General features: G+C 35.0%; 1 protein-coding gene across 1 annotated transcript; it reads left to right on the top strand.

Moving 5' to 3' along the window:
* Positions 1-12,906: 12,906 nt before the first annotated feature.
* Positions 12,907-96,810, top strand: LOC115451676 (prolactin-releasing peptide receptor). Its single transcript, XM_030180043.2, is given in 5 exon segments — positions 12,907-13,287; positions 92,396-93,053; positions 93,055-93,517; positions 93,520-93,841; positions 96,209-96,810. Coding segments are annotated over 3 exon segments (1,326 nt in total). The 5' UTR covers positions 12,907-13,287; positions 92,396-92,510; the 3' UTR covers positions 93,840-93,841; positions 96,209-96,810.
* The last annotated feature ends 29,959 nt before the right edge of the window (positions 96,811-126,769 follow it).

The raw sequence follows: 126,769 nt of genomic DNA, 5'->3' as shown, positions 1-126,769 counted from the left end.
AGGTAGGCACCGGTGGCCACCCGTCGCGCCTTCATGCCGACCCCGATACCAAGGCTGGCCAGGTCGACTTTGCCCCTGACCGCCTGCAGGGCCTGGGCGTAGGTCGTGCCCCGTTCTACCGCCTCCGGTGCTACCGTCAGGGTGACGGCAGCCTTCTTCGGAAGACGAAGCTGGGGCACAACCTTGCGCACCACCTTCTGCCTCTGGCCGGCATTTGGGGCGTTCGGCTTCGGCCCGGTCCTCCTCTTGTTCCTCTTCCCCTGCCGCCCCGGTTACCCACCACTGTCCACCCTTCTTCCACTGTTGTGGGGGCCGGAGCGGATTGAGGAGAGGCGTCGCCGCTCTCCTCCTGGACCCCCGCATACGCCGACGCGGCGGGCGTTGGGCAGGCTCCTCGGCCACAGGTGTGGCTGCAGGAGCGGGGCCGGCGGGGCTGGAACGTCAGCAGATCTGGGCGGAGCCGCGAGTGTTGCTGCTGCCCGACTCCTCCTCTCCCCGACGGCTGGCCAGGACGGGCCAGACACCACCGACGCCACTGACGAGGCGTGGGAAGGGCGCTGGGGCGAGTTTGGCCGAGATCGCCTCGAGCGTTTTCTCCATGAGAGCTTCCATCCGTCTCTCATGCCGCTCGAGGCGATCCTCCTCCTTTTCTTAGAGGCCGCCTTCGGCTCCTGGAGCGGTCGCCGGCCACAAAATCCTCGGGATTTTGTTCTGGGTGGCCAAGGCAGCCTCCAGTGCCGTCACCTTCCGCTCGAGGGAGGCTATTATGGCCTCCAGTCTCGCGGTTTCCGCGGAGGAGGGCTCTTCCGCGCGCTCCTGCAGCTTGGCGGCATCCTCCTGAGCCTTCACAAACGTCCTTTGAGGTTCCGGGACGCTTTTGAGACGTGACGGATGTTCTCCGCCACCTCAAGGAGGAGGTTCTTTGTGGGAACCTTTGCCGACTTTGGCGCCGCAATTTTTCGGGCAGGGCGCCACGATCCTCACTTCCTGGGCGCTGTCTCCTCCTCCACTGCGCGGGCGGCTTCGGCCACACGTTCCTCCCTCAGGGCCGACTGGTAAGCCTCCCTAATCCCGGCCACGGAGTCATCCTCCTCCGTATCCGAGGCTGAGGCCCCACACAATTTTGGCAGCGGCGCGCGCGTACTGGGTCCGTTGCGCTGCCACTGCCCTCGTGCGGACTCCCCGCGGCCTTTTGAGCCGGCTTACGGGTTGCCGCGCCATTCGCCTAGGTAGCCGCGAAGAGTCACTGCTCGGCTCGGACTCGCTCAGGATCCGGGCCGGCGCGCGCCTCCTAGCGGCCACCGCCTTCCCTGGCTTAGAGCCACTACCACCGCGCATCTCGGCAGTCGAGGTGGAGGCAGTGTTACGCCCAGTCGCCAACGTAATGTCGCGGTCGGAGAGCAACTCTACCTCGACAGTGCACTCCTTTTTTTATTATTTTTGGGTTTCCATCTTATTCCCACGAGTATGGGGAAATAACGGTCCGCCCAGGCAGTGCCCCTGTACCTGGGTAAGCCTAGCGTAACCCGCGCAGAGTGTCGGCCGGTACTCTGGCGGGGGTCGCACTCGGGACAGAACTACCCATCGGCCATGCATCCCCTCGCGGTGCGCCGCCGCTTGGGATTCGGGGTGATTTTTTATAGAGGTTTTCTTCCTCGCGGTCCGGGCGGTTAAGCCAAGACCCTCGGTCCAGTGGGAGCGCGAGACATATCCACAGAACCTCCACACCAGATTACGATCTGCGACGGCGACAATGGGAGGGAGTCCCCCACTGCCTGCTCGGGGCGGGATGAGCGCACACCAGGCCGTCGACACCCCGGACAGAACCGGGAGCCGCCCGAGATGGGCCCACCTCGTCCGAATCGGACGACGGCCGCCACAAGGGGCGACGACCGCCATCAACTCCATTGTCAGGATATTGGCCGTCGCGCCGACCAGCTCGATCGACGCGCCGTTGCCCAGGGTGCACCACGAGGAGGTTTCCTGACCCTACACGGTTAGAATTATTCTACCCTGTCTTTATTTGTCGGAACGTGGCAGTACTGGAGCGTAACTACACCCGTCAAAGTCTGTGACAAATCTATGGAATGGAGCCCCATTGCAATCCGGCGAACTTTTATTTTTGATCACAATAAGACAATTTTTGTTTGCAAATGCAAGGTATAAAATAGACCGAATGTCAAGTCAATGCACCAGGGTCCTGGAGCATGTCGGTACTCTTCCTTTCGGACAGTGGAATCGTGGCATTTACCCTTCTGGCAGTGTGGTAGAGCTACATTTTGTACGGAACTGAAATTAAACATCATCCTGCAATCTGCATACCCTTCGGGGAAATGTTTGAACTTGTTTCATATTATGTTGTTCTATATTTGAACTGAATTAACAATAAATTCGAATATTTTTTTTTGAAGAACTAGTTAAAATTACTCATCTTCATTTCTGTTTTCCTAAAATTGCCACATGGCATAAAGTGAACTGTTTGAAACGATATGTCAATATGTCCCTTCCGGGTGGCCGGAAATTTCCAAACAAATTGAAATGTCATTGGCGCCTTTTGAAACCGCTTGACAGCCAGTTTGATTGCTTTTGACAGCCAGTTTGTGGTGAAATTATTTCTTGCAAATTTATTCGATTAGAAATATTATGTGATTATGCGTTGATGTGTTTTTCAAAATGTTTGGGTGAGTTAAAACTCGTCCATGTTTGTGATATAAAAGAAATAATGTTTTAAGTTTGTCAGAGGCAACATTAGCGATTGCAAAAGATTAGTAAAATAATTATTTTTTAACATAATTTTCGAAAAACACTTTTACATGTAGCGAATTATAAATATATTAGTATTTAATTATCTAATTATTTTATTAGATTTCAATGTAAAATCTATTCTCAGTTTTAAAGTTGAGAATTTACCAAATTTGTTTCGCTTGATGCAATAAGGCTGTAATGAGGGTTTGCGTTCTTACGATTATGACCAATTTTGGGATTTAAAAAAAATGTCTAACAAGTCATAAAACGTTGTTTCATAAATCCCTCGTTTCGTAATAAATTGAACAATATTTATTACAAATTTAACTACAAAATGTTAATTTATCACCAAGCGAGGAACCTCTGGAATTAGTAATTAAAATTATTAGAATTCGCTTCATATTTAGTTTATAAAATATCTAATGAGTATTTTTAGATATCATTACATTTGTATTCTATGATTGTTTTATTTTATGCGGTTTTAGCCATTGCCCTAACCAATTTTCATTTAACTTTTAATTTGATTGTTTAAAACCATTTTTAAATATCATAGGAATGGATGTACTTTATGATAATACGGTCTAACAATCTCATTCCAAAATTGTTTGCTCAGTTAATGAAACAGTAGACATAAGTTGTGTATTCGGTGTAACGTTGGATGTGAACTGCAATTTTTTTGTACGACGTTGGTACAGTGGTAAAAATAAATTATGCCATATTACAGTTATTACATTTTTAAAGCCGATCGTTTACTTTGTGGGTATTTTATTAAAATTTAAAAATTGTACAACATTGGTCGATATGGCGATTAATGAAAAAAGCATAGACACGAAGACAATTGACAAGATAAAAAAATATCTGCCCATACTATTTGAGTATTAAAGTTTAAAATACTTTCTACAATATCGGTCAATGCAATATGGTGATTTTTTAAACTTATCAAAAAGATAAAAAAAACCTGCCCGAAATGCATGGTCGACATGAGTTCCCATCAACTTCTTACGGTATTTATGAGCAAAAATGTGTCGTTCATGGTAAATGTAGCTTGGAAATATATTCCAAGAGCCTTGAGAGCGCATCGCACTTACTTCAAAATGTTCACTGCCAGTAGCGGACAAATTTACTTTTAATCTCTTCGTTAAGGGAAAAGCTCGCTAAATTGTATTGTATTTTGGCTGAATTTTATGTTACTCTCTGAAAATAATGTTAAAAATATACGAAAAAGACTTTTAATAAAAATACATCGACTAGAAAAATCTAAACAAACCCAAAAATTATTGACTTTAAATGTACGCATAAATAAGAAATTATCAAATCACAAGCAATGTAATCCTCTTTCAAATTTGTATTTATATGCACAGTATCATATCTCTCCTTTGAGTTTATTTTAAAAAACGAAGGGTTTGTAATGATATTTATATTTTTAAAAGTAAACGCATAAAATTATCACAGACAGAGCATGTCTCATAATTAGGCTATTTTTTATCCCAAAAAAGGACACAATTTTTTTTTCCGAGTAGTCTTTCACCCATGCGACATCGCGAGCTATACTTAATTAATACTTTTGAGCGTTAATGGGAGAGTGACGGATTGTTTTTTGAAATTGCAAAACAGCTTTGTCGGAAATATTATAAACATTGTTCATAATAATTAGGTAAGTTTAAACAATAAAATATTTTTTTTTATGCTTTGAATGACGAGACGAGATTGCCGTTCGCTTGATTGTAAGCGATACGACCATAAACAGTAGAAACACTATCCAACAAGCTGAATTACAAAGTATTGTTTCGTGTTTGGTATTGCATTGCGCTCGCCGAGAAATTAGATGTTAAGTTTTATTATTTCCAGTAGTTACACTAACTACATTGTAAATTCTCAATTGTAATTGTAAATCCCTTAGGGTTTAAAAACAAATCGCTAAGAAATAGGTTTTAACCGAAATCTGAACGACGTAGATTTATTAGTAACCTAATATTTAGCAATAAGGCATATTTTGATGTACCAAGAATTCCGCGTGGAAACACACAGAATACCTAATTATTTATCTTTATTCTCTTGAAACTGTTATCTGACATACCACGTTGTTATGCTAAAGCCGAAACCCGCACGTAATTCTAAGAGGTTATAATAATAGCTTTAGATAATATTGTGATTTTGTACGGATTATTTGCCTTCCATCTTTGTTTTGCTTTCGGTATAACAAAATCACACAATATCCTTCAAGGTGTAGTCAGAGATCTAACTACATGAGGTTTGGGTTAAATTATTTTTATATTAATAACTTTGGCACGTAGATGGCATTCAAAGGCTAAGGATCTTGTGATATGTACTTAAAATGTTTTACCGGAGCATACTTCATAGCAGAGGGATAACAGAAACAGTTGAACAGGACTTATTTAGACAGCCACGACAAAGTGACCCTTACTTAGTGGTAAGTGAACAAATTTTTTGACTGTCAATTTGTATATTGAATGAAGCTCTTTGACATTTTACAAGTTCTTTACGGAAGATGTTGAGGTAGAAAATGACGAACTTATAGTATGATTGAAAAATATGTCCCGAAGCTTCTAGTATTGTTTTTAGTGTTATAGACATATATAAACACAATTATATATATATCCCAGTTGGCCATTTTTATCACTGTTTCCATCACTATTTCTGTAGGACTTTCAAGTAACCTTTTGTTGGAAAAAGTATTACCAAGGTACCGCGAATAAAAAGTACTATAATATAAAAATAATAATTAAAATCCAGTGACGATATACCTGGATTAGGATCTAATTTAACGAATAAAGTTTAGTATGCAATAACGGCACAGAACAGCGGGCGTCCGAACACGGCCTTATAATGTTAATCCTACATCGTAAACTGACCCTTATTACAATACCCATGATATGAGATACGATACGTTATAGCCACGAAAATATTCCATTTCATTTTTTTGTATTTAGGGATGATATTTCTATCGTCAGATAAAAGTTGTTCATCTAAAAATAACATATTTGTCACGTGGGCCAATATAGTTGCACTTATGAGTGGTCAAAATACATGATAATCGTGAAATAAATTATAACCTGACAATATAAAAATGAGACAAATTGACAACTTGATTTAATTAGTTTGTGTTATACCTACGTTATTTTTAAAAATTGAGCTCGGGCGCGTTTTGTAAGTACTTTATAGTTCGAAGTTATGGTCAGTGGAACAATTGTCTATACACTATGAGCTATCGTAGGGTACCATCACAACTATTTTTTTTGCTCTTATACTTATCTGTAAAAAGAGAAGATTACACGTCAATTTAGAAATTTGTGTATCAAAATACTTAACAATGATGATTTTACCCTAAAGCTTTATGTGAATAAAGAAAGACATTTTTACGACTAAATATTTCATGATCGTACGAAAAATGTATCAAACATCACTTAGAGAGTTTCAAGAGACTGAGAATGCCTTTTTAAAACTTACTTAGAGTTTTAATAAAAGTGTATACTTTACCTTAAAGTTTAATATTCCTTTATAAATCTTGCTGGAATAATTTTAATACATTAATATTTTCTAACTCAGTTTACAATAAAGCGAATGTTGACAATAATAGCTGCAAAGAGGGCTTGGTGTCTTCGCCATTTTGCCATTTTTATATTTATTTTTAATTCCTGCATTTGAGTAATATACAGTCTTATTTATAAACTCTTCTTATGTTTTAATCAATTGCTTTGCCACCGATTACTAAAAAAACTACTTATAAATTTGTTTTAGCGTTAAGAGGTGGTTGAGCATTGCTTAAATAGCTGTCAAATACATCACCGGTGATTAAAAGTTTAAGAACAGACTAGTTAAAATGTAACTAAGCATGGCTTTGCGAAATTTTTATAAGTAAGACTGATAGTATCTTCAGCTAAAGCCCTTTTCTAGCAGCAAAAGTTATTATTACTCTTATCAATGTCACGAAATTTTTGTTGTGACAACTCTTGTATGGATTTTACTTCACTGTCGTTTGTTTCGAAGAAATTTACGGCCTTTAACTATGACTTCTAGTTTTAAGTTTCGGGAAGTAACTTGGTGTTAGTCACGAAATACGTCCTTATTACATACTCTATTAGAGTGAGTGCAAATGTGGCGCATGCGCAGTTCGTGGGTCTCTCGGGTGCAGTTACTGCAACTGTTTGCGGCAGCTTTACGTAACGTTTAATTTTTATATTCGCGAATGTGAATAGGAATATTCTTTAAATTACTAACTAGCGTTTGCTCGTGGCTCCGCCCGCCGCCGGATAAAGTTTTTCCGGGATAATAGTCCCGCTTAATATTTTCCGAAAAAAAGTAGCCTATAGCACTTAGGAGTAATGTAGCTTCCTGTTAGTGATTTTTTTTTAAAAAGATTAGTAGTTCCTGAGATTAGCGCGTTCAAACAAACAATCACATAAACAAACTATTTATATTAGTAAACTCCAACGCGCGCAGCTTACAAACCCTTCAAAAACATAGATTCGTGAAACAATCATTGATTGCAATGCACATACATTTTTTGACAATTTTTATAGCTAGAGACCAAGTCGCTAGCGTTAACTAGTAAAAATAAACGTTTTCAAGATATGTACGTAAAACAAAGAAAACAAACAAGCTGTAAATTTGGCTCATAATTATCGCCTCTTCAGTCCGGGCGCGCACTACGGATATTTGTAGGCAAATGCATTGTATAAATCCCATTTTATTAGGACGTTACACATTCATGATAATCGCTTTATAAGGAAAGCTGGAGGGTGAATAAACAACAGTATTACACGACTGAAAAAAGAGGGTAGTGATTTACAGAAATGTACGTAGTCTATTATTTTTAATCGACTTCAAAAAAGGAGGAGGTTCTCAATTCGACTGTATCTTCTTTTGGGTGTTTGTTACGCAATTACTCCGTCAATTGTGAACCGAATATTTTAAAATTATTTTTAAAATATAAATAAATAATGAAACGACCGCGTTGCTCACCATGACTCTCTGTTCAAGGTAGAATCATCAGCTGAACATTCTCTTTTATTTATTATTAAATCTCATACAAGTATTACAAATATATTTGAATTGATTAGCCAGTGTACATCCGGTTCCAACAGGCCGACATAATTGTACCGACTGTCGAGGAGTAATCAACTCTCGTCAGTCGACATTCTATTGGACTCCACTCCACTTATCATCAGATACAGTGTCACTTTGCCATCAAATAAAAGACAGTGTAGAGTTTATTGACGAAATGTTTTACATATAAACTCAAGGAAATTTTCTTTCTTACTTTTCTATAATTTCCTTATTAAGGAACACCAATGCCTTCAGATAATAAAAACAATTTTTTTATTAAACATGGCATACTTTAAACAACTGTAGTATATTGATCATAAGTATTTATATAAAATGTTAAGTTTAAAGAAATATCTCGTATGCTGAATATTATAGCAGTAGGCTTTCTTCGAAATTAAAGTGTTGGTTGAGCGATATAATCAGTATTACATTTGAGATTGCAATTAAATGAAGTGACAATAATGGCTTTGTATTTCGATTCTGAATTCAAATAAAACTATTTTACGGATTATTGCGGTAAAATATGTAAAATCGTTTTATTTTATTGCCTAACATTAGCGTAAACATAAGAAATCATTATATTTCTAAATATTTAATGTTGCGTCACTAAAGTTTCGTTAATTATTTTATTTAAAACTGGACTTAGGATATTTCAAACGTCGATCGATCAATTAAAATTTAACGGCATCGAATAGAGAGAACAAACAATTTGTTTGTGTATCACTTTAAACCATTTAAACCATTTATTTTTCTACACACACATAAAAACAATAAAAAGTATAAAATGAAAAAAAAACACACACACACAGTTAACAATATTAGGCATACAACGGATTTGTTGCATGTTACTAATAGTCAGGTTACTAATAATTAAATGAACGAATAAACAGATCCTAGTTTCATTTAGACATATAATTTTTTTTAGAAATAATAGTACGCAATTACTGCTTATATTTATATGTTAAACTTTTATCATATAAGCGTTATGGTGTATTTTAAATAAATATGAAATTCTGAGCCTGCGCCCCATGGCAAGACAATTCTTGCTCGCGTTGACGTATACCATTTTTTCAATAGATTTACAAAACGATTATTGCTTGCAATAATTACGTGCGATTATTGCTAGTAATAATTGCTCCGTCTAAATGAGGCTTTAAGCTTCTCAGACTAGTGCAAAACTAACGTATTTTATTATATTGTATGTAATGAGTCGTAAGTGATATCGACTTATCGCAATAATTTGACACGCAGTAGACATTCATCATTTGAAATTTGATTTGACAATTGAGATTTGATTTTGATTGATCACAGCATTTATTGGCCATAGTTGATTGCGATAATGTAGACATTAATTTTAATATGAGAAAAGAATAATTCTAACTTAACCATGTAGGGTGTACAATGATTCCGAATAACATACGCATTATATTCACTGCACCTTATGTTAAGTGAAGCCCAAGGAAACTTTGACCAGCAATGATTGCTGTAGGTATCACTTGATGACTTTTTTATATGGATAAAGCCAAGTGACCGCACTGCACCTGATGGTAAGTGGAGTGGGGTCCAATAGAATGTCGACTGACGAGAGATGATTAGCTCTCGGGAGTCGACACAGTTGTACCGGCCTGTTGGAATTGCATATACACAGGATGATCCCGGAACGCGACACACTTCCGTGGGCCAATACGCTAATATCTTTTAAACTATTTGTTTAAACCCATTATCCAAGAAACATGTATGCTAGTATCAAAAAATCCTCTCACATAGGTGTATTCACGCTAAAAATATTTCAAAAATTGAACACGTACAACGCACGGTGTCAGAACGTGTCATTTCAAATAGACAATGACTGACTCACTGACAGCGGCGAGCTCTAGCGATGGACGTGTGCAATCCTGAAAGTATTCGACAACAGCTTGTATCCTGAACATCGCTGCGCTTACTTTGTATTGATGGAGGCATTTTTTGCTTTTTTTTTGTTTTTGTTTCCGCAATGGTGTTTTTGACGTCTATTAAGCGCCATTATATTGTATTTTGATTCTTTATGCTACTATAAATAGTTTGCAAATTCGAATGACTATCCAGTTTTGATAAAATTTGACTGGTTTTTATTATAACCTAAATTCTTTAAACAATAATAATCAACAAATTGACCGAACCAAAACACTACAATTCGCCGATAAAATCGAGCAGAGTATAATCTAATCACACTGCAAGTTCTCAACAACGTTTCGTATACCGACGAAAATAAGATCAAGTACTACATAGATGAATAGCGGCGATAGCCTAGTTGGGTGTAGAACGGACTGCCGAGACGAATGTCCGCAGGTTCAAATCCCAAGGGCACACACCTCTGACTTTTTCTAAAAAAATCACGTGTGAATTCTTTGTGAATTTATCGTTCGCTTTAACGGTGAAGGAAAACATCGTGAGGAAACCTGCACATCTGAGAAGTTCTCTATAGGAATTTCGAAGGTGTGTGAAGTCTACCAATCCGCACTAGGCCAGCGTGGTGGACTAAGGCCTAATCCCTCTCAGTAATAGAGGAGGCCCGTGCTCAGCAGTGGGCAAGTATATAATACAGGGCTGATATTATTATTATACTATATAGATAAAAGGGAATCACTCTGCGGATCAGTTCACGTATTGTTTGTGTGATATTTCTGAATCTATGGTTGTTTTATTTTGGATGAAAAATTGTACAACCGATGTTTTATTTTACTATGGCCAATGATTCTTGTCAGATGTAACAATCAGTCTTACATCGTTTGTCGTCGTTCGACAGACGTTGTCCTGTCTTAACTATGTATGCACGCGCGCATTCTGTCGATCGCTGACAGTTATTTCAAACCACTGACAGTTACATATGTAAATTAATATTGTCGTTAAGTTTTCTTAAATTTTCTAATTTTCCGCGCAATTTTTTGAACTTTTTCTTTTATAAGAACCTTCTACTGACAATAACAAACACAACAAAAAAAAATTTGTAAAATCAGTCCAGCCGTTCACGCGTGATGGCGTGACCAAGGGAACTAGGAATTCATTTTTATATATATAGACTTGCGAAGCTATGCTTAGGTAAAACACAAATTTACTCGATCAGCTGTAAGTCAAACCCGCCATCTTGCCTCTTAATAAGGTTTAAACTAGGAACCGGTGATGTATTTGACAGTTATCTAAGCAATTCTTAACCACCTTTTAACGCTAATACAAGTTTATAAGTGAGACAGTTTATTTTTTGATGAGCTAAACTATTACTGCCTCGGTGACGTAGTTGTATTGCGAACGCGCTACGGCAAAGCTGTAAGGTTCTGGGTTCGAATTCCGGGTCGGGAAAAAGTGCTGAGACGGGTGCTTTATGCATGACAGTAAACGATGACAATACCCTACGACTTTTGAAACTTAAAATGTTCATTTCATACATAGCATCACTTTTTTTTAGGTGTAGTCACTATATTACACTAAAATTTTGCCAGCTGAGTTAAGCACTGCATGTTTATATTAGAACCTTTTACTATTGCAAGCATTACATCATTCAGGTTTATATTCAGCAGAAAAACCCAGCATCCAGAACGAACCCGAAATCGCAGCGCGGGAGGATGCAGCCAGTAAATAAGTGTAACTAGACATAACATATTCCTTTTATGTTTAGCTAGCGAGCCACAATACGCTTCAGGCTGGAATAATAGTGCACGCTGTAGGTAATTAATTAATGATAAATTTTAAAATACAAACATGTGGAATTATTATTTATTGTGTACCTTAAAGGTTGTAACTTTTATTTATTAAGTCAGAGATGAAACTGTTAAAATAATTACAAAATGAAAGTAACCGGCAGTCAATTAAAAAATAAATGTTATAATACGATCTATCGATGCACGAAGTCACGAAGCCGAGATTTTTTACTTTTTTAATTTTTATTTCATTCTAAATAAGCTTTTAATCCTGCAATGATTCCCATTCAAGATTTATTATTGCATTTTTATTCCATATACGTATACGTTATAAGTATATGTTATTTTCGTTTTCATATTCACCCGACCAATTTTTTTATACATATATATCACGTATTTTTTCTGTTTCTAAAACTTGACATTGACAGAATTGTTGTAAAAGGTTACAGCTAATCACAACAAATTGGATTTGGAGATTTTTTTAACCGTTTGAATATGCAACATATTTAAGTAATTTTAACGACAAAATGTACTAATAAAAAATGTACATACCCACACTAGCATGTTGCGGTCAAACTTTGCATTATCCAGGTGTGTAGGGAAAATCCGAATAATATGAAATGCAAGTGACGCATATAATGATATCACCCTAAGCTTCTCATAGAAATGGGTCAATTAAATGAACGCTAGACACGGCTTTAATTCCCGCATTGTGATTAAATAGCGGCTTGCAATGTCTACCATCTGAATATTGTGCGAAACAGTCAGTGAAAAACTAATCTAAACACGATGCTTTAGAAATTATTTTTGTCAAACCGGAAATTGTATAGGACTGCAGTGACGAAGGGTGAAATTCCTCCAAAGAGAACTCGTCACAACATGTAGGTAAGTAGTAGTATAGGTCTAATGATAATTAGATTTATCATGAATTACGAATGGAAAGCCGGCAAGAATCCAATTATATGGACCTTTCGCCGCTGGGACACTGTTTTTTATTAGGACTTAATTTTTATTAATATATTTCGTTTTATTAATATTTTTGACATTAAAATAATAAAAATATCTGATTTTACGTGGCCATGAAGGCTGCAAAGTCTTTGAAACGCTGGGAGAAAATTATAATACACAAAACCGCGATATAACCCGATAAATATTTTTATTTAAATGTCTAACACGAGAAATCATTTTTGACATTAGGCTTTCTAAGTCAAACAATGTATTACCGGAAAAATTGGTATCAACTTAAAGTTGTATATTATTAAACCCGAACTTATAGTAGTAGCCCATTACTGACCTAAATGCGTCTTTAACACCCGAATAAATGTCATCGTTTATTAATAATCTAATTGTGAAGGAGCCTTTACCGGCGTACATTTTTGAAATAAGAACGTCAGGGATGGTGCTGTCGAACGCTCAGGCCTCAGTACGAACTCAGCTGGCGTGCGATACGTACTGCTCCCACACCGGGCAACAACTTCGCGCAGCGGCAAACTTGGCTGTACATCTTGACATTTCAAAAAGTGAATAAAAATAAAATAATACTCTATGGTCAACACTGGCTGGTTATAATATTTTTTATGCGCAAAAAACTGTAAACTGTTCGATATTTAAAAACTTTCAAAGTGCGTGTTTTATTATTTTATTTCACCAGTACTTTTGCTTCCAATCATCATAATTGTTGTGATGATTTTATTTCTTAAACTCTAGATACAGTGGAAAGTATTGGATAAACTTAAGTAGTACTGCTTAAAAGTTTACTTTGAAGTTTTTGGAAGTTTTCAACGAGTTTCACCTGAAAAAGGTAAGTCAATGTTAATAATTTAATATTATAGAAAAGAAAATGATTATTACAATATGCTTTGAAAGTTCTAATTAGCGTAGATTATTGAAAATTTCTGCACAAAAAATATATATTTTAGTAATTACTCTATTTCAAAATAATTATGTAATCATAATGTTATGTTGTAGGTACCCAATTATTAATTGATTTAATGTTTAATCAAAAATTTAATTTTTTTTATAACTACGAAACATTTAAATATTACATTTACACCAAAAATAAAGTAATAACAAAAAAAAAACTACTCGAAAATCAATTAATTTTTAGCACGAACATATATTTAATAAATAACACCTTATATATACATTTCCGCCCTATCATAGCCTTCTCTTATTTCAATCCATTTACATTAAGATTCTGAGAATCTGGTCTCTAAGGAGTCTATAAAAGTATTTTGTACTATAAAGTTATGGTTATTCGGTATAGGCATTTTCACTGCTTCTTAATCAAATCCTTTTACGTCAGTTGGTGCCATTAAGTGGCCGATGAGTACTGCTGAATTCCTGGACATTATGAAACTTTTTTTATTACTTTGAATGACGAGACGACCTTGCCATTTGTCCGATGGTAAGCGATACGACCGCCTGTAACCAGTAGAAACACCATCCAACACCTTGAATATCGAAAGTATTGTTTGGTATCCCACTGCGCACATACTTTGCATAGTATGTTTTTGTATAAAATACACAAAAATGTTAGAATTATTGCAGAGAAACAAACAAATATACTATTCAAAGATTTCCTGTATCGATAAAGATAACATAGTATTATGAGTTTATTGGTTACAATACAACGCATGATATATTATGAGAATCATAAATAATTAGATAATTGTAATCTATACTTTTTTCAATATGTAGATATTGTTTTTTTACAATGTTTTTATAGGACATAATTTCTGAAACTATTGGCATGATGATTAAAATGTAATGCTATTTATATTAGGAACTTTTATATCAAAACAAATATATTAGAACGAGCAGAGCCTCAATAAGAGACAATTAACCTATTTATATAGATAAATATGCTTAATCTGGATCAGTTAAACATTTTTTTATCCCTTTGTAGGCAATAGTCGACACTATTGTTTTTTGTTTTAATTCAATAATCAAGCGCTCCTCTTCCTAGTTTGCCTGCAAAGCTATCAAAAAATGTCAATTATCCAAAACATTTTAGATGTCACAATGCCAAGTTTGAAGCGCGAAATGACACGGGATTTGTTTATTCCTGGTTATATACGTATCTATACGGAACTTAGCCGACATTCTCTCTCTGCTACAAAATGAAAGAAAATTGATTGGAAAATGCAATTTAATTCAATTAAAATTATATCACTAATAACGGGAGCTATATCGGTCGATAGAAATAAACGATCCCAATTTTAATCTTCGATCCGATTCCGAGAATAAACGAAAAGCAAAATTATTTCTAAGCCAAAAAAACCTATATTCTGATTGGTCAAATTTCGCGATCGATAAAAAAAAGATTGGGTTCCTTTATTTAAATTGGCGGTAATGTCAATTTCGCGTACATAATTTTGACATCTGTCAAACAATATATTTGACGGATTGCGACAAATAAAATAAACAAATCCGGCATATTATCACACGAAGCTCTCCATATTGATTGTACCCACGCATTCTAAAATATATGTTATCGACACGCGAGATAAGTGGCCATATCTAGTTCGCATCACGTAGAGTCGATCTGTTTTTACTAGGCCGTAATTCTGTAGGCTAGGTGCATGGATTGACCGAGGTTTTGAATCAAGGATCTGATTTCTCCAAATACTGGATTATAATGCAAGTTTAATTTTCAGTTGAACTACTTCTGGGTAATATAGCTGGTGTATTTTTTTTGACCGACGACGCAAAAAAAGTGTTATTCGGTGTTTATTTGTATGTCTGTCTTAGATAACGTAGCTCTCAAACAGATACATCGATTTTGATGCGGTTTTTTGCCCTACCCGGCATTCGAACCTGGTTCCAGAACGGTGTTTTACAGTGCACGCAATACAACTACGCCACCAAAATAGTCTTAAATACCATGTATTAAATAAACTCTCGTGGAATCCAGTTTATCGTACAGAATGAAAACCCTGATTGGATATGTTTGCAAGGTTACGAACGTGGCCTTGTATGTTATAAACACTATGTAGCAGAAGATGGTCGCTTTTACCACACCTACGATAAACATATTAGGCCGCTGAACAGTGAGATTTTCGCGATTGCTTTTTATTTGGTTGCAATCATTTTCTTATTATCATCAGGGTACTTGTCCTCATTTGTAGTACACAAGACACTTTCTTACTTCCATGCGTATTTTTTTTTATTTTTACTTGCTTGAAAGAAAAATGCAGCGATAACTTAGTTTGGTGTGGAACGGACTGCTGAGACTAATGTCTGCAGGTTCAAAACTCAAGAGCACGCACCTCTGACGTATAAGAAACTTCTTTGCGAATTATCGCTTACTTTAACGGTCAAGGAAAACATTGTGCGGAAATCTGCATGACTGTGAAGTTTTCTATAAGAATTTTGAGGGTATGTGAAGTTTGCCAACGCCGGTTAGCGTGGTGGACTAAAGCCTAATCCCTCTCAGTAGTAGAGGCGGCCCGAGACCAGCAGTGGGGCAGTATTTACCCAGGGCTAAAATTATTATGGTGATGGAAGCTTCGAGTTCTCTATGGTAAGAGTTACATCCTATTATTATAATTTGTCATTTAAGCATGCCGGAAAAATATAGAATACATTTATTTGCACCAAAACGCTGCTCCATTATCGTCACCTTATTAACAGAACACGGTAAACGAAACGCTTTTGTTGCCTGAAGTTTTTCATAACTGGTCAAATTGCTTTTCAGACGCTCATATTCTTTACCCGCTTAACGAAGCGCCGTCCATTTTGTAACTAATTGCTTCGTCAAATCTAAACGATTTCACAGAAATTGGTAATTTTTACGTTAACAAAGTTGATGAAAATGTTTATTTTGTATATTCTTTTGAAAACAAACAGATCATTATTACAGAGACGGAGATTTCGGAAATAGGGGCTTAATGTTTGACATTAATTTATCTGGACTTTAATTAAAAAGTTCGGATCAGGAAAAATCTTCGAATTTCCCGACTCGTGTCGTCCAAAAATCAGTTATAAGAGTGTTTGAAATGACTATGTGAACGATGGATAGGAAGTGGTTTTGTTGGGTTATTTCTTTTTTCCCCGCTGTCTGAACAATGGGTGGGATGACATCGGTATTTCATCGTTGTAGAGTTGCGAGTGCAATATTACTACGTCGGTGTATGTGTTTTTTTTATCCGGGGTATACGACACGGTATTGTTTTTATTCTTTTGTATGTTTTTTAAACATGAGGGTTCGGTTGAATAGTTTAGGTGCTTAATAATATAAATTTGAGCAGCGGTCGCCACTGTTTATTAGCAAAAATTTTGCTAAATCCAAGTAATTAGGTTAATTCACTTGCAGATCTGGGCATTGAATTATATGATTTTTTAACTTCACACTATCCGCTCAACGAGCAAATACTAATACCAATTAACTAACTGGCATTGGATCGCTATCCGGCGCCAAAACTAAACAGCGAATGTATCCAAAAAAACAAAACGTATTGCACACGCGGTGCAGTAGTAATCGAATGAGCGTTAGTTGAACATCCAAACACATTTTTCGAACACTCGTATAGCTTTCACGTTTTTTTAAATAACTAAAATTGTTCGGTTATTTCTATTTTGAGCCGTGATGCTTATGGAATATGGTTTGAAAACGACATACGATAAAGCTTAGGCTCGCCGATCCCTCGGGAAAATACGAAAAACTAAACATTACTATGTTCATAAATTCTTATCGTGTATACGCAATCAACAACAACCTAAAACTTAACGATATTACGCTTCGAGTACAACGTATCATAAACCATATCACTTTGCTATCTAGTCAGTTGTGTTCGCTTCGAAGGACGTTGTAACCAACGCGATTACCAGGCATTATGTGACTAGCCGTCAGTATTAAATATTTGTCTAGCTATGATGAATAGACGAGCAAATTGCTCGTATTGCGTCTAGTCATGTAATTGTATAAAAATGCTATTTTATTTTCGGTTAATTCCTTTTTCACATTATCATATAAAGAAAGAAATACTCTGTTCTCAGTTGCATGGTACTTAAACTTTCCAAAACAAAGACTACACTAATAGTAAAAGTCGTGTATATTGTAAGTATCGGCGCTGGTAGTAATATCTAAAACTAGGGATTTTAAAGCCCTCACACCCATCACTACAACTCCTGTAAGCCAGGATCAGCAGTGGCACGCATTTATGACACCAAGCAGTGAAGCTCGGCGAATCTCAGGGAAAACTAATTTGTCATTATCCCGCAACGAAATTAATCAAATAGAAAGATTGGGAGGAGTTGGAAATATTAATATCTAAAACTAGTGATCTGGTTCTGAAAGTTCTTTTGTCAATAAGAAACTACATCATGCCTGCGTCTACGATTTTCCTGGCATGATATATTACCTAACCAGAAAAAAAACTCTGTCACTAAATAAAAGTCTTAATTCAATACGATTACATACTAATAAAAATACATTAAAAAAATTGTAAAAACATGTGAAGTTTTAATTATTATCGAGTACACGGACATATATATTAAAACAACTACCTACTAAAGCATCAAGTTTTTTTTTTTTTAATCTTTATTTTTAAATAGGAGTTTTGTCACCCAGTGACTATGACACTCCCGTAAAAGACTATTACATATTATATCGACGTCAAACTAGAATATATTATGAAGGTAAAGCATCAAGCTGTACATTATAAATCCTTTGCGTCACTAAAAAATAAACACGGTGATATTTTTGGTCCGGCACTCGCGCTTATCGGGCAAATAGTCGTTATTAGCGTGTAATGCATTCAACAATCTGCATATAGATAACTTGTGCCTTTTATCTACCGTTGAGTGTTAGTTGGAATAATAAGGGCTGACTCGTTCGAAGTTAGGGTTATCTATACAGCTGAAGAGTTTTTTTATTTTTGTTTGTTGGGTGTCGCTAATCTCACATACTAAGCCGATTGTTAATTTTTTTACAATCAGTTTGCATTAGATGCGCCTGTGCTTACCTTTTCGGGGATAAAAGGATTGAATGTTTGTGTGTGCGTATGATACTGAATATTTCGGAGTTCGTGAAGTGGCAAACATTTTTTAAATCTACTTATTTATGGAGCTTTGTCGTATCTTCATGACTATGTCGTACCATACGTCCGCTTTAATACTTATTCATTTTCTCTCATACTCTTAAAATATTTTTAGCAACATTGATGGGTTTCGTACAATTATTGTATGTTTCGTTTAAAGATACCGACAAACAAACTTGTGTCACTTGTCTATTAAGGAATAATCTTAGATGCTTCAAGGGTATCGTAGGACCACATATTCTTTCAAAAGCATCTTCCAAATCCTTTTTCTTTTTTAAAAGTTAGCAACGTACCCACTTCTCTTTCAACGTTATCTTTTAACATGCGCACGAAATTCTAACCTTCAAACATGTGAGGTATTCAGAGAATTTCGCCGCAAAATTTGCCTAAAATTTAAGTTCAGAATAAATTGCCTACATGATCTATCTTGAGTGTGCATTGGAAATTATGAGCTCTTATTGGAATTTAATTTATTTTATTAGTATACTAGCTGTGCCCGCGGCTTCGGAAATCGTAATGTTCTATTAACCTAAACCTTCCTGAAGAATTGCACTATATTTTAGTAAAAACCGTATAAAAATCCATTGAGTAGATCTTGAGAAAATCGGTTACCTATAGTAAGACAGCATTTGGGGACTTTGTTTTATAACATGTATAGATACGAGTATATAGAAGAATGTCAAATACGTGTTGAACTAAAAACAAACTTTATCAGGCCGGAGATATCGGACCTGCATGGTGGGCTACGGCCTGAATAATGTACTGTTTGTATATGTGCCCAGCAAAGTGACCCCACTCCATCTGATGGTAAGTAGAGTGGGGTCCAATAGAATGTCAACTGACGGGAGATGATTAGGCAGTCGATACAATTATGCCGGCCTGTTGGAACCGGATATACACAGGCTGATTCCAGAACACGACATACTTACGTGGGCCGCTATGGAAGGTTTTACATCATTGTGTACCATTGTCGCTGTCCGGGCGGATATAAAATATATCCTACCTCCATCAAAAATAGGTACACTGCACTCATCGTTACATCGTATAATTATTATGCTTCATACCAATCTCTAGTATTGGTCTGAACACAAACATTGATCTTGCCTACATCTTCTTCTTCAAATGTTTCTTCATTGCTGAAAATTATCCGTAAGCTTCTTGTATTTCTCCTTGTCATTTGTCTCACATACAATGATCAAAATATTATAAAAGTTTATCACAAATATTGGCAACGTTCAACCATATTGATTTATTGGCGGATTTTTCAACGTCCTATGAAAACATACCGTTTCGCGTATTAGTCGAATACCCTTTGATTACATTTCATATGTGGGTCGTTTGATCTCCTGTTATTAAGGTCAAATGTTTGCGTAGCTTCAAAAGATTGGTGCGTTAAAATTATGTAAGCAAAACTTCCTCATACATATTTTAAAAGCCAGAGTAACCGATCCTGGTAAAGATAAATACAGGCCACTATTTATTCGGGTAAAATGTATAACGATATTTCTCTAATTTTTATTTTTTTTTATATCGAAGGCACGGCGAAGTTGCCTCATTGCAACTGATGATATGTAAAGAGATACCCAAAAACATGTCGACTGACAAGGGATACACCCTGGACCGTCGTTATAGTTATGCCGGCCTGCTAAATTGTTTCTTCACGCTCCACTCGAAGGCCCCAGGTTGTAGGAATGAGGGAACGTATGGTGGCAAGCTGATCCACATTTCATGTTGTCGAGGCCGCGGGCGTTTTTGTTGGTTGTTTTTGCACAGCAATAGTTTTAGCCAGTGACAGGCTTCTTATCGACTTGGCACGGACTTGGAATTTTTGGGGAAACACTCACGCTATCAGCAAGCAGGAGCTGACAGATCATAAAATTTTCAAATAACAAAAGAGATTCTCGCTGAAATCATATTGTAAATGTAAACAGAAACGTCTGAACGCGTATTAACATAAATATTTATGCAAAACAGTACACACTTTAGATTGGTTTTTGTACCGTCTGATATAGTCTGAATATTATATTTTTATATTAGATCTAACAATGGATAATAAAGTTACACAATCATGTTTGAAGTTTCCTCGTGTATCTTTTCTTTAGTGGATTATTAACTCGAGTATTTTCATGGATTAAATTGTTTACTTTTACGGAATAAAAGTAGCCTTTGTTATTCTAAATTTAATGGAAATCGTTTAAGCTGCTTATGAGTTTCGTTTTAATGATCATCCAATAATCTTCACAAATTAATATATTAATAGCATAATGTTTTTTTCATAAATTGTATTAAACTTTTCCATGCATAACAATTTTATCTTTTTAATCTAAACATCTACAAAATATTTTTAGAAAATAATAACTTGAAAAAGCGAGTAATAAGTAACGGAACATAAAGTAATTATCAGGCATTTATCCCCGAAGGCGTATGCAGAGGCGCAACCAGGGCATCTACTTTTCACCAAGTGTGTTCCGTCCTATGATGTGATAAGGGATAATCGCCATGTTGAGCACAAATTCCAGACTCCGGATTCATACTAAGCAGAAAAACCCAAATATCACTTTGCCCGACCCGGGATTCGAGCCTAGGACCTTAGAGCGCTGCCGTACCGCACATGCATGTATAACTATACCACCAAGGCAGTTTAATCGATGTAATCAAATAGTCAGTACGTGTCTTTAATTTCACAGACAAGCGTGGAACGTGGCTGGTACATTTTGTTTGTAATAAGGTAACTAATTAGCGTCGCAAATAATTCGCCATATTCGATTCATTTCAATTCATACGTATAAAATTGAATTAACTACGTGTTAATTTTGGATTATCCATGAATAAGGTAACTAATATTAAATCGAAGCAAGATAGAGAAATCTGTGGTTCTATAGGCGTGAATTTTGAGTGATGATTATAATTGTGGAGATGGGGCAGCAAAGGCATTTGCTTCCCCGTCTTATGGGGGCACCTTATCGGCTGTAGCTACATACAATCTTTCTAAGAGGACTGTTCACCATTTTTTAAAACATTAAGATCTGTATTTAGATATTTTGTAAAAAAATACAGTCGGCAAAAAGAAAGGGCAATTAATGCAAAACTTTTTTTAAATCAATCGATTATGTTATTTCATAGACGAAAAGACTATGGAAATATTTATGTTTTGAGTAGCTTTAAGGTCAGAAATTATACAAAATTTCCTCCATATATATTGAAGGCCTATTTGCTTCTAGTCTTCACTCTCTAAAATTTTCCTAAAGTAAAACAATATATAGACACAAATATACATTAACGCGGTCTGCAAATCGTTATAATGATAATTAGATTTTACATAAATTTCGAAAGGGAAGCCGGCAGGAATCGTGTTATATGGACCCTCCGCCACTGATAGCTAGTGTAATTACTTACCATAAACCGAGCAGTTTGCACGTTTCGTCATTCCATTGTATAAAGAAGTTGAATAATTGCAGTGCGGGCATGAAACTTATTCCAAGCATAATAGCTTTGTTTCTAAAATATAACAGACGAGATATAAGTAACAACCCACCGCTTGCACTAAGAATACTTTTATTTATCATTCTATTTATGTTCCAAGTGTATTATTGATTTATTGGAAAGGTACGAGCCATTTTAAGTAGCGAATGATGTTATTTATAAGACGCTAGTTTTTGCTCGCGGCTTCGCCCGTGTAAAGGACTTTTCCGGAATAAAAGCCCCGCTATATATTTTCCCAGGATATAATGTAGCTATAACCCTCCCAGGTTCTTAAACTATCTCCATAGCTCATTTCATAAAAAACATTTCAGTATATTTTGAGAAAATCGATTAGACAGACAGAAAAGGGGAATTTGTTTTATAATATGTACAGATGATGGAACTTATATGAGAAAGATTTCCCTTTTGTCAAGTTAAAGGATAAAATACTAGGTAAATAAATAAAGAATGTTAGTTTTATTAATAACATACTTGAATGATCCACTTTTTTATTTAGTCAGGTTTGAATTATAAGGATAACTTTATCGGATGAAAGAAAAATCGTCGTTAAATAAAATTCTTGTTTGTTGATGAACTTATCTACAACTATTTATAACGATATGGAATCTGTTTTGGGTTGAGCTAATAACCAGTGCTTCAGTTCATGCTGTAACATTAAAGCTGAGCTAGATCCATTTTGTGTTTCATCATCATCATCAGCCTATATCTTTGTCCACTGCTGGACATAGGCCTCGTCCAATATGCGCCATTTTACCCTATCTTCGGCCTGTCGCATCCAGTTCTTTCCAGCGACTTTTCGCAGATCGACACTCCACCTAGCTGGAGGGCGTCCTACACTACGTTTGTTTGTACATTTTTGTGTTTGAACGTATCTTTTTTCTCTACTATTGATATAGTTTTAATTGCGTTCTTATTGAACTATTTGTTTTGTTTTTTATATATATTACTAAGACATATTAAATATGTCTTTATTTCAAACTATTAATACCACAAGCGGCATGTTGGCTTCAAGTTTTAATTTCACATCAGTGATATCGCTAATCCCCTAATGCCGGTGATTTCATGATAACTTATCATGTTTGTATGACAACAGTGTTAAAGTGTTGTTCAAACACTGTTTATTGTTTGTTTCTTAAGACACGAACGTCTAAGCCACACTGTTGCAGGAATTTTGTAATAATACATTTTCGTACATGTTAAAATTATCGAGTGGAGGAAGTGAGAGAAGTATGCCAGAATGGTGCAGAGTGGCAATCCATAGTCTCTGTCTATCCTTATGGGATAGAGGCGTGATACTATGTATATAAAATTATAGTTGCTTATATTTCCTTCTATTTAATTTTTATGTAGTGTTTTTGTAATAATTAGTCGCTAATTATATCATGCTTCTGTAGAAATGCAGTTTTTACAACTGTCTGCTTCATGTTTAATAAAACGTTCTTCTATTTAAAGGGTTTCCCCAAATAATTTGTTTCATATATATTAAACGTGAGAACATATCAGAATTGTTCTTTCTTTATTATTTCAATGAAAGAGACCATCAGACATTGTTGCTTAATATATTACTTAATGAAACTTGTAATAAATACTAGCTCTTGAAATATTATCGTTGCTTGCTTATCTCCGCTCCTTATTTCATTTATTTCCTTTTCTATTCCGAAGTCTTGTTTATACTGATTATTTATACATTCTTTATTATTTTGGAACAGAATACTATATTATTAAACGTGATTTTCGTTTACCTTTCTTTCATTTTTTTTTTCGTTTATTCAAAAATAAGTTACATTTAGACTTCACTTAGTTGTCATATTTCTACAAAATATTAAAATACATTGATTATAGCGAAAGTCTATGATAGATTCATTTTATCAGGGCATTGTTCTTTTATCTCTATATTTATTAACGTCAGGTTTATATCTGCGCTCGGTTGTATACAAACAAAGGCATTTATTAAAGTGAAGTTTGTAGGTCTTGCTAAGGCTTCACGGGTATAAATATCAGGATATATGAAGGATACAATGTAATTAGATATAATACTTTTGAGATGGAAGAAGATATGTCAAAAAGGTTTCCGACTGGAGGTTACGTGCTAGCAAGCGCAGCTTTGGACGATCACCTGCGAGGTGGATAGCCGACCTGATACAGGTGCCAGGAACTCGCTGGATACAGGCCACTTCTGTTAGGTCGCTCTGGAAATCTTTTGAGAAGGTCTACGTTTAGCATTAGACTAATGAAGATGAGAGAAACATAAACAAGTACTGTAATCGATTAAATAAAATTTATGAATGAGCTATTTGTAGTTTTATAGACATACGATGGTATTTCAAGCAATTGCATGATAATTAGGAATTATTCAACCTGCCACTCGCTCTATCCGCTATACCAAGTGACATACCAGCGAACTTAAATGAATTATTCGTATACCAACGAAGTGAAGTGAATTAATGCCAGTTAACTGGAAAATTGCATAATTGATCTGTAACAATACATAGTTGAATTTAATTAACAGATTTATATAAAAGCAATTTAAATTAAAGAGTATATTGTTTGGTACCCGAATCGTTTGCTTTATGCGACAGAGATTTAATATGTAACAGAAGCAAGAGGCGATTAATTTATTCACTTATTTATTCTGAATGCGAACAACTTTCAATAGGTCGATCTGGAAATCTTTGGGAGAAACCCATGTTCAGAAGTGGACATCCTGCGGCTGATGATGATGATGTTGAATTGTTCAGCAACCGCTGGACTATGGGAATCGGCTAGTCGTGTCTATAATTTATATAGTTTAGTATACACAAATCACGCCCTTATCCCTGAAGGGTTATAAGAGGTTATACCATGGCATCCACTCCTCGTCACGTGTGTTTTGTGGCCGCCCTAGGGTGTTATAGAGGCGAGCCTATCAGTATATTGAACATAAATTCTAGAATTCGGGATGATATTGACCAGAAAACAATTCCGACCAGGGACCTCAGAGCCGAGGTCGCTTTCATGCAATATAACTACGTCATCATGGCAGTCTATAATTTACTATATCTAGTAAACAATTAATATTTCCAACTCTTTCCTTTCTATTTGATTAATTTCGTTGCGCAATAATGACAAAATAGTTTTCCATAAGACTAACCGAGTTTCACTGCTCGTTGTCATAAAATGCGTGCCACTGCTGATTCTGGCTTACAGGAGTTGTAGTGGTGGGTGTGAGGGCGGGAAAGTCTCTATATCTAGGACATTAGGAGACGCAATATCTTCTGTATAAAAAATATTATTCACTCTGTTTCTATGACTACGTACATGGCATTTGTTCAACGCATTACTTTGCCAACTCCCGTTTTGGCAATGGTTAACCATTATTATCTGAATGGGTTCTGAATGTTATAGCCAATTTAACGAATCATGGTCTTTGTTCATCGCTGGCATTATTATATTTAATATTTATATCACTATATATACCAACAATATGTGTAATATTAGAATTCTGCCCAAGCATTGCGTATTTATGGTTGACATCATATGTAAAAGAACAAGAATTTATACACAACAGTAATCTTTGTAGGTATTCCTGTCATAAAAGGTTGCGGTCTTCGAAACGAAGGCAGATAATTAAAATATATAAAATACTATAATATCAGCCCTGTATTATATACTGTCCCACTGTTGGGCACGGGCCTCCTCTACTACTGAGAGGGAATAGGCCTTAGTCCACCACGCAGGCCTAGTGCGGGTTGGTAGACTTCACACACCCTCGAAAATTCCTAAAGAGAATTTCTCAGGTATGCAGGTTTCCTCACGATGTTTTCCTTCACCGTTTAAGCAAGCGATAATTCACAAAGAATACGCACATATTTTTTTAAGTAAATTTTTAATATATAAAGAAGACAAAATTTTAAAACTAATTTTATTTGGACAAAATGTTATCGAAAAATCATATTTAACGTCGATTTTACAGAAGATATTTACATACCAATTGATAGTTGACTTCTCACTCTACTCAATCTTGAACCATCAGAATAAAGACCTTCTTGAATTTAAGGCCTTGGCAGCAAAGCCATCTGGAACTAATAGACTTGCTTGACAATAATTCATTCAAATTGTACTTTCAATCAACAACAGACGAAAAAAGATTACCATAACATCAAAAGTGTTCTAAATCAATACAATGGTTATGAAAATTTCTTGGTCAACGGCCAAACGATCGTTGTACTATCATTTTCTTATTTACCTAACATTTTTTGTGTTAGCCATATTGTGCGGCTTAAAAATAAACGTTTATATCTCCTCTATAAAATCCGTTTCGTATGTTCAGATGATTTATGTTTCCATTTGTTTTAACTAGGTCGTAAATTGTAATTTTTTGTTTACAAAACAGTTATATTTAGATAGCATTTGGCATTGTTCGATTTTGTTTCATTGATATTTTATGTGTTTTTGCCTTGAAATCTCATCTTAAAACAAATACCATACGGTTCAGATTCCCAGTTACTAAGGAATTCCGGGGGAATATTTATTAACTTCGGTTCTAGTTTACTATAACACTCGCGGATGGCGTCAAAGCTAAAAGGGTGTAACGCCTGTCACAATGACCCCTTCTTTGTCGAACAAATCTTTTGTATATTTCATTGAGGTTTTGTTATTATTATAATATCTTGTAAGTAAAATTTTCTGATCATATACACAAAATATTTTGTTTAACTGGAGAAGAAAAGGTAGTTTATATATATTGGGTGATCAGGCTTATATTTTATTATAATATACATTAGTATACAACGATTATTCTAATATAATCGCATTTCATTATTATCACTGACATTATAAATGCGAAAGTTTATAAAAACGTTTGGATGTTTGTTCGAAGTAAACATTAAAACGGCTGGATGTATTTGGATAAAATTTTACACGTAGATAGTCTATGTCATGGATTAATACATAGGTCACTATTTATTTCGGTAATTTGTTCCATAGGGATAGAAATGAATTTTTAATCAGATTTTTTAATTGATGGCGCTGTTGTCGTATACACCATGCCACCTGGCGCTAATGTTTTAGGGACTTCTACAGCGGGAAAAGTATTTCATGTAGGTAAAACCGCGAGCAACACCTTATTATTAATATAATTATTTTGCATATTCTGTGACATCATTTGTCAAGTCTGCTGTAACTATTTTTTCTTAGCCATCGTTATAGTTTCTATCAACATCATAAAACTGGCAAACTTCTTTAGTTTGAGGGATTAAAAATAAAAGCGCCAGGCGCGCGGTGTGCTGGCACGAGCCTTAATCGTCGTGTACGTTAATTAAAGCCGCCCTGATCGAATCATTTGTGTTTGTGATTAAAGCAGTACGTCTGTGTGGAACAGTTTTGTTTTTAAGTCTCTGCTTCATTCGAATAATAGATTGTTTTCGTGCATTTGTTTATCTAATTACGTCAAGTTTTAAGTTTCTTCTTTTTGTTTTTAGTAGGTTTAGACTATTTTTATTTTAATTCCGTTATAAGCAATTATATACCTAAAGTATATCTTACGTAGTTATAGTTATCTTAGTAGGAAATAATAATTAACGCAGTCTGTTTGAAATGTGGGTCGATGTGTGTAGTATTTTTTTTTCTCTAAACACAATATAAATACTCGCAACCGTAGTCATATTTCAACATCATATTTAATCCATATTAAATAAGTGAAATGTGCACTTAATCCAATATAAGAGGTCTGAATATTGGATTTATATCCGTGGAAGCACAAATGGAATTGAAAATCTAGAAGGTCGTAGTTGCTTATATAATTTCCTAGAACTTGTACAACCTGGACTGAAAGGCTTGCTCTGAATTATTCTCGGAAGGCATAAGTTATTCCCGCATATTATGTTGATATGTATTTCTCTTTTTTTAATACGTGCATGTCAAAGTGATCTAACTGCACCTGATGGTAAGTGGAGTGGGATCCAATAGAATGTTAACTGACAGAGATGATTTCCCCTCGGCAGACGACACAATTATGCCGGCCTGTTGGAAGGATATACCAAGACCGCTCCCGGTACGCGAAATACTTACGTAGGCCATTATAGCGGGTTTTAACATGTTGTGTACGGTGGTCGGGACCCGGGTGGCTATAAAATATATCCTACCACCAGCATCTCTGTAATGAATTTAATCTTAGTAACCTTAAATGTCAGTACTTTTAACATAACATTGCATACACACTGCTGTAAGGCGGTGGAAATAGTCATCACCGTGATGCATACCGTGACGGCCCCTCGTATGTGAGAGACCTACCACCATTTTTTCCATCACCACCAATTGTCAATTAATCAAATGTAAAATCATCATCACGGCCGATGGCACTGCTGAAGAAGGTTTCGACAAAGTTTTCCAGATCATTCTCTTGGTAGCACCCCTAGATACACCTTGGTGTATCCAGCGAGCTACGGCGACCTTTGTACGAATATTTTAAATGTCAACAATCATAAAAATGTATTTATAGATCAAGAAGAAAATATATTCTTGATTTTTCTTTGCGTTTACAATAAGTGGGTGTTATAATTATATGCTATAATCAGTATAAGTTTACATTTGTTTGGTTTCAGTTATAAAGTTAACTGCCTTCGTTACGGTAAAATTATTTATAAATTTCCCCGATTTAGAAATATATTTTGAGCTTACGAAGCCAATTGTCGATCTCAGAGCCGTTTAGTTTTGCTTAATGTTACTTTAGCCCAGTGCCATAATATGTCTTCCGGCTCCAAAGTACGGTTTTTGAATAATAACCATACTTTGAATATATATACACCTACCAAACACATATGCCAGTTAAAGATTACGCATTTTGTGATTTTGTGAAATTAAATACTTACGAACAGGCCGCCATAATTGTATCAACTGGCGTGTAATCATGTTTTGTTACTGAACGCCTCCTTTAGCGTCAAGTGCAATTATCATTTTGCCATGCCCGTACAAAAACTTAGATACGAAAAATTTTTTAACAAAAAATTATACCGCTTTCAAAAACCAAAAAATAATTTAACATTACCTGCATACTGGTTACCAATAAAAATTAAAATATGAAAAATAAATAGCTAATAAAAAAAAAAAAAATTGAGAACCTCCTCCTTTTTTTCAAATCGGTTAAAAAGGTTACATTTTCAAACATGCGTCGACAAGTATTTCAATACTGCCGCTGTTAGACACAGCTTTTGTCCTGTCTTTATACAGGCGTTGGGGCTACAAGAAGCACTCCACGCCTCTCTCCATCGCGCATGTTTAAGCGGACATTTTTCCTGTGTCACATTATTTGCGAAGTAAAAAATAGTTTCAAAGAATTCGAATAATTTGCAGTGTTGGAAGATGGCATAGGTTTGACTAAAATTTCTTTGTACGTTTTGTTTTAATACGCGCGTGGCAAAGTGACATCACTGCATCTGTTGGTAAGTAGATTGGGTCCAATAGAATGTTGACTGATGAGAAATGATTACCCTTCGGCAGTCGATACAATTATGCCGGCCGTTGGAAGCGGATACAGACAGGCTGATCCTGGAACGCGACACACTAGTGTGGGCCTCTATGGCGGTCGCTATCCGGGCGGATATAAAAAATATCTCACCAGCAAAATTGTGTTTGTTCAATAATAAAAGGTATGATATTGAAATCTATTAAATACCATCTTATACATTTGAACAATTGTTTCGGAGAGATATTTAATTAATATAAGAAATTGTTACTATCTGCAAAGTAACACTATTAAATACTAATGTAATAAAATATATTTATCAGCGTAAAAATCAATTACTATTGAAGAAAAATAAAACTTTTTTGAATCGTAATATCAAGACATATTTGATCTCTATTTTTATTTCATAAAAAAGTTTTTACCAAGATTCAAACTAAGATAAAAATGCTGATATACATCCATTAACAAACACATATAATATGTAAAACTTTACTGCACATTGTTACAGACGACATAATATCTAACTCAACCTGATAAACACGAAAATATATTTTAAACAAACTCAATCCTATATGTCCAGTTGGGCAAGTAAAAAGGTAAAGCTTATTTCCATCCCACAACGTTCCAGTTGCAATTTGCCAAATGAGAAAAATCTGCGGTCCGTGTTGATGTTTCGGATTTGATTTCCGGGTTAGGTAAAATGATTGAAGTTTTCTGTTCAGTATCAGGCCTGAGTCTGGAATTTGTGCCCCATATTGCGATGGGCTTTGTATCATATTATCATGAGACGGAACACACACACGCACACGCATTGTGATTGATTTATCCTCGAAGGGGTTTGGAGCGGCGGAACCAGGCCACCACTTTTTACCAAGTGTGTTCCGTCCCATGTTGTGATAGGAGGGCGAGCCTATCGCCAAATCAGGTATAAATTCCAAACTCCAGGCTGATACTGAGCATAACATCCCAAACATCACCTTGCCCGACCAGGGATACGACCTAAGGTCCTCATAGCGCTGTCGTACCGCGCATGCAGACGGAAAATATATTTTGTATTCATCATATTATTTTCGCTCGCCATATTATTTATCCTCACGATTGCGAGTGCAAAAGGTAACTGAAGGTGATTAAAAAAAACACCTTAAATATAAATAAAGCTGCAAGTCGTAGTATCAAAGTCTGATATGCTCACGGGTCACCGCGCTGATTTCCTGTCCCTAACTTGGTTAAAAGGCTAGTCCATCGTCAGACTATTTTCATTTGAAGGACATTGCAACCGGTGTAAATACTGGACAATATCAAACCTCAAGGTAACGAGCGCAGTGCGCAGTAATTTATGATTAAAAATGTGTGAAGCTGATAGCTTTTGTAGTAAAATTTGTACTTTCTAGACTTTTAGAGCATAATTATTAATTCAAAGTTAAGTGTGTATACTTGTGGTAATCAAACGCTCAGTTTCAACGCAAACACAGTATGCTTTTCCTTCAAATTATAGGGTCAGTGCAAAATATTTATTCAAATATAATGCTGAAAGTGTTGCTTTGAGATTTACGTCTGTACCAAGTCACGAATAAAAAAATACGCAATATACTTATCTATGAAATATCATACTACAATGGTGTTATCTGTCGTAAATGGCTCACAATCGCTGAACATCAGTTTATTGCCGACCCATTATCCAAACGATTAACTAATCCCTCTTGTTCGGTCAATTGCCAGCTAACAAACCTCCTACAGACCCTCTCACACAAAGGTCGACTTTAAACGAATCACAGCCATCTTTTTTTATTTCTACGCACGACGGGACGAGTTTGCCGTTTGCCTGATGGTAAGCGATACGACCGCCCATAAACAATAGGAACACCATCCACCTTGAGTTACAAAGTATTGTTTGGTATTCCACTATGCTCGCCATGAGACATGAGATGTTAAGTCTTATTATGTCCAACTATGTAAAGATGTTTATTATAGAAATATTTCAATATTTCCCTGTATAGAAATCATTAAGTGTTCACAGACAACAGCTATAAAGTATAATGAATATTTTATGTCTATGAATGTTAAAATACAGTGATACGAAAGTAGACATTTATATCTCGACTCGACTGCGTTAGTCGAGACGTACACAGATGAAACGATGGAAAAGACACACTTACTGTATGTGATATATTAAGGTTTTAATTTATATTTACACAATCCGGGATATAATGCACATTAATATAAATTATAGGTGTCGTGTGTGATGCGCTTTACCCTACAAATGCAATCCACACTAGGACGTGTGAACTCGTGCGTATCATCAGCGGGTAAAGTTAATATGTCTGTAGGATCTGGTTTTACTCTGTGGACGTTGAAGTATGAAATAATAATAATAATATAATTCTTTATTGCCCAACCAATAAAACATAAGGAAAAAAAATGAAATGTCCTATTGTAGATACAAATGGTTTGTTTTACAAGTGCCAGCCTGATTTTTTGTATGGAGCATGACGTGATATCTTTGCTGCATTTTATACGGTTCGAGATCGTCATCATCACCATCATCATCAGCCACATAAAGTCTACTGCTGAACACAGGCTTCACCCAAAGATTTTCAGAGGGACCTGTCGAATGCGGCCTGCATCCAGTGTGTTCCTACGACTTTAAAATGGCCATAGCACAAGCAAATTCCTGCTTTGAAACTAATCTCTATTCCTCGTTAAATATCGATAACGCATTTACAACATTCTAGTGTTCAAAGGCAGCGATCTCAATAACAGTTGGTTCGTCTGCTCGCTAAATTAACTTCTCCTATAAAGAGGCGAATGTAGGGCCACCCATTTACCTACTGTCTTTGTTTTCCGTATACTGGGGCGACAGTAAAAATTAATTAAATTATAATATAATTATTTTCTCATTAATACAATGGTAAATATAGCTACAGGCTTATCGCGGTCATTTGACAGCGGTATACATTGAATGTTTAGGTATCTTCTTCACATAATCTATACTTATAATAAATCTGTAGAGAGGTCAATTCTGTACATGAAATATATTTCCAAAATATCTATCAGGGGGTGATTAGGGGTCGATACTGATGCCAAAAATGCAATTAGTAAAATTTTTGTCTGTCTGTCTGTCTGTCTGTATAACCGTTATAGAAACAAAAACTACTCGACGGATTTTAACGAAACCTGGTACAATTATTTTTCATACTCCTGAACTGGTTATAGTATACTTTTCATCACGCTACAATTAATAGGAGCAGAGCAGTGAAGGGAAATGTTGGGAAAACGGGAGAAGTTACTCCATTTTTTAAGCTTCCGTCGCGTGTGCAACCTTAATCGTTAAAGCTACACAGAAATCATGTATGACGGAAATGTTCTCCTTAAAATTATATAAAAAATAACCCACGACAGCATATGTCTATCTTTTATGGTTGACTCACAATAACACGTGTAACTCCCGATAGCTTAGCAGTTCGAAGCTTTCTCATTATATTTGACTACTCTTACGTTTATAACACTCTGAGTCATCCCTAATTAAAAAAGTTAACATTATTAAATATTCTATAAAAAAGAATCATAGAAATCGGTATAGAAACACCAATGTTATACATGAAATACGCTAACAATAAGCCATCACGCGTGAATACTGAGTCATGCTATAAGGATTATTTTTGTATATATATAAGGTCGCGAACGCACAGGCAGGCGGCTTGCTTGGCACCTAGAGGCTAGCGAATCACCTAGCGAGTAGCTTCGTAAAACGAACATTCTCGAACGTTCGCGACCGGCTCCATTTTTGAAGTCCGAAATTCACGCGGGCGAAGCTGCGGGCGAAGCTGCGGGCGGAAGCTAGTATAAAATAAAGTCGCTTTCGCTGTCTGTTCGCATAGATTCTTTAAAGTGTTCAACAGATTTTAATGCAGTTTTCAGCATTGAGTGATTCAAGAGAAAGGTTTATATGTATACTACATACATATTATAGTTGTGCCGATATATCTAATATATGCAGGTGATACCACGTTGACCAGGTTATTTAGTTTGACATAAATTGATATTTAAGATTTGATGGTGACATATCTCGGTGTTTAACTCCTTACCTATTTATTTCTTTAATATATATTATATTAGACACTATCGGAAGTTCCGATATCAGTGGCGATTCCTACCGGCTTCCCTTTTGGGTTATGGTTGATGCTAAACAATATATTTAATAAGTAAATTATAAATTTACAAAATCCTAGGCTTTGAATAATAATAATGGTTTAAGACTAATCCGCTGTCTTAGTTTCGGTTTTCCGTCAAATTGACCGCGAAATCTTAACTGAGACCTAAATTTGACGCCTCTCGTTCCCTATCGAAACATTTCACCCTTCGTTACTGTCCGATATTCATTATACCTGTATGAATCTTATCACTAACGTCTATAATACACCATTATATGAATAGCCAAGCGTTCAGACAATATAGATTATCTATGAACATGCTTACGTATTCTGTGTGTTTAGTCGGCAAAGCATTTTATAGATATAACTGGGCTTTGGCGCTCATCGGCTTTACCTATCTGGAGATATTTCCACTCGAAACATGAAATTCACGTAGGCGCCGTTTTATTTTTTTATGTGTGCTAGACTCGTGAAGTAGTGAGTACAGTAATAAGGTAAGTCGATAAAGGTGGAATATCTATTGTACAAAAACTGATATACAGTATGTAATATAAGTCCCAAATATGAATGACCTTTCTTACGGGAATTTTAGCACCTAGGTATTTTTGCATTTTGGTTTGAGATATGGAGGGAAAAAAGATCATACTTAAAGGTCTTATTCATAAAATTAAAATGGTTTAACAAGTAGCTAGTACAAGGGTACAAAAAAGTAAAAAGGTTTTACTAAAAAAAATTTGACTCTGTCATTGTTTTTTGAGTATATTTTTTTTATTACTACATTTTGCTTGCGATTCCGAACGCGTGAAAATGTTTTCCCGGGATGAAAAGTAGCCTATAGCATTCACGAGTAACTTAGCTTCCTATTAGTTAAAATAGTAACATTTTTCAAAATCGATTTAGTAGTTACTGAGATCAGCGCATTCAAAGAAACAAACAGTGGCGAAAGGTGGAACTCCCGAAAGGGAACTTGACACAACATATAGGTACCAATACGTATAAATGCGGTCTTCAAATCGTTCTCGATGATAATTAGATTCTACAGAAATTTTACATGAAGAGAAACCGGCAGGAATCGCATTATATGGACTCTTCCCCACTGATAAACACCTCAGCTCTATATATTAGTAGGATCTGATAGCATGAACTGTCGAGTATTTCAACAGATCCCTCGACTAAAAATACATACGTATAAGGCAGCTTTGCATGTGTGTTTTGTATGAAATCGAGGCTTTGTGCGAAGTTCAAATACTTTGTTGGTTATTATGGGAAAAGTAATGCACTTTTGTAGGATACAACAAGATTTTATTTATGCACATATTACACGACAAACAGCAAAATAGAAGAGAGAGAGAGTATAACAATTGGAATGTCATTCTGACGTACGATGTCAAAAACAAAATAATTTGCGTTTTGTTTACACAATAAGTTCTAACATATCTTCTCTCTATGTATTCCGTATCATATACGTCGCATAATGCAAACAGTTTTTCTGACATAATGGATGTTCATAGGAGGTGGGAAGCTCTTGCCATCAGTTCACAAATGTATTCTTTTGTTAAGCTTTACATCGTAAGCATGGCACCTATATCTATTATCTCTCACCAAAATAATATACTATACTGTTGGTTCTGTTTTTATTTCGTACTAAATTTGTTTGCATCTCCGCTCGCGTCATGGCCCACAGCCGGAATAAAAACTAGCCGATAGTACTAAGGAGTAATGTAATTTCCTATTAGTGAAAGAATTTTCAAAAGAGATTAAGTCGTTTTTGTTTTCATCCATTACAAACGTACCTATAAGAAATCGAATGTTCCTTTTATAAGTTAAGATAAACATCTGTAAATTCGAATTCCATAATATGAATATTAATCCATTTCAAAATTCAACCCTATTTAATGAGTATCAAGGTTGAAAGAATAAAAATTGGAAGACATTTGTAACTTAATGCCAAAATCAACCCTCGTAGGCTATTTCCTCATGCCGGAAATATTTGATGCCGGTGATTTACCACAACAAATATTTATTTTTGTTGCTGTTACATTTTCAACGTTAAAACCATATTACCTTGTAAACTATTTTCCGTTAGGAAACGGAACTTTTATGCCTGATTCATTGTTTTTTGTAACAATAAATGCGTAACGATACCCATTGTATGAAAAATTTTAATTTTTGATTATCGGCCATGGCGGCCAATCTTAACGACGATCGGCCAAGTACGCAGGAGATATTATAGTGCACAAGTGTGTGCGCAATACACAGGTGCACTCACAGTTCCTTCACACTCACAATTTCAACCACGCTATCGAAGCAGTCAGTGATAAATATAATAATAACTAGGGTCTTTGAAATTTTATTAAAGATTTAAAGATAGCCGCCAATGTACCTAGGTGCCGCCAAATTAAATATACATCTGATTACAGGCCGTCATATATTAACCAACTTACTGAGAGGGTTAATTTTTTTGTTTTATAAAGTGTCCTGATCATTTAAAAAGATGAAGAAAGCCACCAGTATAGGTGCCGCCAAATTAAATATACGTCTAATTACAGACCGTCATTTATTAATCACCTTATTGATAGAGAACGTGTCTGTGAATTTTATCGTTTTATTAAATGTCCCGATCATTTTAAACATAGATAGGGTGCGCAAATATATTCAAACAAACAAACTGTCCTCTAATACTGATTAATGGTAATGACGAAGGTCCGGGGAAATGTCCGTGGCTTTGTATTGAGGAAGCAATAAAGCTCAACAAAATGAAATTATTTATCGGAATGGACCTGCGCCTGACAGGCTGATTGCTTTTCAGTTACATTTAAATTGGTACTCATCCAAGAAATATAGTGTTTTGAGGTGATGTAATTTTAAATTACTTAAGGCTGTGTTTTAATTTACAATTTGTAATTATATTTTAGTGTCTAGATAATGTTATCTAGACACAGAAAATTAGATAATTATAGAGTGGTATATTAATCTAAAATATATTATATTTTCACGTCATTAAATTTTACTTGACACCCCATAATGAAATTTATTCATGGTAGAACCAAATATCACAGTAAGTATTTTTTGGATATAAATAACGTAATTATATTTAAATTTATACGCAAAAAATTGTCCTTATATCAGTAGCAAAGAGTCCATATAACCCAATCCCTGGTGCATCGTAATTTATGTAAAATTTAATTATTAATGCTCATGTACTACTTATATGTTGTGTAGGGTACCGTTTTGAAAAATTTCACCCCGCACCACTTCGCGATATCTATTTTCATGTGCAGCTATCCAGTGGCGAAGCGTCCATACAAGCCGATTCCTTCCGGGTTACCTTTTGTAAATAAATTAAAAATAATAAAAGAAAATCATAACAATATAACTAGAACAATAATAGTATACTCAAACAAGTCATCTTATACTTATTCTATTAAATTAATACTTCAACGATAATGGTACATAGTTCATATTATCAATTCGTTAAATTGTAACTCGCGCGCAGTGCTCGCGCCTTATAGTGTTCGAAGTGAACCCGGCCGCGCATAGCTTCCCTCGCGATATTGTTATCTCTTTCACACGCAGCGCGGTGTCTTTGTCTAATCTTTTGGAAGTGACGTAAAATACATGTGTGCGTGCGTATATGTATACTTCAGGGTAATCCGAGAATTTGCGGCTTCATGTAGAGTCATTGGCGCGAATTTTATTTTGTAATGTAGATTGTATAATAAGTGGTTGTGTGTATAGTGTGCGTTATTAATTTTTTGTTGCACTCTTTTAGGTACCTATGTTCAAAATATGTGTAATCTCATATAATGTTTTATTAACTATTATGGTATTTTTATTGTAACAGCGTATTACATGTTGACTGGAGATTTTTTTTTTGTCAGGTTACCTTTTGAAAATTTTCACCCTTCGCCACTGCAGCTATCAGTGGCGAAGGGTGAAAATTTTCAAAAGGTAATCCGAGTCAGAAAGAAATTGCCTTAGTAAACATATCGAGGCTAATAAAATAGAAAACAACAACTAAGACAAACGTTAATAAACCTAAAAGGGAAGTCGATATTAATCGGGTTGTACGGACGCTTCGCCACTGGCAGCTACGACTAACATGTTCCTTGCTACTACTTACGAGTCACGGGCTACGAACTACATACAAGCTACGAACTCGCTAGCTACGACCGTAGCTACGAGCGGTTTACTTGAAACCAAATAAACCCTTATTATATTATCCGTGAATTAGTTGGGTCGGACGACACGCGTTGCAGTTGCGAAGGGTCCATATAATCTAATTAGTGCCGGCTTCACTTTCGTAACTTATGTAACATAACTATCATTGGAATGATTTCCAAACCGCATTTACGCATATTTCTACTGGTGGTAGGTCTCTCATTTGTGAGAGTCCGCCTGGGGAGGCACCACCGCAAAGTCTATTTCGGCAGTGTATAATTACTGTTATCTTCCGGTTTGAACAAATTGTAGCCAGTGTAACTACTGGAAATAATGAGACTTAACATCTCACATCTCAGGATGACGAGCGCAGTGGAATACCAAACAATACTTTATAATGCATGATCTTGAATGGTGTTCCTACTGTTTCTGGGCAGTCGTATCGCTTACCATCAGGCGATGGGAACGCTCGTCTCGTCATTCAAAGCAATAAAAAAATTACTCATATGTTGTGTCGGGTTTTCTTTCGAAAAATATCACCCTTCGCCACTGACGCGTTGTCAAATCCACGCACGTTTTATATGACGCTCGTACTCGTTGACCTGGTGTCACGGTCCTTACGGCCAATAAAACCGCCACAATTTATAGGACGGGTTAAAACTGGGATGTGTCAATCGCACGGGTTGGACGAATCGATTTTGTTTGTAATTGAATAAGTTTGCGACTGTCGATAGAGGGTCAACGGCTTTGTGGATTTAGAATTACTTTGTTTCGGAAACGCCCGTGGTTTGAGGTTTTAGGTGTTTTTATAAAATTTATGTAGTGAATTTGGCTTTGCGGAGAAGGTGCTTGAATATATTTCAGGTTTGGCGAGTAGCTATTATATAACGCCCATCAAAGTAAAAGCAAGAAAATTACGTATTTATATTCTGCATATTTGGTGGACACGGTTCAATGGAGCGTAACATTTTGTAAGATACTATCAGTTAATAATTTTCCCATCTTATACCAGCTTATTATTTGTTTTCATACTTACCATAGACCATATTACTGATTGAGTATGTTTTTAGCTTAAGATTACTCAAGTATACATATTATATTAAAAGGAAATTATTATTATCTTAAGATGATACATATCATTCTGCATAAATAAATTCACTGTAAGCAACTATGACGTTATTTTTAAAGCTATTTAAGCTCAGTTTCCTAGAGCATCGCTATGAAATTTCGACTGTAGCATTCCAGTCGATGCTAACCCGTTTAAAAAAGCTCTCCGGTTGTCATAAAAGTTCCCGTCCATTTGTAGCCATGTTTTGACGTAAACCACTATGCCTCTACAAGGCTTTGCTATATATTCAGCTAGCTAACTCTATCAATGTTTTCCTTTTTGTATTGGAAAAAAAATCCATTGGTTAAACTGAAATGTGACAAGCATGAGTTTTCTCGTTTTTAAAGATAAAGATAAAGATAGTAATGCTTTATTCATCACGTAGGCGAACATAGTAGCACTTATGACAAGTCAAGGCACATGAGAATATTTAATTATCACTTAATTAAATTAGCTTATATAAACAAAGACAATTTATATTGAAAATAAAATAAATGAAAAATATACTTAGTAACAAAGAAGCCAGCTCGGGCTGGCAGGGAAGAAGAAATAAAATGATGTATATATGTATTTTTAAATAAGCAATAAGGGAGAAACGCGTCGCGATCCTCACCGGTGAGGACAATAAAAGCCCTAACCTAGCTAACCTACCAGCCTTTCACTAACTACCTAAGCGATGACTACACGAAGAAGAAAGGCAGAAAGAAATTCCGGGCTTTATTTTTTGTCATCAATTGTCCATTCTTTTATAATATTGTTATTAAATTATTATTTTTTTGAATAAGTCTTTTCTATACAAAGTCTGATTAATTATATAAGCTATATTAATTAATTATATATTAATATTAAAGGGGTAGATAGTGGAGAAAGGTCCATATAACACGATTTCTGCCGGCTTCCCTTTTGCAATTTAAATCTAATTATCATTCCATATTAGTTGCCTTATGTCTATATGTTGTGTTGGGTTGCCTTTCGGAACATTTCACTTTTCGCCACTGGTAGATATATGCAAAATATGTTCTTTTCTAATTATTACGAACATGAAAGTGTTTAATCTGCTTTTTCTGACAAAAGTAAGTTAACATAGGACCTTGTTATAGTGAGCCAGCGAAATTTTAATAATTCTCGTATACTTAATGATATAAAAATAACAATGATATGTATATCACGGCAGCTATCAACAACAACGTTTTTTAATCTAGGAACAAAATTATCAATTTATAGACATTAAATGGTGATCGAGTCATTTTATCACCTCCTTATTTACATTCTATCTTACATAAAAGATTTTTAAATTCATCAGTTGTCTCTTTCCCCCTCGAATCTCAAAATATGGTAGAAACTAACAAAATACGTCCAAAAACTCTTTCGTATCCAAGTGCTCCTTTCTATATCTAATGGAAGATAGGTAGTCTGTCGTATTATTCAGAAGGATCGATTACGGTCCACAGCTTGCATCAAGGCAACCGTTGTGAAGAGGAACTGTTCTCGACATTCCATTCGCTCGGCTCGTCCTGCATTCGAGTACGGGGCGGATGGGCGACAGTTTTATTTAATATCTCGACTTTCTGCTGCATCATTGAAGTATGTTTTTTTTACGCGCACGGAAAACGTGACCTCACTGCACTGCACCTTATGGTAAATGGACTAGAGTTTAGAATCTAGATAGAAATTATTAGCTCTCGCTAGCCAACACAATTATTCCGGCTTGTTTGATTCGAGCTGATCTTGGAACGCAATAGACGTGCGCCATTATGACGGATATTATACCTTGAGTGCGGTGTTCGCTATCCGAGCGGATGCAAATATTAATTAACTAGTAATACAATACACTCAAGCCTTTTGTTTACGAAGTGGTAGGCAGAGATTCAAGTAGGAAAATTTTAGCTGAGTTTATTTTCCGACCTGTGATGTGATAGGGGTCAATTTGACCATATCGATAGAAGTAACAAAATGAATGATTTAAAGAAGGAATTATTTTAAAAGTATTCATAATTTTTATTTTTATACAAGGTTGGTGAGCAAACATTAATCTCGTTAACTTATTTAAGGGAAATAATTATAAAAGTTATTTATATATAATATTTTTTATGAATACACACAGTATTTATTTATACTGTTCTGGTTTCTCGACCATTCTCATTACAGCGTAGATGTATTGCATTCATAAGTCATCCATATCTTATTGTGCGCACAATATTCCTTTTATTTATTCTCGTAACATGTCAGAATAGTTGAAGAATTGCCAAGATAATGCCTCTTGAGTGAGTGGCATTGCAATATCTGCTAGCATGATATTGACTGAACTGAAACGTATCAATTTTAACACTGAGATGTGAAACTATACTGTCCCATTCCTGGGCACGGGCCTCCTCTACTACTGAAAGCTATTAGGCCTTAGTCCACTACGCTGGCCTAGTGCGAATTAGTAGACTTCCCGTACGAAAAATAAAAAAAAGTATGTCTATTCATCGGACATAGTTTTGCAAAAAGCTGCCAATCCGCAAGCTCGTCAAACTTCAGATTATACTTGATTTACTTCTTAGCATATTCATTATATCCAAAAGGAACTAACATGCCTTAGATATTACCAACCAATTAGTTGATCAAGAAATATTTTTATTGACACATATCTAAAGGAAAATGTTTTGAAATGGGTTGATTCAATTTTGCAAAACTATGTGCTAGTATGAAATTGATTAAAAAAAAAGAATTCGCAATGCTACAAAGTTTCATCAAATAGTTTCATTCACATTTTTTTGGAAGATACCAGGTATACTGCTGAATGAGTGAAGAGTTTTGTTGAAAATATTTGTTGATACGACTGACCATAACGTTGTGAAAGATATCAAAATAAACTTATTTTTATCAAGATCAAGCCCGTCGAAATAGTACTTCGTTTAAAATATTTATTTATTCCGTTATAGTTTCAGAGGTTTTTATTTATACTCTTATCTTCGTTTTCCAAATATTGAAAATATTATTTAAGCTGACTTTATCTTTAAGGGCCAAACATTTCTAGATTTAAAAACCAATGTAATCTTACATTTCGCTTAATTGTTTTTACTACGAATTTTATAAATAATGATAAACACTATCTGCGAATCGAATTACAATTCTTTTAGATTTTTCGTCCGTTCAAATATTTATGAGTCTCGAAAATACCTTTACTATCGTATTATAAGGTATTATTTACTACAACAGAATTTATGTTCCATTACAGTGTCTTTATCTTGACCAATTTAGAAAGTACTAGATATTTTTTATATTTTTTCTTTCTCGAACGTAAACCTGGATTCCATTATTTGTAACAACTTTCATTCATAATTAAGTAGTAACTTAGTTTCAGTTTGGAAAATTATTTTTATATTAAGTAGCATCGAATTTAGGCTGACTTAGACCAACTTAAGCCCTAAATAATAAATTTTACCTGGGCTTATTTATTACAATTACGTCAAAACTTTATATGAGATGTTGCATAGTTTAGAACTGAGTTGTTCACAATGCACACGACACCTTTGAATAAAGTTCTGTTAAAAAACAGTTCACTAGTTTTAAATTTTGGAACAGCAGTCACAGAGAGTTACCTATATTTTTAAATACTTATTTAAATAGGTTTTTATATTAAAAAGAAAACTTTTGTAGTTTATTATTTTGATATATGAATTCAAATTATAATCTCTTTTCACGTGGGATTTTTGAATCAGTTTCATAGATATGTGATACATACTTATGTGAATTATTTGAGTCGGAGATTTTAAGTTAAGTACCTGATGAATATTAGGTCAAGTCATGTTCGGCTTCCATTAACAGCACCGGTCTTTTAAGTTCTAGGGTTACTCAAAATTAAAGAAATTTGTTAAGAGGTATTTATTATGTATACTTTATTAAGCAGACATGTAATCTTATCTTACTTACTAATAAATGCGAAAGATTATGATAGTGTTATGATGTTCGTTAAAAGTAAGCGCAGAAACAGCTAAACGGATTTCGATGAAATTTGATACACGGGTAGACTATTCCTTAGATTAACTTTTAGGCTACTTTATTCGAGTAATTTGTTTATATGGAAAGCAATGGTAGCACTTAATCAGTTTTTTAAATTGAAAGCATTGGAATCGTGTAGTATGTTACGAACTTTTATATCAGGAAAGGCTTTTCACGGGCAAAACAGAGAGTCACTTTGAGTACACAATAATTTCGCCCTGAGAAAATTAAACTTCGCTTTAATTAAAACGAAGCGCGTGAAATACAAGCAATAAACGTGTCTGAAAATGTGTATTATAGGGGCTTACAGAGTTGATGCATGTTCCCAAAGTTTGAAATTGATTCCACTTTTCCATACGAGAAAGTTATATACATGCTTTCCTTAGTGATAGCGAACGTAACCGTGGTGCATCTACTAATGCCTGTTGGATCTCTTATCAGGTGACTAATTTGGTCACTTACCGGCCTTGCAGCAATTATTAAATACTTCGATTTGTAAGGGACCAATTATGTTATTCATGTAAAAAAGATTATATTGTTAGTATAAAAATATTTTTGTGAGGGTATTTGTGACTCTTTTTGTTATAAAAACACTGAGCATTTGACAGATCGAGGTCCCATAATCGTTAATGTCTCATCCTCTCCCAGTGATCGTCCTGAGCCAAGATTCGTGACCCATTGGTGAGTCGCCCTCAGCATGGTCACTTAATTTTTCAAGGGTTTCGAGTGACTGAAGCACTTACCCGAAAGTCCAGTGTGTGTACAAGCCGACAGGCTAATAAAAATATTGTCAGGTCAAAAAAAAAAACAGATTGAGGCAGTTGGTCATTGACAGTCGTATAAGCCCGTTTGTTGGTGAAAGTATTTCTATAATCAGTGATAGTTCTATGTATTTTCATTAATACCGCTTCAGTTTCTAACAATATTATACTCCGTACAAGGTTTGTGTAGATGTAATTGAAATATATTAGTCAAGCATATTCTTCTATTCTTAGGTGCCCCAGGTAATCAAGTCTAAAAAGCCTTCAAGAGCACTTTAAAAGGTAAATAAAGTTCTCAAATATTCCAAAATGTTCCAAGCATATTTTCACGTGACATTTAATTTCTTATCCGCTGTAACGAAGCTGTATATTACATAGATAGTTTATATTAATAAAGTCGTTTGACCGAAGCGGGTGGCAGCGGAAATCAGAGCCGCGCCGGAAAACAAGCGGGCGACTCGCCACCGGCGCTGTATTTGTATACAGCTCGTCTGGTTAACAGGAATTTATGTATAAAATTTAATTTCGATGTAGTCGTTTGCATATAGCAGTGCATATTCAAGACATCTTATAATAGCGAGAATATGTACAGTGTTCATACTTATTTATTTACACACACTAATGCCTGTTATACCCGGAAGGGTAGGCAGAGGCGCACATTCCGTCCCATGATGTAATAAGGGGCGAGCCAATCGCCATATCACAAATTCCAAACTCAGGGCTGATACTGATATAATTTTGCCCAAACTTAAAGCTTCTTCTTTTATTCCTAACATCAAGCTATAACATAAAGTAATAATTTAAAAACCGTGGGTGGAAGTAATAAAATAAATAAATAAAAGTATAACCAGGAAAATATAAATGTTGCTTTAGGGCGCCAGTTATGCTTTTTCGTTTAAAATTAACGTTGCTAATACAAGAAAGCAGTTCCATATTTTGTCACCAGACGAGATTTATTATTCTTCTGATGAGGCCATAGTCTGTATATCGTCCTGAGGTCTCCGTGCCTAAGCCTCAACAAACTCCGAACCTGGGACGTCAATAAGTTGTCCTTACCTTGGACTTGTACCATAAGCGTGGCCTCGATGTTCCCGGTATACTTAGTGTATCCGCCCCGAATATCGAATTTTAGTTTGTGTTTCATATTAGAAGTTTCTGTTTTCCTTGCGATTTTCATGTTAAATTTCAGAGCCAAAATTCCGATATTTTAGTTATTTCATTATGTTTATTTTCTATGTTTTTCCACGGAAGGTTATATAAACTTTATAGAGAAATTATTAATTCTATTAATTCGAGTTGTTAGGCTCGAATGAAATTAAATTCGATGATTAGTAGAATCAATTTATGTACTTTATACACTGATTGATATACACGTAATTAGCTTGCATTGATTGTAATCTTCATAATAGTGTTACTTTTTTTATTGCTTTAGTAGGCAATCGAGCAAGCTGTTCGCCTCATGTTAAGCAGCATCCGCCGATCATGGACTTTGCAATACCAGAGCACAGGCAAGCCGTTACCTACCTACTTTTATTTATATGTGGCAATGTTTGTAGCTCCTCGAATGTTTCTTTAATCTACATTAAGTTATAGTATACCGCTGAATATTAATTATGATAATTTATTTAGATTTGTTTAAGCCCATTTTGCTCATATTGTAATCTTGTTTTTAAACATTTCTTAGTATTTGAACAATGTATGTTGAAGACTAATATTTGAGTGTGTTACAGAAACCATTTATCATTCATAACAAAACATTTATGATATGAAACTCTTGTAATTAATTAAAATAAATTGCTTCTCTACACTTTAAATATGAATTATTAAAATAATCATCTTGACTTTGAACCGTGTTATCTATACTATTATATAAAGCTGAAGAGTTTGTTTGTTTGTTTGAACGCGCTAATCTCAGGAACTACCGGTCCAATCCGAAAAATTCTTTTTGCATTGGATAGCCCTTTGTTTGTGGAGTGCTATAGGCTATATATCATCACGCTATACCCAATAGGAGCGGAGCAGTAATGGCTGATCTCAGGAACTACCGGTCCAAACTGAAAAATTCTTTTTGCGTTGGATAGTACTTAGTTCGTGGAATGCTATATGCTATATATTATCACGCTATACCCCATAGGAGCGGAACAGTAATAGGTAATCTCAGGAACTACCGGTCCAAACTGAAAAAATATTTTTGCGTTGGATAGCCCTTTGTTCGTGGAGTGCTATAGGCTATATATCATCACGCTATACCCAATAGGAGCGGAGCAGTAATGGCTAATCTGAGGAACTACCGGTTTGAACTGAAAAAATCTTTTTGTGTTGGATAGCCCTTTGTTCCTGGAGTGCTATAGGCTATATATCATCACGTTATGACCAATAGGAGCGGAGCAGTAATGAAACATGTTGCAAAAACGGGGAAAATTATTAGTTTTGAGAGCTTCCGTTGCCTGCGCTGCGTAAACGGTTAAAGTTATGCAACAATGATGTATGACGGGATTGTTCCACTTAAAAGTTCTAAAAATATATTATAAAACAAAGTCCCCGCTGCATCTGTCTGCCTGAACGTGTTAAACTCAAAAACTACCCAACGTATTAAGATGAAATTTGGTATGGAGACAGTTTGAGACCCTGGGAAGAACATAGGCTCCCGGGAAACTACTACTTTTATAACGGAAAACTTTAGCCTGAAAAACTTTATAACGCGGGCGGAGCCGCGGGCAAAAGCTAGTCTATATATATAAAAGAAAGTCGTGTTAGTTACACTATTTATAGCTCAAGAACGGCTGAACCGATTTGGCTGAAAATTAGTAGGGAGGTAGCTTAAAACCAGGAAACGGACATAGGATACTTTTTATCCTGTTCCCACGGGAACGGGACGTGACATAAAACGTGGTATAACAAAAAGAAATTTGGAATGGAGATAGTTTAAGACCCTGGGAAAATTATAGGCAACTATCCCGGGAAAATATATAGTGCGGCTTTATCCGGGAAAACTCCTTTACGCGGGCGACGTCGCGAGCAAAAGCTAGTTATTAATATATTTGGATGATGTAAAATGTTCACCTGCTCTCACAGTTCGGTGTGGGGTCAGCGCAATACTTTTCTAACTATATATACATATAGACGGTTGAAAAGCTAATTGATAAGTTAAATACATAATTAAAATCAGCTCTATTTTTCTATGTATTTTTAACCTAGTCAAAAAATTTCCCAAAAAAGGTTCTGTAGGTTCATGTCCCAAGGGCACATATTTCTATTCTAAACTTATGTGTGTATTCTTTGTGAATGATCGTTTGCTTTAACGGTGAAAACATAGTGAGGAAACCTGCATACCTGAGAAGTTTTCTATAGGAATTTTTAGGGTGTGTGAAGTCTACCAATTGGCACTAGGCCAGCGTGGTGGTATAAGGCCTAATCTCTTTTTGTAGCAGAAGTGGCCCGTGCCCAGCAGTGATATTATTATTGTAATGCCAAATCTATGTCAGAAAATGTGTGATACCACATTTTGGTGGCACAGTTTAGTGTTTACAAACTGTTTGACGTACATAACAAATACAATCTTGGTCTAAATAGTCCGCTTCTCAGAATAACCAAATTGTACTTCGACATTTCTAAGTATTCCAAATTGGGATAATTTGTTTACTATTAAATAAGAGACATCAAATTGTGGAACTAAATTGTTACACTGTAAATTGTAAATAATGTAAAATTTTATAATACATCTTACCCGCGGCTTCACTCGCGTGAAAAAGTTTTTCCGGATAAATATTAGGATTATTAAAAAGCCTACCACACAGTAAGTACGTGGGAGTACCTATCTATAAATGAAAAAAAAATAGGTTTAATAGTTCCTGAGATTAATCGGAGTAACGCATTTAAACAAACAAACAAACTCTTTAGTTTTATATATTAGTATACTTATAGAAATATAGATAATTATAATTATAGTTTGAAACTTTATATCAATTCCGTAATTAATTAATTTAGTAGTTAATCTATTTTTTGTTTATAAAAATAGTTTTATTACTTGTGATAGAAATTATGCTACACGGTTTTAATAATTTTTTTAGCCCTATAGCTAGCCTGAAACACATAATATTGTTTTTTTTTATTAGGTTAGGTTAGGCGCTTAAGGCCTTTTGGTTGCGCGTAAGTATTACCACCAACATCGTTAAGTGTAATAATTTCCATACAATTCGACCGCGGCGTGCCAAATTGTGCCCAAGTTGAAGTTAAAGTGGGACGTCGGGGAATCGTGTTAGTAATATAATTAATTTACGCCGCAATATACCAATTCAACGCGTCGCGCTCATGGGTTCGTTCATATAACTCCCTATGTAATAAGTTTTATTAACTCTACTAATATTATAAATGCGAAAGTTTGTTAGGATGGATGTATGTATGTTTGTTTCTCTTTCACGAAAAAATTGCTGAACGGATTTGGATGAAACTTTACAGTGATATTGGTTATACATCAGAATAACACATGGCTACAATTTATAATGATTTTGTGTAATTTGATCATAATATAACGATACATATCAAGTAAGCCGAAAAAAAATGTATCCCGGAAAACTCCTTCACGTGGTCGAAGCCGCGAGCAAAATCTAGTATGTTATATTTGCGAGTTTTTGCAGTTAGGATGTTTGTTAGAATAAGACAGAAATTAGTTAATGACTATGGATGAAATTTAGCAAATGGATAGTAATTTGTGGGATAGAAGACCAAATGAAAGTCGTAAGAATTCGTTAGAGGTTTCCAAAGTCTGGAAACCTGTGTGGTACTTGGTATGCATGTGTTCAGGAATGGACATCCTATAGTTATTGATAATTATGCATACAAAAGACCGGACATGCATTGTATATTGTCTCACTGGTCGGCACTGGCTACCTCTATCACAGTGGCCTAGTGCTGTGATAGAGGTAGACATGATGTTGATAGACATGACCTTCGAAATTCTTATGGAGATCTTCTTAGGTATGCAGGTTTCCTTGCGAATTTTTCCTTCCCCGTTAAAGCGACAATTCACAAAGAATACACTCATAACTTTTTAGAAAAGTGTGTGCCCTTGGACTTTTCATCTGCAAACCATCGTATCGGTAGTCCGTTCCTCTCGCAACTACATATGTTTCGATTATTTGATGAATAACACGTAAAATAGCACTCTGAAATTGCTTATATCATGTGATAATGTATATTGTACTTAAATTAAAAAATAAAATATTCTGCCATCGATATAATATGTACTACGTATTAGATTTGGCGTTCCGAACAGTCACTGTGTTCAACTGATTTAAACTGATATCCATTCAAAATGACAATGGTATGGTCAATATTGACAGCTTGTGTTTGTGTAAGGAGTGGCGCTCATGATACAAGAACTCGAGTCTAAATGAAAACTTGGATTTGAATAAAAAATATTAGTAAATAAATAAAATAATTACTTAGTGGTTCAAGTGAATAAATAGGTTACCACAGTGACGTTTTGGTTGCCATTTTAGTTCAGATTTTGAACAAATAGTTTATATGGACGTTCGTGTCTATAGAATATACGTCAACGTTTTCTGCATGTTTTGAAACACGCGTAATATTATTTATGTGTAACGGACCTTTCTTTTATCAGGCTTGTTAAATCCATGGATCCAAACAGTAAATTGAAAATAACTTGAAATTGACAATTTATACACCAGGCACCCTTTTAATACTTCATATGAGCGAAATCCATTGGGACGGAAGTCCGTAGGTGTGACCTTTTTAATTGACTTTTTGGAGTTTGCACAGGTTTAATCGACTTTAGTACTTTGTAGGCGTTAAATAAAAATAGATATATTTTGGTAGCTTTACTGTGCCAGTTATATGTTAAAGAATTATTTCCATATAATCCTTTCAAAAAACAAAATGTAAAGATGTTAATGAGGGATAGTACACGTAGCTGTAAGTTAAAAATTAAACATAACGAAATGTCGGGAGATATTATGATATAAAAACCGTGATAAAATCCGCAAAATTGTTTTATTTTAATGTCTCACATTCGCGTAAATATAAGAAATATTAATTAAATTGCCAGTTAATATTTAGAAAAAAGAGGCAGATTTAATTAAGTACATATTACATACAAAAAAACATGTTCCAATTCCGTGTAGTCGACACAAATGTAATGCTATACGAGGAACTCGTTACGGCCGAATTAAAAAAAATTACGTAATGTAAACACATTAAATATAAAATATAACGCAGCTAAAATTATAAGGCAGCGTCCACATTACAAATTACCGTCGTAAACACAATGATTAACATGGATTTTTCAGTGTTATGTCGGTTGTAAATCACGAATAGAATGTTTAACGGTTTGTTTGCACAGCTTTGAGCTGATATAGAGTAAAATAAACGTCTGTTCTCTATATCATACCGATAAAACATTATGATATAAAAAATATACCAGCCAGTAACAAAAATATTATCGAAGCTCCCCGATCCTTCTGAGAAGGATTAACCGTTTAATATTTGGGTATTTTTGTTCATATCGACGCTTGAAAGGCAATTATATCTAAGCGACAAATATACCGCAAATGAATTATATAATTATTTTGAATCGCCATTTTTTTTCTGCGTCATTTGATCTAGGTTTTGTAGGTGTAGGACAATTTTAATAACATTAGATTATATCTTTATAAAATAAAAAGTTATATTGTTATGAATTTTCATATTAAAATCAAAATTTTAAAGCACTCTACTCAAAAATTTACTGATTTTTACTTAGATATAGCCTTTCAAGCGTCGATATGCAGTGTAGTTATTTTGTACACGGGCATGTTACTGTGATGTCACGGCGCTGGTGAGTGTAGAGTAGTGTGTGGTCCAGATAGAATGTTGACTGACAATAAATGCTTACCCTTCGTCAGTCGATACACTAATGCCGGCCTGTTTGAAGCCATATGTACACAAGCTGATTCTAGAACACAAGAAATGCTAGCCACTCCGATGGGTTTTACATAACATGACCATTTATTTTTCGTCTCAAAACGGGACATCGGTTTATTTACGTCAAGTATAAAAAAAAACAATGATAAAAATTATTCGGGAAAATCGCGTTTTCCCGAACTATAAAGATAAAATTAAGAACAAAACCTGATCTAAATACAAAATTTTATACAAATCCGTTCAGCTGTTTCCGCGTTTACTTCTGACAAACATACAAACGTCTGACAAACATAAATAACATCCAAACCTTTTTACAAACTTTTGCATTTATAATATTATTAAAAAAGATAAGATTATATTATTAGATAATTATAAATTTAAAATATTATGTAAAATACTAATGTTAAGTTTTATTTATATTTGTCTGAAGAACAAATTTGTTTTATTACAGCTGGTTTGTTTTTAATATATTGACTTTAGTTATCAACATCGTTTTCATAACTGGAATCTGTAACTGAGTTTTTTGAGATGTCCACATTTTATTCATTAGAGAAAAGATTCGTAGGCGTTGTAGTCAAGTAGCAGCCCGGTCGGCTCTTAAATTTTCGCACGGTTTCGAATAACGGGACAATTTTGTGTCCCCGAGTTTTTTGCGGGGACACCGGGACAGATTACGGAAAAACGGGACGGTCCCGTTCAAAACGGGACGTCTGGTCACGTTAGTTTTACACCTTGTCTCAAATATAAGTAAACAATTTCTAAGGACACATAGATCGGATTTTATTATTTTTATAATAATTCTATGAAATCTTTGATTTGTTATTTGGAAAGCCGTTATGGTATATAAATTATCATCGTTGTAAAAGGATATGTTTTGTTTTTCGTACAATCCAAAATTCGTTTTAACACTCCCTCATTATACTCGTAATTCCTCTAGCATCATATCGTAATTAGCATCACCCGCATTCAATTAACATATTTGCAGGAATGCTGATATCATCTTAAATTGGTAGTGGGTCTCTCATATGTGACAGTCCGCCTGGGTAGGTACCACCGCAATGTCTATTTCTGCCGCCAAGCAGCAATGTGTAGTCACTGTGTTCCCTTTAGAAGGATAATGTAGCTAGTGTAACTACTGGACATAATAGGACTTAATATCTTATGTCTAAGGATGACGAGCGCAGTGGAATACCAAAAAATACTTTGTAATTCAACGTGTTGGCGACGTGCTCGTCTCGTCATTCAAAGCAATAAAAAAAGGGAAAACATTTTTTTTAAGTTAGTCTTGAAAATTATTATTAAATTCAAAGCTTTTCAAATCTTGATTGATTTGTCTAGCTGAGTGATATTATAAAAACTTAAGCATCCGCAAGATGTTTTTACATAACACATTTTTTTTATGTATTTATGTCACTGCAATTTAAAATAAACTAAATATTATGTTAGATGCTTACAAAGAAAAAAATATTCGTTGTGTCACAAAGCCCGTCATTAGAATTTTATAGTTTGTTTTGTTGAATGAATGATTGAATGAACGAGTGAATGTGTGACCGAAAGGCCGAATTTGCGTTTCGAATTTGATTATCGCATAACGCGTTCGAATTTTGAATAGACAAGTTAGTCTGGATTTTTGAATGACTCATCAAATTCTATAAAACGCGAGTTGATTTTTACCACCAAAAGTAAATATGCGCGTGATTTGTAAACTTTTTAAGGATTGTTTTGTGTGTTAAACAAAGAAAAATTTATAGTGTTTTATATCCAAGTACTATTACGAAGTTACTTTAGAGACAACGTGGAAACCATAAGAACATTTTATGAGTTTGAGTCTTATGTTTGTTGACTTACCTTTTTAAGTGCCTCTCTTGAGAGGTTGCTGATCTAGATAGACATTTTATACACGTGAATGTAGACGCGTTGACATAATTTTTATAAAGTTACTTATTATGATCGTTGAACAATTCTAAATCAATTTTAAAGTTTATCTCGCAACAGTTTAATAAGAAATATTAAAAGGCTTACTTATTAAAAAAAAATACAGTGTCGTAGATGAACACTTCTTGTATATCTTAGAAACAATACTTTCAAACAGGCCGGCATAATTGTGACGACTGGCGAGGGGTAATCATTCGTCAGTCGACACTATCATTACTTCACTTACAATCAGGTGCATTAGGTTGACTTTGCCCTACTTATAAAAGAAGAACATGAATCAACATAAACATAAACGATGTATATTAGCAATATGGTTAGAATCAAATTTAAATCAAAGGAAACAATACAAAACAGGTCTAGAACATCATTTAAATATAATGATGTAATCGACATAATGCAGGCATCTTGTTAAAAATAATAATTATGAACACTTACAAACACTATGATAAAACGCACTGAGTCACGCATGCGTCATGTGTTTCATGGCTGTTTTATATTATAATGTAAATAAATCTCCCAATCTATAAACAATATGATATTTACGATTCTTAGATAATGTTTTGATGGACATAAGAATATGAAAATTTATATTTATACTATGAATTGTATGTCTATGAAAAATGTAAAAACTATTTCATCATATATTGTGCTTGTGGTAGGATGTATTTTATATCTGCCTGGATAGCGATCAACGTGCACAAGGTGTTAAAACCCGCCATAGTAGCCCACATAAGTGTCGCGTTCTGAGATCAGGTTGTGTATATCCGGTTCCAAGAGACCGGCATAATTGTGACGACAACCGAGGGGTAATCATCTCTTGTCAGTCGACATTCTATTAGATTCCACTCAACTTAGTATCAGGTGCAGAGCGGTCATTTTGTCGTAAATATATATAAAAAAAAAAAAATCATTTTTATTACTCGTATGTATTATATTTATATGATCTATACAATTCTGAATGATGGCATGATGATGATGATCAATTCTGAAATCAATCTTTCAAAGATTTAACTTTGAAAAATTTCCATTATACTTTCCAAAAGTAATAATTAAAAAGGACAAGAAAATAAATAATTTTGGAAAAAAAACTTTTATTAAGTCTTGCACCAAAATGGACAAAGTAGGTTCACATTTCTATTGGAAAAAATAGAACCCTATGATCTAATCAAATAAAGCTAAAAATCCGACTAGAATTGGCAAAATCCCCGCCCACGACCACCAAAAACAACATTGAAATGATGTTCGCGGTAAAAAAAAGGCTATGATAGCCTTACAGACGTTACTTTGTCAAGCTTAAATACCTTTTAAATCAGCCTTACTTTAGAACTTAATCATTTCAGGGATTAACCATAAAACGTTTGAAGCAGGTTAATTAACTTATCAATTTATCTTTCACGACTATCTAGACATTTTATAAATAAGCGAGTCAAATATTTAATATCGAAATAAATCAGATAAGCCTTATTAGCCCCCAATATGATAGATTCGGCCCCTGTCATGTTATATGACAGGAAATTAGATTGAGGAAAAGTGGGTATTCTATTTGCGCCATTGGCTACCTTTCGGTGGGTATTGTATAGATACAGTGATTAACAAATACACACTTGAAATATTTAAACTCCGTGGTATTTATTTTTAACACTTTATTGCTTTATAATTTTCAAGGTTTCTCTAGTTATGTCCTTACTTGTCGGCCGAACGACGACTGACTAATCGTGTCAAAAGTTGACCTCTATGATTACAAGCACTCAATTGACTTATGTTATTTGGAAACAAATGAAATATAGATATAATTGAGTAAGTCACACAATAAACACAATAACTACCGAACGGATTTTGGGGGACATTGGAATTTGGTATGGAGATAATTTGAGACACTGAGACGGACATAGGCTTCCTATATCAATGGAAAAAAAAAACGGAACTTTTATCCCCTTTTTTTCTTTCACTAAGGGAAAACTGCCGGCAAACACTTTTAATAAATGCAAGTCGCATACGAGGAAACAGTCAAATCAGGGCCCTTATTCTGTATGATAGTGTAAACGCGTAACGCGGCCGTGTCATGTTATCTTTGAGAAATGTGCGTGGAATGGTATTCTGTAAGCCAAATTTCTATAGTCCTAAACATGATGTGTTGTGTTACGTGCTTGTTACGCACTGTTAAAATAACGTACGGGATAGAGAATAAGGCCCTTTCGATAAAAACTACACTATTTGTATCATCTAGCTAAATCCGCAGAGTAGTTCAGCATAAAATAAATCCCTCAAATCTGTATTGATCTACCACGAACATCCGCGAGCCTAAGTTTTCTTTTAATTCCCTCGGCGTCGCTCGTCAATTACACATATATTCTTAGGGAAACTATAAAAACCACACTTCGATAAAAACCATTCCGTGTACAATCTTACGACACGAAACTTTTTTTTTTTCGGGGGGAATGTGAATTGCCTTTACCGCCAGTCGTGTGGCCGGGGCGTGGGAGGGAGGGGGGATGACTGCGGTCTTATGTAGTGGCGACACTGAGCCGCCCGACAGCCGGTTAAGGATGGTAAGTACCACGTCTGCCGTTAAACAAAATTACGACCACCCAGTAGTAATTACATCAAGCAATTGCTAAGAGACTAAATAAGTATATGACAAATCTACGAAAACAATGTTTAATTTTTATTAGTCATCGACTCCAAAATTGTAACCAGTGTATATTTTATTTTAATTTTATTAAAAATTAAGACGCAAAACAGATTACAATCAAAATTAAAGCTAATTATAAAATATACAAGCATAGAAACTAGATTGTATTCCTAAATATTGCGCCCTTATACTAGTTACTTAGGTACCCTAAAGTGCGGACTAAAATAAATTAAGACTATTGAGAACTTTGTATAGTAAAAAAAATTAAACAAGAAAGTAGTATAAGTGTAACTTAAAAATATATGACTAACTATTGCGGGTAAATATTAATTGTTTTAGACTTTTAGAGAATGGTTCAAATCAAACCAAGAAATCAAATCCAGTGTATAGATAATATTAAATTATTTTTTGGTTTTAATGGTTTTTGATTCATTTAAAAATTTCGTTTTGACGAGTTTTACGGAGCCCAATTTCCGGAACAGCGCTTCTGTTGAAACTATTTTCACCAAAACATATTTAGTCTCGCATTTTGATACTTGAAACAGTTCAATGAGCAATCTCCTTCAATTGAACTTTCATGCTGTTTTATTCCCAAAAATGCCTTCATATCATAAATCGTTATAAAGTAAAATAAAGTATTCGCTGAGGGAAAATAAGTCTTAAATGTGAGTTTATATTTCATTTTCCGGCCTCCCGGCTATTCTTGTATGTTTATTTTTATTCATCGTCTTTCGTTTAAATGAAATAAAAGTGGTTTACTTGGATATTAAAAACCTTTATTCTTTCATTGTTGTTTTAAAGCATGAATGTTGTTACACAGTGGATCTGTTAAAATTATTTCACGGCTTTGTCTAAATTGACAGCTAAGCAGCAGTGTGTAAGCACTATTTTGTTTTGTTTTAACAATGTTACAGTCAAGGTATTTGCTAATCAAACTTAATGTCTGAGGGTGAATTGGATTTAAAATACAAAACACGTAATTCCAATTGTATTAAAAATATGAAGTTTGTGAAAGTATTATGATGTTTTAGCTAATCACACATGGATGGATATTGGATATATTTGAACCGAGAATTTAGAACACGGATAGAAGAAGTCATATATTATTAAAATACACAATATCAACAACATAAAATTATACGAATGTCGATAGTTATGTCAGTTTCTCACTACGTTTTATACTTTTATAGAACCCCAATAAAAATTGCACAGGACATTCCCCCGTTATTAACAAGCAAAGGGGGCGACGGCCTAAGAATACCAATCACCCTCTATATTTTATTTTACTATCACATTCGCTTCAAACCTAAGAAAACCTAACCTTCAGAGTAAGAAAGAAAAAAGAACGATAATTTTACTGACGCAACACAAAAAGAACAATTAACATAAAATATAATTCAAAATAAAAATATTAAATTAACTAAAAATAATACAAATAAAAACTAGGTTATAATTGACGTGTTTAGTGGCTTTTACTCGTGGCTCAGTACCTTCTATTAAATACAAACTACGCCGCAAAACCTACAAGCTGATGAAGCTGATCAGTTGGTCCTGCATTTTAAAATATTCACAGTGGATACTTTGTCCGTCGACATGATGTCGTTGCCGTAAGCCGATTAATTAATACTTCGAAACTTCGAACAACGAACTTTTTAAAGCCGAAGTCAAACTTTAACGGCTATGTTTTTTTGTTAATTAATTATCCGCAAGATACTGATGTTACGTAATAATGACGCTAAAGTAATAAAGCATAATATAAAGATACGGAGATATTACAAAATCGTCCTTTTAAACAAAATTAGGGGATTTTTATAGAAAGTCGTCAGTTATTTTCATTATTTACTTAGGCTTTGTCTAATTTTAAAGACAGAAATGCAAATTATAATCAAAGATATTGAAACTCACGGGATTAGAAATAATTTTGATGCAGTAAACAATTTTTTTATAAAATATAAAGTAAAAATACTCGAGTACATTATTATTTCATGCGATTGCGTACAATGAAAAAGAATTTAAATTTAAATTTCACAATATGATTTCATCAAATAGCGAAACGTAGATACGCATCAAGCACTTAATATAGGTCGAAATTAGTTTTTGTAACAATTTTTCTTCGCGTATCGGACCCCGCAGTCAATACCGGGAGACATCTGCGAATGGAATACCGGAAACCCCCGACTTAACGACTGCAGGGCCTTGGACGAAAGATGGAAGGAGGCATCTGAGGATGGAAGTCTAGGGGAAGGAGAAGGAATCCTCTTAGTATGGGAGGAGGGGAGAGAGCCAGGAAATGTTTACGACCTCTCATAGGTCACAAAGTTAATTGGCAACCATGAAGCATCCACTCTTAACTGTGTGCCTAGGGCCGCGACAAATGTCCCGTCATGCATAGGCGTGCATTGGGTATGGAGACCGAGCGCACAAGAATCCCCCCCCCCCCCCCCCGGGTGGGGTGTCGTAACAGAAGGTTAGATTTATTAACAATAGAATGGAAATACTTAATTGTTTCCATGATTCAAATCGCAACTATTGTAAACTGCATTTAAATGAAGCGGAATATATTTTCGGGTATTACATGTAAATTGAGTGAAACAATGGAAACAAATAAATATATTTAAGCTCATGTAGTCTATAAATATAATTTTGTTTAATTTTATCGAGAAATGGCAATGTGGTTTTACTGCACTTGATGTTAAGTGAAATAAAGTCCAAAAATGACGACCGACTAGATATAAATACATCCGCGGGCAGACTGCCAGAAAGAGAGAAACCTTTTATTTTCGTGCAACCTGTACACAACAATAACAGAACAAAGAAGGTACAACAAAATTAAAAAAAAATGCTTCTTGCTATATCTTTTGCCTGATCGTTTAACTATTTTTGTTCCTTATGTTAGATCATAAACATTATTTTTAAGTTCACCGACAGTAAACAGTAAATTGAAACAAAATTATCGCTACGTATCATTTTTAGTCAGAATTTAATATCGATATAAAGATGTTGATATAGTCAGTTCGTGGCCTAGTTCGAAACATAGCCTTCGGCTTCATCATTAATAATTCATCAATTTTTTTTCTAATTTCATTGTCTGACATTTTAATATTAAATATTCAAAGCACAAACACGCATCACGCCTTTATATCCAAAGGTAGTCAGAGGTGGAACGAGGACACCCACTTTTTAGGGCGAGCCTGTCTCCACATCGGCCACAGATTCCGGACTGCGGGCTGATATTGAACAGAGAAACCCAATATTACTTTGCCTGATCTAAGATTCGAACCAGGGACCTTAGAGTAGTCTCGTATCACGCACGCAATACAAGGAAGCAGTCTACATATTCAAACGGACACAATTTGTTACGTGACTTAAATCTGTTGCGCAATAATTTTGCATATTCATGATAACTGTGACGGAGTCTGTAATCCGAATGTAATTAAGTAGTTAATGATCCAATGCTTAAGGCGGTACAAGCGTACGCCATCAATCGTTGACAAGGTTTGCACACCGACGACACTTCATCGGCTAAACTGTCGAATTGATGATATTAGTTTAAACTCCTTTAATAATAATAATATCAGCCCTGTATTATATACTTGCCCACTGCTGAGCACGGGCCTCCTCTACTACTGAGAGGGATTAGGCCTTAGTCCACCACGCTGGCCTAGTGCGCATTGGTAGACTTCACACACCTTCGAAATTCCTAAAGAGGAACTTATCAGATGTGCAGGTTTCCTCACGATGTTTACCTACACCGTTAAAGCGAACGATAAATTCACAAAGAATACACACATGATTTTTGAGAAAAGTCAGAGGTGTGTGCCTTTGGGATTTGAACCTGCGGACATTCGTCTTGGCAGACTGTTCCACACCCAACTAGGCTATCGTCGCTCCCTTTAGTGGTGAATAAATTCTTTTAATTATTTCTTATGTTTACGCGAAAGTTAAACATAAAAATAAAAATATTTTTCGGATTTTATTGCGGTTTTTATATTATAATTTTCTTTCGACGTTTCGAAGACTTTGCAGCCTTCCTACTCACGGGGCGGAGTCAGATGTAAAAAATAAAAAAAATGTTTTATTTCAACTTTAATGTAATTTTTCAATGCTTAAATATAATAATCCAACTGAAAGATAGTTAAAACGTTCCTTTATGTGATAATAGTAACCGACACAACTGTCGATCAACTTTAAATCTCGTGGATGCGTCCTTAATCGAAATCTTCTGCCGTAAAGTTTAATTGAAGATGTTTAGGACTAGGTTTTACTTGCAAATTTACTTGCTCGTAAACTAAACCGTTTAGGATCCGAGGAGGGTATGTGTCTTGTTTATACGTGGCTTTATATTTACTTTTCCCTATCGAAATAAATAAACTTATATAACTTTGCCGGTGGTAGGATATATTTTATATCTGTCCAGATAGCGACCACCATACACAAGGTGTTAAAATCTGCTATAGTGGCCCACGTAAGTGTGTCGCGTTCCGGGAATTTTATTTTTCCGGGAATCCAGTTCCAACAGGCCGGCATAATTGTGTCAACTGTTAAGTGGTAATCATCTCTCGTCAGTCGTCATTGGATCCCACTCCATTTACCGGGTGCGGTAGGGACACTTTGTGTGCATGTAAAAAAAATAACCTTTGTAGCCATTAGGAAAATGCAATGCATATTTTTCTTTACTTCAACGTTGCCTCGGAATAAATCCCTTTGTGTTTTACTGAAGCGTAAGTGTTATAAATTACTAATGAAAATTGTTTGCATGTAACTCAAACCACAAAATATTTCAAAGGACTTGGGAAATTAACTTTTCATTAATTAGGATAATATTTATTTCATACTTTTGGTTATATTTTTTAAATAATTTTTTTAAATGTTTGCCATTTAAAATATAATGATTCGTTCCGTCACACTTTTAAAAATGGATTTTTGTTGGAGATATATTTTATTTAATGTAAGTAAACGTTTTATTTTTATGAAACGTAGTCGATAAAGCCTACGATTGCTAAATCCACAAATCCAACATCAACAAACATTATTAAACACAATGACGTAACAGGAAAAACACGATCATATTCACGAAATTTCAATGGGTCGGTAAACAACGTTTCGCTGCGAGTGTTTACCTTAACCCGTGTCATATCGACAAAATCGGTGATAATAGCTACAATTAGGGACACAGAGAAGTATCGATAACAACATCGATTACAAAACATCGAGAATCGCACGTTCTCGATGTTTTGTAATCGATACGAATATGTTCATGATATTTGCACTCAATAGTGAAAACTTTTCGAATACAGAATTTATGGAATACTCTGTTCAAATCGATTTTGTATTAAAGTAAGAACTATAAGGTAAGAAGTAAGAGGTAAGATAATAATTATGCAGTATAAAATTCATATTGTATGTATTATGAACGTTTTAAAAACTCTAATACTGGCGAGTAAATATAGCTTTTTCCAACTTTAAGTAGTTTCTCTGCATTCATAGCTGGTAACTCTGACCTGCAATATATCAACAGGGTGAAATGGAATCTGCGCCGTATGTCGTGTTACTATGATTTATATTTGTTTAGTTCTTCGTTGTAATGTAGGGTAAGGGGGTAAAGTTTGTAATAGTATAAGTTGTAGACGACTGAATATGTTTTTGTTTGAGAAATATAACCCTTAGTGCTAAAGATATTAGAATAGTTTCTTTTGCAGTGCCAATTGATCACAATGGAAGTATATATACTTAAAAAGATGGAGTTTGTTTGTTTGAACGCACTAATATGAGGAACGACTAAACCGCTTTTGAAAAGTGTTTACTAACAGGAAGTTACATTACTCCGCAGCGCTTTAAGCTTTTTAAAAAAATATTCAGCGGGTGTTTTATCCTGAAAAAATATATTCACGCTTGCGAAACCGCAAGCTAAAGCTAGTCAAAGATAAAAATAAAAAAGACTACACGATTCAAAAGAAATTCCAGTTTAAGAATTACATGACATGAATTTTATTTAATACAATATACCCAAATATACCAACATTTTTCACGTACTCAAAAATATAACCCGCACGAACATGATAAAATAAACGACACGCAAAAGCGGCTTGTAACCTCTCCGGTGTTTGCCTGTATACGAGATTTGATGACCGGCCTAACTATATACTTAGGCCAAGTTGTTTTTTCTGAACGAGTGTCTGACACGATAAGGCGCTTCGTCCGAGTGTCTTCATAAACGTGATGTTTATCGTCTATTATGTGGGTGAAATATAGTTGTGTAGAATTATACTGAGTTTGTTACTAGGTATTGACTTAAAAGATGTCATTTGGGTTTAGATAAAAAAGATACATAAAAACTGTAACACACACGTTAGCCTTAATTTTTTTTTTGCGTCGGTGGTGTAATTGTGTTATGATACGAGTGCAGTGCTGACTGCTGAGGACTCGGGTTTGGTGCCCGGGTCGGGCAAAATGGTATTGGGTTTTTCAACCCGGAATCTGGAATATCGGAATATGTTCCGATATGGCGATAGGCTCGCCCCCTATCACATCATGGAACGAATAATACTTAGCGAAAAATGGCTGCCCTGGTTGAGCCTCTGCATACCCCTTCGTGGATAAATGCGTGATGATGTGTGTGTGTGTGTGTGTAAGTGTTGAGCTCCCTTCTGCTTTCTCAACATCTATTCTATCCTTCCAATCTTTTACGTAAGAATGCTACAAATAACACTTCTAAATCATCATTATCTCGAAATAATACAACGAAACGTGCTGAGCCTACAAAGTTCGTGTGCAAACGCCCTTACGCAGTACTGTTACCAATAATGGTACATCAGTTTTATAGAGATGGCCCAAGCGTGCCAAATATACGTAAATGTAAAGATTATTAGGGCGTCCTCACACGGTTAGTTTTGAGATACTGGCAGCCTGCCAGATCGGGAAGCAATCAGGATTACACAATGCAATACGATATTACTATAAGGAAAGTAATCGAAGTTAATATATTGAACTTCCGAAGTTGATTCGAGATTTTATGGTTTTCTTGGCATCTATTTCCTTTTATATTTATGGAAATGAAGACGTATTCAGCATATGATAAATTATTGGTGGGAGTACCATGTTTTTATAAGGACACGCAAAAGTGACCACACTGCACCTGATGGTAAGTGGGGTGGTGTACAGATAGAGATGATTAACCCTCTCCAGTTGACACAATTATGCCGGCCTGTTTGTACCCGGATAAACATAGGCTGGTCCTGGAACGCGATACAGTTACATGGGACTCTGTGGAGGGTTCTGGAACTTACGTGTGTAGTAAGCAGTCCAACCGTTCCAAATAATGAAACCACAGCAGCACTATTAATAAGTATTTAATTATATTGAACTTGTATATTGTAACATAAATTGCCAATCAGGCTTAGAGACAAACTTATCTGGCTTAGAGACAAACTTGATACTTAAACTATTTGAACATAACAATCATTCCTTCTCCAGTTCAGACGGCGGAATCCCTCTCGCCATTCTCTTTTCGTTTTATATATTTTTTTTAAAAATGTCAACTTGTAACTGCCATCACTCTGATCGTTATTCCTTTATGCTGCTGTGCTGCCAGAGTATTAAAGGTTGATAGCTCAATTAACAAATCTATATGAATAACGATCAGAGTGTTGGGGTTTATAAACTGAATATAATAATTTATTAACATCTATATTCTATTTTCTTTCAAAACCTTACACGTGCTATGATTACTATAAGCTTTGCTAGTACATCTAAAAATCATCATTTCCCTATAAATATTAAATAATAATAATTTATCATATGCTAACAACGCCTTCATTTCCATAAATATAAAAGTAAATACTAGATGCCAAGAAAACCCTAAACATTCAAATCAACTTCGGAAGTTCAATATACTTGCTTCGATCACTTTCCTTATGCCGGCGCCACACACAGACGAATATTTGTACAAAGGCTTTGCCACACATTTGAACACGGTTACAGACACTGACCAAATTAATTTTTTTATGGCTTTTACTTTTAGGTTTCCACATAATCGGCTCTCCTTCAAGCAATTCGATAACTTTGAACGCTTTAAGGTGTTGTCGAGAAACCAATACCGAATAGCAAATACGCAAACATTTAAACAAACTTTGCACAAATATGCAAATACCCGTGCCACACATGAGTTCAAACAAGTGTTCAAATATTTTTGCTATATGTGGCGCCGGCATTATAGTAATATCGTATTGTATAATCCCTATATTCATAAACAAGGTTAAAAATACCGTGGCAAACCCTAGCCATCGTTTATCACAATAAACAAAAACCTCATCTACCTAGGTATTTTACCAGCGGTGTTAATACATTAGTATTTAATTTATCAGCCGGTCGCGCCCAAGTTGAGCAAGATAAATAGAGGGCGAACCCAGCAGACGCACTTAATTGCGTTGATTACTATTGTAGTGGTGGTACTCCTCACTTACATTTAACGTCAGGTTACTGATTTGTAGATCTTATTCGGGCACGGCGAAGTGGCTTGTGAGAGTGGAGTGGCCTACATAAGTGTAAACTATTTTTAGGGTTCCGTACCTCGAAAGGAAAAAAACGGAACCCTTATAGGATTACTTTATTGTCCGTCCGTCTCTCAAGAGCCTTTTTCTCAGGAACGCGTTGAGGTATTAAGCTGAAATTTATATCAAATACTCAAGTCTACTGTTCCTTAGAGCTGTTAAAATACTAAACTTCTAAGCTAACGCAATTAAAAGATACAGCTGTTTATGTCGCAAATTTTCGAAACTCGCAAGGGAATCAAACCTACAGGATACTTCCCGTGAAGTTAGAATCTTAAAATTTGGTACGAAACAACATCTTATAGTACAGATAAAGGCAAAATTGCGGAAAACGTAATTTTTAAGTTACATCATATAATAAACATATTTTTAATAATTTTAAATTACTACCCCTTTCCTCATGAACGCGTAGAGGTAATCAATTGAAATTCATATTTATCTGCACTTCATATATAAAAATAGTACATAGCGGACTTAATGCCGTAGGCATTCTCTCCTCCTCATCTTAGGGTGGTGCAGAGAGAAATAGGTAGGTTATGGTAATATGACACTTGAGAAAAATGATAAGTAATAAAGTATATAAAAAAAATATAAAATACCTATAATAAACATAAACATAATATAGGTAAAATTGCAAATATCAATATAATTTATGTTATAGACGAAAAGTTTATGAGATTATATAGGCAATTTTTTGAAACTACTGAACCAGTTTCGTTTCACTAATAGGAAGCTATATTACTCCTATGTGTTATTGGCAATTTTTTTCGGGAAAAACTTTGTCCTGTGGGCGGAGTTGCGGTCAGAAGCTAGTTAATTAATAAGAGACATCACACCAGTTGACAGTTATGGCGATCTGATTGTATTTTATACAGGCTGTTCCTAAATGTGATATTGGGTTTTGTTACTCAATATCCGCCCGGAGTCTGGAATTAGTGCCAGCTATGGCGGCAGGCTCGCCCTACATCACATATTGGGATAGAATACACACGGTGGAAAGAAGGTGCATCAATTGCACTTTCTCCTACGGGATCAAAGGCGCGTGTGTGTGTGGATTTATAATTATGCCGTCAAGTATAAATAATGCCGTAATATAGAAATATCAAATATCAACAAATCTATTCCTTTTGGTGTTTCACAACGAGAAGTGTTGATCCCTTCGATAGGCGATAGGCTCCCCCTAAGAGCATTACAGTACTACAGAAAGGCCCTAATAACAGCATGAAAGACTATGCCTTCGCTTTGCGAATATATATGTGATGTGTTTGTTTTATCTTAACTGGTTGGTTTACGTAGACGTAGCGATCCAGGAGATACAAATTGATATGTAAGAGAAAACGAATAAGCTATTACGCCATCTGTTGGAAAATAAAAGTATGTTCAATGTTTATGATAAATAATTTGAAATTAAACTAATTTTCCGGATTCTATCTCGGTTTTGTGTATTTTATTTTTCTCCCGACGTTTCGAAGACTTTGCAGCCTTCATGGTCACGGGGGGGACTGAGGTGTTGTTCATCCGTAAAGTCAACGTTACAATATCTACCTACATTTTACAATTATACAACATTTTAAAATTTTAGCTGTTGGTGGTCCGATCTACGCAGATAAATAAGTTTCTAAGTAAACATAAAAACTTGATGCAATGTAAATTCAAACATAATCTCCTTATTGAAAACGTTAAAAATATGTCTCATCACTCCTTATTGAAAAACGTTTAAAAATATTTCTCACCATTTCAGAAAAAGATGGTCCAAATTACGCGGTAAAAGCCAAAACAAGATCAATCAAATTACCGTTTGAAAGCAGCGATTCATCTAAACTTCAGTTGGAATAAATTTTGTCCACAACTGCTGGAGGGAATGTGTAAGGCCCCCCTATCAATAACAGATTTGATTGCGGAGGTTTGATTGATCGGATCGGGATAATGGTCGTGACACACCAAGCGCATTAGTCGAGAAATGGTAGGTGTGCCGACGACTTAACGCGATAATTTGACCATTAAGCATTTGTTATTTAAGTTGGTACATGGTAGGAACAATCTGACTGACGTAAGCCACGCATGCGATGCAACATCGGATAGTAGATGTGCACATTTGTCTGCGTATGCAATCCATATTGAGATCAGACAGTTTGTTATTTATTAAGTGTAAGTTATTTATTATATACAATATTCTTTCACACGCTAATCAGACGCGAGAAATATCTCCTCTTCTTAACTCCGTCCCTTCGACACATCTAGCGTTGCGTGTGGCGCGTGTGAAATCATTGCCTCTGAGTGCGTTTTAAGGCATGTCTTCATACAAATTGAAGAGTCTAGATGTTGTAATACGTGTTGCTAGTGGCTAACGGGGATTTTGTAAGATTCTACCTTTACATATTTTGGTATAAAAATAACAAAATCATATCACCCTAAAATGGTTGTTTAAGTGTGGGCTAACCCTGAAACAAAAAAAATATATTTGTATACCTGCACGACAACGTGACTCCACTGCACCTAATGATAAGTGGAGTGGAGTTCAATAGAATGGCGACTGGCGAGAGATGATTACCCCTCGGCAGTCGACACAATTATGCCGGCCTATTGAAACCGGATATTCCACAGGCTGATCCCGGAACGCGACACATACGTGGGCCGCTATGGCAAGATTTAATATCTTGTATACGGTGGTCGCTATGCCACCACGAATGCTTTGTATGTATGTTAATAAGTATTGACATTAATCTTAGTGTGTCCCAAGCATCATAAACGCCTACATTGCAAACAAATTTTATAAGCACGTTGATAGGACCCACTTATTCATCATATTGAGGTATAGAATACATTACGGCTTGCATTTGAACGGAAAAGGCGTGAAGTGTATTGGTTTTTTCTTCAAACGATAGTAATTTCTTACGTTTACGTGAATTTCAGGCATTGAAATAAAACTTAAAATTTTTTCGTGATTTTTTGTTCAGTAAATATTAAACAAAAATTTGTAAAAAGATCCATAAAGAAGGTTTATTTCAATGTTTAGATGATGTTCTATAAATTACATGTTTCCAAAACTTTTTTTGGGTAAGCAATTTGTCAAAAAAAAGTCGCTATTAGATTCATAATCTGAATCTGAAAATGAGTTCTGTTGTTTCGTTTTGTTTGTTTTTCATGGTGATGAGGGTCAAAATCGGATAACAAATAGTTTATAACATAATTTCTTAGCTATTACTTTTAAAATTGTTTTTTGGTAATCTATCATCAATCTGTACCTCATAATGATTTAAGACGCTTGTATTCCGCTGGTTTATAGTCTTATATTCGGGGAGGGACTATAAAAATCCATGAAAATTACTATTTAATAATCTATTATTACTAACACTTAAAATATATATTTTTTTAAATGTATTCCTTAGTAGTCTGCGTTTTTAAATCCATTTTAAACTTTATGATTTAGCAATACAGACCGTCTTTTGAAACTCATTTTATTTATAAAATATTTTTGCTCAATGATTAAACAATGAAAAACTAGGTAAGGAATTTTAATACTTTGAGCCAGATGCATAATTAAACAAGCAAAATATACGTAAAAATTTAAACTGAATTCCAAACATCTTACGCCTAGATTTAAAAGTTTGCAATGAAGACTTCGTGAAGATTTTATAAAACCACAACGTTTTGAAAAACTTCCACAAACGATGTTATAACTCGGTCTACAGTATCATTTAGTATAAAAAGTTGTGTCTCAACACGTGTTAGCGAACTCTTTAAATATTAAGCAAACCTTGTCTAAAAGTTAGAGTATTAGCGTGAAGCAAATAGAGTTCAATTTTGAATATAAGAACTTATTTTAGTATATATTAAAGTTGTTTTAATACTATACTAATAGAAAAAATGTGTGTGATAACTTCACATTTTATTAAAGTTGTTAAAGCAAACGCGTTGTTATATGGAACGACAATTACAATTAATTATGAATATATCCGTAACTAAATAAATATTTAATCTAGCTTTAAATCGGTTCCGCTTATTTGGTGATACGCTACTAGAAATTTATAGGATAGTAAAAGAATTATTTTGGCCCACCCGGGATTTAAATCTAAGACCTTAACGCGCTAGTCTTACTCGTACAGCGAACGCAATACAATAACGCCACCGAGGCAGTCAACTTGCAAAACTACTACTCAACAAATTTTGATTACTTCACACAGGTGAAACAAACGCACAATGGCCCGACTTTTTTACGGGCTAAGTGCGGAAAAAGGAGCCCATAACCATAGGTGAAACAATTACAAAATATAGTTTAGTTATTTATATACCTTGCGGAAAGTTCACTGCTTAATTTACATAGCTTGCGGTCTACAAACAAGTATGAACATATATCTCAGCTATAAAAGCTACTAAACTAACTTAGCTCATCCTCAGCAAGCAGCGTAACCTTTCGAGTGTCAAATGTTTGTTTTATGTTCTTAATTTAAAATTCAAGAGATCCTTAAATGAGAATGTCAAAGTAAAAAACAATGTTAAATTTACCGAATTTACTCCAAAGGAGTTCATACATTGTCTTCAGGGATTACAGAGTAAAAGGCTTGGTAATGTACTTAATTAATGCCTACGTGCGCATTTACATAGATTTTTTCCCAAGAGACACATTGGGACTTTCTCACGTGAAAACGAGGGTATTTTATCGGATTGTTAATTAAACTCATGAAACGTTCTTTATTCATTCTGATTTTTTTACATGACCTTTACATTTGTTAGCCTGGCAAGAGCCGGCTTATACAAACATACCGGACCTTTTGGGTGAGCGCTTAAGGGGCTCGCAACCCTTGGTTACTAACCTCGGCTCGGACGGTCACTGGGAGAGGATGAAACATCAACGATTATCGATGCACGTACTCGTAGCGAAGTAACAAACTGACCATTATCATATTCGTGGGCACGCTGGTTGGACATTCGCTCTGCAATATGAGCTAAACGAACTTATATCTCTTAGTCTCCAACCGGAATATTACATAACAGTTAAAGTAATTGATTTAAATTAATATAGGTAGAAGTCCAATGCTATTTTCATCATATTTGAAAACGCTTACCATTAAAATTTTAAAAAATATTCATGACTAAACGTTGCTCGCGGCTTCGCCCGCGTAAAAGCCAATAACTAAAGTTCTAAATCGATGCAAAGCCCCATATAAACGACACCAGCGCCATGTGATAAAAAAACAGACTAAAAAATTCGCAGCATACTTTGCAGCCTTCAGCCTGGGGGGACCCAGTCCCATGAGACCATGAAGGCTGCAAAGTCTTCGAAACGTCGGGAGAAAATAAAACACCAATACCGCGATAGAATCCGAAAATTAGTTTAATTTCAATGTCTAACATTCGCGTAAACATAAGAAATCATTATAAAAAATTCTATTTATTTCCCATGAGAGCAAACTACCAGGATAAAAAAACCTATGCTTTTCCAAGACATAATCTATGCGAGTGCCAAATTACATCAAAATCCATTCAGCTTTTTCTGCGTTTACTTCTAACAAACATCCAAACACAAACGTGTGAACATTTCACAAATTCACGCATTTATAATATAAGAAAAATAAGATTCATAATTACTTATTAGTTAAAAAAGGTTTAATGAAATCAACGATCAGTATAATATCTATTTTATAAGTTTATATGCAAGAAGTTAGTATAAATTATGTTTTTCTATTTAATATCTCTATTAAGGTAATGTAGATGTAACCAATGCTCATTTTATGGACAAAAGGTAATGTGACTTCGCTTTACATAAATCCTTTTTATCGCTTTTCACGTCCTAAAACACACTCAACAATCATTAATCATATTTGCCTTTTACATTTCAATAACCCTGAACACTTTTTGTTGCCTCTTCAGATTTATGTTGTAACTTGTAAGTAATGTTTATTCTGTTTTTATAAATATTAGTTATTCACCTATGTACAGTCAGTCACAAAAGCAGTTGAACAAATAAAAAATTTCAAAACGCTTCTACGCATTAACTTCAATCTAAATATAAATGTTTCTTTATCTAAAGAAAGTAAACTCTCTAAATTTTATCTTAGAGCTAACACTTTCATTAGTTAACATGCAATTAAGTCGACACGTTCGACAAATATTTCACAAGTGTAAGAGCACACCCTTTTTAATTAACTCCATGCAAATACAGACAATCCTGAACGTAGAAATAAACAGAACACGTACGGAAACAAATAAATAAAGTGAAGAGGATATCAAAATGGCGTCTTTGGGAATACTAATGGACTTATTAATTGCCCCGGCGGCGTAGATGTATTGCGTGTGTGGTATGACAGCTCGGAGGTCTCAGGTTCCAAATAATTTTATAAATTTAATGTGTTATCCTATTTTGTGCATGCGGAACTAGCTTGTAAGAAATTTTTCACTTATTTATTTATATTTATTTATTTATATTTATTTATTTATAAATGAAAATTTACAGCGCTTGGCCAAAACCCTCACACCTAACAATACAATCTAACTCTAAATTTAACAATATCAAGACAGCAATAACACGGTAAAAGTTATATTGATGTTTCCGTTTGAAAATTGTATTGGTAAACAATTGTTGGCTAGTCAAATAAATAAATAATTCTTGTTGGCAAAAGTGGCAAAGGGTAATTAATGCTCAGTATGAGCCTGGAGTCTAAAATTTGTTCCCGGTGCAGTGTGGCGATCGGCTCGCCCCCTTCCTATCATGAGACGGCTGCACGCACATGGCGTGATGAGTGTGTGTGAATGTAATATTTTCTTTGTTTTTACTTCTTTCCAAGATTTATAGAGTCTGGCATAGGTTAACTTATGGCGTGAACGTCGCCAAATAATATTGTGTTTGATTTGCTACCCTTAAGTCACTTTTATATTAAATTATATACATGTTGAGTTTTCCTAACTTGGGTTCACATTATAGCTATGATATGATATTTAAATTCTTGTAATCATAGTGTTAAGTTTGCTGGAAAACCTAATAAATAAATGAGTATTTGGAGGTTAAACGTTTTTCGATCTTTATCCTTATTCCTGTGTGTTGGATCTGGCGTCATATCCATTATTACTAATTATAATTATAAGGTACTATTTATTCGTTTGGTTTTCTATGAGCTGGTCAGGACATTCTGGCGATAATTAAGGGGATTAAAATACTATTTACGTTTGTTATATAGGACAATTGATTTCCTTGCGCATTCTATGATTAAAATCAAACAGATTTCAATACAAGGTTTACGTAGCAAAACTCCTGTAACTTAATTTATTATACACTATAAAAATCCTAGAAATATGCCGAGGTAAATATAGCAAATAAATTTCACAGTTGCAATGGCCAACACAGTATAATAAATTTAAATGTCGACGACGCATCCGTCTGTACAAAATATTTGAGCGAAAGTTCACGTAATAGTTTAAATTCTACGTAACTCGCATTTCCCGATACTAGGCTACCTATCCCGGTACATACCGGGCACAAAGTGAATGGACCATTCACTTTGTGCCCGGTCACTTGGAACCCAATAACACTGGCACAGAACGTAGTTATGCGGTCTGATATTGAACTGACTTCGAAAGTCGTATTAACGTTTCAATGTGTTATAAATAAAGTAGTTCATCGATACACACACACTAACACCTTTTATCCCCAAAGGCGTATCTCGTGCACCCACTTTCCACCGTGCGTATTCCGTCCCATGATGTGATAGGAAAGCCTTACGTCATATTAGGCACAAATTTCATACTCCAGGCTGATTACCGTAAAACATGAATAAAATCACATGTTCACACCCCTGACGGAATTGTGTAGTGGTAGGATATATTTTATATCTTCTTGGATAGCAACCACCGTACACAAGGTGTTAAAACCGGTCATAGCAGCCCACATAAGTGTGTCGCGTTTCGAGATCAGCCTGTGTAAATTCGGTTCCAACAGGTCGGCATAATTATGTCGACTGCCAAGAGGTGATCATCTCTCGTCAGTGGATAATCTATTGGACCACACGGTGGTGCAGTGAGGATACTTTGCCGTGCGCGAATGAAAAGAAACTTCGGGTCGAATTCAATTGCTTTGTTCGGTAATACGTTACTACTCATTACATTTGGTCTGAATGCGATAGGGATACTAATATTATAGGAAATATGAATTTTATCGCTTGCGGTAAAAGATAGTAAAAATTCCTGATTTGCAGTTTTCCTTGTATCAAATAATTATCAGCGTTTATTAAACTTGAACATAATGACGGAAACTCATATTGTTTTTATCAAAATATGGAACGTTAGAGCAACTGAACGAATAATAACATCCGATCGTACACCTCTTCAAATATTCAATAATTATCCTCATTAATCATATCGGGTCATCTGTAAGAAGTAAGCTCAGTAAACCGAAAATGAATGGTTTAACGGGGATGGAATGGGGGAAATTAATGGATGCAATTAATATTAAACGTAGTTTGTTGCATTAAATGTATTGACGTGATATTAATCTGTTCTTTCGTAATAATGAATATTGAATGATAAAGGATTTTTTTTTTATTTTATGTGGCAAAGTGACCTTACTGAACCTGATGGTAAGTAGAGTGGTGTCCAATAGAATGTCGACTGACGAGAGATGATTGCATACGGTGGTCGCTATCCGTGCGGATATAAAATATATCCCATCACCAGCAGAATATCAACACATCTTCAACAGTTGACTCTGTATAGCTAAACGAAAGACAAGGAAATAATGTACTTGGTACTTGCGTAATATCAAGATCCCCTTTCAATAAAGAAACACGTTATCATAAAATGATATTAGCCTGTACGATACGTTGCAGACTGAGGCTCCAACATCGGGCCCTAATAACCTATTCAACCTATGGCTTGCTCAGATAAGATAATGTGTTAAGTCGATTTACTTCTTTGGGTTACCACGTAAAGTACTAAGTTGTATACGATGAATAGAAACGGCTGAATGACGTTTTATTATTTAAAAATATAACTTAAATTGGGGAAAACAATTTTCGTTAGTTATTTAGTAGACAATTTCTTGGCAGCAAGTTGAATACTCTGAATAAGTAAGTTTTTAAAATAACTAACTTAATTAAAAAATTAATTAGTTCATTGTTGGCACATTAATTTAATCGCAAGTAAAAAAAAAACATATTATTTATAACCGCAGTTTGTGCCAATAATAAAACTCTTACTTTTTCTTTCATCAATAGTTTATATCGAATAGATATTGAATTGACTCGTATAGCTAAAAATATTGTTCGTGTATTTCTAAAGCAATTTATTTCCACGGAAAAATAAACGTTTGCACGCTAACGGACTCATTTGCGTCACGTTTAATGCGTGACGATTGTCATTAAATTTATTAACTTCGGATATTCCCATTTATATTGGAATTATATTCTTTCTATATTAAAAAGCAACGTAAAATTATAATGTTAACCAAACTAAACACGTAATTAATAATACATAGTATCAAGACTTTTCTTTCCTTCGAATATTGCAGCTATGTGCAAATAGTTCAGAAACTAGTTCGACGTCAATTCAGAATTAATGTTTCAATGTAGAATGAAATACAACTCGTCTGATTTCAGTGATCGGAAACTCCGAATGAAAACCATGAAAGTAGTACATTTGATAGACAATCTTATACAGATCGACGAACTTCATTTATAACATGTTCATATTTTTTGTTTATGAGATCGTTTACAAAATCTAAGTTTGGCTAGATTTATGAATCACTTTGAACACCTATATACTATATGGTCTATATAGTATAAAATATTGCAAAAAAAATTGCAAATAAAACAGTATAAACATTACTTAAACTATTCATTACAAAAAAGAAAAATATAGACTGCCGCGGTGGCGTAGTTGTACTGCATACGCCGTACGGCAGCGCTGTGAGGTCCTGGGTTCGAATCCCGGGTCGAGCAGGTGATATTTGGGTTTTTCTACTCAGTATCAGCCCGGAATCTGGAAGTTGTGCTCGATATGGCGATATACTGGCCCCCTATCATATCATGAGATGGAACACACTTGGCGACAAGTGGGTGCCCTGGTTGTGCCTCTGCATACCCCTTCGGGGATAAATGCGTGTATGTATGCATGTATGAGATAGATATGTATCATACTTGCAGAACCTCAAGCATTCTAACAAAAATACTCTCCTATCACTCACAAACACGTCACACTCTAGTTTCGAAACCAGAAATTAATTGAATGTAAAAAATAAAAATAAATAATAGTATCTACTATATGAGTATAAATTAATATCATAGTATTCTTGTTAACCGTTATAAGTTTAACGGATATTGAACCCGATGAAGACAATATCACGATATAAATTTTCATTAAATATACGTAGATAATCCCAATTCTCATAATCACAAAACCGTATTAGCTTGGAGGTGTCAAGTCAAAATTTATAATTATCCTGCTTGCGTGGGATCATCATGTACACCTACGCTGTAACCATAAATTTACGATAGATTTTTGGGAATTTTCAAATATCACCCTCTGTAATTAAGGTCTTGACATTTGCACAACAGAGTTTATTTTTAAATGTCTGTCGTTTGCTGACTATAAACGTATCTCGCCGCCATTTTGTTGTTTTCCACTTCGTCATTATTTATTACGAATTATTGTGTTAAAAATGTATTTTGAAGAGAAATATTGATAAAACCAATTATTTTTTTTTACAACACTTTACGTAGGTGTTTTGCTGGTGGTAGAATATATTTTATATCCGCTTGTAAAGCGATTACAGTACAGGGTGTCAAAACCCGCCATAGTGGCTCACGTAAGTGTGTCGCGTTCCGGGACCAGCCTGTGTATATCCGGTTCCAACAGGTCGACATAATTGTGTCGACTGCCGAGGGGTAATCATCTCTGGCCTACGTAATCGCGTTCCGGGGTCAGCCTGTATATATCCGGTTCCGGGATCAGCCTGTATATATCCGGTTCCGGGATTAGCCTGTATATATCCGGTTCCGGGATCAGTCTGTATATATCCGGTTCCAATAGATCGGCATAATTGTGTCGACTGCCAAGGGGTAATCAGAGATGATTAGCCAGAGATGGCCTACGTAATCGCGTTCCGGGATCAGCCTGTGTATATCCCGTTCTAACAGGCCGACATAATTGAGTCGACTATTGTTGTCGACATTCTATTGGACCACACTTCACTTACCATCAGGTGCAAAGGGGTCAGTATGCCGCACCCTTATAAAAAAAACAATGGCCGTTTTCCTGACGAATCAGCCTATTTATGCTGAAATATAATCTATTTTTTATTCTAGTTATGTTTTCCGTGGGATTTATTTTAAGTAGATGGCGCTCACTTCGTACAAATGTAGCTACAGATTAGAATGAAAAGAACACAGTTTTAGAAAGGATTTTTACGCAAGTAAAGCCGCAAGCAACAACTAGTATACCATAACTAGCATAGGCTGAAAAGTCTTCGAAACGTCGGGAGAAAACTAAAATATTAAAAAACCGCGACAAAATCCAAAAAATTGATTAATTTTAATGTCTAACATTCACGTAAACATTCATTAGTATACCATAAGTTATCATCTGAAAACGGACTTAAAACTATTAACTTAGAGCTCTGTTTGGGTCAGGTGTTGAGTTTGCAACAAGAAATATAATCCCCATAAACCAGCCCCAGACTCGTTGACTCAGTATTCTGCATATTAATCCGCTCTTGTGTGAAGTTACTCCTAGCATTACAGGCTTAAGAGATTAGTCGCGTTTAAACGCAGGCAACACCAATTTTCTGAAGGGCTTAGTAATACGGCATAAATGAGTTTGAATACTCTGTTAATTAACAAAGGGCCAATTGAGGGTTTCGGCTTATAAGCTGTGAGAACGGTTTTTGTAATCAATCAGATTGCTTATATTATAGTAGTAACATTGATATTTTTGGTATCTTTTTTTCATTTAGGACGCGTGGAATGTGTTTTTTAGGTTTCGTTTTTACTTTTGTGGTTCGTTTTTGTGTGTTTTCTAGTTATCATTTCACTGGTAATGTATGAAATTTGGTACAATGGTTTGTACAGTCAACCACATAAGCTGAACAAATTGAAAACTTTAAAACGCTTTTACACGTTTACTTCAAGCGTAATATTATTATTTCATAAATCAAAGTAAACACTGAGAAATTTATTTCATAGGAACACAATAGTTAAAAGACGATTTGAAATTTTGAATTTTGTGGAAATATATATAGATAGTGTAAATGCAATTCTGAGCAATTACCCTTTATCCAATCAATGGGTCTGTTATCTAGCTATAGAAATTTGTGTTTTATGACCAAGGTTTTTCTTAATTATAAATACGAAAATCACTCAACCAAAACATGCGACTGCGGTCTAATTAACTAACTAATGAGAGCGGGATTAGCGATAAATACTAATAAATTAACACCTAAATTAGAATGCAATAGACATAGGATTATTTCGTATTTATCGAAATAATTCGTCACGGTGAATCGTATATGATAATTAGTCAATATTTAAACGTATCATCACGCGTTTTTTAAGAGAAAGCAGAGATATCTACGCCTCTGCCATTATTACGATTCATCGAAATTTCGCTATGTTTAATGTTAAATTCCACGTTTTTTGTTTTTTTTATTGCTTTCAATGATGAGATGAGCTTGCCGTTCACCTGATGGTAAGCGATACCACCATAAGCAGTAGAAACACCATCCAACACCTTGAAATACAAAATATTGTTTGGTATTCTACCATAAACATTGCGGTGGTACCTACCCAGGCGGACTCTCACATATGAGAGGCCTACCACCAGTAACGTAAAAGGAGATAAACCGAGTGCCGTTTACTATCATAACATATGCTCCAAGCTGATAATGTACAGAAAACCTCAACAGTACCCGACCAGGTGTCGAATCCTCGAAGACGGTTCCGCGCAGTATTAGTGGAACAAAATACTCCGAGGCCATATTATGTGTTGAAGAAGGCCACTACAGTTTTTGGTTGGTATGTCGGTGTAGGGTGTACATAGGGTGAGGGACTCCGCCCAGTGCTTGCTCGGATAGTGCCATACTCCCGAATCGACATTGGGTCTTAAGACCGGTGAAACCAGCATAACCGTTCCACTCGCCCGCAGTAATGGTAGCGATAAATTAAAAAAAAGGATTCGAATCCTAGAGTTCTACACATCATCCGTATCGCAAATACAACGTCATCACTGAGGCGTTTATTTTTATATTTCGTGTTTTTCGTAGCCGGGTTTTATGGTCAAATATTTTTTGGGATGTTATTTTGTTCGCGTTTCATAATTGTACAAATATTAGAATTTACATGAATGATCGCAAAGATAAAACGAGCAAAACAAAGGTAATTTTGCTATCGTTCAGTACCGTGTTTGATTTAAATCAATGTTCTCTGGAGTTATTTTATCAAGTCTGTTATAGCTGATTCAACTTTGTAATGTTATTTTATGATTTTACATACTGCGATTTATTTTATTTTGTTTTGAGTTCATAATCTGTTAACAATTATAACTGTTAATTGGAATTATTGTCTTAAGTAATTACTTTATGTTAGATTGTAAAGCAATCAGATTTACGTCAAGTAGTGATGGAAACCGATAACCATGCTTGCATCAAAATAACTATGTTTTAAAACCATTATAGCCTATTTTGAAAACATTTATTATTCGTATAAAACCAATTCCAACGAAAAGGCAATCATATGGATTAACCACACGCCAACTGCGTTAATAAAGCTTAAAGTAAATTAAAATTGTCAACTGCTGTTATTGTCTAGATTTACTCGATATTTTATTAATAAACGGTTGCTGGTTAATTCCAGCCTGGACCACAAACACGTAAATATTCTGGATCTTGATAGGATTTTAATACCAATAAAACCCGCATTTTGTGGTTCTCTTTTAGTTTTGAATTTAGAATGTCTTGTATTTTATTGTTAGTTGGGATGTTTCGAATTCTCAATTTATTGAGATAAATATTCACATAGATATAAGCTCGGCTTTACCCAAAAAGCTTAGATATAATATATATTGAAATAAAACTATTTTGCGGATTTTACCGCGGTTTTTATATTAAATTTTTCTCCCGACGTTCCGAAGACTTTGCTGCCTTCGTGGCCATGCAGTGGACAAAATCTGCAAAATAGTTTTATTTCAATGTCTAGCATTCGTTTAAACAAAAAATCATTATATAATTTGTATTTAATTACTCAAACAATTTGCATTTAACATCAGTCAATAACAAAGAAGTGACCGTCGGGTAAAGAAAAAACATTTTAAACCAAAAATTTCTGACAATTTTATAATCCCATCTAATAAAATTCCAACATATTCTGGAAAAATAAAGAAAATATTTTGCTACAGTCACGATATTCCAACCCGCTCCAAATCCCCCGAGATCTCACGTGCGTTAAATCAACGGCACCTTATATCAAATCAGAATTGAGGAAAAATAGACTTTCAGCAACTGCGAAGGCGAATTGGCAAGGCGTGTTTTTGTGTACACAATAAGCCGGGATAATGGGCTGGCTTACTGAAGCTATCTGGTGGAACTTTATCTCCTTCGTACAGCGTATGGATCTTATCCAAACGAAATTGGTGCTAAATAGGTGAGATATTTGAGTGTGTTTTGGGGTAATTGCCATGTTTTACTTTGAGATTCGTTCGATTTAAGATTGTAGTATCAAGATACTGGACAAATTGATTAGAGTTGTTTATATCAAGTCTGTTCAGACGTCCAACGCTGCGCTTGCCGGTACGTGGTTGCCACTCGAGAACTGTTTTGCCTTTTTGCCATTTATTTATTTATTTTTTTAGGAAGATTTACAGACAAATTACATCAGTAGAGGTTAAACACAGTATATGGTCCTATGCTAATTACAAATCTTCGCCAGTAAATTACCAAGTAGTACTTAAGGGCTTATAATGTTACATTGGATATATTTTGTTGTTGTTAATTAGCTTTGATTTAATTATCATAAATGTTATATTATTATATTATTAATTCAGTTTAGTTTTGCGAGCCATCGTCGTCACGGGAGTGGGGGGAGGGGGGACTGAATTGTCGGTCATCCGCAAAGTTAATGTTACAATATCTACCTACATTTTACAATTATAAAACTTTCTAAATTATAGCTATTTGTGACCGATCTACGCAGAACGAGCTCAAATATCTTGAAGTCTGACAGCCGGTCTTTTGGGTTCCGATTGAATTAAATATAGAACTGGATCCCAGGCTTTTGCAAGCTTTTAATCATCTTCGAAAAATAGTTTAATTTTAATGTCTAACATTCGCGTAAACATAAGAAATCATTATGAGACGCGATTATCCCTCACCAATCGATACAATTATGCCAGGCTGCTTGAACAGGATATATTCAAGTTGATCCCGGACGCAACATACGTGGGCCAGTATGGCGGGTATTAAAACCTTGTGTACAACTGTCGCTATCAGGGTGAATACAAATATCTCATCACCACCAAATCTTTCTAAATGCCGTGAGTTGAGCAATAAACGTTAACCTATTAATTTGTAGCGTTGTTAGCAAATGATAAACATGGTCGAATGCCGCTAACACTCGTAAATATAGCAATTTATTAGGCTGTAACTACCGGCCGTCATTTAGTACTAGTATTTGGCAATTATTTTGAAAGCCAATAAAAGTGGTTTATAGAATAATGTTGAATAAGGAGGGGGATTAGTATTTTACTAAATGAAATTAAGTGTAAAAGTATCTTATCAATAATTGTAACTAAAGTTAATTTTATTGTTAATCTAAGAAAGTTTGTAAATAAAGATCACCTGTATCAAAGTCTAAATGATAAGGATCTGGTAAATATGAACTTTTCTTCCTCTTCTAGTGCTTTTGCAAGATTACTGCTCATCATAGGCGTCTTCCCAGACTTTCCAAATCAACCCGTTAAAAGCGGCTTGCATTCAGCGGGTTCCTGCAACCTTTACCAGGTCGTCTGTCCACCTTAGAGGACGTCAGACGCTGCATGAATACAAAGACTCACTTATGATTTTTTTATAAAAAGGATTGTCCTCTTCGTAATTCCAATGTGTAGAAAAACACATATATTCACTATTACGAGGTGTTTTTCTTGCAAAATAAAGTTATTTTTCACTGTATTCATAAGAATGAAACAAAATTCTTGTTATAAATTCTATATCAATTTAGCGTCTCTCTCCAGCTCGTGATGCAAAACCTATAAAAATATGAATAAAACATCTATGTTTGCATTATAATAAAATATTTCATCTTAAGTTAGTTTATTTGATATTCAATAGCGTCGATTTGAAAATATATGAACTTATTCTAGTTGTGATGATATTTTTATATGAGTTTATACTAGACAGCGGTGGTGAAGGGTGATATTTTAAAAGAGAACTCAACATAAAATATAGGTACTAATACTAATTATTTTACATTATTTATTAACAATATATTTTATGTTAATAGTTTACTTACATATATTACAAAAGGGACGACGGCAAGAATCAGCTTATACGGTCCTTTCGCCACTGCTAGACAGTGAGCATGATATAATATTATAATATTTATACTAATGATTATATAATACTTAAACGAATTTGTGCCCTGTATGTGATAGGCTTGGTCGGTATTACATCATGAGTTGAAATACGCTGAAAAATAGGTGCACCGTTTGTGTTTCTAACTTCCCCTTTACAAACGCAAAAGGTGTGTGTGTGTTTATAAATAAATAATAATAATATCAGCCCTGTATTATATACTTGCCCACTGCTGAGCACGGGCCTCCTCTACTACTGAGAGGGATTAGGCCTTAGTCCACCACGCTGGCCTAGTGCGGATTGGTAGACTTCACACACCTTCGAAATTCCTAAAGAGAACTTCTCAGATGTGCAGGTTTCCTCACGATGTTTTCCTTCACCGTTAAAGCGAACGATAAATTCACAAAGAATACACACATGATTTTTTAGAAAAGTCAGAGGTGTGTGCCTTTGGGATTTGAACCTGCGGACATTCGTCTCGGCAGTCCGATCCACACCCAACTAGGCTATCGCCGCTTATATTTATAAATAATGTCTGTGATTTAAAATGTCCGTAGTTATATAAGTGATTATGTTATTTAGAAATAATAATTATTATTCTTATAAATTATTTCGACGTATCATAAGTGCATCTTTGTTCGCCTACGTGATAAATAAAGTATTTTATTTATTTAAAGACAGCGTCCTGTGATAGCAACTAGAACTTATTGTATATACTATGCCGGCGTGTTTGTAGGTAAACGCCAATCAGTTACAGCTGTCCTTGGAGCTATACTGTGAATATAGTTTTTTTTTTCAATATTTTTGAATTTTTAAACGACTTTTATAGCTCAGCGACAAAATATGGCCAGTACTCCCCAAACCCAAATATTTTCTTATTACTATCAAGTTATTACGAATTCAAAAGAAAATAGTGAATACACAATTTATTACCAATTTTGCGGGCATATAAATGAATTACTCTAAACGACAATAAACAAACCAATTGTATTTTTTGTTCTTTTATCATGTACTGTAATAATAATAATAATATCAGCCCTGTATTATATACTTGCCCACTGCTGAGCACGGGCCTCCTCTACTACTGAGAGGGATTACGCCTTAGTCCACCACGCTGGCCTAGTGCGGATTGGTAGACTTCACATACCTTCGAAATTCCTACAGAGGAACTTCTCAGATGTGCAGGTTTCCTCACGATGTTTTCCTTCACCGTTAAAGCGAACGATAAATTCACAAAGAATACACACATGATTTTTAGAAAAGTCAGAGGTATGGGCCCTTGGGATTTGAACCTGCGGACATTCGTCTCGGCAGACCGTTCCATACCCAACTAGGCTATCGTCGCTTATATCATGTACTGTACCTATACCTTAAACTGATTTTGAAAAGAAAAACACCAACTTCCCACCCCGTTCTTCTCTGGTGAGAACAGCTTTCCGAACTGGTGGTAGAGTTAATATTGACGGAATCTAAATAATGTATAACATTTTACAGGTTCAAATAAATTATTTCATTTTATTTCTCTTCGTTGTCTGAGCCATGTTTCGCTAAATGTTTTTAATGTCCACAGTTCGTTGATCCTTTACAAATTATATTGAATAAAGTCGATTTGCCAACTACACGATCCCATTTTATTTATTACAGAATAAATCAAATTAAAGGAAACTAGGTGTTACTCGCGGGTTCGTCCATATACAACAGTTTTGCCACGATAAAAGTCCCGCTACATATTTTTACGGGATAAAAAGCACCTAGCCATTGTTATTTTTTATCGTTCAAAGTCTGTACCAATTTTTTTTAAAAGTGGTTCAATAGAAATGCAGTGAGAGTAACAATGTAATGGGCAGACACACAGAGTTATTTCTCATTTATAATTATATTTACTCGCGGCTCCGAATGCATGAAAAACTTTTTCTGAGATTAAAGTTCCGCTATGTATTTTCCTGGAGTAAAAAGTAGTCTATGTCTTTTACCTGGTCTCAAATTTTCATCGAAATCCGATCAGTAGTTTTTGAATTTATTGCGTTTAGACAGACAGACATGGCGAAGGATTTTGTTTTATAATATGTAAGGATTATATAGATATGCATGCTAATATGTGGATTTATACTGACATGAACTTTTTTCGTTTGCTCCGGCGCGTATGATATTCCCCTCGAGAAACATTTAATATTCACGGAATAAATTCTTTTGTCTCACTGGAGGTTGTATAGTAGCCCAAATTGGCAGAGATTGAGTAGAAAGGCACTGACTCCAAAATTGGTAACCAGTATATAGATAACGTTAAATTATTTTTTGGTTTTTAGTGGTTTTTGAAAGCGTTTTAATTTTTTGCTAAAGTTTTTATTTTTATTTTCTGTTAAATTGTCTGCGATATGTTAACTGAGGCATTTTTTTGCCTCGGGTTACCTTTTTCAAAATTTCACCTCTCGCCTTTGCTGTACTAGGCTGTCCCACAATTACATAAAAAAATAATTTACGGTGTTCGTACTGCCTTTTTTTTATTGCTTTAAATGACGAGACGATCTTTCCGTTCGCCTGATGGTAAGCGATACAACCGCCCATAATCAGTAAACACACCATCCAGTACCTTGAAACGCAAAGTATTATTTGGTATTCCTCTGCGTTCGCCATCCTCAGACGTGAGATGTTAAATCTCATTATGTCCAGTAGTTACACTGGCTACAATGTCCTTCGCAAGTATACTTCGCACTATGTCTATTTTTATCTTCCATCTCAATAATTTTAATTCTTTTACCTTAGTATTTAAATAGTACGAGATGGCGCGATTGAGTTGTGCGACGGATGTCGGGACGTTTCTTTAATTTGCGACAACATTAAATCCTGTTTAACGACTAAATGTTTTCGCATCGTGATTACAATTTTAAGTGGCAGGAGACTGTGGGTCAAGTTATGAGATTGGGCCATTGTTATTAAGTAAATATAATATTATATTATCAAAAATAGTCTTCAACCCCTGAATTGATTTGGATGGAATTTTGCACAGAGTTAAACCATTATTCTGAACTAAAATATAGTAGTAGGATATTTTTATCCGCTTGGGTATCGACCACTGTACACAAGGTATAAAATCCGTGATATCGGCCGCGTGTGTTGCGTTCCGGGACCTAACATCTCATGTCTCAGGATGGCGAGCGCAGTGGAACACCAAAATGTACTTTGTAATTCAAGGTGCTGGATGGTGTTTTTACTGTTTATGGGCGATCGTATCGCTTACCATCAGGCGAACGGCAAGCTCGTCTTATTCAAAACAAATAAAAAAAATCCTTTGCAGTTGGATTAAATCTTGGAGAAGCGAATTATGTGTCATTGGTTGTTTTTATACCGCTAAGTATAAAAATAGGTATACACGGATGTATTTTTAAAGTATTTACAATTCTTTACCGTAGCTATTTAGAATCATAATATCAAACCCGTAAAGTAAATTGTCGTTTACTAGTCGTAGTCATTATTGCACATACCTAGCCGATGTTATCAAACGTCCATTATTTTTATTATCAGAGTAGTTTTGCAAGTGTTTAATTGATGTATGTCGTGATCGCAGTCAATTATTGGCGACGTTAATGGACACTTTTTATATTTAGAGCAATACGAACTCACCTACATAGGTATTATGGTGTAATATGCAATATCCTGCTCCCATTGTAAAGATTATTGCTGATTTTTATACTCAACAGACAAATTACAGTCTATGGGTACATTGATGTACTGAAATTACTGGAAGGCAAATTGTTTTTTGGTGTTCTTTGCAATTACTAAAGGAATTAAAAAAATATTTTCATTTGTTGTAAGATTCCCGAGTAACCTATGCTATTTTTATTGTAGTTCTTGATAAATATTGTATTTACTATAGTTTTTATTTTAAATCGGGGCTCTGCAAAGTGGCTTCAATGAAATTGATGTACTATATACTATAACATGTTTGTTAGACTAATGCACTTGATTGTAATCATCTCCTATAGCAATAGCGTAGTAGGGTGTGGAACAAACTGCCGAAATGAATGTCTGCAGGTTTAAAACCTTAATAATCACTTGCTTTAACGGTGAAGGAAAACATTGTGAGGAAACCTGCATACCTGAGAATTTCTCTATAGGAAATTTGAGGGTATGTGAAGTCTACCAATCCGCACCAGGCCAGTGTAGTGGACTAAGACCTAATCCTTCTCATGAATAGAGAAGACGCGCTCACAGCAGTGGGATAGTATATAATACTGATTTTATTATAATTATCTCGACCTAAAAACGACATATCACAGCAACAATCTGGATGAGCTACTTTTGAAAAAAACACCTCTCACCAAGAAAATATCCAATGGTTAAATAATACAATCCGTCGTAAATTTAGAAATCAAACATTATAAACGTATGCCTAAAATATAATACATTTCTTTTGAAGTCAGTTACAATATCAAGGAATTCCATACTTTCCTGAATTGATAGAACTTGTTCAAATTCCTTACCGCGTATAAAATCCGGGACACGAAATATTTTGCTATAAAATGTTACTAAATCCTGATATTTTTGTGTACAACGGAACAAACAACATTATTTTCAGTTTACTGTATTCGTTGCGTTATTCTAAATACAAATTAGAATGTGTATTCGGATTAAAGAATTTTATAGGAAACTACGACAAGACAATAATATGTGTGTTTCCATTCCATACAAGCTGTAATTGGTTGTTCAAACGGAATTCTCAAATAACTTATTCTATAAGTTTGTAATATATTGTGGTTATATTGAAAAGAGGCCGTTCAAGTATTACGTAATGCAATTTGGATTGGGGGGAAGTCTTGTAAAACGTTACGATGCGTTACAGGGGCGGGAGGGAGGTATTCCACTGCGCTCGCCATCCTGAGACATGAGATGTTAAGTCTTATTATATCCAGTAGTTACACTGGCTACAATGTTCTTCAAACAGGAACAAACATTGACTACACACTGTTGCTTGACGGCAGAAATAGACATAGCGAACGCTCACGTATAAGAGACCACCGACCAGTAAAGTCCACACGGTAAATAACGGACATAAAATATGACCTAATTTCGCCTAGACTTTATAATTAAACAAAAAATAATCAATTATAACATAATTACCGACTGCGTCTACGTAATATATTTTTATGACAAAACTTTAATAATATTAGGCAATTTCGCCTATTCCCAAACGACTGAGGCCTGTGTTACTGTGTACTTAGTTATTATATATATATATATTTTTAGACGGGCTCGCCAAAGTGACCGCCCTGTACCTAATGGTAAGTGGAATAGGATATACACAAGCTGATTCCGGAACGCGGCACATTTACGTACACTATAGAGGATTTTATACCTTATGTACTTGGGAAATATTCAATATAGGCAAAACAAAGATAAATTTCATGTATAATAAAAAATATATATTTTTTTATACTTTCGTCATCTTAACCTTTATTTAAATACTGTTATATTTTTTTCAACTTTCTTTTATTATGCACCTGCCTCAGGCACTCACCTCAAGGTTGACTGGGAGAGATTGCCCAAGGCATTAATTCCGCCTGTATAGCAAGTGTACAAAATGTAAATAAATAAATAATCATCAAATATATTTTTTGTTAACATTCCTGCCTTCCACACTCACTTATTTTTAACATTCATTCTCTCTCTTGCTTCCTAGCTTATTTCATTACTCCATCCCTTTCACTCACCTTCGGTCTATACCTTTCTTTGTCTTACGTTCAATTCCACTCATCTGGTACAAATCATAACATAACATATTCCACTTCCTACATGTATAAAGGTCGCTATCGGGGCGATATGTATTATTGCTATATTACCCCAGAAATAAATGCCAATCAGGCAACTGCTCTTAAAATTTAAGACAAATATATAATACTAATACACTGCCCCATAACTGGGCACAGGCCTCCTCTAATACTGAGAAGAATTGGGCCTTAGTCCACCACGCTGGCCTAGTGCGGGTTGGTAGACTTCACACACCCTCAAAACTCCTATAGAGAAATTCTCAGGTATGCAGGTTTCCTCATAATGTTTCCCTTCACCGTTTAAGCAAGCGATAATTCACAAAGAATACACACATTAAAGAAAAAATAATAGGTGTGTGCCCTTGGGTTTTGAACCTGCAGACATTCGTCTCGACAGTCCGTTCCACAACCAACTAGGCTTTCACCGCTTTTAAGACAAATAATTCAAGAAAATTATTGGAAGAAGTTTACGGCAAGGATATAAATAAATCCTCTAAAAATATTTTATCAAGTCCTATTTAATTATATTAGAAAACTAAACTACAATTGCTTCCCATTAATTTAAGTATTCCAATCATCGACAATACGAAGCATTTCTATTTCGAACACCACGCATCGCCTACATCAGACGAAAGAGTAATATAATATAATATATAAATAAATACACTAACACCCCGCTGTCGTCTGTTCGCTTGCTCCTGAGAAACATTAAAAATCGGTAACACCTTTTGAAAGTGGTTTTATTCGGTCGTAAATTTCTTGTAAGCATAAACCAACGGTCATTACGTAAGGAATGCTCTTAATGGCTCCCCGGGAATATTTACAGATTTCTGAATAGTTTTCTTACATTTACGTCTCAGAACAATAACAAGCATAGAAGTAATACTATTACTTATATTTGAATGTAAACGTCTTTGGCAGCATTTAATTGTGTTGTGATTCCTTCTGACACAAGTATAACGTGACTAAATTGTGTTTGCGCGTTGACAAGTTGTCATCATAGAGGTGACCGCGGTGGCCGACAAGCCGATCTTAGCAACATAATATTTGTCTCGTTTTTTACAACGGTTTTGGCCTATTTGAAAAAGTACGATAAGTATATGCGGATAATTTAGACTCCTATGCTTGTTATTAAAATATTATTTAAACATAAACCGGCGTTATTTATATAAATTAGTTGCTGTTTTTCAAATAATTTCTAGGTGTCATTATCGTACGAATAAATCGCGTACCCGTCCAAAACGTTATAAATAACAAAGTCAAATTCGTGAGAACGTTATTTTCGCATTTACGAAGTTAGTAAAACATGTCGTTTGATACTAAATTGCCATCTACAAATTTGGAAACAGCGCTGAGTTTTTGTAGCCAATCCATATGTTGCCGACGATATAACGCGGCTTACGATCCATCTGCTATAATGTGCTATAGGTTTAATAGCGATCGTTCCCGTTGCCATGGAAACCGGCCGTGCGTACCGTCGCATTGATACGACTGAAAACATTAGGGCCTATCTCCATGAGTTACGCTTTGTGTAAGAAAATTCAATCATAACAATTATTATAGTTTTGAACATTATTTCTCAGTAAGTGAATTATATGCAATTCTTAATGAGAAATAAAGCTCTTCTTAAACCTCAGTATTGAACTGCTTCGGTGGCGTAGTTGTATTAGGGTACTACTGCAGTGCTGAGGTCTTGAGTTCGATCTAAGGATCGGGTAAAGTTAGATTGAGTTTTTTTACTCGGTACCAACTCGTAGTCTGGAATTTATGCCCGCTAAGGCGATAGGCTCGCTCCCTATCACATCATGGGACGGAACACAACACGGCGGAAAGCGAGTGCTGCACCTGTTGCCTCTTCTTAGTTCCTCTAATCTCCTCTATTAATCACCCTAAAAGAAGAATAAATTGCCTTCTAATGTATAATTAAAAATCTTGCATTGAGAAGAACTAATTCGCCTATGGACACATCGCCTTTACAAAAGAGATAAAAGTTTGTATTTGCTATTCAAACATACGGCGCGTGGGAAGACATAATTTTAGTTAATGTCCAACACGAGTTTGAAAATAGATGCCGAATGATTTATTTCTGAAATGCTATTACGATTTGTTGACCGCTATTTTTACTAAATTGAATCTAATGTGCTACGTAAGTCATAATCACACTAATTCAGTGCTATCTGTAATTGCACTTCTAGATCTTTAGCGTATTTTATTTACTTTATACAAACAAGAAATAAACACACATTATCCCCAAAGTTGTAGGTAAAGGCGCTACCAGTATACCCACCATTTGCAAATGTCTTACATCCCACGATGTCACAGAGGGCAGGCCTAGCCTCGGCACAAATTCTAGGCTCCGGGCTGATACTGAAGACCTAATATCTCTTTTCTCGAGCCGGGGCCTCAGAGCGGTATCGCACCCCGCAACACAACTTATACCGTGACACATTTACTTTTAGATGTTTTTAAATGAAACCAGTCACGTTTTTCCAATACCTTTTGTAATAATAAAATTATTTTCTTTTCTATATTCTATCAACCAAAATTCGGAAATAGTTTTTTTACCAGACATGCTGTTTCAATTGGGTTGAGAGAAAAAAATTGGTGCCGATTTTGGTGAATGTGGTTTTATCTCATAGTATAATAGATATTTTTCAATAAGCTAAATGATATTTATTGTATAACATTATGTCGTTTAGAAAAGTTTAATGTCATTTTATTATGATAGTTTAGTAGGTATATAATATTGCGGCTGTTTAGTCAATTTTACTATTACGGTATCAGGTAAAAGGATAATAGATTTGTTGGTGATAGCATATATTTTATATTCGCCCGGATAGCGACCACCGTACCCAAGATGGTAAAATCTGCCATTGTGGCTCTTGTAAGTGTGTCGCGTTCTGGGATCAACCTGTGTATGATCCGGTTCCGACAGGCCGACATAATTGTGCCTACTGTCGGGGGTTAATCATCTCTCGTCAGTCGACATGCTATTGGACTCCACTTCACTTACCATCAGGTGCGTTGCAGTTTGCCGTGCAAGTAAAGAAAATATGTATTTTCTTGTTTTAAATGTTAAACCCGGTCGACATTTACATCATTAACTTCTACGGGGTCGGATTGCCATGCTGGTATGAAAAAAAGTCATAGAGCCCTTAACTTCAAAAACTTGGCTCGGAATTTGTTATGGAAATTTAAAATAACATTAAAACAATTCTGGGAATAATATATTAATCTCCATTTAGAGGAGTTTATAATAAAACGGTATTAAACAGTGTTTTAATTAATCTCTGTTTTGAATCTTTCCTTATATTTAACAATTATTCGATGGTTTAAGAGGAAACTGTAATTAGGTTAATCTGAGATTAAAAATGTTTACCGGTGAAATCCTTAGTTTATATCTAGTTTAAAAGCGATTCCAAATAAGCGACATTCACAAATCGTTATTAGATGTTTTTAAAATTATAAAGTGCTTGATTACCAGCTTTTGGTTGCGGCTTTGCCCACGTGAAAGAGTTTTTCCGACATAAAAGACCCGTTATATCGACGGTTGGAAGTATAATTGGCCTAAGCAACATATTTTTTCGAAAAATTTTAACTAGATTAAAAAAGAAAAAAAGAGCTGATTTTAAATATGTATGAAACAAATTGTCGCAAAAATGTCGCTTTAGTACAATTAGCCTTTCAACCGTAGATATATTTTTTCAGGTTAAAAAGTATCAGTTCAGAATCTAGACTCAAATATCGGTTTAAAAAGTAGTATGTGCTGAACCTAGTAACGTTCCCATCTCCATATCTCCATAACAATTTTCATCGAAATTCCTTTTAATAGTCTAACGCCCTATTCATAGACGTTATTTATCTAAGCATGGAACATTGCTGTGATAACAAGTCTGTTTCTTAGTGCTGACGGCGTGGCAGCCACTGCAGTGCGTAGACATAGGGCGGTTGTGATTGGATAATATTGAGATACAACATGAATCTAGTTGGCTGTCAGATAAACAAAGCTCAACAAACAGCACGCTGTCAGATGAACAAAGCTGAGAAACAGACTTGTTATCACAGCAATGCTTCGTCGTTCGATAAAAAACGTCTATGAATAAGGGGGTAAGTTTATTACATACAGATAGACGCGGCGGGTTTTTTTGTAATATGAATGGGCTCGGTGTCCGCGGTTTCGCTTGCGTCAAAGACTTTACCCGAGATAAAGACTCAATTTTCTTGGATAAATAAATCCTATATATATAATACAAGACAATATTTATCCGTCTGCCAAATTTCATCCAAAACCGTTCAGCAATTCCGCGTACTTTAGCAATTATCAAAACCTCTTCATACACTTTTGTATTAGTATAAATATAAGTATTATTATTGTATCCCTGGAATATAACATTATTGAAAATTAGATTACAATTTTCTGTCAATAAAAATTATAATTCATAACAGGATCCCCACTTAGTATTCAGACTAGGCGCTTGTTTGTCTCAAAATCTATTTGTAGCCAATTTTGCATAACCTAATCGTTATTAAATTCACCCTTAAGCAGTTATTGCACAAAAAAAGAATAGCAGTGATACTTCAAGATAATAAGTTAGGAAATTCTTGATTTCAAATTATTATATTACTAATCTGCCATATTATTTATTTTATTTCTCTCCTCAGCTTACCAGAAAATGTTTATGCCATATCGTAGTTTCTACAAAGGCATTTTAAAACTAATTGCCGGCACAATTATACACTTGCTTTATGCTTACATTAAAACTGTAACAGACGGAAGTGACCTTTTAAGATCACATAATATACCGTAACATATTTTTCTATTATTTGTTGACGAATGATGAAAAAAATAAACATATAAAGCAAGTACTGTGAACACTTTTAAACACTTGTAAACTTTTAATATTATGCTGTAAAATAAACCATAGAATTCTATCTACTTTAAACTACAAGTCCATAAAAGGAATTTGTCATAATTGTATCAGTAATCAAAAATATAGTAAGCAAGTTTAATGTAGTACATCACTTGATGACTCTCAAGTCTTACGTCATGTTAGTTTTATTGCCGATGTAAAAAAATACTAAAAAAGCACTAGACTAGACCTATATTATAAAAATTTACGATTGACAATGTACGAGGGACTGTATTCGATATTTTTACGTCTTCACTTAGCCCCTAATGATACAGCGAGAGCCTAAATGTCCATGAAACGGCAAAAAGAAACGCTGTCGTTTTTTACACGATTCACGAAGATGATATTTTGATGTGCGTTTTTTTTGCACGAGTAATGGAGTACCTACGCTGCCTTACCATGTATTTTGACTTGATTTCTTTCAACATTGGTGTGTGAACTTTATTATAAGTGAGGTAACACTTATAGTAGTTTTAGGTTTGATAAGTGTTTAATTAAGCCAAGGGATTTTTTTTTATTTACACCAAGTTTGTGCTTGTTCACATAAAACTCGAAATAGAATAGTCCTATTATGCATTCTATGGGATAAATATAATCTACATGTAAATCCAATAATTATCGGTCTTTGTGCTAGACTTAATCCAAATCCATGCATGGCTATAATCATGATTGGGTTAACATCCAATAATCTCAGAAACATAATTTATATTATATAACACACACTCACGCCTTTTATCGCCCAAAGGAATATGCAGAGCAAATGTTGCACCCACTTTTCGCCGAGCGTATTCTGTCCCATGATATGATAGGGGCGAGCCTATCGCCATACCGGGCACAAGTTTCAGATTCCGGCCTGATATTGAGTAGAAAAACTCAATACCATTTGCACGACCCAGGGATTGAACCCAATACTTCACACGCAAACGACGCAGTTCATATGAAATAACTTGTGATTATCAAATAGCATACCTCACCCCCTTCCGCCTTGAGAAACACAACAAATAATTATTGTAATTAAGCGAATGTTATATTCTATATTTTGTTCATTTGAAGAAAATAAAAATTACTGGTAATTAACCATTACATTTCATGTATATCAATACGTTTACGTGAATCAATTTATTAATTTAGCAACGCTTCTGTTTAGAATAAATCCATCCCTGTAACAATAGGTCGCCTTTATTAGCTGTTCAGAATTCGGATACTGTGACCTACTTTTAGATTAGGCCGCTTGTATCTGCTATAAACGGGCGAAATGTAGCTGTTATTGTGTTTTACAGGTATAATATATTTTATCGAGTTAAATGTATGGAGAGAACATATTCAAAATTAATCGACGTCATTTCGCCAAATAGACAAAACATCTTTGCGAATTATTACGATATAATGTACATATTTGTTTATTCCCATATACAAAACAAATAGATTACTATTGTATTTTTGTAAACAATAAGACTACTACTGAAAGAATCCAGTAGTGTTTTATTTATATTAAAATTTGATTCCTTGTTCGCAGATGGGCTGGGAGACACCTCAAGTTTTATCCATAAAAACTTGCGGGTGAACCGTATCTTCGTTCATCGACTACGCAGGATGGGGTCACTCCGATAGCTAGAAAATATGAACCAGCTATGTCTCTAAATGGCACTACGTACGTCGGGGGAGGAGTGCTCATCCTCACCAGGACACTCACCGGCGAATCCGTCGAAGTCCTCGACGAGCCAAAATCCAACAAAACGATAGACATCATCGATGTGAAATTAGTGCAAGTCGCCTTCTGCGTGCTCTATACCATGATATTCCTCCTTGGTGTCTTCGGAAATGTTCTCGTCTGCTATGTCGTCTTCAGGAACCGAGCTATGCAAACAGTGACAAATCTCTTTATAACAAACTTGGCGCTCTCAGATATTCTGCTCTGTGTATTCGCCGTGCCTTTAACGCCAATGTACACGTTTCTGGGAAGATGGGTTTTCGGAAGACTACTCTGTCACCTGATGCCATACGCCCAAGGAACCAGCGTCTACATATCAACATTGACACTAACGTCTATAGCAATAGACAGATTCTTCGTCATAATATACCCTTTCCATCCAAGAATGAAACTTAATACGTGTATTTTCATTATTGTCTTCATATGGGTGTTCTCTTTAGTGGTGACTTGCCCCTATGGGCTTTTTTATGGGCATCCAGACAACCAATAACAAGACCTATTATTGCGAAGAAAGTTGGCCGTCTGATAGATCAAGGAAAATTTTCGGAGTCTTCACCACAGTTTTACAGTTTCTCATACCCTTCCTTGTGATAGCTGTGTGCTACACATGCGTAAGTATTAGATTGAATGACCGAGCTCGAACTAAACCCGGAGCCAAGACTACTAGGAGGGAGGAAGCTGATAGAGACAGGAAAAGAAGAACGAACAGAATGCTCATATCCATGGTCGCGATATTCGGCATCTCATGGCTTCCACTGAACCTCATTAACATATTCAACGATTTCTACGCTCAGATGACTGAGTGGAATTATTACTTCGTCTCCTTTTTCCTCGCACATTCCATGGCGATGGCATCGACGTGCTACAACCCTTTCCTTTACGCCTGGCTGAACGAAAATTTTAGAAAGGAATTTAAACAAGTCTTGCCATTTTCGAATCAAATGGCGGAGTCAGAAATAGTTACCATTCAGGTCGAATGCCAACTCATAAATCTGATAAAAATATTTGTAATGGCAATGAAACAATTCAAGAAACTTTGTTGGCGTCCTCTTTTAATAGAGGGCCTTCAATAAAGCAGCGGCTCGAGGGACTCGAGAAGAAAGACAATGGCGTCGAAGTTGAAAACATTATATTGGAGGACAAGCCAATCTCGGCGACATTTCACACCAAGACTGAAAATGTTAATTTGCATTTAATTCACGAGGAATCGCAATTCAGCGACCCGAAAGAAACGAAGTCGCCGACGTAAATGTAAGTATCGAAAATAACAACCTCAATTATTAGCTTCGGAAAATCCAAACCTATTCGAATATATTTTCTCGGTGAATATTTTTTATTTGTATCAATTTTTTGCCGCAATATCGTTTTCTATTTAAAAATAAAAATAGGCTATCGTTACAGTTGATGAACCTTTTTCAATGAATATATGTAGTCTAGCAATACCGATCTCTTTTCAAATCTCAGTAGATTAGTAAGTTTACTATAATTTTTATTTGCCCTTTTCTGATTCGTTGATCTACGGCATCGCTAAGTTTCTAGGATATGTTTTGTCTAAAATAAATTTAAAATACGAAAATCTAACGATATTAGTATCAAGTTTAATCACTAAAATGTATATCACTTAGTTGAACTCATTGAAATTCAATGAAGAAGCCGACTTTAAATCAGGAGTGTAAAATGGATCAACGACTTTTGTCTAATCTTAACCCCGTAACTTTGGTCCGTACAGTTGTCTAATTAAGAATGAATTTAGTTCTACCCACGTTTCAAATAACATCGTTACGATCTCTTCTTATCTTTTGAAAATGGGTTGTTGACAACTAACTTTGCAATTCTTCCCCTTTTATTTGCGTAATTACCAAAGTTCTATAACAAACACTTCGGAAATGTTAGAAGCCAATTACAGATTGTTTGATTCTATAAAATTTTATTGTAAAAATATAAGATATCTTTACTCATTAATACCCATTTCAGAGATAGTCATCGATGGTTGAGAGAAATATGTTGTTTTGAAATATGGAACATTTAAATTAAGATTCTATAAAAATTGCTAGCTGATTTTTGTACTTTAATAATACCACGAAAATCAAATAGAAATATGGTTTTCGAGATACAATAAACGAAAGGCCGGACTTGCGCAGATTCGCAGATTTTCATTAAACCTTTTTTTTTTATAACCAAGCACAGGATAATATTTACAGATTTTTATATAAACAAGTTTCACAATACAACCGTTATGATAATATGTAATGTGTTATGCTGTTGGTGTTCCAAAAGACGTTAATTAACAGTAATTTACCATACCATGTACCTTGAGCTATGGCTGGCTGGCTGGCTTGGCTGATGATGATGATGATGAACAATAATTTTAATCTGGTTCGGTCAGCCCGAAAACTAACTTGTATGTCACATCTGGACTTGATGGCTATAAAAGAAACCCCGCAATGGGTATTAAAACTGTCAATAGTGTGTTGGAAAATTTTGAACCGCAGCCACCTTAGGTTCATTGATAGCTATAGTTCATACATATTGGGTCTGAGAGGAGCGTTCAAATCAATTTGCATACAAATTAATTATAGCAATTTCGATTACACAGATTGTGGTATTAATCAATACAATATTCTCTACGTAATATAGACGCGATATTGAAGGGAAATTACATTGGGCCAGGTGTTGAGTGGGTTTCAAAAAGTTAGGGGGTTAGAGAATGTGGTTATAATATCGGCCCTGTCTATACTGTCCTACTGCTGGGCACGGGCATCCTGTACTGCTATGGATTAGGCTTTAGTCTACCATGCTGGCCTAGTGTGGATTGGTAGACTTCACCCTCCTTCAAATTCTTATACAGAATTTCTAAAGTATGCAGGTTTCGTCACGATGTTTTTCCTTCACCGTTAAAACAAGCAATAATTCACAAATAATACACACATAGCTTTAGAAAAGTCAGAATTTTGTGCTCTTTTTGAACCTGCGGACAATCGTCTCGGCAATCTATTCCATATCCAAACAATTCATCCAACTAGGCTACCGCCGCTACTACTAGAGAATGTGGTTTCTTTTTTCTTATTATCATTCTGCTACTAGGTCGGTTATATTTAAAGTCTTTGTAATTTTCACAGCTTTTGTATTCATTTTGTTCTAATATCTTATTTATATTTCATCACTTATGCCTTCTTTCACGTCTCTTATTATATCGATGACTTCCTTTTGTCCTAGTATAGTATGATTGTATTTAGATTTGGTTCTTCTGTACCGAATTTGGTTTTAAATAGATATCAAAATGTACCGCCATCGCATTGTACACAAAAAGTCAATTTTGATATTACATTTACTCGTTCCCAAAGCGATCCTCGGCTTAAGGATCATTTTTAAACGTATCAATGATATTAACAATGATACTGTCGCGTGGTAATGTACAGTGTATGTATTAAATTTTTGACGTATAGGGTTTACACACAATTTATTTTTAATCTTTCGAAAAGCTAATGTGACTTAAAGGAAAAATTTTGAGCATTATTTTAAATCATATCTTAGGTTTCACAATTCAATAACAGATGTCCCACTTTTCGTTTATTTGCCAATTTGATTGTTGAATAACATAATCTCTTTTTGTTACAGAATCATCCAAATCTTCAACAACGACTTGTAAACGAATAACATCCATAGAGTCACTGTGAATATTGTATTAATAATATTTGAAATAGGTTTTGTGATTTTTCGCTTGGTGTTACGAAGCTATTGTTGTTTAATGTAGTTCAAATACTATGTAAATATTGTACAAAATACAATATGTAATATAGTAGAATGAGATAGAGAAATGTTTAATGTATTATATAATGTCTAGAGCAAGTATCCGAAGGCCTACGAACTCTTTATATTTATGTAAATATATTTTAACATAATATACGATTTGTATTTTTTAATAAACTTAATAATGAGCCCTGTTTCAAGCGTGGCAATTGTCGATGTACAGTTTGCTTTGCGACGTTCCGTTTTACGTAATTCCGTAGTTAACTTACGTAAATTGGAACATGTCACGTTTGAGATATACTAGTTTATTAAAGACACAAATCAATTTATAGAGAAATTGTATAGATAATAAACATAAGATATGTTGTAAATAAGATATTGTTAATCCGCTTTCATTAGTCAAATGATTATAGTAATTAGTTGGTATGTAACTGTTGTACGAATAAATGAGGTTAATTGGCTGTTTTGTACTGGATTGTTTCAATTAATATTCTGTTTGGGTGCACTAATGATATTCCTTTACCAAGCTAGGGCAGTGCCCTAAAGAAAATTTATTGCCGTTCACTGGTAGGCTTACTAATGGATTTGAGTTGTTTTACTTTGTACGATAGAGCGGGCACGATTCTTTTTTATCAGATCTTCTTAGCTTTTGTTTTGGTTTTATAAAATAAATGTTTGTTTCAATGAATACTGCTCGGGAGGAAAATAAATCACTGTGACACATAAAAAAATATGAACGATCAAAAAATACTGATGCAATGGAAAATAAAAGCGAAAAAGTTTCAAAAGGCCGGCATAATTGTGTCGACTGTCGAGGGGTAATCATCTCTCGTCAGTCGCCATTCTATTGGACCACACTCCACTTACTATCACGTGCAGTGGCGCCACACTGCCGTGTCCTTATAAAAATATCAAGCAAACTCCTGTAAAGTTCTTTTAAAGAATACTAAAATAAAAGTTTAAAAATTAGTCTATAGCCGGTTCACATACCTTGTGTACGGTAGTCGCTATCAGGGCGGATATAAAATATATCCTACCACCAGCAAATATTTCAGTTCATCTTATGTTATAGAAATAAGCTTAGCATTTAATAAAGATGTTACAAGACGTATCAAACCAATCCAATCGGCATAACTTTTAATTTTCTTCAATATGATTTAGGTCGGTCGCCCTTCGTTAATTAAGAAATTGATTAAAAAACTTCAAAGGTAACACGATTTGTTCCAAATCAATTTACATTACATTTAATTTAGTAATGTAATTTAAGTATTTAGGGCGCACGTTATTTAAATAAAATATGCTATTCAAAATAAGACCAATAATTTTAAATATAAATAGCTTGAAATCAATTATAATTAGTAAAATGTTTACACTGTTAGTATATTTTTTAGTGTATAACGATGAGACTAGAACCGAAACGAACTGAACTTTGAATTATAAAATATTTCATGGCACTCCACTGCGCTCGTCACCCCATAATGCCCAATAATTAAATAGCCTATACATATTGCTGATTGGCGGTAGAAATAGACATCGCACTGATACCTTCTCAGACGGGCCCGAATACACCAGAGACCTTCTGCAAAAAAAAAACAACTAGTGTTCTATTTTTAAATTCAAATTTAAAATAGAATGTCTGACGTCATCCTCCATTTGAAAACTTGATGGAGGATCGTCACTAACAGACGCTTGATATAGGCTGACATGAAATTACTTAGGAACCGGAGTCACACAATAGACAGCGGTAATCTGCAGACCATTGTATGCTCATGGACGTTGCCTTTCATTCGTTACAATGTAACACATGACTATTCTATGTTGTGATAGCAAAATGTACTTAAATGCGAATTATTTTCTTCTATCGTTATTATGTTATCAGCATTTCAAAGCTACAAGGAACTTACAATGTTGGCTCGACTCAACGCACGTTTTTAAGCAAGTTGCAGAAACGATTTGACTTTGTTTTCGTTGCCACTAACTTTACACCAGTATTTTTCTTTTTTGGTTCGCGAAGAAAGTGTCTTATTACTACCGCCCAGTCTTCATGGAAGGTGACTGAGCGGTTACCTTGAACCGACCTTGAACCGTTTTGAGAGATGATTAATGTAGGGCCACCGCCGCTCGAATCTCTAACGCTATATACTCCCTAAGCACGGCATACCAGCTAAAACTCCGCGAAAACCATCTTCGGCGCATTAGGGACGGCTGCGGTAGACCACCTGCCTGCAACGTTCCTCACTTTTATCTTCTTTTTTAATCCTGGCATGGCAACGTGACTGCTTAGCACCTCATGGTAAGCACGATGATGTCCAGATAAATTAACTTATATCAACAAAAAGATATCTCATACCGTTCGATACCATCATGACCTTACGATTCACAGACCATATAGTACTATATCCATATAAAATCAATCATGGTTTCAAAATATCTCTTAAATAATTATCCAACAAAAATCTTCGAAAACTTATCATCCCAACACCTAACGCTTCTTTCAAAAAGGTAAAGGAACTTACTTTAATTCTATTTTCGAAACTGACCTTCGACGTTAAAGTTACAGTCACTAGACGAAACTCAAACTTAATATAAAATTGGCAAAGTATTGACGAAATACAATTAACGCGGTGTTATCGGCATCAGACGAAAACCAGACGCCTTCACGACTCCTGGATTTCGTTTGGCAAAGTTTGATAACGTAATTTTTGGTGAGCTGTTTTATGTTCATGAAGTTAAGGCGTTTATTTATAAAATATGAAGACGAGCCGAGCACGTCGGTCGCTTTGTAAATCTACTACAAACTGCTCATAAAACGAAGCGAGACTACATAGAACTTTAAATTACAAAGGTCACATTAAGCTTGTTGCAAACTGACACCCGCATTCATAAACAATACTATAAAGACAATAGAACTTTAAATTACAAAGGTCACATTAACATTGAATTCACAAACAGTACTATGCAGACACTCAGTGCAACCAAAGGCCTAGTGTCGAGAATTCCATAGTTTTCTTTCCCTCTATTTAGCTTTGTTTATCTGATAGCCAACTGACGTTTAGTTGCATCTCAATATGAGCCAATTACAGCGCCCCTGCGCCCACGCACTGCTGAGGCTATCATAGCGAGAGCACTGAGAAACAGACTTTTTAGCACAACATTGCTCCGTACTTACCTAAGTAACGTTTGTGAATATGGACCTGAGTAAATGTTAGGTGTATTATCCAGTATTATGCTGGCTACAAAGTCTAGCAAAATGGATTTTAACAATGCTTATACATCGTTGTTTGGCGTCAAAAATAGACGTGATACAGACGAACTCACGCATACAAGAGTGCAACAATAGTTAGTAATCTTAACTAGGTGCGGAGGTATTTGACATACGATCAGCTTTGCCGTTTATATAACGCGCAAGTTCGATGAGGTATGGATTACTGCTCGCACTTCTGAGATAATAATAAATAATAATAATATCAGCCCAGTATTATACACTGTCCCACTGTTGGGCATGGGCCTCCTCTACTACTGAGAGGGATTAGGCCTTAGTCCACCACGCTGGCCTAGTGCGGATTGGTAGACTTCACACAGTGTGCAGGTTTCCTTACGATATTTTCCTTCACCGTTACCTCTGAGATGGTGCCGCACAATACCTTGGACGGATTACAGCGACGGGTTATCCGTATTGTAAATGATGCATACGTCACAAATAATTTAGAACCACTATAGTTGAGGTGGGATATTGACTCAGTCAGTGTTGTCTATAGTCTGTATAATGGTGAGTGCTCCGAAGAATTATTCAATCTTATCCTCACCTCCCCTTTTCATAACCATGCGTGCTGGCTTACGGAATCACAGGTTGGTGGTACCTTCCATCTTGGTAACCAAATGGTTCGGGAACTCATATCTGTGCCGCATCATCAGACAGTGGAATGGTTTGCCAGCATACGTCTTCCCTCTTTCCTATAACTTGGGTTCCTTCAAGCGGAGCGTGAAGGAAGTCAAACAGGCCGGCATGATTGTGCCGACCGTCCGAGCATGCCTTTATTTTTTGTCGGTCGGCATTTTCCTTGGGGTTCATCTTGCTTAATATCAAGTACAGTGAAGCCACTTTGTCGAGCACTGAGAAAAAAAGCAATTATTGCTTAGTCTATAACGAAGTATGTCACGTAAAATATATTAATTATAGACTTTTATTTAGTTAAAAATCGAATAATAATCCTACGTCTAGTAAGAATGATGGTATTACATTTTATAATAATATAATAATATCAGCCCTGTACTTGCCCACTGCTGAGCACGAGCCTCCTCTACTATTGAGAGGGATTAGGCCTTAGTCCACCACGCTGGCCTAATGCGGATTGGTAGACTTCACACACCTTCGAAATTCCTATAGAGAATCGTCTCAGATGTGCAGGTTTCCTCACGATGTTTTTCTTCACCGTTAAAGCGAACGATAAATTCACAAAGAATACACACATGATTTTTTAGAAAAGTCAGAGGTGTGTGCCCTTGGGATTTGAATCTGCGGACATTCGTCTTGGCAGTCCGTTCCACACCCAACTAGGCTATCGCCGCTTACATTACATTACATTTTAAATAGGCTATAATTTGAGAAGGTAGCAGTTCGACTCCCAGACTGTGTAACAATTAGTGTAGGGTTTTCTAAGATGATTTGCCCGAAATGAGATCTCTAAAGGATCAATTTTAATAAACACTAATCCATATTATTTCTACATTTCTATAATAGTACTATTACTATTATAAATACTATTATTTATACCACAGTAAATGAGATAAAAGCAGGCACATTGCTACCTAGGGGATGCAGTGTAACGGGCACACACACCCCCCTATCTCCAGACCCCCTCCCGACCTTGACCAGTGACCTTATTTTTAAGTGACTATCCTGACCAAACTTATTAAACATGTTTCAACCTAACAAAAAGCTTAATCGGTTTCGCGTTACACGCCCAAGATCGGAGGACCTTATTAATATTTTCGTAAAACAGCGATCGCATCGCATAATAGAATTTAAATTTGTATACATTTCTAAATAATAAACTAATTCAAATTTAATTTTCTAAATTTATTATATATTAATATGGATCCTTCAACGAGTAAAGGTCTAAACATAACTTAGATAACTATGTACCACAAAAAATATATATTTAAAGCCGTATTTTAATAACTTAACGTCATTAATACCTACATAAAAATAACAAAGAATTACGACCACTAAAATTACTGAAATAAGATTCAAAATCATTTCACCAAAAATGACCCTTACTAAGCCTAGTCTTATACAAACACGAAATACATCAAACAAGAAATGTATCATGCGAATCAATAAATACGTTATATTTTGTTTAACACGATCTAGTTGGTCTCAGTTTACTTTTGATGGCAACTCCATGGTGATTACGCACTTATTTCCAATTTGGCATCGGCACCGGACGGTCTGCGGCCTTATTCTGATACGAAATATAATATTCAAGGAAAATAATATCTTAATATAAATAAATAAGGCCTTTTCTAAAGTAATGCCTTAGGTTCTAACCGTTTTGGATAGGTTTTGTACGCTTTGGGTACGAATTAAAAAAAAGTAATCACGCTTTTTTATAGAGATTTATGTTATTTTTGTAGGTTTATTCATCCTGTTATAATATTTATTCAAGCTGAAGAGGGTGGATGAGATTCTACGAACAATAATTTCGCGTGTGATTTTCCACGAGTGATATGTCATTGGGAACAGATAATCAGTAGCTCACTATTACAACGAACTATTTAAATTTACATGTTCCAAAAAAGTGATTAAAATTTGTCATGCTAATGAAAATTAGAAATGACAATAATTCATGGTTGGTTCCGTTTTATTTATCTTTCAGGATTATTGGATTTTACTGAAGAAGACTTCAATTTGCACATCAAATATAACAAAGAACCTTGTAATAGAGAGCTAGTAAAATGTCTTATACAATATGCAAGCAAGCATTTTTTATACTATACTCGTTATTATTCGCTCTTTATCGCCATATTTATTTACTGATGACAATTAACAGTAGATGAGACTGAGGGTGAGCCTGTCGAAACGAATATCCGTGAGTTCAAAACCCAAGAGCACGCCCAACCAAGCAGTTTTCATACTATATTTCATTGAAAATAATTTCTTGCCCGTTCTTCTCTGGTGAGGATTGCTTTCCGAACTGGTGGTAGAGTTAGTATTGACGGAATCTAAATAATGTATAACATTTTACAGATTCAAATACACACAACATCACGCATTTTATCCCCGAATGCAGAGGCGCAACCATGGCACCCACTTTTCGCCAAGTGTGTTCCATCTCATGATATGATAGGGGGCAAGGCTATCGCCATATCGGGCACAAATTCCAGACTCCGGGCTGATACTGAGCAGAAAAACCCAAATATCACTTTGCCCGACCCGGGATTCGAACCCAGGACCCCAGAGCGCTGCCGTACCGCGCATGCAGTACAACTACGCCACCGAGGCAGTCAGATTTAAATAAATCATTTCATTTTCTAAAGATTATTCTTTGAGGAGTTCTCCATAAGAATTTTGATGGTATGTGAAGTCTTCCAATTCGCACTTGCCCAGAGTGGTGGACTAAGACCTAATCCATTCCAGTAGTAGAGCGGGCGTGTGCTCAGCAATGAGACGGTATATACTACAGTGCCGACATTATTGATTGATTGACTGATTTAATTTGATATAATCATGTCGATCGCTTCGGTAGCGTAGTTGAAATGCTTACGCCCTACTATAATGAATACTACGCTGTGAACCTGGTTTTCAATCTCAGGTCGGAACAAAAGTGAATGTAACTGGGGTTTTCCATCTTAAAAATTATTAAGTCGCAGCTCGGACTCAAGTAATTGATAGTGTGATACCGCCGTGCCTTAGAAAGCTTGAAAAGCCGCTGGTTCTGCAGCTGATCTCTTCCTCCGCGTCGGATTTCTGTATCACTGGATTACGAGAATGAAGAAACAGAGAGTGCGCCTGTGTTTTCCGCTCGCACTTGAGCACTATTAGTAATATCTCCTTCGTATCTGCTTGTTTCTCAGTTGAGATTAGTCGCCATGGCCAAAATTCGGCTAGAAGGGGTTCGTTCCATATTATAACAGTAGGCACTCTTCTTGGCAGTGACAAGCTAACCAGAATATACTGTGAAAGCGACAGTTACTCGATATCCATAAGACGATAGCCGTTATCGTAATTACCGAGTTAGAACGTGCCAATATGTATTATCGATATAGCATTTTGACGGGGCTTAACCAAATTAGGCGCAAGATTGTTGTTGAGTTCAAGCATTTTCGCAGAAGTTGACAAAGTTTAAAGTTTACTTAATAATTTTTAATCCAATGAAGGGCTTTGGATACAAGATATGATTGAATTTGATGTGAAAAATATCAAATATTGTTTTTTGACCCATTTTATTTATTACCCACGTCACACAGGTTTATTTTTTGCTAAAATAATTAATGAACAGATTAGGGATGTCGCGGATATACGCAATGGTTGAACCTTCGTATTTATTTTGACATCCGCATTAATTGGAGTGATTATCATAATTTATGTTTTGGATTACAGTATCTACCGCTGCGGAACATACCAGGTTATGAAAAATAAAGTGACAATACTCTTTATTGAATGTTAACGACCCATCCCAACTACGCTTCGGTTGCAGAACATCAGACCTCAAACATTTCTATAACAAATTGCTCGCGGTTTCAACCGAAAAAGTTTTACTTTAAAAAGATAAATACGTGGTTTCATTTAGTAAAACAATGTCAAAATTACCTTGTATAAAGCTGAATAATAAAATAACATAAACTAAGTAAAATGCTAGACTGATGAATGCTTGCTTGACCTTAACAATAGTAACATCTCTCAAAAGACTAGAAGCCTCACTATGCATGTAATTAAATGTAATTAAAGAGACGTTACGTTCTCCATAATAATTTCGAAGGTATGTGAAGTCTACTAACCCGCACTAGAACTGCTTGGTGGACTGAGGCCTTAACCCTCTCAGTAGTAGAGGATGCCCAGCAGCGGGACAGTATACAGGGCTGACATTATAATTAAAGTGACGATGTCTTCTAAAATGGAACACAACTTAGTATTGCTTGGCGATAGCTATAGGGTACCGGACTCATTTTTGTTTTTTACTATTATCAAATATTTACATAATATAATTATAACACAGAAGGAATTATTAAAATCCGGTAAAAAATCAACAAGTTACAAGTCTTTGAAATTCAGCGGGAGGGGTAATTAACAAGAAACAGAAAAGAGACGAAATACCCACATGTGACGTCATCGGGAATTACGACGCGTGCGAAAAAAAGAGATGAAGCGATATCCCCACATCGCGCCCACTTCTGCACATTAAAATATTTTAAATATCAAATACTCGCTCATTTTTTAACCAATTTGTATGCAGTTTTCGCAGGAGTGCTTCATTTTCGTATTATTAACCATTACATATAGAATAATATACAAAATCAAGCTTAGGCCGGTCCCCTATTGTCGAGGCAGTTATAATATAGGTAACATAACCTCTTGCGTATAAAGTTAGCAATTCACGTTAATCAAGCATTGCCAAATGAAGGCCAATAACATAGTATAGACACAATAGTTGTCTTGCTTTGCAATAGTTCTTTTTCGGTAGCCTAGTTGTCCGAATGTCCTGCGTCAGAAAGAGCAAGGGTGTTATTTAAAAAATCATGAAAATTGAGTAAACGCCTATGAAAGTGGAAGTATGGGTTGACATTGTAATGATAAATCGAAGCTCCTTAAATAAAGATAAAAAAGGCAGATGGCAAGATGTGTAGAAAACATCTCAACACATCATCAACTGTACTGCAAGCCATACACCTGACTTTAGTATGGTTTCAACATTGACAGCGTGCGATAATGTACGGAGCGGAACTCATAATATAAGAAGTCGAGTCTAAGTTTAAACCTGGATGTGAATAAAAATTATTAGTCAAGTAAGTAAAATATTTTTTGTTCAAGTGAAAAAATAGGTTACTGACGATAATATTGACGTTTTGGTTGTGATTTTACTTATATTCTATTTAAAACTTTTTGGCGCTAAATGTTTATAGAATATGCGTAAATGGATTGAACAAATTTAAGTAACATTTTGCACATGAGTATACCAAGCCTTGGATTCACGCAGAGGCTACTTTTTATCCTCGTAACTTGCTCCCATAGTAAAAAAATTATATATAAATATTTTTTAATGAATGGCGCTGGCGTTCATAGACTTTTATAGCAGGTGAGCCTTGTCTCGCGGGAGAAGTCAAGTGCAAAAACTAGTACATAATAAAAACTGATAGTGCAGGCCGTCTATATTGGTCGCTTTTCTTCGAACTTGCTGAACGTCTAGACTTTACTTTGCATCAATTTGTCTACGCTCGGGTTGGCTTAAGCTCGACTAACATGTATAATTGGCATAAAATACCATCTTGTATATATTTTTTTTAAAGTACACGGCAAAGTGACGTCACTGCACCTAATACTAAATGGAGTGTGGTCGAATAGAATGTCCACTGATAAGAGATGATTACCACTTGACAGTCGACACAATTATGCCGGCCTGTTGGCACCGGATATGCACAGGCTGATTCCAGAAGGCGACACGTACGTGGTCGCTATCCAGGCGGATATAAAATACATCCTACCACCAGCTTATATAACTTAAATATAATTTATTATCAATATTTTTCAGACACTATGAATGTAATTGTAGCCTACCTAAGTTTTTAAGACATACATAGTTAAGAAGTTATTCACTTATTCACAAAATAATAATTGTATAACTACAGCGAGAAATGTGCGCATTAAATCCTAGTGCAGAAAACCGCAGATTTCAATAGCATTTTATATCTTGGGAAATTTTATTGAATCACGTAGCGGATGCACTCGCAGCGACCACAAAAGGGGTGAAGCGAATAAAAATATATAAAAAATTATCTTTAAAAGCAGCTCAGACGGGCATACTATAGAGAATGCTGCATATTGTTTGCGGTGGTTGAAATATTCGTAAGATGTACTGCATTACATGGGTTTTAGTCTCTAACTAAGTTTTGCTTCCCACTGCGCTGTCGAAATTATTTTTTTTTAATAAAAATCAGAGATTATTTAATATGTCTTCTGTTTCTTTAACTCTTAAAATATGTTATTTTAGCTTAAAAGTAACTTAACAGTATTTATTGAGCCTACAGTTTATAAAATTTAATTGTTTAGAAAACAAGAAACAAAACAGACATTACTTAAAACACGCATCATAACCTCTACTAGTTAGGACTTAATAACAAACAAGTCATTAGTTTCATGAATAAATAACATTTATTATTATGAAGGGTAGTCTAATATATTTAATTCCAAATACAAAAGCGAATATTACTTCGTGAAATTAAACCGCGTTCATATTAAATGGCTGCTTGAGGCTTTGTCATATGATAATTGGAAGGGTCTATGTTAACTGAAGGTATCAGGAGCTATAAAATCAGTACTTATTTCGGATCCTTTTTGTAATAAGTTTTTTTTATTGCTTTGAATGACTAGACGAGCTTGCCGTTTGCCTGATAGTAAGCGATACGACCTCCATAAACAGTAAAAACTATTCAACACCTTGAATTACAAAGTATTGTTTGGTATTCCACTGCGCTCGCCATCCTGAGACATGAGATGTTAAGTCTCATTATGTCCAGTAGTTATACTGTTAGTCCTTAAAACCAGAACACAACAGTGACTACACACTGCTGCTTGGCGGCAGAAATAGACATTGCAGTGGTACCTACCCAGACGGACTCTCATATATGAGAGACCTACCAGCAGTAAGATTTAAAATATTGAAATTGTACAGATATTTTTACGGCTGACGGCTGACTGTAGATGAGTTGCTCGTGTACTTACAGCCTTCGTAATACACGACGCTTACGATACGTTACTTTTTCAACTCGTGCGCAAAACCTTGTATCAAACAAGCTTTGCCTCACTATAGTAATACTTTTATTGATACCCTATCTCTAAAATTTCGTGAACGTGTGAACCTAGTTCAATGGAATATCAACTTTCCCATTATAGTAATTTAATTTCCAACAGTTTGACTATTTACGAAGTTTTGACGTCTCTCGCCCGCCCACGTCAAGAATTTCTACGGTAACAACTAACGCCAATGGAAATCTTATGTAAGTCCATTAGCCCCTTAAATTCTTAAAATATTATATATCCAATAACTTCAAGGTATGAAAGAAATACGGTAGTGAATTTCTCTATTTTTCACATGTCTTTTATGAAGAAGTAAAGCTTATAAGTTTGTTATTTGAGGTTAAGAACTATTGAGGTTTTGTGTACACTGTCAACTTGTTGCGAAACACTACACTGAGATGGAACTAAAAGTTGCTGTAGCAACTAAAATGATTTAAAAAAAAAAATAACTAATATTATTTTTAAAATATATTACTTATTATGTATGTATTTAATATAGGTATTTGTTTCTATTTTCCATATTTACTTTTATGCATGTTTATTCGTATATTTCAATATAAATTTACCTTTTGCACCTACCTTATTTATCTCTGCACCTCCCTTAGGTTGACTGGTAGAGAATGCCTTTGGCATTAGGTCCGCCGATATACATTTTATGTGTATAAAGTGCATAAATAAATAAAAAAAATTACTTACATTATAAACCCTACAGGAAAAAACAAAACCTTACAATAAAATTAATTCATTCTATGTTTGGTAAAATATAGAATTCATTTATTGTACTCAAACGTTAACTTTAAAACGAAACACCCAAAACGGCACTTGCAGGCTTTAAAGTTTCCTGGTCAGGCTATAACTAAGAAGCAGGTTATATTTCTTGTTGGTTTAAATGCGTTTATTCCATAAAAACATACAAATATAATTCAAAGTGAAACCCGAATAGAATGGAATTCGCCAAACCATCTGTAAAGTTTTAAAAACATTTCACAGCCCAACCAATTTGTTTCCACCTTTCCCCCGGGAGATGTAAATTAAGCATCGGGATAAAGTATCACTAAAAGCCACTTTATTTAAGAACAGCGTGTAACAATTTCACCCTAATAACCTTGTCATAATTTTGTTATAAAGATAAGGTCAATGTACCCCACTCGTCATATAAATCTGGCTAACTGCACTCTCAGGGACAATAAGTTTTCTCTGGGTCTTTCAATGAGAACTAACACATTACGCCTTTATCCTTGAATGGGTAGACAGGGATGTACCCAAGGCACCCACTTTTCGCCTGTGTTCCGTCCTATGATGTGATAGGGGGCGAGCCTATTGCCATATCGGGCACAAATTCCAGGCTCCGGTCTGACATAGAGCAGAAAACCCAATATCATTACTTAAGATTTGAACCCAAGCGGTATAGTATCGGGCAGACACCACAACTACGGCATTGCCATATCGGGCACAAATTCCAGGCTCCGGACTGATAAAGAACAGAAAACCCAATATCACTACCCGAGATTCGAACCCCAGTCGCATAGCATCGTCCACGCACCACAACTACGCCACAAGTTGTTTTGATCGAAATAAATATAGAAATTCTCTTAACAATAACTAGCAATGAGTACAATAAAGCCTTATAAGTGCGACTGTAGCAGTGTACGGGCGGCTTTATCCGTGCGAGGTAAAAGGCTTTTTATAGCACATAAAATTATTTTTGTACGTTACGCCGACGCTTCTGTGACGCGTAATGTTATTGTTGAAAGCCAGAAGCGATAAGCTAAGAAGTCCTAAAGCTTTTTTCAAAAATCACGATCAATTATTTTTTTATAATGCGCATATAAATCAATTTTTGGGATAAAGTACTTATAATTTTACCTGAGTATAGGGCGTAGTAAGTCCTAAAGTTTTTTTTTTTAAATGGAATATTCATACAGCGTAAAATTCTGTATTTGGGATAAAGTACCTGAGTATTTGTTTATTTATATTACTCTTTAATTGCGACTGAGTTTTCCATTAAAAATTACTCAGTGCCAGCTCGGAGACGGACAATTTACGGTGTGATACTCCTGTCCCTCGGAAAGCACGTATAGCCGTTGGTTCTACGCCTGTGTATTGCGCGCAAACTTTTGCACTATAATACCTCTTGCATACCTGGCTGATCTCTGTCGAGATTGACCGCCATGACAGAACTTCGGCTAGATAGGAATGAAATCAATCATAATATTACCACTGAAGGTAACGTCGTGATAACGAGGCATTAAGGGATAGATAAGATGTCAAAGAAGCTAATAGGTAAAAAAAATCGTCACTGCTCATAAACCAATCTACAATACCAAATGAATCAACAAGGAGATGATCCTTGCTTTTTAAATTCCAATGTCTCAAACTGTTGTACAGCGTGTAGTATTTGAAACTTGAAGTCCGCATCTCAAGATTGCCTCGGTGGCGTAGTTATACTGCATGCACGGTACGGCATCGCTCTGAGGTCCTGGGTTCGAATCCCAGGCCAAGCAAAGTGATATTTGGGTTTTTCTGCTCAGCGTCAGCCCGGAGACTGGAATTTGTGCCCGATGGTGACAGGCTCGCTTTCTATCACATCATGAGACGGAACATATTTGGCGAAAAGTAGATGCCTTGGTTGCACCTCTACATACTCGTTCGGGGAAAAATGCGTGATGTGTATCTCAAGATGGTGTTGCTACTACATGAATAGTAGCACTTATTTTTAAGCAAGCTCGCATCTACTGTCACTTGTAACTTGAACCACGCACTGCTGTGATACAATATTGAATTATTTTTGTAAAACGCGCGATTGTGCGTCAATGTACTTGGTTTTTCTTACATAAATTGTCGAAGTAAGCGCATTACATAAAATTTTCGAGTAAGTATGAGCTAATTTTGTTAGTAAGATGTTATACACATACTTACATGTTTAGCTTATTCTATTAGTTTGTATTAATACTGTCCTGCTAGGCATGGTTCTCTTTTGATACTAAGAGTTTAAAGGGCTTATTCCAAAAATGTCAGCAAAATTGTATCGACTGGGGAGGGATAATCATCTCTGGCGACACTCTATCTGTGACCTATGAGCATTTAAATAATTAAAAAGCAAATCTTATTACTTAAAATCCTTACTCATTTCATGTAGTTGTATTGAAGAATAAATCCTAACTATAAATTTTTAAAGTATAGAAACGAAAATTATCCGAACTACGAACAAGAACTGGCAAAGAATGATACTAAAATTATACAATAAAACCACAATCGTAGCGATACAAATCGCAACTGGTAAAACAAACCAATGAATCTAGTTTGAGTATTAATGTTTTCGTATAAATCAGACAGACCTTTATTCTGAAATTCTAAGGCAACGCGCAGATGCATTAGCTTGAACAACAAACTCTTAGACTAACAGTTATTCAAGATACTGAAGTTCCTAAATTAACTGTGTGTTTCGTAGTGTTTTTTGTCAGACAGTTGACTGTATCCGCGGTGCTTTAGTTTAAGTACTATCAAATTAGAATTGCTTCCACAACTATTATTTAAAATTACTGGTGGTAGGATATGTTTTATATCCGCACGGATAGCGACCACCGCATACGACGAGTTAAAACCCGCCATAGTGGCCCACGTAAATGTCGCATTCCGAGATCAGCCTGTATATATCCGGTTCCAAAAGGCCGGCATAATTGTGTCGACTGCCGAGGGGTAATCATCTCTCGTCACTCGTCGTTCTACTGGACCCCACTCCACTGGTGCAGTGCGATCATCCTCCGTGCACATATAAAAGTCACATTGCTAACATTCTCTAATTTTGTATTTCTGAGAACTATTGTATTCCATAGATTTTCAATATTATTAAATCTTACACAGGCTGGTGAATGAACATTGAATCTCAAAGCTCATTGTTTGCTAACTAAGACGCAGTTACCTTAGACTAGTTACAGAATACAGATTAAATAATAATTAGAATTTACTCTAACCACTTAACATGGAAACTTTAAGAATATAAAAAAATGTAGGATTTACTTTAGAATGAACCTATAGACTACCTGGGTGGCGTCGTTGTACTGCATGCGCAATACGGCAGTGCTCTAAGGTCCTGGGTTCGAATCCCAGGTCGGGCAAAGTCATATTGGGTTTTTCTGCTCAATATCAGCCTGGAGCCTGAAATTTGTGCCCGATATGGCGATAGCCTCGCCCCCTATCACATCATGGGACGGAATATATACAGCGGAAATTGAGTGCACCAGTTGTGTTCCCTACCTACGCCTTCGGGGATATCGGGGATAGAGTGAGAGTATATTGAGGAAGCAACAACTAAAAATAATCCAAATATATCATTTCTTTGCACAAACATAAATATGCATCTATTTAACGCCTATACTGGCACTCGCAATATCGCAACTAAAAAGAAAAATATTCAAATATCTTTTAATATGTGCTGAAATTTGAAACTGGCCATAAACTGGCAAATTAGGTGCCAGATGGTGCCATATTAAAAGCTTAAATAAAGTGGCAGTTTTGCTTCTAAAGACCGCTCGGAAGGTGTGCAACGCTCTTATTTTAAAATTATATCGACATTTACGACATAACGGATAATGCGTGAAGTTCGCCACTATGTTTTTAAGGCAAAGTTATTTTACTTTATAAATAATGTTGGATATTTTTTCACTCTTATTTATGTTTCATTTTTTCTTGTACTTCTGTAGGGGATGGTAGAAATGTAAATAATTAAGACCGTTCAATGACCCTTTTGTCGTATTTTAGTCTTACTAATGTTATAAATACGAAAGTTTGTATTACATATTTGAATGTTTGTATCTTGGGGTGTTTATTAGAAGTAAACGCAGAAACAGCTGAACGAATTTGGATGAAATTTAACTCACGGATAGACCATGTCCTTGATTATCATACAGGCTTTTAATCCTGGTATTTCGCTACCATGGGAAAAACATCTACTTTTTTAAATAGATGGAGCTGGTGTCGTACAATGATGTAGGAACTTTTATAACTGAAAGGGCTTTAAAAAGCGAGCGTAGTTGCGACCATAGCCTAGTATTATAATAAATTATACGTATTTGAACGATACCGATAATTCTAGAATTAAATTTAATGTAGTATTCGTATCAAACACTCAAACAAGATCAATGGCTACACCTCTTTTGTTTCTCGTCTCGTTTTATATCGCGATTAATTTACCTTAATTTTTAAACTATTAAACGTCATGACGTTGCAAAAGGCATGCCTTTTGCTGATATACGAATTATAAAACACTATTAAACTCTTTTTTTGGTAATAGGATAGTTAAAAAATTATAGGAAAATACTTTTTTAAATAAAAAATTGCTAAGGCGACTAGAACATTTGCTCGATCATTTTGAGATATTATTTTGTAATAAAAAACCTTTATTTGCCATTATCTAGATAATATTATATTTATTTATTGTAATATTTTTATTATTTCCGGAAACTTCCCCGAGAATTATTTTGATATAATGTTTCCACTATACTATAAAATACTCTTTAGATTAACTGCCTTGTTATTTCTGTGCACCAAATTTCATCGAAATACATTCACCGCATAACAAATATCTAAACATTTCACAAACATATACCAAATAGTTGAATTAGAAATAATTAGATCTATACATATAACAACCAATGTTTTCTTTCATCAATAAATCTCATCATGCCGTTCAGGATTTAATAAACTGGTGAACGCGAATAAAAAAGGCGAGGTGCTAGACCGTAAACTCAATAAACGTATTTTCATTGGATTTTCATCGCCTTCAAAAGCGCGTAAACCCGCCGACCGTAATAATGAAATTGTAAACCTTGTATTTCTTATGAAGTGGAGGTTATTAGTGCAATCATACAGTCTTACTAATAAACTTGATTTAGTTTATGAGGTGACTAAGAATTGCTTAAGTAGCTGTCAAAACATCACCGGTTTCCTAGTTTAAACCTTATTAAAAGGCAAGATGGCGGATTTTTGACTTACAGCTGATGTAAATTTGTATTTTAACTGAGCGTAGCTTTGCGAAATTTTTATAAGTGAGACTGATTGAATTTATGTTGTGTAATCATATTTTAAGATGTATTTGATTTTATAAGTATTTTAGATCAGTGATGGGAACTATTATTGGTTAACGTGCCAGTATAATAATAATATCTAGCCTGTATCACATACTGATCCACTGTTGGGCACGGGCCTCCTCTACTACTGAGAGGGATTAGGCCTTCGTTCACCACGCTGGTCTAGTGCGGATTAGTAGACTTCACACTCCCTCAAAATTCCTATAGAGAACTTTTCAAGTATGCTAGTTTCCAAACGATGTTTTCCTTCACCGTTAAAGCAAGCGATAATTTACAAAGAATACACACATAATTTTTAGAAAATTCAGATGTGTCTTCTCTTGGGTTTTGAACCTGCGGACATTCGTCTCGGCAGTCCGTTCCACAACCAACTAGGCTATGGCCGCTAACGTGCCATTATAAAAAAAAATGTGCCGGTAATGCGCCATCCTAGGCCGGCATTATCTATCCGAGTGTCCCTTTTTCATGACAATTTTAATGTCCCAACAAAGATTTTAGTTGGCATATTATACGCGTGCCCGAATTTTTTTGCTTCGTGTCACCACCAGCATGCATTGCCAATAGTTCGCCATCCCTGTTTTAGATTTAAAGGTGAAATTACTGTCGGTAAGATATATGTTATATCCGCCCGAATAGTGATCACTGTACAGAGTACACAAGGTGTAACAACCCGCCATAGTGGCCCAAGTAAATGTGTTGCCTTCCGAAATCACCTGTATATATCCGGTTCCAACAGGCCGGTATAATCATGTTGACTGTCTAGGGGTAATCATCTCTCGTCAGTCAACAATTTATTTGACACCACTCTACATACCATTAGGTGCAGTGAGGTTACTTTATCGTGCTCGGATAAATAATAATAATATATTAGACTAGGTGTTGCTCGCGGCTTTACACGCGTGAAAAGCTATTACCGTTAATAAAGCAGACTAAAGCACATACAGACATCAACAGTCTTGCTGCAAAACATGTACTATTTACTAATTATAATTAGTTTTAATAATTGTTATTTATTTAATAAGCTGTCTAGTTTTGGCTTTTTATAAGGCTTATCATTGTCGAATCCTTTATTTTGTTACAAATAGAGACGTATAATTGCAACATTTTATATTAGATTAAGTCGCACATTGTTAAAACTTTGTTTTATACAAGTACATTAAACTGAGTCATTGGAAGGTTGCTGGCATTTATAGCTCAGGTCTTCCTATTTTAAGTGCCAGCCGAACATAAATTTAATATACTTGTATTTAAATATACATGTAATATTTCAAATCAAATCAAATCAAATCTTTATTGTGTGATTCTTGGTACAGTAGTTGGTATCATTATAATTTAGATCTACAAAAATCGACCCCCACGGGTGTACACAATTATTCCATACACACAAAGTGACAAAGGTATTACACATGCCCAAAATAGCACAATTTTATGTAACACTATATAATATCTACATTAGTGCTACAACTACACCGTGTTATAATAATGAAATTTTACAATAATATTATTCATTTCAAATGTAATTAGTATTAATTATTTTGCCTTAAAGTTGTCAGCAAGGAATTCGTCAATTGTATAGTAGCACTTGTTTAATAATAAATTATGCAATTGTCTTTTGAATTGTATTATATTTAATTTTTTATGTTATATGGTAATTTATTATAAATCTTTGGAGCCATGCAGAAGACGCTTTTATGCAACAGAGCAGTTTTAGACTCTCTTAAAGGAAAATTATATTGATAATTGGATTTTTGACTTATTTGACGTTGTTCTGATGCTTTTTTAAACATGTTGCTGTTTTTCTTTATAAACAGTGCGGTCTCATATATGTAAAGACAAGGTAAAGTTAATATTTTAAGCGATTTAAAGTATGGTTTACATGTTTCGGTTGATTTAAGTCCACATATGCTTCGAACGCACCTTTTTTGAGCTTTAAAGATGGATTCTTTTTCACACGAGTTAGCCCAGAAAATAACTCCATAGCGCAGTATTGAGTCAACATACCCATAATAGGCAGTAACTACGGCGGCTTGGTTGACTACTTTATTAAGTTTGTAAAGAGCAAAAGAAAATTTATTTAGTTTCTTGATTAAGTTTAACGAATGGTCTTTCCAGGTTAATTTATTGTCTATTGTTAAGCCAAGAAATTTTGTACATGAGACTTCATCAATAATTTCATCATTAAATGTCAAATTGATGCCAGGGGAAATAATTCTTTGTTTAAATGACATGATTTTAGTTTTAGAAATATTTAACATTAAATTATTTTTGTTAAGCCATTCCACAGATTCGTTCAAAGCATTTTTCAAGTCATCTTCGTACTTTAAATTTTTTCGCGTCTTATGATAACAGTACTGTCGTCAGCGAAAAGAACCGCAGGATAAGACAGGTGTTTCGGAAAATCATTGATATAGACCAAAAATAAAAGAGGTCCTAGTACGCTGCCTTGTGGAACACCATGTGCGATATTACGAGATTCTGAAATATATTTGAGTTCTTTTTTACTACTTTTAGAAATTCGCTTTATTTCTGTGCATTGCGTCCTATTGCTGAGATAAGACTTTATAAGCGATAATACATTTCCTCTGATACCATATATGTACAATTTCTGCAATAAAATGTTATGATCAACCAAATCAAAAGCTTTAGTCATATCCATAAAGATAGCACTAGTTTGAATTTTTTCATTCATATCTGACAGTATTAAATTAAGGAAGTCGTAGATAGCCATATTAATGGAACAATTTTTTTCTGAAACAACAACAATTTTTTCTAAGAGAGAATAAATAAATAAATAAAGTCTCTAAAATACTGCACGATTGAACAATATTATACCGTATAGTTAGTTATAAACCGGACATTGGGAGCGAGTTTGTGCTCCGAAAGTTATTATCAATTGGCAATAAATCGTTGTTCTATTTGAAATGTCCGTATGACAAGATGTCAGAGCGTTCCTAGATATTAATACTTAAGGTGGTAGCTCAAGGTCCATTTTCATACATTTTGTTTCGGCTTTAATCTGGGTAACTAAACAAGTATTGGCAAGTAAAGAATTTAAATTCACGTCTAGTTAGTGATTAGTTCTCGCAGTTGAAGAAAAATGTAAAAATAATTAATAATCATGGATATTTCTGCCTTTAAAATTTCGTCATATTAAATTTTAAAGGCCGAAATATCCATGATTATTAATTATTTTACGTTTTTCTTTCAACTGCGAGAACTAATCACTAACTAGACGTGAATTTAAATTCTTTACTTGCCAATACTTGTTTAGTTACTAAACAAATGTATGACCTTAAACAACATATTAACAGAAAATAAGCAAATATGTGCATTAAAAACCTGCACATCACGATATGGAAAAAATATTAATTGTTTTACATTTATGTTTTGCTTTTTCACGGTATATTTAATAACCATCGCATGAGCGCTAAATTTTTGTATGACAAGCTTTCCAATGTCCACTCTTTATAATCTCAGATCTCTAATAATACCAAGTCAAACAATCATTTTATTAATACTATTATCTCCCACTATAATTGAGATTCACGTCATAATTAATACAGCAATTAATCTGCTCATATATTTGGGGAATGCTGTGTGCCGTACAAAGGAATTCGGGAGAGACAGAGCAGAATAGCTAACGTTGAGATGAAGTTCAGATAGCGAGACCCAAACACGTCATTAGAGCGGTTATTTATTTTGTAGGGGCACTTTATAGTCGTGTGTAGTGTATGAGAGGAAGATATTTATTTTGGCGTAAGTATAAAAAGCATTTTTTATATTTAAATCTAGCTGACCCGACAGACGTTGTCCTATCTTAACTATGTATGCACGCGCGCATTCTGTCGATCGCTGACAGTTATTTTAAACCACTGACAGTTATTTTTTATTTTTTTTCTTTCATAAGAACCTTCTCATGACAATAACAAACACAACAAAGAAAAATAATTGTGAAATCGTTCCATCCGTTCACGCGTGATGGCGTGAGCAAGGGAAATAGGGATTCATTTTTATATAGATTTGTATACGGTTAATGTATTTAAGTGGACTTAATGCCTAAGGCATTTTCTATCAGTCAACCTTTGGATGATGCAGAGATGAGACAATGTGGATGTACTTACAGCCACATTGTCTCAAACATACATTCGACATAAATACAAATATTTTAAGTCATAAACTTTACTACATTGCGTGACTAAATTAAACCGCATACTCGTGATCACCTTACCTGACTTTGTGCTAAAAATCATCCATTAATAACGAATATTTTCACCAAAAATCCTGGTTATAATTTTTTGATTATTTTGTAGTTTAATGCGAGTATGGCGTGTATGCGAGTGAATTTCTAACTGAAATTGTGATGTTGCCGTTGCGATGAATTCTCTAAGAGTAGTAGTAGTAAGTAGTGGCATTAGGACACGTAAAATTAAAATAAGTTTATATTAATATTTTTTTTTTTTTAAACTTCCCCTTTTGACATCTATGGCCCCAGCAACTTATTGTGAAGTTTTATTTCCACGTACATATATGGGTTCATTTAGTAATGCACTGTCAAAATGACCCTGTATACCCTGAATAGGCATGTAAAAACCTACAATGGGAGTGGCTACTTACTTACAGATATCTTAAACACCTCCTATTGCGTCGAAGATTAAAAACACATTTTGTAAAATATATAATTGGCAAAAGCGAAAATATTTAATACATTATGCGTAATGGAAAACAGCCCTTATGATAATACGCTCCGCAACTAGATAAGGACTGTATAAATTGAATTTTATTACGTTATTATAACGTTTTGAGACAACTTGGCTGATGTGCCCTTGTACCGTTTTATTACGCGCTCACTCAATTCCTGCCCTTTATGGCTTCGTGTAAAAATGGATTAGATGATAAGGAATAAATTAAATAAGGAAATGACGACACTCTTCGTTGTATGGGCGTTTGGTAGCGTATTTCGTATTCTCAATCAAATTCTATTTTTAAATTATGAATAATCGAATTCGATTTTCGAATTATGATATTTAAGGCCAGTTTAGGTTTCTGAAACTACGAAATATGAGAAATTAATTCAGCACCTTTGAACTTTGCGTTTTTCAGAAGTTTACCAATATACTGGTATTTAACTTACATGTATGAGAAATGAATTCACCACTTCTGAACTTTTCGTTTTTCAGAAGTTTACCAATATACTGATATTTTACTTACATATATGAGAAATGAATTCACCATTTCTGAACTTTTGGTTTTCAGAATTAACACCAAAGTTTATCTATATACTAGTATTTTAGTTACACATAAGGTCTCGATTTTTTTATCCGATAGGTAGTTAAAACGCCTCGTTGGTTACAATCAACTATACATATTGATACATTCTCATTTGAGGTAATATCGGTCTACATAGTAATTCGATACTCCGGCTGGCCCTGAACTACCCAGGGGAATTTACTATGAAGCGTGGATTACAATGTATGATGATTGCTACACAAAGTAGCAAATCATTGACGTATATTCTATAGACACGAACGTCCATATAAACTATTTGTTCAAAATCTGAACTAAAATGGCGACCAAAACGTCACTGTTATAACCTATTTATTCACTTGAACAAGAAATAATTTTACTTATTTGACTAATATTTTTTATTCAAATCCAGGTTTACACTTAGACTCAAGTTCTTATATAATGAGTGCCACTCCGTACACAGCCACAAGCTGTCAATATTGAAACATACTAAAGTCAGTTTGAATGGATTGCAGTTCAATTCAGTTGAACACATTGAATGTTCGGAACGCCAAATGTAGTACATTTATATCGATGGTAACAAATAATATCCTTACTAATAAATATTATGTATATTTTACTCTATCGAAATAAAACTAGTTCCAAATTTTATCGCGGCTTATCAGAACAATTTAAGCGACTTTATTTAAATAATAATTAAATATTCTCATAGTACATACCATGACTTATTATAAGTGCAACTATGTTCGCCTACGTGATGAATAAAGCATTCATTTTATTTATTTATTTAAACTATTGGTGAATAATTGATGAAAATTTCAAAAAAAATGCATGGAATAAATATTATTTTTGAAAAGTACATCTAATTCTGGTTCCATGAAAACGTTTCTACGTAGCATCTACAAAAGACTGCAGTAGAGTACTTGGCAAATGAGGTATTGAAACGAATTTCTTTAGAGCGAATGGTTCATGCCGCACATTGCGCTAGCCAGATGGCGGGAGAAAATAGCTATCTCTATCATGTTTTAATTCAAAATGAATAGTGCAGTAATACGGAAAAATATATTTAACTATTTCTACACACTTAATATTAAATACAAGTAAAAAAATGTTTTATTGGAATAAAATAAATTGTTTATTATTGTTATAAAAAAAATATTCCATCATATCTGATAATAATGCATCTAGAAATATCTAGTCAATTTAATCAAATATGTTCACTGTATTTTACACAATTAAGTCCGTAAGTATTTTTATAATACATAGCTTTGCTCGCGGTTCCTCCCGTATGAAAAAGTTTTTCTGAAACAAAAGAACCGCTATATATTTTCCCGGAATAAAATGTAGCGTATATCCCTCCCAAGATCTTAAACTATCTATGCCATCGAAATCAGTCCAGCGGTTCATCCCTAAAAGCGTAACAGACAAAGCAAGAGCTGATTTTCTATACTGTTAGCACAAGACATGATTACAATTCCAAACTTGTGATTGAATTCTCAAAACAATAATTTTCTGAAATCTTCAACTCTATCGCGAGTATAGTGTTTACAAAGCAACTGGAATGAATATTAATGCCGGCCCAAAAGATATTGGCTCGCTAGATTGCCTGTATTATCGAGTTATGTCGGCCCGGCCGTGGATCTAACAGAATTAGATTGAGACGCTAAAACTTCGCATATTGAGTGTTTGGTTTAATATCAAGTTTAATACGATATAACATTTGGATACAATGGCATATACAGGGTCATTTTGACACTACGTTAGTAAATAAAACCATATTATGTATATTTATACGGGTACAAGTAATATGGCGATTATATATGGCGATAGGCTCGCCCCCTATCACATCATGGGACGGAACATACTTGGCGAAAAGTGGGTGCCCTAGTTGCGCCTCTGCATACCCCTTCGGGGATAAATGCGTGATGTTATGTATGTTATGTACAAGTAATATGAGACAAGAATAATTCTAACTTAACCATGTAGGGTGTACAATGATTCTGAATAACATACGCATTATATTCACTGCACGTTATATTAAGTGAAGCCCAAGGAAACTTTGACCAGCAATGATTGCTGTAGGTATCACTTGATGACTTTTTTATATGGATAAAGCCAAGTGACCGCGCCGCACCTGATGGTAAGTGAAGTGGGGTCCAATAGAATGTCGACTAAAAAGAGATGATTATCAGCAGTTGACATAATTTTGCAAGCCTGTTGGAACTGGATATACACCAGCTGATCCCAGAATGTGACACACTTACGTGATGATGGCGGGTTTTAACACCTTGTGTACGGTGATCGCTATCCGGGCGAATATAAAATGTAATACCATCAAACTGATATATTTTCATGATTCACAATAATTACTGAAAGATGAAATACAAAAACATTATGTTTTTTATATATTAAATTGATGCTTATGAAATATCGAATTAGATTTATTCGCATTTTTAATAATTTTTATAAAAATAAAATATACTGAATAAATTACTTTATGATTGTGTATTTATTTATTTCAAATTATTTTTTTTCTATAACAATATATTTTTTTTACCCAATTGCAAAAAAATTATATTGTTATAATTTTATATTTATATATAATATTACTCGGCACGTGTTTTAACATTTGAGATGTCAATTATTTTTATTATAATTAATCAGTATATTTAAACGACTAAACTTACCAATTTTTAATTTATTATATTTTTGATTAATCACTATTGCAACTTTTTATGTCAAATAATATGAAAATAAGATGTCAATATTACTGTTTACCTTAATAATTACTGCGCTTCCCTTCGCTGCGTAAAAGCATCATTTTACCGGCGAAAGGTCGGCTATGAAGGTAGTAGAGCGATGGCGATCTAAACAAATAAGATTATGAGGAAAACTACCTTTTGATCCTGTCGCCAAACATTTTCCATAACACCCACGGGGCCTTCCACGTAACACAGTTATTCAATATTTAATTATTTCTATTTTTGGTGGCGAAAATTTTTCTGCTCAAATGTCAACGTCACGTCGTCAGATTTGGAATAGATGATTTGGAAATGATAAGGTGAAAAAAAATATTCCCAAAAAAAAATTCACTGAGATGAGAATAATTTAACAAAAAGATAAGTAATAATTGAAATACAGTGGTCTAATATTTAGGTATTAAGGTTATAGCTTAAGGTCCATTTTTCATACATTTTGTTTCACCTTTAATCTGGGTAACTAAACAATTTAATACGACGAAATTTTAAAGGCCGAAATATCCATGCATATTAACTATTTTCACGTTTTTCTTTCAACTGCGAGAACTAATCACTAACTAGACGTGAATTTAAATTCTTTACTTGTCAATACTTGTTTAGTTACCCAGATTAAAGGTGAAACAAAATGTATGAAAAATTGACCTTAAGCTATAACCTTAAAATAAAAATATTTTGCGGATTTTATATTATAGTAAAATCAAAAGAAATTAAAAATTTTTAGGTTTCAAATATTCTTGATTTAAATCTAAAAGATTTATGTGCTTTATGAACATATTTCTTTAGTGATTTTTTATGTTTTCTCGATTGTTAGACATTGAAATAAAACTAGTTTTTATTTTACCGCGGTTTTTTCAATTAAATTTTCTTCGACGTTTCGAAGACTTTGCAATTTGCATCCTTCATAGTAACGGGACGGTCTGAATGAGATTTCTGTCTGTTTCTTGCTGCCAAACCTTTTATAGAGCTCTATGATGTTTAACGTATTCAAAACATTTAGACCAGTTCTCTACCATTCAAATCATACAATACCAAATCATTAACAACGTACAGTTCTTAAATAATCATGTTGTATAAATGATAAAATATCGCAAGTTTTACGGACCTAGAAACGTATGAGGTTTCATAACAAGAATATGCTACTATGAACACTAGATTTTGACAATATTTGGAATTGCCGGAAAAGTTCACGTATTAACCGCCGCGTGGATTTTGATGATTAAACACATAATTTTACTGAAATTTTGATATATAAACTATATTTTTGTCGTTAATATGTATGGGAAGGGTTTTTAATTAACGGAGGGACGATCAAAACGAAACACATAAGCAAATAATAATCCCAATATTTCTAAACATATGTCAATAACTCTCAAACATCTAAAGCCACACGTAATTGAAAAGCAAGGAACTCATTTGGTTACGAACTCAAAAAATCGACGCGAACTCAGTTGGAAATGTTTACGGGAATACCGCTAACTACCGTAAAATCCGTGAAAAACGTTTTCTCCTTCATTCCGTTGAGATAAAGCTGTTCGCAAACAAAGTACTTAACTCTTTATCCTACTTTTTGCAGTGCTCACTGTGGCAGCTTTATAATTTGTACTAGAATGTGAATAACAGTTTTATTAATTTTTAAAATATTCCTTACGTATATTATAATACAGTTGTAATTCTAATTTGCTTAGAACTTAGTCGCCTTAACTGAGCAAAATGAGCATGGAAAATATTTTTGATACAAATAATTGGCATGATTTATAAAAAAATATTCGTTTCTTCTATTTCTGTATGTGATGTAATTTGTTCCTCCCCTCGCCAGTCGACACAATTATGGCAGTTTTTTTTTACTTATTATAATTTACTATTTAATGAGCCGATATTTATACAATATTAGCTTGTGCTCGCGGCTTCACCCGCGTGAAAAAGTTGTTCAGGGATAAAAGTCCCACTTTACATTTTCCCGTCATAAAAAGTAGCTAATAGCACTTAGTACTAGGAATAATGTAGCATTCTATCAAAGAAATTCAAAATATAGTATAGTAGTTCCTGAGATGAACGCGTTCAAATAAACAAACAAAGTCTTCAGCTTTGTATATTAGTATATAAAGCTGAAGAATTGACTCACTAGCTTGTTTGCCCTATCTATGTATAGATATATCGGGAAAACGAGCAAGTGACTCAATCCCCTTGAAAAATAAGGTCACTTCTAAAAGTATTACACATGCTTTGAAATAAAACTCAAACAAAAAAAATGACTGTATGCGGCGAGCCTAATGTTTGTAATAGGGCGTTTATATCAAACCAAGCTCGAACACGACAATCGAGGCTATTTCCTTCAAGTTGAGAATTGAGATTGCCACGTCTCAACCTTATTAACATAGCCGTATAGGTAAATTTACCGTTATTGAGGTTACCATAGGCATGGTATGTTATGGAAACCACAGAAATTGAAGACCGTATTGCATAAATGTAGAATAAAAAGTATTTTTTATGTGTGGTTTTTGGAGAAGGAATCTTATTAGTGAAAATTGGTTTTGTCTTGAAGAAAATCGACCTAAAACAACAGGGTGTTATTTTGTATTGTATCTATACATTTTCGGACTTCGGAAAAATCTTTTAAGACATTAATTATTAGTTATTACTTATTAGCGTAGTTTATTACTCGTGGGATTTTATAATGCAGAAAAAAATATAAAGGCGTTCAAGCGAGATTAATTGAAACGTAGACTATCTCAGTAATCATGAATTCTCAAAATATATTATAAAATTTATAATCTGGAATTAAGCAGCAAATATTTTTGTCACGAGTCGTCAAAACAAAAGATACCTTAAGTATCGAAATGTAGAATTTAAAAAAGCACTTTGTATGGAAATAGGGTATGCGCAGGTTATTTTCGTAATAGATTTGATACTTTCTCGCGTACCAGAGAAAGTTCGTATTGCCAATTTTGCTCTGTGATTGACTTTGATAGTAGTTTTGATATCTCGTTATAATATTTTATGTTTTGCCAGTATTTTCGGCTCGTACTTTGTGAAAATCTTTTCTCAGAATTTTTCACAATATTAAAATCGATCGTCTAGTGGTCAAAATTTTACCGTCGAATTTAATATATTTGTAACATTGAGGATAACTATTTTATGGGTCTTATCGCGACGAAGACCGTCCGTCCCGTGACCACGAAGTCTGCGAAGTCTTCGAAACGTTCGGGAGTAAATAATAATAAAAAAAACCGCGATGAAAAATCCGAAAAAATGATTTATTTCAATATCTTACATTCGCGTAAACATAAGAAATATTTTTATTACATATTATACATTTCTTTTTTCTTCACTCGTTAATATAAATTGATTTATGACCTAAATCTCACGCCTCCGTGCACGCAATGTGCTTAAAAAAGGGTACAAATTTTTTCTTCAAGTATTAAAATACATTATAGTTAGTCAAGTCTTAGTTATATAATAATTATATTACATCGTGGATCGTGTAAGTTTTTCTACTCATTCAAAATTTTAAACAGTTGTTTTTTTTACTTTTTTGTGTGGAATTCTTTTATCAACTATTAATGACAATGTACTGTGTTACTGTAAATTGTAAGACCTATAATTAAAACAATTCCCGATACGGCAATGGTGTGTTTGTTATGAATATCGCCTTTCGTGACTTTATTATTTACACGCCTTTCTACCCCTTCGAGGACACAAGCATGAGTTAGATTTGTATATTTTTATTACAACTGAATGATAAGTGACCAACCCATAAACAGCACCATTCAGCGTGCTTAGAACAATAATGGCAAGAAACATGGTCGTCTCTTCATATTATATTCAAATGCAAGCTGTGTTTACCTTTAACTTGGTTTGTTACATTCAGTTTAATACTATATTAAGCTATAATAATACTGTAATGTGAAAACCATTGGTGGACCTATTAAAATAAATAAATTTATTTTTATAAATAGCAACAAATCGATATTACAATATATTTAAGCTATATTCCTTTTGGACGCTACTCCACTTACCACTGGTACAATGCAGTCTCAAAACTATAAATTAATATCAAAGTAAGCTATACGGACTCCATTCTATCTCTAAGGTATACTCGCGGTGCAAATTTTCTAATATTGCAGTTCTAAAGCGTGCAGTAGTTAGAAACTAAGGTTATATATCGTTCAGTCCGCCTGTCTATCCACCTAAGCCCTTGAGACTGACCAGATTTATGCTAGGCTTTATCCAGCGTGTAGAGTTGAAACTTTTGAGAATATATGGTAAAAATTGTTATCTTTGCTTCGTTGGTTTGTGGTCCATTTTAGTGTTCGAAATTCAATTGTGTTTGACTTTTGCAACTTATTTATCTTTTAACCGACATCAAAATCTAGATGGTTCTATGTTCTCAAATATAATAGTAATCAATTGTTTATTGAATTAAATAAAACATGTCCATGGAACTTTGAAATCAGAACTAAGGTACTCAGTGTCTCAGAAGACTTTACAGTACAAAATGCGACTTACGAAGCGCTACATACAATTATACGTTTAACCATTAAATAATTATGGAAAAAAACAAAATCAAATCTAAAGCCTGTATGGAATAATTATGGTCAAGGGGCCCTATTTCCTCTATAGGGGCGAATACGCCTTTTTGCAAATATGGGCGTTCTAATCAAAGGATAACTTTGATGGCCATATAGGTAAATAGGGGATTTTTTAATTCTCTTACCCCTACGACTATGGAAGCTGTCCTTCGAATAGTGGTTGCAAAAAGACGGATACTCCCCTGTAGATGGATAGGACCCCCTGACCTTATATGCTATTCGCTTATTCAGTTCTGTAAGTTTTTTTCTTTAAGTAAAGGCGGACTTGCGATAAGCATTCTTTGCCAACAAACTCAAGATCAAGAGAGTGCAGAAACAATAGTATATGCATCAAATTTCTGCGTACTCCTTCTTAGTTGCTTGACGTATACTAATATTCCTTATAATTTGTGGCTGTTGGAGCAATTATGTCCAATTTAGTTAGTATGCTATCAATTAATCAACTATTACTATCAACAATTATTCAGTCATGCTCAGAATCTACATTATCTATGATAATATCTCTAACAAGTATAAATGTTACTGAACCCTGTCTTTGGTCTAGATAATTGTGTGATGGTGCAATTCTTATTTATTTCACAAATTACCTCTACTTTTAGATTTACACCCGAGTTTTTGAAAGGCTGAGTGACGAAAAAATTTACTTATATGCCATCAAATTTTTGCAGTGCCATTTGCTAATAACAAAATTTAGTATTATTTAAAATTTATTGTTGGTTCACAGTGCCGAATAT

This window comes from Manduca sexta, chromosome 15 (assembly GCF_014839805.1).
Source record: "Manduca sexta isolate Smith_Timp_Sample1 chromosome 15, JHU_Msex_v1.0, whole genome shotgun sequence".
Taxonomy (NCBI): Eukaryota; Metazoa; Arthropoda; class Insecta; order Lepidoptera; family Sphingidae; genus Manduca; species Manduca sexta.
The sequence above is the reverse complement of the archived record's forward strand: the minus strand, read 5'-3'. Positions and strand labels throughout refer to the sequence as shown.